At 43.9% G+C, this 130,436-nt stretch overlaps 1 protein-coding gene across 6 annotated transcripts; it reads left to right on the forward strand.

Moving 5' to 3' along the window:
- The first annotated feature begins 15,476 nt into the window (after nt 1-15,476).
- Nucleotides 15,477-118,556, forward strand: LOC147603427 (sucrose nonfermenting 4-like protein). 6 transcript variants are annotated; one of them, XM_086796896.1, is made up of 13 exons: nt 15,477-15,980; nt 28,056-28,132; nt 51,701-51,831; nt 51,943-52,092; nt 52,219-52,278; nt 52,376-52,471; nt 67,191-67,310; nt 114,521-114,665; nt 114,777-114,941; nt 116,027-116,090; nt 116,537-116,606; nt 117,013-117,130; nt 117,621-118,556. In XM_086796896.1, exons 1-13 carry the CDS (start codon nt 15,862-15,864, stop codon nt 117,710-117,712), a joined length of 1,407 nt encoding a protein of 468 aa, XP_086653022.1. In that variant the 5' UTR covers nt 15,477-15,861; the 3' UTR covers nt 117,713-118,556. The 6 variants fall into 6 exon arrangements, with proteins under 6 accessions (XP_086653022.1, XP_086653020.1, XP_086653021.1 ...); XM_086796894.1 differs by having other exon boundaries at nt 15,478-15,980; nt 28,056-28,143; nt 51,643-51,831; XM_086796895.1 differs by having other exon boundaries at nt 15,480-15,980; nt 28,056-28,143; nt 51,643-51,831; nt 52,382-52,471.
- Nucleotides 118,557-130,436: the final 11,880 nt, after the last annotated feature.

A 130,436-nucleotide genomic window follows, 5' to 3' on the forward strand; every position in this document is an offset into this window, starting at 1 on the left:
CGATGATTGGCCTTATCGACAATTGGGTTATGTTGATAATTAGAGGCCCTACAATCCATCTTAGCAATTGGTGATATATATATATATATATATATATATATATATATATATATATATAGATAGATAGAGAGAGAGAGAGAGAGAGAGAGAGAGAGATAGATAGATAGATATATATATATATAGAGAGAGAGAGAGAGAGGTGCTTCTTCTTAGTGCATGGGTCCCAATAGTTGATAAGTGCCTAGATGCATATGTCCTTTACTATGGACACCCTAGGTATGATTTGAATGCATCAAACATGCTATGCAAGTACACTTAATGGGTGTTCATTGGCTTTTGATCGTGAGGTTCATGTGTGCTTCCTTTGTGTATTTTAAAGGCATAGCCATGTTGCTCCTCTTGACTCATTTGGACTTGACTCTTATGCCTACTGCATCTCACATCATAGGTGACTTAACTGAACCCTTATGGTTGTCTCTCTAGCACAAGCACCTCTACTTGTGAAAAAAGGAATTGTGTGCTAATGTACCAGTGATGAGACTCCCTGAGGAATTATGCATGGGCTTATGGACATTTGTATCCTAACTCTTAACTCTTATACCTTAGGCTAGTTTTAGCCATTTGTGACGTGACTTCACTAATGAACTCTTATACCATTGGCATATTTTGGCCATTTGTGACGTGACTTCACTAATGAACTCTTATACCGTTGGCATATTTTGGCCTCCGACAACTTAACTTAGAGTTAGATGCTTACCAAATGGTATTTACGTATTGCTAAGCTTTTAGCAATGGCATTTTTTGGTTTGTTATTTGAGTTAAGGGTGTCACATCATCATCTTGACAAGCTTGGCTTCTGCCCAAGTTAAGAATGAGGCTTTGATGGTCTTTTGGCCTTCTTATACAAGGATAGTCCTTACATTCTGTTCTTCAGAGGTTTTGATATAGGTGGGAATGCTAGGATTTCGTAGAGTGGAGAAGAGGGTAGTTGTTATGTGCACATTATATGTGCATATACTAGGAGGCTAACCCACCCTACGCATGTGAACATGGGAGCATAGGAACATGCTCTAGTGGGGAAAGGGTTAGGTCTAACCTTGGGTTGAAGTTAGGGTCAGGCAACCAAGGGTCACACATGGAAATGGAGAGTCAAGAGTCACTTGAGGGCCGCTCTCCTATATAATAGGGATACGGGGCACTTTCAAGGGATGTACTCTTGTGTAGAGCTTTGTGTCTACTCTTGCCATTTCATGCTAGACCTATGTGCTGCTAAAATGAAGTCATATCTCCTGGTGGTATGGGACACCAAGGTAAGGTATGTGGTACTTCATTGTATTTATGTGTGCACCCTTGGGCTCGAGGGGGATCGGGTGGATGAGTAGATGCCTAGTTATGCATAGTGATTAACTATTGAGATCTATGGTTATGCATAGTGATTAACTATTGAGATCTATGGGATTTTACAGTGGTATCAGAGCGGTCTCTAGTTAATTTTTGATGTTTTTTCTCTCATTATACCAAAATTTTAGCATTTTTTAAAAAAGTAAATTTTAACATTTACTAAGCAAAAAATGTTATTTTTTGGTTGGTTTTGGTAACCTATGAGTGTGGAACGTCAATATGGTGGTCGAAACGCATGCTTCTCAATTTCAATGGATGTATCGGCATTACTGGGAAATTTCGTGAGTGGAAATGCTATTTTTATGATAAAAATAAGCATTTTATGAAATTTTTACCAAAATACTATACATGCTATTATGGGTATTTTTTGGTAGAATGGATTCCCTAAAGTTCTACAAATTTTTAGGTTTTTTCCCTAATTATTTAGGAGTTTTTATGAGCATTTTATGGTAAAAAACATTTTTATGCATTTTTTACGGGTTTCCCATGGGCCTGCCATCAAATTTCTACCGATTTTCTGTTGAAATGTAGTAGGGGGCAGCATATCGATGCATAGGGTTCTCTCCCGTGTCCAGGCATTTTTTTCTCAAATCCGAGTTTTCCTTTTCATGCTCTTCTCCCTCGTGTGAACACCTCTTAGGTGGAGTAGATTTGATTAATATTAATCATCATTAGGTATTAATCATGATTAGTAAAAATTTAGGATTAAGACTTTAATCACATAGAGAATGGAGAGTGGAGAAGAAGAATTGAAGGAGGAGAGAGTGGAGATGGAGGATGAAGTGGGGGAATGAGCTCTATGCTCCTCTCCTCTCCCTCTCAATCGCACGCTACCGAAGAGGGGGAGGGGGGGCTTTTTTCTGCAGGCTGCTGGCGCACAGCCCCCCACGTTACATTTTTTTTACAACTTTATAAGCTTCTAAATAAAATTTTTTTAAAGAGAATTAAAAAAATTATTTTTGAGGATTTAAAAAAAAGATTCTTTTGTGACCTTTGGTCTTTGGGGTCCAAATGCCTTTTCATTATCCAGCAACCCTTGGCTTTCCGTATCTGGGATGACCTTTCGAGTTCTAAATTTTTTGACCTTTCGTATTCTAATGCGTTCGGGGTGCATTATTTTTTTTTAAATTCTCAAAAATTCATGGAAAATTAGACAAAGGTTATTTCAAATTTTTAGAATATGCGGGTTTGGTGACCGATATGTTGTGTGTCCGTTCGGGCGCTTGTGATCATTCAAATTCCTTTAAAATCTTTTTTTTGTCCTGAAAATTAGTAAATCCAATAAAATTATAAATTTTAATTGGATTTAAGAATTGTTGGACATAATTGAATAATTTCGTGATCGATGGGATTCTCGAGGTAATTTTGTTTTATAATTACCAAAAATTAAGAAATTTCTAGAAAATGTTTTAGAAATCCTAGAAATTGGTATTTTTTTAAAATATCAATTATATTTTGGAAAATTTTATCGCTAATTTTTTTGAAAAATTTAGATTTGGAGTGCCATAGGATGAAATTTGGTGGAATTCAAAATTAGTAAATTTTGAGGCCGTAGAAAAATTAGAAAAAAATCATGATAATTCTTTTTTCTTGAGAATTTAATATTTTCGAGGGTTATTTAGTGTTAAAGTACATTTTCATGTGCTGACATTAGATAGATGCAAGTTATTTGCATATTATTAATATGATTATACCTCGTATCAGTAGTTATTTCTGTTTAGATTAATTCTAAATGATGTTTTCATGATTTTTTACCATTGTTTATCCATTCTTATTGGACATGTTCCTTGCTTTCTTCGATGATGGCTAGAATTTGCGTTCCAAGAGTGTCTCGCCTTTGACACTCGTCCATGATAATTTATTTTTCACTTGTTTAAGTGTGGTCTATGCTTAATTTCCTAAGTCTAAGACAAATTCTATCATGGGTTAGTTGATCTAGTTGTTTTGGTGGATTTTATCGGATAGTTTCCAAGTTTTATATGGACTCATCAGGTTCTACCTAGATCACTTGTGTCTAGGGGTTTTTAATGAGTGCTACACACATGGGTTTCACTTGCTTACTTTTGGGAGTTCTACTTTAACAACACCACATTCATATACTCCGGAGTGATGAGTTAGCCACCAATTTTATTGCTTCTTTTGGCATGATTCATGACCATTAGATGGCATGCATTTTTTAAGGTAGCGTTTGCCTTCATTTTTACACAAAATTTTGGACTATGTTCCTTGTACTCTTGTATATATTCCAACTTAGATACCTAGTTGCTTATGTATCTAGGTGAATTATTATTTTTCTACCCCAGATTTCTTGTGTTTATTGGATAGTTATCATTAAAAAGGTGCCAATAATTCAAATTATTTTCTAATTATGTACTTGAAAAGAGTTATTCCTTGATGTGGTCTCAGGTATATAGAGACAGGTTTTAATATGTGAAAGTCTGGGATAAGGCCATCTCATTTCTTTTATGTAGGATTTTATTCATATTTCCTAGCCGACATACTAGAGAGTTCCAAATTGGTAGGTGGTATCATGGTGGTATGGCACACTAGCGATCCCTTACATATATTATCTTATCAGATAATTTGGGCCCAGGATTAATGCCTTGCTTACATCACTTGGTATGTTGACCCCAACATTCATAGACAATCTTATTTTTTGACTTCACTTGAAGTTGTAGTGTAGGCGTTCTTTAGATAAACTTCTTTTATCTATAGCCTACATGTTTTGATGGGTGTAAGCTCATCAGCATTTTCACTTTTTGAAATCTCTTTCTTTGGAGTTCAACAAGTTTATCTTGTTGTTTTCGGATTAAGCAATTTTGGATTCTTCCTTTGTTGGCATTTATTTCTTTAGTTCCATCCTTTAGATGATTTATACAGTCCACTTGATGGTTTGCGGATGTACATATGTGACTCATCGAGAGACGTTGATGACTCCCTATGTTATATATGGGTAACTCAAGACACCGATAATTCCATGTGTAGATGTGGGTACGTCAGGCCGCCAATGGATCCCTGGTTCCTGCCATTATAATGCCATGTCTTCCTACTTTAGATACCTAGTTGCTTATGTATCTAAGTGAATTATTATTTTTCTACCCTAGATTTCTTGTGTTTATTGGATAGTTATCATTAGAAAGGTGCCAATAACTCAAATTGTTTTCTAATTATGTACTTGGAAAGAGTTATTCCTTGATGTGGTCTCAGGTATATAGAGACAAGTTTTAATATGTGAAAGTCTGGGATAAGGCCATCTCATTTCTTTTATGTAGGATTTTATTCATATTTCCTAGACGACATACTAGAGAGTTCCAAATCGGCAAGGTATGTATGGGTGGTATCATGGTGGTATGGCACACTAGCGATCCCTCACATATATTATCTTATCAGATAATTTGGGCTTAGGATTAATGCCTTGCTTACATCACTTGGTATGTTGACCCCAACATTCAAAGACAATCTCATTTTTTGACTTCACTTGAAGTTGTAGTGTAGGCATTCTTTAGATAAACTTCTTTTATCTATAGCCTACATGTTTTGATGGATGTAAGCTCATCGGCATTCTCACTTTTTGAAATCTCTTTCTTTGAAGTTCAACAAGTTTATCTTGTTGTTTTCGGATTGAGGAATTTTGGATTCTTCCTTTGTTGGCATTTATTTCTTTAGTTCCATCCTGTAGATGATTTATACAGTCCACCTGATGGTTTGCGGATGTACATATGTGACTCATCGAGATGTTGATGACTCCCTATGTTATATATGGGTAACTCAGGACTCCGATAATTCCATGTGCAGATGTGGGTACGTCAGGCCGCCAATGGATCCCTGGTTCCTGCCATTATAATGCCATGTCTTCCTACTTTAGATACCTAGTTGCTTATGTATCTAAGTGAATTATTATTTTTCTACCCCAGATTTCTTGTGTTTATTGGAAAGTTATCATTAGAAAGGTGCCAATAATTCAAATTGTTTTCTAATTATGTACTTGGAAAGAGTTATTCTTTGATGTGGTCTCAGGTATATAGAGACAGGTTTTAATATGTGAAAGTCTGGGATAAGGCCATCTCATTTCTTTTATGTAGGATTTTATTCATATTTCCTAGACGACATACTAGAGAGTTCTAAATTGGCAAGGTATGTATGGGTGGTATCATGGTGGTATGGCACACTAGTGATCCCTCACATATATTATCTTATCAGATAATTTGGGCTTAGGATTAATGCCTTGCTTACATCACTTGGTATGTTGACCCCAACATTCAAAGACAATCTCATTTTTTGACTTCACTTGAAGTTGTAGTGTAGGCGTTCTTTGGATAAACTTCTTTTATCTATAGCCTACATGTTTTGATGGGTGTAAGCTCATCGGCATTTTCACTTTTTGAAATCTCTTTCTTTGGAGTTCAACAAGTTTATCTTGTTGTTTTCGAATTAAGGAATTTTGGATTCTTTCTTTGTTGGCATTTATTTCTTTAGTTCCATCCTTTAGATGATTTATACAGTCCACCTGATGGTTTGCAGATGTACATATGTGACTCATCGAGATGTTGATGACTCCCTATGTTATATATGGGTAACTCAGGATGCCGATAATTCCATGTGCAGATGTGGGTACGTCAGGCTGCCAATGGATCCCTGGTTCCTGCCATTATAATGCCATGTCTTCCTACTTTAGATACCTAGTTGCTTATGTATCTAAGTGAATTATTATTTTTCTACCCCAAATTTCTTGTGTTTATTGGAAAGTTATCATTAGAAAGGTGCCAATAATTCAAATTGTTTTCTAATTATGTACTTGGAAAGAGTTATTCCTTGATGTGGTCTCAGGTATATAGAGACAGGTTTTAATATGTGAAAGTTTGGGATAAGGCCATCTCATTTCTTTTATGTAGGATTTTATTCATATTTCCTAGACAACATACTAGAGAGTTCCAAATTGGCAAGGTATGTATGGGTGGTATCATGGTGGTATAGCACACTAGCGATCCCTCACATATATTATCTTATCAGATAATTTGGGCTTAGGATTAATGTCTTGCTTACATCACTTGGTATGTTGACCCCAACATTCAAAGACAATCTCATTTTTTGACTTCACTTGAAGTTGTAGTGTAGGCGCTCTTTAGATAAACTTCTTTTATCTATAGCCTACATGTTTTGATGGGTGTAAGCTCATCGACATTTTCACTTTTTGAAATCTCTTTCTTTGGAGTTCAACAAGTTTATCTTGTTGTTTTCGGATTGCCATTATAATGCCATGTCTTCCTACTTTATTCCGAATGGTTTACAATGAGGAAACTACTTTGAGTATGAGTTCCTGTGATCACCCATAGTCTAATGGGCAAACAGAGCATGTGAATCAGATTATAGAGGATATGCTTCGTGCAAATGTCTCGGGAAAACCATCCAGTTGGGAAAAATATCTTCCAATGTGATAGAATTTGCCTATAACTGTTCTAAGCATACGGTTACTAGTTATAGATTATGTGTGGGTATCAACCCAGGGCACCTGCTGATAGGGGACGCTCACCTCGGTCTTTTGAGCTAGGAGCGTTGGTTTATTTGAAAGTTCCTAAAGATTCTCATACTTTGTCAACATGAAAGAGCTCAAAATTATCTCCTAGATATTGTGGTCTATTTCGAGTTATACATCGGATTAGCACGGTTGCGTATGAATTAAAACTACCTCCACATGTCAGAGTTCATCCAGTCGTTTATGTCAATAGAAGAAGCTGGGAGGTGAGGATAACACAGTTACTCCTCAAGAACTCGTTGAAGTAAAAAAATTATCTTATGTTCCACATATACGTCAGATTGGCACGGTTGCGTATGAATTAAAACTACCTCCACATGTCAGAGTTCATCCAGTCTTTTATGTCAATAGATTGAAAAAGAAGCTGGGAGGTGAGGATAACACAGTTACTCCTCAAGAACTCGTTGAAGTAAAAAATTTATCTTATGTTCCACATAAACGTGAAAAGGTACTTGAATTTAAGGAAAAGAAACTTTGTAGTTGCCTAATCCTTGAGGTTAAAATTAAGTGTACTCTTCCACAATCCAAGTGTACTCTATCTTTACTTTTCCCCTATCTTGCCTTTTGTGCACCCATACCTGCTTTGATGTGACATATCCTTTAGAAGACACACCTATTTAGGTTTATGGTTCTTAGGCTTTGGCTATTTAAAGTTGGTTTCCTCAGTGCCTTCAATACCCACACTTGCATCATCTCGGTTTTTAGGACTTTATGAGAGATTGAGGTAACAGTTTGGAAGCATTAATTGATGTGGCCTTTGGTTTCTCTTGCTATACCTCCTTGATTATGAATAAATCTTTTTCTTTTTTCGTCAGGCTTTTGCCTCCTTGGCTTTTGGTTTTATAAGACCTAAAGAGGGTTGAGTGGATGAGGCCTTGAATTTATGGATAATTGCACTTATCGGCTCAATGGGACTTACAACTTCTAGATCTCAATAGAGATATGTCCTTGCTCTCCTCCTTTCACGAGAAGAATGCTTACAATTTGATGTGCAAGCTTGATTATAGTTGTCATCATTGTCCAATATATGTTGCAATCATGTTTGGCTATCCATCCCCTTCCCAGGATGATATCTTCTGGCATTATGCTACAATCATATAGAAAATACCTTATGTGGGGTAAGAGTTTATGTCAAACAAAAGCTTCAATGTCCCTTTGCATTCATTGTATGGGCCTGAGATAGTTTGTACAAGAGCTTAAGTAGGATCAAGGGCATGTTTTCCTAATAAAACCCAAGTCTGATATGACATTAAGTTTCTTCCTACTCCTATATCCAATAAAGTAAGTTTGGCTATTGTTTGTGTGTTTATAGGAAAGTCTAGGCAAAGTCTTGTGGGCTTCACCTCTTCATCCTCATTGTCCTCACTTTCAGAGGTGCTACTCGACTCGAGGCCTGCACTGAACCCTTGGATTGGTGCTTTTGCGGTTTCATTTAAAGATTTTTTCTCCTCTTCTAGCTCATCTTTCCTTGGTGGGATAAAGTATATTTTGAGAATCTTTGGTATCAGGGTTCAGAATACCATCATGTCATGTGCCTTCTCTTCACATAACTTAGGTCCCATGGTAGATGCTAGCTCTATGTCTCCCTTGATATCTTCTTATTGCGAGAATCTTATCACCAGATGGTCCTGTTGAACTTCCATTCTCATTATTCGGCTCAAGGTTCTCCTCTTTTGGCTTATCTTTTCCTCGTGGGATAAGGTATGTTTTGAGAATCTCTAGTATCACGGTTTTGATTACCATCATGTCATGTCCTTCTCTTCACATAACTTAGGTCCCATGGTAGATGCTAGCTCTACATCTTCCTTAATATCTTCTTGGGAGGTTCTTATCCCTATATGGTCATGTTTAACTTCTATTCTCATTCCTCTTGGTGGTCTAACCACTTTTGGCTCATCTTTTCTTGGCGGGATAAGGTTTGTTTTAAGAATCACTAGTATCATGGTTCCAATTACCATCATTTTGTGTCCCTTCTCTTCACATAATTCGGGTGTACCATGGTGGTAGATGCTAGCTCTACCCCTCCCTTGATATCTTCCTGGGAGGTTCTTTTCCCATCATGGTCTTGTTTAACTTCTATTCTCATTCCTCTTGGTGGTCTAACCACTAATGGAATGGTGTTTATAACTCGGCTCCGGAATATGAGTATGAGCACTTTCTTTTGCAAGTTTAATGATAAGTTTAAGAGTCATGGTAGTTGCATATCTTGGCTCGTCTCTAGGAGATCCTAGAGCACGAGAAGGTGAATCTCCAACCTTGTAGATTTGTGTTGTAACAATATTTCTCGTGATGGTTCTATAGGTAGAACTATTGTATGTGTCGTGGGGTATCCATAGAGTAGTATGCCACTAGTCACACGTGTGCTTGGAACACTATGTTCCTAACTTCTTAGTCTATTTTTTTCTCCCATTCTAGGTGAATAGGTATGATGGGTTCTATTGGGGTCACACCTCCAATTCTCTCAAGAGGCATGCTTCCCTTTACAAGTATTTTGGCCTCTAATGAAACTTGGGGCTCCTCCTCGATCCGGTCTATAATGGAAGGAAGAAGGACCTTGCCCCCTTGTTTGTAGATTGGTTCACCATTGGGTTGGAATAAGAAGTCAGGTCCAGCCCAATCGAGTTTTGAAGTTATATGTGCATGGGAGTTGCTTCCATCAATAGCTCTTGAAGAAGCTTCACACATCATGTCATCTTTGGGTGGGGGGAGACTCCCCCTACCTAGACCCTTCGGTGGTGACTTGATGGTAACATTTCATGACCAAGGAAAGGTGTGGGGATCTTCAGGATCCATCCAAATCCCTATGTGTACTTGTCATGTTGTAGAGGTTGCCACCACTAGCATCCTAATACTGCATTGTTCTCCCATCTTATTCATGATTCTCCTAAGGAAAAAGTCACCCATATCTCTAAGGGGTTGAGTTTTAATCAGCTCAACTTGAGCCCTTGTATCCTCTTGCACCCTTCGAGGTCCTTTGATTTTGGCTGCCCCATTGCTAGTGACCTAATTCTCTATAGGTTTCTGGTAGTAATATACATAGCTCCATGGAGGCTATATAGTACTGCTAGTCATTTTGTGATGTCGTTACCATTGTCCCACTGTCTAAGATTGATGGTTCATTTCCCAGAAATGCCGGCAATGTCCCACCGCTCTAAGAGTGTCCCCTTTGCATCAATGTATATGGGAACATTAGCAATGTCATGGTGGTAACCAAAGCATTATATCACAAAGGTTCCTTGAGCTCCACCATGTTGAGCTCTTACCCCCATTTGTCCCCTTATGTCATTTCTCTTCCCCATATGAATTGGGGCCTTTAAACTCCTCCTGATAACTCCTCTAAGTGCTCCGAGCCCTCGTTCTTCCATTCGTATGTTGGAAGCTTTATTGGGCTTAAGCCACACCCTCTTGGTCCTCCATTGTGAAGGGTTCTTGGTCTACTTCCAAATTAGAATCTGGAGTTACTTGGGTAGTTAGATCAACTCTTGTTCATGTTTCACGCTCTAGCATCTACGCACACGATAATGTTTTGTGTTCAATTATGAGGTTCAAGAATGAGGTGGCTATGAATAAACCTAAATGTAAATGTCGGAATCACTCAGCAAGATATTGGTCAAGATTTTTTTTATATTAGTGATGACTCGTCCCATACGGAGGTCCTTGGGTCTCACATAGGTCAAGAATTTAGGTCAAGTCACTCTCTAGAATTCTTGGAAATTTTATCCTTGGAGTCTCCAAAATTGGATGATTAGGAGATTGAAATCATGAATACACTTCCTACTGATGATCTGATTGGTAAAACAATTAAACTTCACAAATCGCTAATCAAAAGACTAGCGACGACGATTGGTTATGCATGATTGCTCATACAGGATCAGTCGTACTGACGATTGCACTTTCTTCAAGCGATCGAAAGCCATGTGAGTGATCGATGATTGGACTACACCACGATTGGTTTGTCCAAGGTTGTACTTTCTAGGTGTCTGTAACCGTCAGTCTGATAGATTTTCTTTATTTTTGTGTATTCCATGTGTACATCCCCTGAATATCCTCTATTAAAATGTGCTTCCTGGGTGTCACACTACCTACGTTGACTGTAAGTCTAATAGATTTCCTATATTTTTGTGCATTCAATGTGCACAACTCCTTAATATCCTAGATTTTTGGTCATTCAACGATTGTACTTCCAGGGTGTCAATACCTATGTTGGATGTTAGTCTGATAGATTTCTTAGATTTTTGTGCATTCAATGTGGACATCTCTTGAATATCCTGTGCATTCAATGTGGACATCTCTTGAATATTATGTGTTAGATTCGATCAATAACTCATATAACTCCCCATTTAGTTAATTCTCTTACCATTTATAGCTATGCAGACTAAAAATTGCCCAAAATTTAACTTTTGAGTCCATGCTTTCTTAATCTTGAGTGATTGGACCCTAGGGCCAACGATTAGTTGGACTTCAGAGCCCAACAATTGGACTTTCCAAAGAGAGCAGATTTAGCCTATTTTTTCATACATAGTCTTGATTCTACCCTCACTTTTAAGTTAGATTTATCCCCCTAGAACACTTATTGGATGGATTGAAACTCTTCTTGATGGAAAAGTACATTTAATCAAGTATCAAACACCAAAAAGTCAAGAATTCTTGTAAAAATTGGAAGTTCTTGATTTTTTGGTGTTTGATACTTGATTAATGGCATTTTGCCATCAAAAAGAGCTTCAATCCATCCAATAAGTGTTCTAGGGGATATGTGTGATCTTAAACACACTCAAGCTAAAACCCACGAGCTAGAGAGCTAGGATGCTTTTGTAAAACAAGGCTATCTAGATTATCCTACTATATAGGTCTTTATGTAATCAGGATGTTATGGGCTTTCATCAAGATTCTTCTTCTTATCCCATCCTCATTACAAAAATACTCATACTAAAGCACATTAATCCAATAAATAGAGGTATTAAGATGTATTGAATATTTTAAATGTTGTAACAAGAGGAGCATAGTGCCATTAGAAGGGGCATATTTTAGGGTGTTACAACAGGAGCATTTGTTTATTAACAACAAAATGATGCATTGGGTAATGTAAATGCAGCAAGGTATTCTGAGGGGATACCAATAGCATAACAAGAGAGGTCCCCCCAGTACAAAAAGAAGGCGATCTAAAGACATTCCTACATACGTGGGCATAGTATGAGCATAGCAAGACTATGAGGAGATGGATTCGTGAAGTGAATCATGCTAGCACACATCATGTGTGTTGATACCATGACTAAACAAAACTATCCCAAAAGGGAAAGGATCATAGTAGAGGAGCTATACCATTACATCCTTGATATAGCATCATGGAGCTCCTTTTTCATCAAAGAACTTTGGTTGTACAAGCTTGTGATTTTGCAATTCCAATCCCAATAACCTCGAGTACACATAGTACATATGTTTGCATGGAAAGTAACGGATCAATGTGGCGTGCTCTGTGAAGAAAATCCTCACATGTACAAGAAGGAAAAATGGAGATTGTAATGACGGCCTCTCCTTTCAGACCCAGTTGTAGCAATAATGAACTCAACAGATTCTCTATCCTACACCACATGAGTATGTAGAATCACACACTCCATAATCATTCCTGAATCAATTCTATCTTGCATTTCCTTAGTGATTGTCTTTCTATAGGTCACCTTCTTCCATCTACTATGTCTATGTATTTGCATATGTTTATGACAAGTGGCAATGTGGGAGGTATGACAAGTGGCAAATGGAAAAATTCCCAAGTGGAAAGGTTTCGTTCCTCCAAATTTCTAGGTGTCATTCACCTCTATGTTTGGGTTTAATCTAGCTAAATGACAATGACCAAGCTTGCTAAGACTTGAGTGTATTGTTCACTAATCTTTTCACATTATTAATCAATAATATAAGGTTACTTATAGATTATAGTGATCTCTTGATTTTATTCTTTCAACACCTTTATTAGTCCATCAATTATTTATTTGCATTCATCGTGTAAAATTGTGTAAAGTAGTCCATGTGAGCTAATATCTAACTAATTTTCATTGCCTTTAAGGATTGGCTAAGCACTGATTATGCATATTTGATTTGCTTCACATGATTTCATAATAGCCAAATTTTAAACAAATATTCCCTTTACATGTCTAGTTAAAGCTTTTGAATTGTGTGAAAGAAATTGCTCTTTTTTCCATAGCTAATCACATCATTAATGTTTGATTAAGAACTACAAACTTTGCAACCGTATGCAATCATCCAACTTCTTTAGCAATTTGCTTCTAGTAGCCCTATGCAATTGTCCCAAGTCGATTGTAAAACTAACCCTCATTTTTTAACAATTATAATCGGTAACTCTTGATTATTAATTAATCCCATCTCAATGAATAATCAGGTTTATGTCTTCCATCAAACTCGACACCTATCGTATACTTCTTTCACGCTAGATTTCTCATAATTGCACCCAAATATGAAGAGATTATTGAATAACTAAGAAAGATTATTGAAGAGAAAATAATCCTTGAGCTATCCAAATTAATCAACTCTACTTAAGGCTTGATTATACCCTTTACACCTTTGCAAATCCATGAATTCAAACTCTTATTAGCGATTATTAATCATGGCTAGTCTCAAGTTAGTAAGGCTTTTACCCCCCACAAATAGCTAAACAATATTACAATTTCTTAGTAATCTTATGGAATTAAATTGAATTAGTCCATTTTTTAGATCAATAGAGCTACTCTTCCTGATCTACATTCGAATTCCACAAGTGCAACCCTCATAGGATAACATTGATATGCCATGCCTAACTACTTAAGAGTGTAATAAGAGAGAAGAGAAGAAGGAGTACGCCAAAGCAAACATGCAATAACAAGCATGTTCTAAACTGTTACTCCTTTCTGTAAACTCCTTGTAATCCTTGCCTTAGCTTACATACTTGACATGGTAAAGAGAACATGTTTTGGGCACCCCATAAGTGTGAATAGCTAGGAAAATATAAGTAACTTATGGGAGTGTATAAAACACAAGTAAACTACAACATAAAGTGGGGCCATGTACAATAATGGTGAGGTGATAGAGGTTAGGGAGCACTCATGTTTCTTTGAGAATAAAGCTTGCCACATCCACATATGCTTTGAACTCAATTAAACGAGGAGTATTGACACCTTAAAGGTGTAAGCTTGAACTCAAAAGAGAAGGAGCTGTCAAAAGTCCTTTTGTAAACTCTCAAATTTGGTACTTCCATGTTGATTAAAGTAGCAAAAGATAGCTAGCTACTTTTAGCTTCAAAAAAAGAGAGGAATAATGTGTTGGTTGAGGCATATTGTCTTTTAAATAATATTTAAATTCTATGCATCATGACCCTAGTCTAGTTGTCCATCCATAACTCCATTACATCTTCATATCATTGGTAGAAACTTAAATACTACTAAGAATAACACCATGTTTTTTATTTTTATTTTTTTTTTTGGGGGGGGGAGGGGATGGAAAAGGGTTATGTTCTCATATTGAGGAGGACCTACTTTTTTCAAGTCATTAAAGGTGAGAATATTTACCCACATGATTACTTTGGTGGGTCTTCTTTGCCCTTCTCATTACTCATTTGTTTTTGCTTTGCACTCATTGTGCTCTTACTCACTCACTTTTGGGTAAATTTTCTCGCATTACTCACTTTTTTGGTAAGTTCCTCACATTAGAATGGGTGCTCCACTCCCCTACTACATGTGAAGGAATGAACAAGGGGTCCCTCTTTAGAATCATATGTATCATAGAGTGCAATAAACCATTTCCACCAACCAATCAAAGTAAGAACGCCTATAAGAATCATATGTATCATAGAGTGCAATAAACCATTTCCACTAACCAATCAAAGTGAGAACAACTATAAGAATCTTATGTATCATAGTGTGCAACAAACCATTTCCACCAACAAATCAAACTAAGAACAACTATAAGATCATCAAATTGGAACCTTCACTTAAACTAGTGAAAAATAAGGTCAACCCTTGTTTGTAAGGGGCATTTACACACGTGTAATGGGTTGTGAAATAGTGGGTAGATTGGCTAGATTGCTAGGAAATGCACATTTAAATGTGGAGATGCTTGCTCACATGATTGATGGGCGAGTTGCTCTGAAACAATAAGGGGTTCTCTGTGTTAAATGCGCCTTTGATGGTTGGCAAAAGAGCAGGATGGGCGGAACGTTGGCCCAACTTTTTCTTATGTGTAAAGGCCATAGCTGGTAAAGCAAGGACAACTCTTATTTTGACAGATGGTGCGGTTGCTAAGCAAAGCAGCATCCTTGACCAGACTTCATTGTTTATGTTAGCGGCAAATATGTGAGCAGTCTAAGGACTAGCAATATGTGTGTGTGTAAAATTTCTAATAGAGCTCCCAAACACATACTCTCTTTAGCTTTTTGGCGCAAAAAGGGCCTCATTTTCTTGTCCAAGACCATAGGTATGTGCCTTTACGTTATTGTAGGGCCCGTGGGGGGGTCTGATTTTTTCCAAGTCATCGAAGGTATCGATGTTTAATACTCTGCCTAGCCATATTTTGCTTTTTTTTCGTCTGCTTGTCGCACTTGCTCACCCCTCCACCGTGAGCATCGCTTTTGCCTGTTCATTCTCCTTCCCTTTCTTGTGCACTTGTCTCATCAGATTCAGAAACCCTAACCTTAACAACAGTCGCATTACCGTAGCCCTAACCCTAATCCTAACTTTTCTGAAGAGAGCAGCCTTTTTGGACCCATCAAATTTGTAGATTAGCATAGGAGGAGCTGTTTTATGCCTGATTTCTGCAGAGGCTCAGTTTGTTCAGTTGATCGATTTCAATGGGGAGCTGGAAGCAGAGAAGGATGTGATTTTTCACAGATGGAGCTGTGATTAAGGTTTTGCAGAGAGAAAGGGGAAAGGGGGGCAGGGGTTCAAATGTCCACGGAGCCCGCAGGAACTTCCGGAGCTCGATCGCCCTCCACATCGCTGGTCCCAACTCGATTTGTATGGCCGCATGGCGGACGCCGCGTGTTCCTCTGCGGTTCATTCACCAGGTACTTTCTATCGGTTCTTAGTCTGTGTGTGTGTGTGTGTGTTTTGCGCATTTTAGGCTTTTTCCAGGATGCAATTACCCTGATAGCCTGTGTGGAAGGTTGCAATGTCAAGTCGAATCTCAAAGATTTTACCTTATTCTCTTTTGATAGCTTAGTCTTGTAGCTATTAAGTCTCTTACCAGCCATTTTTTTTTTCGTGGAGTCAAATCTCCAAAAGATGAGCCCGCAGAGTGTCCATGAGAACACCTCATTATATCCAAGGTTAGGGCAAAGTTATAAAGGTTTTTTCCTCTTGAACCTGCGTCACCAGACTTTCTTGAAGCTACAGGATGACATGAAGACCAAGACCTTTTCATGACCTGGACCAGGTGAGAAGCTCAAAAGGGCTTCACATATAACAACATCACCATGATCAACCTTGTTGCAGCTGGCTGATTAACAGCTGGCCTCTAAACAGTTTTTTAATCAGAAATTGGCAAGTGGCACCGAGGAAGAGATGTCAGTTGTTCTTTGATAAGGAACACCATGCTCATTTCTGAAATTCTAGCAGCAAGTTAATATGGTTGGCATTTTACTTTATTGATTTGATGCACGTATTGACAGACTGTACTGCAACTATCGGTACCACCTCTATTTCAAACACCAAGAAGACTAGTTTAGATGATTGAGGGAAAATGACTTTGTGAGGCTTTTAGGTAAAGCAGCTTCCTTGGAATGGGTTGCTAACCAGCTTGAGTCCTCTTGCTAGGGAAGTGATGACAACAAGGAGAGCAAGTGCCACTGAGGAAGAGATGTCAGTTGTTCTTTGATGAGGAACACCATGCTCATTTCTGAAATTCTAGCAGCAAGTTAATATGGTTGGCATTTTTCTTTATTGATTTGAAGGACGTATTGACACTATCGGTACCACCTCTATTTCAAACACCAAGAAGACTAGTTTAGATGATTGAGGGAAAATGACTTTGTGAGGCTTTTAGGTAAAGCAGCTTCCTTGGAATGGGTTGCTAACCAGCTTGAGTACCACATGATAGCTTTCGCAACATGAGATAGATTAAGGACTGATGTGCTTTGCTCTCCTTGTTGTCATCACTTCCCTAGCAAGAGGGGTGGCAGCAATGAGGAGCCATACACAAATACTGTGATTCTTCCCCCACATTACCTTAGAGAGCTCATAGAAGCACACTGGAGTGTAGGCGCTTTAGCTGCTAGGATGGTCAGGCATGCCAGCCAGGGTTGTCCCTGTTTCACGAATTTAATGTATGCAAATTTGCACTATGTATCAGTGAAATCTACAAAGTTTCCAGGGTCAGAAGTTGGAATCCCGTCATCAAGTTTAGCAGCAGAAGGGGATGCCATGTGCATGCACATTGACATGCTAATCCCAGGGCTAAATCCTGATTTGCAGTGGAAAAAAGACTAGATTTTGGAGCTTCTGCAACTATCAAAGGCATGGAAGGTATAGTGGTGGACCAAGACTTTAGTCTGCGCGAGCAGATGAGCATTTGGCAGATGGTGTCGGCAGAAAGTGACTTTTTCATGTCCAAGGAACTGGTCGGCCAGTTAATTTATTCTTCAAAGGCCTATAAAAGGCAAATGCTTGGCTCCTAGTTGGGTATCTGACATCTCACAGGTGTTGGGTCACAGTAGCTCAGGTAGGATAGGTTTTCCGCCTTTTTGTGGCATGCCTATGGCTGCCAGAACCATGTACCTTTTTGTACTACATGAATATACCGAAAAATACAGCTATCTCTCTTTCTTCTGTCCATATCTTTTTTGTGTTTTGCATCAAGATGTTCCTATGAAAGGTGTTTAGGGCTGAAAGAAGACATAGAGCTTCCGCGCATGTGACCTACCGTTCCGCCAATCTTCCACACTACTCCCACATCCCCCCATTGCCAACCTACTCTTCAAGTGACCTACCTTCCACCAATCATTCCCAACCCCCCCCCCCCCCCCCCCCCCCCGCGCACCAGCCACTATGGCAATAGCCCCCATGAACTGTCCGACTCAGGGATGCTATCAATGGTGAGTGTGGGTGGTGATGCCAGGAGTAATGAACAACCCCTGTTGCCCCTGAGTTGCTCATCCAATGCCCTTCTCAGACTGGATCACATCTTGGGTGTCCTCATGTGTGGTCTCTCTTTCTCTCTACTCAGCCCCATGCTTGATATTTTGGAGAGTGGTATACGATCTGCTTGGAGCCGATGTTGCTCTCATGTTTCTATGTTCTTAGTATTCCATGATGAGTTTCCATGGATAGTTTTGTATCACCCCAGTGAGATAGCTATGTTTATGTTTATGTTTTCTTTCTGTTTTATTTTCCATTCCATGATGAGATGTGCCATGGACATTATTGTATCACTTTGGTCTCATAGGTCCATTGGGTCTTTAGTAGACGCTCAATATATATTTCTTTCTTTCTATCTCCTAGTAAAGTCCCGCTTCCATCTCTCTTTTATGATGTTCTCTCTCTCTCTCTCTCTCTCTCTCTCTCTCGGCGACCTCCCTTCCTTGTCTCTCTTTCATGGTGTCATCTCTCTCTCTCTCTCTCTCTCTCTCTCTCTCTCTCTCTAAGAAGGCAATCGCAACAGAGATTCAAGAGGCCAAATCCGGATTCCGGGAGGAGCATATGCAGGCCTTCGAAAAGACATGGAAGCAACCAAAGAAGTGGTTGGAGAAACCTCCAAATGGGTTGATGTTGTGAAAAAGCAGAAAACAGCCCACACCCCAAATGCCACATCCATCATGACGGCCACGCTTGAGGAAGAGAAGCGTCGCCAATCTAGGGTTCTACATGTGCGAGTAACAGGCTTGCAAGCGGGCAACCCACCGAAAGAGGACGGTGAGACTTTATGTAGATAGATGGGCCTCACTGGCACCCCTTTTGTAGATGCTTGGTGCGACGGGAAGGACTTGACTAGGGAGAGGCCTCTCCTCCTCAAGCTCAAAGATACGGAGTCCTGTTTGGCTTTCTTGAAGAAGAGGGCCATCCTCCGAACCACCAAAATATACCTTGGAGATGACCTCACCCCCCTACATGTGGAACATAGGAAAGCCGAGATGGTTCAGGTTATGGAAGCCCGCAAGGCAGGAAAATGGGCTGTTTATCGTGATGACCGAGTCATCATCATGGATAAATGCCTGACATGACGGCGCGGGGTCTATGAGACCACAGATGCATTGAGGATGGTAGTATGGAATTGCAATGGAACTCTATGGCTAGACACAGGAGGCTTCACAAAGACTTACACAGATAGGGATATTATCTTCTACACAGAAACACATCAAAGCCCTAAGAGAGGGCTACCCAGAGTGGAGGGTTACACATGGGAGTGAGCTTTCAGAGGACAAACACGCACCACTGGGGGGTGCGTCGCTCGGGAGGAGTGGCATGCTTGTTTCAGCCTCATTTGAGAGGCATACTCACAATGGTTAGACACGATGAGGAGGCTCGCTTTATGTGGATGCGATTAGCCAGTCCTAGCTCGAGAGTGATGCATATTGCAGTATGCTACTTCCCACGAGAGAAGTTAGAATATGCATGCAGGTTGACAGAGAAAAGGGAGACTACATACGTGCCATTATTTGCAGACATTGCAGAGTTCCCCCAACAAGGAGAGGGCCTCCTATTAGGAGACTTTAATGCACGGACAAAAGGGGAACAAGTGCAAACCTAAGACTTCCAGGGAGATGCCATTATGTTGTTAGAAATTGACTTGGTTGAGATGGGCCTCCAGAGGGCCAACCAAGATATGGGGAATGTAACACCATATGGTAGACACTTCTTGGAGATGGGGGCTATGCATGAGCTGGTTATATATAATGGGCTGCCGAGATGGCCGCAGTCGGACAGCCTTACATCTTTTCCGCATGGGGGAGACACTAGTACGGTGGATTACCTCATGGGGTCTCCCACTCTTATACCACCCAGACTTCACCATCCCTCCTCCCCCCATACTTGCTGACCACGCATTACTTTCTTTCATGATCTCATGCCCCACCTTACCGCCCACACCCACACCCACACCCCGTGTCACCACCTTGACCCAGATTCATTTCCATCATGATCTTGACCACATCTATGAGGACCACCTCTCCCGCCACATTTCAGCTCTCGACTTATCCCTCCCTATCTCTACCATTACATCCCAGCTTTCCTCCATCATCCATGACTCCGCCCATACCAGCTTCCCCTACACCACATGCTCCACAGCAAGTTTGCTAGTGGGATTCCAACCCCAGAATGGATGGTATGATGAAGAGTGCAAAACCACCAGACTTCGCCTCTTACACGAGAGGGAACATGGACTGATTTCAGCACATAAGATGCAATGCATCTTCCGTACACACTCGTCGAAAAAAAGGGCATTTCTCGCCTGACGAGAACAAGAGTTATACTAGCTCTTTTTGAGCGAGGACAACTCAGAAGCTTGGCGCATTCTTGAAGAAAAAAGAGCACCTACACCTATCACAGATCCTAGCCTTTGGGAAGCCTATGCATGACAGTTGTATGATGTGCCAAACCAACCTATACCACAAATGTCACACATCCGTCGGCCTACATCATCTTATGTCTTTGATTCCCCTAATGTCACTAGGGCTCTTAAAAAGCTGCATAATGGGAGAGCAAAAGATCACAAGGATCTATGCATGGAACATTTTGCCCACGGGCTCCACATATTGGCTCCGATTCTTGCCAGTCTTTTTAATCGAGCACTCTGTGAAGGCTTCCCACCCTCTTGGACTACCAACACCATTGTCCCCATCCACAAAGTAGGAGACCCCACGGACCCAAGTAACTACAAGGCTATCATGATTGGTCACACAATGGCCAAAATCTATGGGGCAGTACTAGAGGACATGATGAGCTTTATGGCAGAGAGGATGAAATAGAGCATCAGGCCAACTAGGCTTCAGGAGAACCTTCTCCACGCTAGACCATATCTTTACTTTACGGGCTATCATAGAGGAGGCGAGGTCCTCAAAGAGACATGTGTATTGTTGCTTTGTGGATTTCTACAAAGCCTTTGACTCCGTTCCTTGATCCCGTCTCATAGGACGCTTGCAGGAGTTCCAATTCTCACATGAGATGATATGGGGTGTGATGGCACTATATGAGGTAATACTAGGTCGAGTACGTGCACCTGGTAGGAGATATATGTAGCACTATTGGAGTTAAGCAAGGTTTCCCACTCTCACCTACACTCTTTGGCCTATACATTGATGAGATTGTAGTATTTGTTAATAGTTTCGGAGGTAGAGGTTCACCATTGGCTGAGACAATAGTGCCCATATTGCTCTATGTTGACGACATTGTCTTGATCTCAGATTCAGCCGAGGGTTTATAGAAACATTTAAATGCATTGGACAGATTTTGCAGGGAGAGAGACCTTACGGTCAATTTGGGCAAAACCAAGGTTATGGTCTTCAACACATCTTATGTAGTTGCCTCACGATTTTCTTTCATATACAGAGATGCCCCCATGTAGGTTGTGCACAAGTATGTATATCTAGGAGTCACTCTTACAGGTCCTTTGTTCTGCATGACCACAGCTGCCACCAACTGACTTGCGAGGGGGCATGCCTCCCTAGCCCGTATGGAGAGACAGTGTTTCCGGGCACATTTCCAAGAACCTCGCACTAATTGCTGGCTCTTTGATACTCTAGTACGACCAGCGGCTATGTATGGTACAACCTTTTGGGGGCCAAGCCTCGGGAAGGATCACTGGAGGAGCATAGAGAGGCTACAGGTGATGATGTTGTCACGCATGATCAGGAGTAAGCCGTCTGTACCACATGACATTCTACATGCAGAGTTTGGGGTGGCCCCATTGGTTACAAATGCCCTTTTTCAGATCGTCACTTATATTTAGCATATATACACGCTTGACAGAGATTGCCTCCCACGACTAGCACTAGAGACTAGAGTCCTCTATGCAATTATACAGCGAGAGGGAGAGGGAGCGATTGAGACGAGCTGGACTGCCCTCCTCCTCGGCGACACGGCTGCCATCATTACCGACACATGCACGGTACACTAAGGTAGTCGAGTGGTTTCATGCACAAGGCACACAGATGGACCGTCTCCCCCTGTTTTAGTATAGCCTGATTCCCTCTACCTTGATCTCTCACGATAGGAGATCAACCGGATCATCTAGTTAGATCTACTCGGGCTACACATACACCAAACTTGGGTGTCTCCGTCAGAGATTGGTAAGAAGTGTGAGTACTACAGAGATCACTTCTTGAGACTCTCCGAGGATGGATTCTTTGAGATCCCGGGATACATACAGATACACGTCACGTGCTATGCGTATCACGATCGGCCAGATCTACTCGGGCTACACATACACCAAACTTGGGTGTCTCCGTCACAGAGATTGTAAGAAGTGTGAGTACTACAGAGATCACTTCTTGAGACTCTCCGAGGATGGATTCTTTGAGATCCCGGGATACATACAGATACACGTCACGTGCTATGCGTATCACGATCGGCCAGCTCAGGGTATCCTCCTACTGCCTCAGAGTAGAGACTGGCAGAGCTGAGGATATGCCACATGAGGAGAGGACATGCATAGTATGCATCACAGGAGCAGTAGAGGATGAGGTCCATTATATGTTCAATTGCCCGGCTTACTATGAGATACGGGGGAGATTCCAATGCCTATTCCGAGAGGGATTCGGACCACTCACACAGGTGATACAGTTTGAGGATTAGAGGTGCTTGGGCATGTACTTGATGGAGCTCAGATGACATAGGATGTAGTGTTGAGGCAGCATGCTGAGAGATAGCCCCGGCTCCGACAAGACACCTCACAGAGAGCCATCATAGATTTCTTTGTGGTACACACATCCACATCGGAATCCACTGCCCACAACAGTTCCTCTACTATGACATCAAAGCCCACCACCCGTACCCACGTTGTAGCTCCACGCCCCAAAGGAGTTCTGAGTGAGAGAGTTTGATCCATTTTGCGAGCCAAGATGTCCCCGACCCAAAGCATTAAGACCCTCCACCACACAGAGACGGATTCGTGAGGTTCTCCGCCGACATGACACATTCCCATCAGAGAGGCCGGACATTCACTCCACCATCAGATCGGTTTTGGCCGAGGCGGGTATCGTCATTAGCCGATCACAACATATCTCACACTACGCAGGATCATCTGTTGATCACATGTACTGTCAGAGGTTTCATTTTACTTTTTCTTTCAGTTTTCCACGGCTCAGTATATCCATGGTAACCATTGTATTAATTTTGGTCTCATAGGCCCTTGGGGTCTTCCGTAGACGTTAATTTAACTTTCTTTCTTTTCTTTCTCTCTCTCATGGTGATTAGTTTTGGTACCCTTTATTTCCCCCTTTCTTATCTCGGTTGCTCTATCTTTCCTATCCTATGCCTCACGTGTGATCCGACAACAAATATGGTGGCACAACGATAATACTCTTGCTTTGTGGCTCAGCACTTGCATTCGCCTCTCGGGGTCATGCGTTGCATGCAATTATGCCACTTTTCTATGTGTGTGTAGAAGAAATTAGAAAAAAAAAAAACTTGTACTTTACTGTCATACTTACCTTCCTTCTCTTTTGAGGCGGCTTTCTTTTTCTATCTTACTCACCAAGCACAGTGAGCATTCTAGTGGTGGGCAACCAGTAGCCACTAAGGGTGCCCGTTGCCCACTGCCCACTGGATCACTTTGACCAGACCATCCCCATTGGATCTCCCCGACGCTGGACTGTGCCATTGGACCATCCAAGAGCATTTGGCGGACCATCTAGAACCGGAAGCGCACACCAATGGATACATGAGAGGTGCACGCGCCAGCATTGAAGGCACCGCATTGTCACTCCGATGGGCATCTACCAGAGATAGGAGACTCCATGAGTCCACTGACTCCACCACACCTCGCAAGAATCATTTAAATGGTCCTCAGCTCATCATTGAGGATATCTTTTATCCTCACATCCCTTTCCATGTAGTTTGGGAGACATCCTTTTCCATGAAGTTTTTCATTGAGTGTTGTAGTCACTTGTCATTGTTGTTTGTGTGTCATCCTGCTGATTGTGACCACTGCTAGGTGTGCCCGGTACACTGAAGGGCATGTAACTGTTTCTTGGGAGTAATGCAGGTAATGCTTATAGTGTTCTTGTAATCGTGCTATGCTCTTATTATAATTTGACTTGGTTTGTTCATCTATACATTGGGTTGTGAGTATTGAGGACTCAGACATATTGTCTAGAGGAAAACCACCACTTTAGTGTGCCGGGCAACCAACGCTGCTACAAAAATCCACATGACTCCAACGTCGTGAAATCAAAATAACCTCGTGGAATTTCGTCCATCCTAGAGTATCAAACGATCCAACCTTAAATTGGTCTAGACATTCAGTCTAAGACCAAGAAGTTCCAAACTTATCATCTCTCTCATGTACAATTCCGAGGTTGCCTCATGCATCAATATGCATCAATATCATTTGGCCATCATGAGAGAGCGTGTGATGAATCATAAAGCTTGTCACCCTGTGTGAGTGACATGCCAATGCTCAGACAACCAAAAAAAGTCTCTCATCTTGTTGTCACTCATAGACTAGCACTGCTCCTCATAGTAACGAGAGGTTAACTATGCCAAAGCATAGAGTGTCCTAGACAAGAAATCCATGAAGTCCCCGGAGATTCTACATGGGAATACATTGTGGCATCCCATACCACAAAGCACACCCCACATAAAACCCTCGTTAAGCATGATCATAGGTGGAATGGCCAACTTTCCCCCCCACAACCCAGCCTTGAAGCAACCGAATTTCTCTTTGAACAGCAAGGTCAAACCTTAGGTCAACCGAAGGGTCAATGTAATCCATGCAAAGTCAAAGATGAAAGATAACATTATGTCCGCACCCCAACTGGTTGTTTGGAAGCCATATGGAAACCATGGCCTAATTATGACCATCCCCACAAGATTGCTTAACTCGGCACCTTGACTTGGGTTATGCCAATTTCTGACGACCCGTGGCCGTCTACAGCCTTGGTTGCCCCATGGGCTAGCCTCTAGGCATGTTGGCTGGTTGGGCCAAGCCGTAATGGGTTGGCCGACAGCCTGACAGCCTGCCAAGCCCTTTCATGGGCTGACCGACAAGGCCATAGCCTCTCTTGGCTGGTGAGCAAGGCCATGGGCAATGTTGGCCCTTTTTGGGTGGCCTAAGGCCTACTCCATGCCCAAGTGCAAGGGATTCAATCCCTCTTATGGGGTAGCCTTAAGGGCTTGCCTCCTTCTACATGCAACCTACATGCTTCCTATACAAATGTCTAGTGTTCGACTGCAAACCTAACACTCAGAACAATTGACATCATTCCAGAGGGAGACTCGGGAATGGCACTTCTTCATGTGTAGGACAATGCACACCTAACCAAGACCATGTACGGGAATCATACACTTGACCTTGGACGTGTAGAGTGCAACCTTGGGTGACTCGTCCCAGACTAGGGCTCACATGGGACCACTTTCCACTCCAGGCCTTGCACCTTGGTATCAAATATGTCCACGTGGCATCCAAGTGCGGGATGCACGTGACGTCCCCTTCTGCTTAACTTGACAGAAGCTGCATAGCCTTCAGATAGTTCGTCAATAAAGGTGGAGAAGTCTTTGTTACGCCAAACCACTTCGTAAGTCCCTCAGTCTTGAAACTTCGTGAGGAACTGTCGTCTTCTTCGGCTGGAGCCATGCTTGAAGCGGTGCAAAAGGATCTGTTTGGGAATCATCACTTCAGCTTCGTCAACTATATTTGGTTCTGCTGCATCATTAATCTCTGAAGGGATTGACATGGAACACATCGTGCATAGTCTAACTTGGAGGTAGTTTCAACTTCATTGACACCTTATTGATCTTTCTGTGGACAGGAAAAGGTCTGAAGCTTGTGAATGATAACTTTGGGCATTGCTTGCCCACCTGTTTCACATCCCTTCGATCTTTATTGGCCTATCGAGTGTAGGTCTCTTGCACTTTATCCAACCTGTCTTTAAGTGATTCCAAGTTCTCCTGGTAAGACTGCGTCAATCTGTTCGCTTGAGGTACTGAAGACGACGTTCTGGTCAATAGCGACTCGAATGGTCTTCCAAATTCTGCCTCATAAGGAGTCCTTGTTGATCATGGACATAACACTTTAGCATGTTGAAGTCCAATTGGTTGTAGATTTCTATGTGGCCATCAGTTTGTGGGTGAAACGCATTGGAAAAGTTCAGTTGAGTACCAAAATTATCAAACAATGCCCTCCAGAAATGACTAGGAAACTTGGCATCTCGGTTTGACACTATGGTCCTAGGAATCCCACCAATCAGATACCAATGCCGAATGAACAAATGGGCAACATCTTTGGTGGTCACACCGGCTCTACATGGAATAAGCATAACAAATTTGTTGAACCTATCAACAATAGTTAAGCATTGAGTATTATGCTTACATAGACTAGGAGACAGATTTGTGACAAAGTCCATCGATATACCTTGGAAAGGTCCTGGGTGAAGGGTGTAACAACCCTATCTTCTTCCCACGAGGAGCTTTCACTTTTTGACAAACATCACATTGTTGCATATGAGTGAACACATCTAGCCTCATTCTTGGCCAATAATATTACCTTTTTAGCTTCTCCAAAGTTGAATTCATGCCCTTGTGACCACCAGTGATGGCGTCATGGGGCATCATGGAGAAGAGCTGCTCTGAACGACTTCATGACACAAAGTCAGCCTTTGTAGAAAAGCCAACCATTTTGTATCAAAAAGTGGCATGGTCATGTGGCATCCAACGCCTGTTCCTAGCTTTATTTATAAGCTTTTAGCCATTATTAGCCTCAGGCTATTAATTATAAGCTCTTAGCCAATCTAGATCTCATCGTGCCACCGCCCTTTCTACACACTTAGTGTATTATGTCCCTTTATAAATCAGGGAATACAGCATGGGCCAATCTTTTGTTATACCCTAACCCTAATTAGTAGCCCTAGCATGACACATGTATATCAGTGTTGGAGCTGATGTATGCGACATATTGTTTTGTGGGTATTACAAGCTATGGATCTGGCCCATGTATCTTGGAGCTGGAGACTATTTATAGTGTAACACCAAGTAGACTAAAGTTTTGTCCTTGAGCTTGGGGTGGAGTTATGCTAGACAATCCTTTGATTTTACCCTCTATCATGGCTAGGCAAGTAGGTAATATTGTCATTACGACAGCTGAGGTGCTGTCAGGCTTGCGGAACGAACGATCGATGGTGTTCTACCATTGCAGCCCCAAAAACCTGGGCAGATGTGGACACCAAATGGCTAGACTGATCAACACCCGAGCAGGTTCAAAAGGAAGGCATCCCAACTAGTCCAAAAGTGTGCGGCTCTACAAGCTCAAGTGTGAAAACATTAGGGTTCGTTTTTTCTCATTGTGTTGTGTACATAAAGTTTGTGCTAAATTGAGGAGTGGAAATGGGTAACACACTTGCACACAAAGCTCTACTATCTAAGATATACTATATTATCACATGAAGGCTGATATAGATGACGTGGAAGGAGGTACTTGTGAGAACAGAAGACTGGTAGGCCACTTGAAGGCCTGGTTTTTAATAGGCAGCCTTGTGGTCGACAGGCCAGGTCATACAACTGGTTGGCAAGGTTAGACTACTGGTCCGCCTGATCTGGTAAACTGTGGTTGGATTCTGCTCATGTGGTGGCTATCCTGCCTACTCCACCCACTTAGCTGTTGCACACTGTCCCTGTTTATGTAAGGCTGCTTAGGAGATGTACTCTGAACTGTCTTCCTAAAGGTACAGCCATGGTACTTTAGTGCCACACGCACCAAGAGTAGAAATGTGTGTGCTTGTGACATCAATTTCTCTTTGATGAGAAATATTTTAATGAGTGGAAAAAGGGTCTTTTTAATGGTGTTTTGTGAGTACTTGCATGAAAGGCATTTGTTGCATTTTAGAAGAACTGTTTGGGTGCTTGCTGACATGTGCTCTTTTCTTAATCCCACATACAACTTGTTTCACTGATAGACACATCTGTTTAAAGTAACTCTTAGTTTTTTGATGCTCCAGGTGGCAAGACATGATACCTATGTCACCCGTTGAAGGCCGTCCATCCGTTTTCCAAGTTGTCTGCAGTCTTAGTCCAGGTTACTATCAGGTGCTTATAATATTTTTAAATAAATGAGCTTACATTATTGTTCAAGAATCATGTTTTTCTGCAGGTCAAAGGATTGTATGTTTGAAGACAGGTCTTGATTTTGAAGCTATCAATTAGCAAGAGTTTTTGCGTGCATATCCGTGAACGTAAAATGCATAATTGGAGAATAAAACCAACCATGAGATAGGGATCAAGGTTATTGTATGAACCTCACCCAAGAGCCCTCTTTTTTTCATAGAGCTGGGAAAGGGATTCATATGGACCCTGTGCTTTGGAAGCTTTAGTTTCCGCCAGCCAGTCCATCAATGGTTGCTTGCAAGGATGGCACAAGGCAGAAACAGGTCATACAATAGTAGTTTATGATTGTGTGGGAGGGGTATGGATTGTACGGACATGGTATGAAAGATATGGACATAGTACATACATGCATTATAGCAGTGGTACTGCCACTGAAACATGAAGAAATACAAAAAGAAGCACCTCCAGGCTAGAGGACAGCATCTCCCCTACCTGGTCCTGAAGGCCCGAGCCACACAACTCCATCCGAGTGAAAGGCCAGAGGTGGGTAAGCACATCAGTGATACGCAGGTCGTGGAGATGATGCGAGAGCTCTATGGCCTGACCCTGAATCACGGTGGATGTTGACTCCGTGCTCCATTCCATTCCCTGTGCTGGGAGAAGGAGAAGATCATTGCGCCACTCTCTAGGGTGGACGGTATGGAGTGATAAAGCCCCACACATGCAAATGGGAGCCACTGTCTCCTCGAACATTCCACTGCCTTCGACAGGGAGACACCGGAAGAAACTGTAATCAACTGGCTACCCCAGCACCATGTGGGGGGGGGGGGGTGAGGGATGGGAAGGGGCTGTGAAGGGTGGTTAATAGGGGGAGAAAGGTTCACATGTGCATGGGCGCAGGGGGGCATCTCTCAAGAGGCTGCTGAGGTAAATGCTTGAAATGGTTCTTTGACACAACCGAATCCTCTTGGATCTTGGCACGCTTGTCGGCACCGCTATGTTGTGGAGGTGGGTCGGATCAGGCTGGTGGTCTGCCATTCTCTTGCACTGGTCTCAACCGAGGAACCGTCCTGGTGCTTTGGGGGCTTGTGTCCCCCCCCCCCCCCAGGGGGCTGGACTGTCGACAGGGACAAGATGTCTCATCTGCCTGGAGATTCCAAATGAAGATTTGGCATGGGAGGCCAGAGTACTCAACTCCATGTAAAATAGATTCCCCCCACAGCCAAGGAAGCAGAATGGAGTGAGGTATGGACTCCGGGGAGGCAATGCAAATATGAAGTGCTGAAATCCCTGCTAAAGCGGCGGTGGGGGAGGATTCCATCACTCTTATGATAGCACCTCCTATCATCAGGAGGAGAGGAAGGTATTCCTTCCTCAGACTTGGAAAGCAGACTGGCATAGGAAAGCCTGAGACGCCAGCCAAAGGATCAGACGCTCGGTCGAAGCCGTGTTGCCACCATGCAAAGAAGGGCTGGGCCGTATGTAGTGCGACGGGGCTTAGTTGCATGACTCTTTATGAAGCTACAGGCGAATCGAACTCAACTAGATAGTAGCCACGCCCCTAGGGGTGAACGTCAATGATCTTTCCAGGCATGCTGAGGAGGCTTGCTTGTGACAGATCCTTGAATTGTCTACGTGCCGGGCAACTACCCATAATCTTGCAAACCATGGTGGAGGCCTCCAAAGAAGCGACGGTCATAGCGAGGAGCTGGAGATCTTCTAATAATAAGGATAGGCAAAGGATGGTGGGGAGTGGATGTCACCAGCCTGAACATTTCTAGGTGTGAAAGGGGTCTGGTGGACTCAAAGACGTCTAAATATTTGGAAAGTACAAGCTTTGGGAATGCGGGATTATCCTAGAATACAAAGGACCGCACTCGTAAAATTTAGGAGAGTTGCTATTTTTGGCCCAACTCTGATGGAAATTCTGTTCGCGTCATTACATCTGGAATTGAGCAGATACCAAGAGTTGGCAAAGTGCTTATGACAGATTGTCTACTAGTTGGGATATTTTGAGAGGTAAAGATTATGGGAGAACCCATCTCTTAGATTGGGACATGTGGCAAGAAAGTGGATCAAAGTAAGACAAGTGGTCTCATACTTGTCAGAAAGTGGATCAAAGTGAGACAAGTGGCCTCACACTTGTCACTCAAGCTATTGTGTGGCTCTCCACTTGTTATCATGGCCTTCTCTTTCCATTTTCACTCATGGGAGGCCCAAATCTATAAATTGGAGCCCTCTCTCTTCATTAATAGAGGCTCTCGAAACCCAAATATGCTCCAAGGATTGATGACGCTTGGTTGGTTCGCTGAAGCTCCCGCCCACCTCTCCCTGCTCGCGCTCTTGCACTGCGCCCTTCACCTTCCCGGCCTGTTCGCCCCCTCGTTTCCTCCTCGCTTCCTTCTTCTTCGCCTTCCCTGCATTGACCGCCGCCAGCATTGTCCCCCGCCTTCTTTGTCCCCCGCCGCCTATCGTTTAGCCCCCCCGTCTTCATCCGCTGCTGCGCCCCCCCATTCCGCCTGCCTTCGCTGCTGCCCATAGCTTTGCTCGCCGCCCTCCTCTCCCTTACGCCCCCCCCCCTTGTCTTCGCGCCCTCCTCCTCTCTGCAGCGGCTTATTCCCCCCCCTTCGCCAGTTGTTTTTTTTCCGCCAGTAGGTTTTTTTCCGCCCATCCCTCTTGCGCGCAGCCCCCTGCCCTCCCCCCCCCCCTCCTTTTATTATTATTATTATTATTATTATTATTATAGGTTTTATCTCTTTCGCCTCTCCCCCCCCCTCCCTCCTGTTCTTGCTTCCGCCCCCTGGGGGTTTTGATTTCTTTTTTCGCTCCGTATTCCGCCTCTCTGTGTGCAACTCGTTTCCAGCAGGTTCCCGCCTTCGCCTCGCCTTCGCCGCAGCTTCAGACTCTGATGGAGGCTCCTCCCGCCCCGCCTCAGAGGGACTCATCAGCAGCCCCCTCGCCCGCCCCTGAGGTCACCCCCATCAGGCTTTCTCTTTCGCCGGAAGAGGAAGTGAGCCTCACCGCAGAGGTGGAACGCCTCCAGGCTCATTCCACCATCTGCCGTATAGTCGGCACTCGCCCCAGCAGAGGGGAGATCAGGGATCTTCTTCAGGCTCGCCTTCTTGCAGATATGGGCAAGATCCTGGATGTACTGCTCCTGGGCCGGGGCCATTATCAGATCGAGTTCGAGGCCGCCCAGAGCGTTGCCAAGGTCCTTGCCATGAGTCCTCTGGACATCAGGGGTGCTCGGGCTTTCTTTAGACCTTGGCAGCATGGATTTGACCCAGCAGCGGCGGAGCAGGGAGAGCGCCTCTTCCATATTACAGTTTGTTTCCCTGGTCTCCGCCGGGAGTATCTTCCGCTCCTCTCCAGGCTCGGAGCATTGGTGGGCTCGGTACTAGAGACGGGCCCCTCAGCAGCTTCAGTGGTGGCCAGAGCAGCTGGGCTACCTTCGGTCAGAGTGTTGGTGTCTGACATCTCCTCCCTTCCTAAGGTCATTCAGCTACCTAGGATAGGGGGGGGGTGGATAGATCAGAGAGTGGAGTTCTCGGGGCTCCCGAACCAGTGCTTCATTTGCAGGCAGGTTGGTCATCTGGCCAAGGCCTGCCCTCGCAGGAGACCTCGACCCTCACCACAGCAGCAGGCTACTGATGGCCCGCCCACAGATTCGGCTCGGCAGGCTGCCTCAGGGACGCCTGCTCAGGCCACAGAGACCTCGGAGTGGCAGCCTGGACAGGGGCGCCGCCGAGGGAGACAGTCACAGCAGCACGCCCAGAGACCGCTGCAGCAGTAGCCACAGTCTCAGCCTCACTGGGTTCTCGTGAGGAACAGCTTTGCTCCCCTTCAGGAGGAGACCCCTGCAGCGACCGAGGACCAGGAGATGCCAGCTCCCCCTCCTTCACCCCCCCCACCCCCGTCCCCTCCCACCGCCTCGCTTCCACCTTCGCCTCCTCCCGCCTCCGCTCCGGTTTCGGCAGCGGCTCCCTCTCCACCTCCTTCGCCTCCCCCTCCTCCCCCTCCGCCCGCCTCACCTTCCCGGGAGACCCTGGCAGTTCCCTGGCGCTCACCTGCAGTCCGGAGAGCGCTGAGCACTGACCTCGCTCGAGCATCACAGAGGAGACCTATGCCGATTAGGGCCTCACGGATTTCATCTATCCGCAGTCGGCTGAGTCGCCTTGGCATTAGACAGTGCTCGGAGGCCTTTGATTATTCCTTTACACGGCTTTTTGGAGCAGAGGGCCCCCACGAGCCAGCGCCCATTCGAGTCCATGTAGTGATACCTCCGGCCCGCGGGGAGGAGGCACTAGACTCAGCGGTGGCCTTCTCGTTCCCTCTATGTGGACCTTGTGATCGGGAGTGGACTCTAGAGCTCGCTCTCAGCACTTTGAAGACTCAGGCAGTTGAGTTTTCTCACCACATGAGCGATCTGGAGGTGACAGATGTGATAGGCCGACTTTGGGAGTTGGCTCATTTTTTCTTGGATACCTCAGGGATTCGGCATTTGGTCGTGCGCATAGTGGCAGACTTGGCACGCGACCCTGGATACGTGAGTATACACGAGGTTTCTCTGTCAGAGCAGGAGGCAGTCGCCATGGGCCACAGCCACTGGCGCCTGATCCGGGATTCTTGCATTACACCGGGTGGGCAGATTCGCAGCCGTTCGGATGGGGACTACTCTCCATCCAAGCCGCTTGCGAAGGCCCGCCGCACGGCTGAGACAGCATCCACCTCAGCAGGGCATCCATGAGGATCATCTCATGGAATGTACAGGGCCTTGGCGGAGCACACTTTATACGCTATCGAGGTTGCTTGAGGCAGGAGCTTCAGAGATGCCTGGTTGGTGGCAGCATTGACATTTTGATGATGCAGGAGCACCACTTGGGTGAGAGCAGGATCCGGAGATATGGTTCGGTGATGCCTGGTAGATGGGACACTTTTTGGTCTGCAGGGTTTGGTCCTTTGGGTGGACAGGGAGGAGTATGCATGGTTATTGCAGATGTATGGTGGCAGGCCATTGTGGATCGAGGGATCATTGTGCCTGGTAGAGCACAGTATGTCATTCTGAGGATGCATGATGAGCTATTGGGTGTGCTCAACATCTATGCGCCCAATCATGCTAGTGCCAGAGCAGAGTTCTGGACTCAGGTTACAGATGCATTGCCAGAGGCCGCACATTGGTGTGTTGGGGGAGACTTCAACATGCTTGAGGACCCGGCAGATAGGGTGGGAGGCAGTCATGTTACAGTGCACGGCACGGAGCTTGCAGCTTGGGACCGGTTTTGCATGTCACTGAGGATCACTGATGCATGGCAGCATGGGGCTTTCTCCCGGTCTCAGGACAGTCTTAGTTTCTCTCGGTCGGATCGCCGGCAGGGAGGGACTAATCTATCACGGATTGATCGCTTTTATGTGGGTGATTGGTTAGGGGAGCGAGGGGGCTCTGTCGGCATTCTCGCTGGCACCTCATTTTTAGATCATGCGCCAGTTATATTGACATTGGAGGAGGGGACACGGGAGCCCAGCTTGCAGTTGAGGATCCCAGAGAGGGTACTTGCAGATCCCAGTCTCGCTGAGGATATTGAGAGGATCTGGCATGATAGTCAGTGCTCTGACCAGGATGCAGCGGGCCAGTGTGCCCAGGGACTCACTGATCTTAGCTCTTTTCTGCACGCTGCAGCTTTGACACGACTGGGAGAGATTCGCGAGCGGGAGCAATGGCTAAGACGCAGCCTTGCTTCGCTACAGCGCCTTCAGGAGCAGCAGCCTGCATGTGAGTGGGTGGCGTCCCAGTTGAGCCAGGCACGCCAGGAGGTTAGAGAGGTAGAGGAGCAGAGACATGAGTTTTACTATCGTCGTCAGGCCTCTCAGTGGACGCAGCTTGGTGATAGAGTGACTGGGGAGTTTTTTGAGATCACTGGACCCCGGCATGCGCGAGCAGGAGTCCGCCAGCTTGGTAGACCGGATGGATCGGTAGCTACTGAGCTCGGGGAGATCAGAGCCATTGCCACTGCTTTTTATAGTGACCTGCTTTCAGCGGAGCCAGCCACTGAGGATCGAGATGTTTGCAGACAGACTGTGTGGGCCCATGTGCAGAGGAGGGTCACAGACCATATGCGTACAATTCTAGGTGCGCCTCTGTCAGAGATTGAGCTTGCCGAGGCCTTGAGGGTCCTGCCGCGACATAGTTGCCCAGGGGAGGACGGACTGACGCCGGCCTTTTTTATGCGCTATTGGGACCTTTTGGGGCCAGGCCTCCGCAGGGGCTTTCAGCATGTTTTGGACACTGGGGTGATGCCGCAGAGCTTTTCAGAGGGCTTGATCTATCTTATCCCCAAGGGGGAGGGAGTATCAGATGACATTCGGCATTGGAGGCCTATTACGATTCTCAATACTGTCTACAAGGTCTTAGCAAAGGCCTTGAGTTTGAGGATCCAGCCCTTCCTGGGGGAGTTGATTCATGCTACTCAGACAGGATTTGTCAAGGAGCGCAGTATCCTTGACAACATCTTTACTTTCTGGGAGGCGACGGCCCGAGCTAGATTTCTTGGCGAGGACTTGGTCGTGATGCTTCTCGATTTTGAGAAGGCATACGATAGAGTTGATTGGGGATTCTTAGAGGGCACTATGCTTCGCCTGGGCTTTGAGCCAGGATGGATCAGAGGGGTGGCAGCTTTGTATTCCACAGCTCGCAGCCAGGTGCTGATTGCAGGAGGACGGGGGCCGAGTTTTGAGCTGACCAGATCAGTCCGTCAGGGGTGTCCTCTCGCCCCTTTCCTTTTTCTCTTCTTTGCGGAGGCTATGAGTATGTATTTGACGGCAGAGGAGGTTGGTTTGAGAGGGCTTTAGCTCCCAGTCCGGGGGGAGGATTTGCTTGATGCTGAGTTTGCAGACGACACGGGCTTATTTTTGCATGGCCAAGAGGCCAATCTTATTCGGGCTGAGCAGTCGCTCCAGGTTTTTAGTGCAGCTTCGGGAGCATTGATCAATTGGCGCAAGACAGTGGCCTTTTGGATCAGTAGTGCTCCCACTCCGGCATGGAGCCCGGACCCCGGTTTTAGATGGATTCCTCCAGGCACAGCAGTGCGGTATTTGGGATGCCAGATTGGCCTCGATTTGTCACCTGAGCAGCAGATTGCCCCGCTTCTTCTGAGCATTCGGAAGAAGCTATTGTATTGGAGTACAGCTCGACTATCCTTGGCTGGGAGGGTGGTGGTGGCAAATCAGGTGCTGTTAGCGACCATGTGGTACATTACGTCTTGCTGGATTTTCTCGAGCTCTTGCATCAGCCAGGTACAGAGGCTGATCAGGAACTTTTTGTGGTCTGGGCGGGACGGTCAGCCAGCTCGGGCAAAGGTTGCATGGGCAGTTATTTCACTTCCGCTGGCTCAGGGCGGTTTGGGCATTATAGATCCAGTCGATCAGAGTAGAGTCTTATTGGGGAAGCTTATTGTTTGTGGTTTACTTCCAGGCGCTGAGCCTTGGAAAGAGCTCCTCTTGCAGCGACTGCAGGCTCGGGCGCCCCTTGAAGGGGGTACTTGGGCACCAGAGATTCGCTGGATCTTCATAGAGATGAGGAGGACAGGCCTCAGTAGAGGATGGGAGGACAGATTTGCTTTGAGTATCCTGAGAGCTTGGGAGCTGCTGAGACCGGGGCTCTCTGAGCGGCCTCCTTCTTGTGTTGAGGAGCGGGCCAGGCAGCCGCTCATCTGGAGCCCAGCGGTTCGTACGGAGCAGGGTCATATGCTGGGTTCTCGGCCTCGTCTAGCCTGGGGACCTTTAGCGGCAGGCCCAGCTCGTAGTTTTGGAGACTGGCAGGCTTTCTGCAGTCTACCAGAGGAGATCCAGGTGGAGAGGCTGAGTCACTTCAGAGGGGGGTTGATTATGAGGGATGATATTCAGGAGGCACTTACAGAGGAGTGGTTCACACCTCTCGAGCCAGTGGCTCCACGGTGGATGGGAGCCTTTACGCAGTTGGAGATCCTGATTGCTGTCAGAGCTAGCACTGAGGATGGCAGATGTCTCTACTATGAGATTCAGGATGAGGGCAGACTCCAGAGAGTGGAGGTGGAGTCGCCTTTGGTTGCAGAGTGCACCTTCCAGAGGATTCGGGTAGTGGCTGCCGCTTCTCGGAAGTGGCATATTGACCCCGACCCTGCTGATGTGCTCCCGGATTGGCGCATATGGGCATATGCAGCGCGCCCCTTGGCCCGGCTACAGTGGGACCCCAGGGAGTACGAGTGGCATGATCCTTATGCATCCCTTGAGGCCACAGAGATCACCTTTTTCCAGTATACTGTTCGGCTGGGACGGCATATTTTGACGGCGAGGAGGACGGTTTCTCCAGCGGCAGCGGGGCATTGGCGATTGCAGGGACTCTCACAGGAGTTCCTGGAGGATTTCTGGGCTCGGCTCTGGGCTAGTCGGTAGGCCCGCAGGATCTCGGCTTTTCAGTGGCTGGTCGCCCACAGGGGCTCAGCAGTTGGCACTTGGCTTGTTTACAGCGGTCTTCCGGCGGCCTGCGTCCGATGCGGCTACCCTATGGAGACACAGAGACATTGCCTTTGGGACTGCCCTCAGGCACAGCAGATTTGGCTGCGGATACTGCGTATTCTGGCCCCCCTCTCTCCAGAGGGTATGTTTACGTGGGGTGCCGCTGCTTGGTCGACTTCGTCAGGGCCTGCTATGGGCTATGAGATGGAGCAGGGCAGTCAGGCCATCAGATTTATTAGGGGCCAGCCTCGCCTGGTTCCGGCACCGGATTTCTCGTCCGCCAGTTGGACACAGGAGAGGGATTTACGATGGGAGCTCCTCAGCAGCCTCACCATCTGGTTCACCTGGAGGGCCCGGTGCTTTACGGCCTTTGAGGGGAGATTAGAGCCACCAGCAGAGACTGTTCGGGGGATTTGGCAGGAGTTGATCCACACCCTGCGAGGACAGTACGACCGCATCCGGGGAGACTCGGATGAGGCGATCTTACGGCGCCAGGCCTTTCACACCACTTGGCACTGTGGCCTGTTCTACACCTTACACACGGGATCCCCCCGTTGGCACTACAGGCCACCGTTTGGCTCTTCCCCCCCCCCCCTATTGTATGATTTAGTCGCTCAGTTTTTTATACTGATGCTTGTATTTTGCAGCACCTAGGGAGAGTCTCCCGGGCTGCCATGATGTATTCACTGCTCTTCTCTCTCTTAGGAGCAGGAGAGATCTTTTGTAGCCCTTCGGGCGTTTTTATATAACTAATGAAAGGATCTTTTCTCGGAAAAAAAAATTAATAGAGGCTCTCTTGCTGTACACTAGCCTCTACCACCGTAAACTTCACCTTCTGACATAGGATGCATTGCCTAACAAAAGCATCAATATCTCTTCTCAAGGTTGGCCAATAAAAAAGAAAGCCTCAACTGTCTTTACCGTGGCGTCAATGCCTCTATGACCTGCATACGGTGGAGTATGACTTTCAATCATAACCTTGAGTTGTAACTGCCTGGTAACACACAGTCTACTATGCATCAACAAGAAGCCATCCCTAAGAGTATAATGATCATGCCGATGACCCTCAGACATTTGATCATAGACCTTGCCAAAATCCTCATCCTGGGCATACTGCTCTTTCATCTCATCAAGCTCATGATGATAAGCAAGTGAAATTGTTGAGACATGTGGCTTGTGTGACAAAGCATCTGTCACAACATTCTTTTGTCTTCGACATGTACAATCTAAAAGTGGAACATAGACAAAAAGTTGGCCCATCTCATATGCTTCTCAGAAAGTTTAGTTTGCGTGAGGAAATAACGGAAGGTCTGATGATCTGTCTGCACAGTGAAATCAGCCCCAAGCAAATAGTGTTTCCATGTAGAAAGAGCATGAATTACAGCCAACATCTCTTTCTCATAGACCTGTGAATGCTTCTCGGCATTCTGTAATATACGACTCTCATAGGCTATCACATGTCCTTCTTGCATGAGAACTGCCCCAATGCTGTTCCCACATAATTTTCCGATCAGCCCATCGAAACGGAGTTCCCTTCTTTGTTAAAGCATGAAGGGGCGAAGCAATCTCACCAAAATACCGTATGTACCGCTTGTAATAAAAAACAATCCCAAAAAGCTGCGTACATCATGCACGGTCTTCAAATGTGGCCAATTGAGAATTGCTTCCACTTTCGAAGGATCCATACGGACTCCATCTTTAGACATGATATATTCCAAGAAGTGTATTTCTTCCAAGAAGAACTCACTCTTCTTGCCATTTATGACCAACCTATGCTTTCGGAGGTCTTCAAACACTGTGGCCAAATGCTTCCTGTGCTCCTTCTCTGAGTGTGAATGCACAATCATGTCATTAAAGAATGTGTCCACAAACGCTCGATGAGGCCGGAAAATCCTGTCCATCATCCTGTTAAAGGTGGCGGGAGCATTTGTTAAGCCAAAGGGCATGACCAAGAACTCATATAGTCCAAAGGTGGTCCAAAATGTTGTCTTGTGCACATCCTCGGGTCTAATGCGTATCTGATGATACCTGCTTTTCAAGTCTATCTGACTAAAGACTGTGGAGCCTTGTAAGCGGTCCAATATGTCATCGATCCTCGGAATAGGGAATCGGTTCTTGATGGTGTTCTTGTTTAGCGCCCTGTAATCTATACACATGCGCCAAGAACCATCTTTCTTTTGCACTAAGAGCACAGGTGAGCAAAAGGGTGATGAGCTAGGTTGAATCAACCCCTTTTTCAACAACTCCTGTATTTGGCTTCCTCTTGTTGAGCTGCACTAACACGGTACGGCGGTCTATTTGGTGGGGTACTCCCCGGAATAAGATCAATAGCATGATCTTCTGGCCTTTCTGGAGGAAGTTCTCTTGGCAATGACTCAGAAAAACAATCTTGGTACTCACGTAGGAAATCAGTCGTGTCTTTATCTAACATAGATAAATTAGATTTAGATTCATCATCTTTTCCATCCTTTACAAAAACCAAGTACGTGGAAAGATGCTTTTTCATTACTGATGAAATGGCCGAAGCCGATACAAAAGGAACAGATTCCCCTTTAAGCTTTACATCCAAAATATGCTCTTTCCCTCTCTGAGTCAAAGTAATCTTGCTGTTGTACGTATCCACCACTGCATGTACTCTATGACATCATGGCATACCCAACAACAAAACATCACACCCATCAAGTGGCATGATACACTGTCCACATAACCCTGCACATGAAGCTCAGCTTCCCAATAATAGGGGTAACGGGTTCTGCACACCCAGGACAAGCCATATTAGCCTCATACAAAGGACCCATCTCCTCTACACGGATCCCCAATCTGCCAGCCAAATCTGGTGAGATAAAGTTGGCTCTAGCACCTGTGTCAAAGAAAATCAAAGCATTTTGATCTCTAACTTTGCCCCCATGCCCTGCACAACTTAGTCTCCTCACCACGTGGCTGTTCCCCAACAAGATCAGGAACTAATCTTGCAGAAGGCTTTGCTTTCTTAGACTTGTGCTCCACTTTAGTGTCAGAGTCCTTGTGGGACTTACACTTGGGACAATTGAAAGATATATGTCCCTCTTCGGTACAGAAAAAGCATTTCTTGGCATCCATCAAAGCCTGTCTCTCCTCAGGAGTTCTCTTGGGCATTGGTAACTTCTTACGCCGCTTCTTGGCAGGCACTGTTGCATCACACGATGCATGCCCTGACTTCTCAGTTTTCTTGCCATTGCTTTTGTTGTCCTTAAATCCAGTTGAAACTCCAGTGAGCAACGCATTTGCCGTCATGGCATTCTCTATCATCTGCGACATATTTGTTACTTGAGTCTTTATGCGGCCTTTGGTAGAAACCAATGTGCGGTAGACTAGCAGTCACCCAATCCAATTGTAGTCCAGCCAATAAAACAATTATATGGGAGCTAGAGTGCTCCAACACATGAAAGAGAACGACACTTGTTGGCCCCAAAGCTTGGCGCCCCATTCGGTATTTCTTTATTCAAATTCAATGGAAAAGTTTAAATGATTACAACATGGCCATTCATGGCTCGTATGTCTGCATGTCCAATCTGCCAATCCTCTGGACCTCTTAGCATAGAGGTTACACACACAGCCTTGTGTCCCAAAAACACCACACTGTTATCTCCTCTAATCTGCTAAGACAGTGCATCCATGAGGCCTTGAATATGCATTTGATTGAACCATGCACATAGCCACAAACTCAGCCATGAAAACAATCCACAAACTCTTCTAAATCAGTCCACAATTTTGCCCTGTTTCCACTCTCTGAACTGCCAAACCCTTCCTCTCACAAAGGACCAGAGAGAACAACTCCATAACAGTCACGAGCCAGTGAAAAGAGAGACTCAATATGACACCTTGTGGAGTCCCACTTGCTCGCTGTTGACAAGAGAGGAAAGGCTCGAGGAAAAGCCCCATTCAGTCCTGCCCTCTTGTCTTGCAGCCGAGAGAGAACACCTGTGGATGAACTTGATGTCTAGCCCCTGTACGTCCTCCTACAGTCCACGCTTCTATGTCCAGCATTGTTTATATGAATAGCAGTTCAGTTGACAGTCAGCTATTTGCCAAAAGCAAAGGAGAAGAGAAGGAGATGATTCTGCAGGTGCCTGTATACTCTGCAGCACAGCAGCCAACCTGTCCCCCAAAAGCGAGAGAGAGAGAGAGAGAGAGAGAGAGAGAGAGAGAGAGAGGAGGCCTGTGTCTCTGTCCTGTAGCGCAGCACAGCAGCCGGCCTTCAGTCTCCAAAAAGCATGCAGAAGGAGGTATTAAGGTGCGCGTGTACACTCTGCAGCACAGCCTGCCTGTAACTCTTTTCAAAAAGCAACAGATGACCAGCAGCGCAGACCCACCAGCCTTCAGTCTCCAAAAACATGAGATGTAGCGTTGCCCGCCAGCAGTCCTTTCCCAAAAAGCAAGAGAGAGAAAGAGAAGCGTGTCTCCAAAAGTGGTGTAGCCTCCAAAATTAGCTTTTGGGCCACCAAAGGCTATAAAACCTTTTAAATTAAATTCTCTTTGTCCCCTTCACACTTGGGGTTGTCTACACATGGGATTATCAACACTAATTCCCTTTTGTCCCCAAGTATGAGCCTTACACACGTTTCTTGCTCATTGACCACCATGCTCACACTTATGCTGCACCAATTTCATAGGCTCATGACACATTACCCCTATGATCCATATGCATGCCCAAGCCTAACATGTTTCACATGTCCATCTCTTCACAGGTACTTGCGCCCTGCATAAGAGTACCATTGCTTCATTAGGGCAGCCTCCCTTCCATGAAGTGAAATGCCACCAATTGGCCGACCATTTGGTCCATCTCCAGATTTGTGTCTCGTTCACTTGAGGCCAGGCCGGTGTCTCATGTGAAGGGGCCATTATTTTTGCATAACATGGACGGGAGCCAGATTGGTGCCACCCGTGTGTTAGCAGGATGGTGTCGTATGGACGGGAGCCAGACTGGTGCCACTCGTGTATGACCTGGACTATGTTCTATCCATGGGATTGTCACGCCATGGAAGAGCCAGTATTTGTGCCATGTCTTGTCTATGGGATTGTCACTCCATAGGGAGGCTCGTGCCTGGATATGTGTCTTACCTATGGGACTGTCACTCCATAGGAAGACCGGGATTTATGTTTTCTGTCGTGCCATCATTGTGTCCGACAGAAATGTTTAGTAGTTGTTCCATGAACGGGAGATATGTCCATGATACTGTTTGCACATGCATTCATGTTTTGCATGTTTGGAACTGTTTTCGCATGACTTGTATTCTTGTGTTTGCCTGTTTGACGTGCCACTTACTGAGCGGGGACGCCTGCCAGTGAGTCGTGAAGTTTTCTCTGTCTTCTGACGAGTTTTGTTGCGTGTGAACAGGTAGTAAGTGTATTGCACTTGTTTATTTTATAGTATTCTTTTTAACCTTTGTTTTTATAAGGTTGCAGGTTCACACTCATTAATGAGTGGACACCCTCCCCAAATATTACTTGGTGTCCTTGGTAGGGTGGGCACCCATTTTTGGGCACCGACGTTTTGATCATGGAGGGTAAAAGGGAACCCCTCGTGTGTGGGGGTGGGTGCATGGCCACCTACCCACCCCCCACCTTGGAACTGGCCGCCTTCATCCAAGCTAGGGGGGGCTGGCCAGCTGTTGGACGTGTGCCCTCTCCAACACCTACATATGGGCGACCACTTCATGAGCTTGGGACATTCGACTGTGTGCAGGACCTCACCTTTCTCTGTCTAGCAGGCGGCTGCGCTCAAACACTTCTCCCCCTTGCCGGCGGCTGCGCCCAGACTCCTCTCCACTCTGCAGGCGGCTGCACCCAGATACTTCTTCCCCAGCAGGTGGCTGCGCCCAGACAGCAGGCGGCTGCGCCGGACACCTCTCCACTTGCTGACGGCTGTGCTCAGATCTTCAAGCGGCTGCGCACTCTTTTCTCTTGCCAGCAGGCTGCTGCGCCCTGGTGTCCTTCTCTAGCAGCTGCACTTAGGCGCCTCTAGTATTTGTCTTCCACTAGCGAGATACAGGTAAGTGGATTGAGATTTAAGCAAAGGACTTTGATATAAATCTGATAAGGGATACTCTCTGCTGCTAACACCCATTCGGTGCCGGGTAGTCCAAGCTTCTGGAGAACTACGGTCCATGGATGCCGAGATCGGGAGAGCCAGGCGTTAGTACGGGAGTGCTTGTTTGTGTGTGGTCCTGGAACACCAGTGGGGCGCTCTCTACGGATTCCAGTGAAGGCACAGGACCGTAGAGACTAGACTTCTTCAAGTGGATCGCTCTCCTTCGAACGTCTACTTCAAGTCTCTTGTTTGGTAACTGTATTCATCTCAGTTGTACATGGACATCATCTGGTTCATTGAACCCATGGAGCATTGTATCTTTTAAATACTCCCAATAATATATCATATATTGAGGGGGGGGGGGGTCGGCCCGTTCCGGTCCCCAGTGCTGGTGTCCATTGATCAACATTTTATTTCATTTCAGTTTTCAGTTGTTATTGAGTTCATTTATATTGTGAAATTTAAGTTGTGCTATTACGCGTGTGGGTGTCCAACGGAGTCTCTTCCCACTTGACGGGATCGGTTTCATTGGTATCAGAGCACGGTTATTTCCCTCTTCTTAGTGGGGAAACAAACCTGTGTATTGGACACCCCGCTTCTAGCACACTTAACACAATGGACAGCCAAGGCAACCCTTTGGAAGTGCCTAATTCGAGGGGCCCATCAAGTGCCTCCCGTGGTTCTGATGCTTTACAGGGAAGGCACAAGTCCCTTGAGAGGGTGAATGATAGTGATTCAAGGGGACAACTATCTCAAGGAAAGACAGTTATGCAAGAAGAAGAGCCTGATGCAATGAGGGCTGAATTGGAGCATATGAGAGAGCTTTTGCAGGTACAAGAGCAAGAGCTGAAATTTTTGCATGAAGATCTCCATGTGTAAAGTGCCAGTGAAGCAAGGAAAGCCGATGCAATGGTAGACATGACTTTTGAGTCCATGGCACGAGAAGTGGGCAAGAAGCCAAGGGAGTTGGCACTTTCCTACCTCCTCCGCAAAGGTGACATCAAAGAGGGGGAAGATGGAGAGCTGAAATTCAGAAATCCACCTCGCTTGAAGCATGGAGATCCCGCATCTCAAAGGTTGAGGTCATTTATGCAAAGGGAAGAGGTGACAACCACCTCTCGTCATGCATCTTCTCCACAAGGCACAAAGGCTGACAGGTATATGAATGCTAGTGCTCATGGAGGGCATGATGGTCACATGTATTCAAAACATGTATCCCATGGAGGGGGTGACGGGTCTGCTTGCCATTAGAAGAGCCTTGCCTTCTGAGTTGTCTCATGGAGAGACATTGCCTTATGCAGGAAGGTCACATGCCTCTGATTCTCAGGTTCGTGGAGTACATGCCACCAAACTTCAATGATGGCCCATGGGGCCCATGCAGATAGGGCTACCCCGTTGGATAAAGGGAAAAGAAAAAGAGAGGACCATGAGCCTAATGCCATAAAGCTCAAGGAAATTAAAGCAGGTGACAAGTCCGTTCAGTTTGATGTTTTTCATGGAGAGCATGATGCTTCCAAAGTGGTAGCATTTGTGGCACAGTTTGACATTGCTTTTAGCGATGAGAACTTCACTGAGAAGTCTAAAGTACGCCATGCTAGCATGTTCTTGAAGGGGACCGCTGCTCATTGGTGGATCACTGAAAAGATCACCAAAGACCCCATTTGCACCTGGAAAGAGTTTAAGGACAGATTTTATGCTTAGTTCTTGCCACCTAAAGCGGAGCAAACTCTCACCCAAAAGTGGGATAGACTTGAGCAAGGAGATAATGAAAGTGTGCAACAGTATGTCATTCTATTGCTATATGCAGGTTATCATCATAATATAAATTGGAAGATCCATCGAGGGTAAATAAGAAGTAGGAGGGGGTGGGGGGTGAGCCAAAACCAAAAATATCAGTTTTAATTTTCCCAATCTTTAGTATGTGGGAACGTGATAGATTTTTCCCATGTAGCAAAATCTGGGACGGAAGGATTCGAAAGCATATTCTTCTATAAGCCAAATTGGATATATTATGATTGGAATAACTGCCGAAAGCATCTAAGTAGGAAGTCCACCTCAGGATGAGTGCTCTCCTACTCGTACTTACTCGGGAGACTCTAGTCGCAGAAAGTTTTGGAAAGTGTTGCTTGAGGTAACTCCTTTTATGCAAATCACTGAGGATGAAAGAAAGAGGAAGTTTCGCTCCGGATTGCAACGAGCTTATCGTTCGGACATTGAATTGCACCCGAAACACACTTTGCAACAGCTTATAGCCTTTGCTCTTGCTACGGAGCAATTGGTGCTCAAAATTAAGCAAGATCATGGCGATTCAAAGGGCAAAGATAAGGCTGTCCCAAATCTGCAAAAAGGTGGACAGTCACCTAAAAAGAGCTTTCGGGAGATCCAGAAGGGAGGAAAAGCTGAAAATATCTCATCTAAAGATCATGGCTCAAAGAAGAACAAATTTGGCTTGACCCCCGAGCAAAGGGAGCAATATGCCAAGGAGGGGAAATGTTTTTCTTGTGGCAGTAAAGAGCACATGTTTAGACAATGCCTTGACCGCAAACCAAAGCATGAGGACAAGCAAACCAAGGCTAATGTGCATGCAGTTCCCGATGTGCAGGGAAACACAAAACATGATGCAAAAGAACGGATGGTATGCAAAGCATGGGGTCAAATCAAGGATCAGCCTGTCTTATTCATGTTTGATGGTTGTGGAACCGATAACTTCATCTCTATTCAAATGGCAGTTGCCTTGGGTATTGAGGTTGAGAACATGGGACCTCAGATTGAAGTAGAAGCTGCCTTTGTTGGTAAAGAGGTGCAGGTTACCCCACTAATAGGGAAGTTGCGCATACATATCCAGGGAGCACAAGACAAACATGATTTCTTTTATGCATAAAGGCCGCATGCATTTCATTGATGCTGGCAAGGAAGGGGATTCCATCCCACTTGTATCTCACATCCAGATTAATAAAGCAATGAAAAAGAGTCTTTCTGCGTACTTGGTTTTTGTTCGTGATAGCATTGTACCAAGTTATCAAAATGTGGATGCTATGACTTACGATAGGCTAAATTTTCTTCATACATTCAATGATTGTTTTGCTGATGCTTTGCCAGGTGAATTACCTCCCCAAAGGCCAGAGGATCATCGCATAGATCTTGTGCCAGGCAGTTCTCCACCTAACAAACCCGCATATCGTGTGAGTACCGCACAACAAGAAGAGATCATGAAGTAGGTAAATGAGCTTTTAGAGAAAGGTTTGGTTAAGCCAAGTTCCCACCTTATTGCTCTCCCGTGCTTCTTGTTCAAAAGAAAGACGGGTCATTCCGCATGTGTGTGGACTATAGAGCTTTAAATAAGCTTACCATCAAGAATAGATTCCCAATCCCGCGTATTGATGACATTTTGGATAAGCTTGATGGATCGGCTGGTTATCACCAAATACGAGTGGTGCCACAAGATGTCCACAAAATTGCATTCAGGACAGCTTTTGGATTATATGAATTTTTGGTGATGCCTTTTAGTCTCACCAATGCTCCTGCCACTGAATTTGTAGTCAAGACAAATCATCAAATCTTGAGATACTTTCTATCTCAAACAAAGCTTTCGGAGAAGCAGATGAGAATGGCAAACTTTCTTTCCATGTTTCATTTTCAGATTGTGCATACTCCTGGAAAGAAAAATGTGGTGGGAGATGCATTATCCAGGAGGCCTTATGTGGCTGCAGTTTCAGTGGCCTCTCATGGGGACTTATCTGCTATGCGAGATTTGTATCATTTGGATGCTGATTTCTGCCATATATGGACTGATTTGATGGCTGGTCACTCACATGCCTCTTATGTTATCAACGAGGGTTATCTTATGAAGGATAACTGCCTATGTATGGTGAAGGATTTGTGTCCAAAGGTTATGGAGGAATGTCACGCTCCACCTTATGCTGGTCATAGAGGTATCATGCCCACTACACGCATGATCGAGAGATATTTCTTTTGGCCAAGCATGCGTAAAGACATTGAGGCATATGTACGTGCATGTATTACTTGCCAAAAGGTGAAATTTGACAGGCAAAAACCTCCAGGTTTGTTTCAGCCACCATTGCTTATTTCCTCGCAACCTTGGGAAAGTATTACTATGGATTTTATTATGGCCAGATCTGTGCAGTCAAAACTCTATGACCAGGTCCACTTGCCATACGGCCAGATCTGCACAGTCAGCACTGCAAGACCGAACCGTATGCGACCAGCCTGCTGCCCAGCATGACCAGACCCATGTAGCCATCTCTGTACGGCTTGTATAAGGCCAGATGTGCAGCTGTACAACCAGGTGTACGACCATCCATCTGGCACACTTTTTTGTGCATGTGTACCCTGCTACCCTAGGCTACAAACTCAGTCTGTAGCTTATATGCACACCACAGGAAGGGCACAAAAACCCTACTATCTGGATTTCCTCTTGTCACAATTCTCTCCCTTCACCGGAATCTGCACCCACGCATGATTCAGTAACTGTGGTATTTGGACTAGATCCTGTGACGCAGCCAAAAGCTCGCGACCAAAAAAGTAGTTCCCGTGTGATTTCCGCTTTTCGAAACATAATGTGCTCTGATACCAATGTTAGGTCCCTTACTCCAAAGACCACCTGTGATGAGCCTTCAACCTGAGAAACACAAGAAACATGAGAAATTTGGCATCTAGCTCACAGCCCAACCATAGAGCCTTACAAGCTCACCCCTGAGTTGGAGGTCTTGGGGCGTCTGGATGTTAGCACATTCATCCCCAGTTTCTGCCCATTTCTGGTGTCCTTTTGGTCCCTTTTGCATGGCCCTTGATTGTGGGCTGGCCACCCGTATTTTATATATTTTTCTGGGATTTTTCCCAGCCCGTATGGTTTTTTCCCAGTTGGCCAGCTTATGTAGCTCCAGTCGGCTAGCTCTCCCCACCTATAGATAGGTGGGCTGGCCTCACTTTTTCATCTTGCCTAGTCTATCTTTTACTCCCTCACTTATGAGACTGCTTGTGTCTCTTGCTTGGGACTGTATTGCTTCAATATATTCAACATAGTTGCTCCATATCTCTCTCTCTTGCACTCTCTATTCAGCACACTCTAGTGCTCTTTTGCTTCCGCCCTGTGCACACACTTGTTGATACCATCAATGCATATTTTAAAACATTTAAACATGGCCACAGCCTTAACACATATCCATCATCACTTTGCATAAAACATAAAAGCTGGACAAAACATCCACAAATGCTGAAAATGGAGCTTGCACGTGTGACACCGCATAGAGGCCGGAATAGGCCGATCCCCCCCTTGGAGTATTTTATTACCCAAGGAGAATAATATCATGTACAAGCTTTGAGGGCCTTACTCTCCCCACGGGAGATGCCGGATTATCCATATACAAATGCCATAACACAACCCAACACGAGGCTACCAAGCCGGAACACAGGCTGTAGAAATGCTGAACCAACAATATAATCCATATACCTCCGTGTGGGTACTGATTATTCCCCAAAAACCACGGGTCTTCATGCAATAGAGTTGGTACAGCAAGTACAACTCTCCATTCAGCCGGTACAGCACGTACAGTGGCTGGTATAGCCGGTATAGTGGCTGGTACAGCAGGTACGTTGGTTGGTACAACAGGTACAAATGTTGGTACAAGTACAGTCGTTGGTACAGTCGGAACAATGGCTGGTACAGCAGGTAAAACAAGTACAAGGATTGGTACAGCCAGTACAGTGGCTGGTATAGTAGGTACAAGGGCTAGTACAACAAGTACAATGGCTAGAAATCATAATAAATGATTAAATACCCTTGCCTTTAGTATTTCTTCATGATGGAAGCCTCCAAAATAGTCCCCAACAGCCGGTATTCTTCATGCGCAGTCTTCAAGAGAGAGAGAAAGAGAGTAGCCATCATTAGGGCAGCCTGTAAAACGGTGGTAGAGGCTAGTGTGCAGCAAGAGAGCCTCCATTAATGAAGAGAGGGCTCCAATTTATAGATTTGGGCCTCCCATGAGCTAAAATGGCAAGAGAAGGCTACAATGACAAGTGGAGAGCCACACAATAGGTGGAGTGACAAGTGTGAGGCCACTTGTCTCACTTTGATCCACTTTCTTGCCACATGTCCCAATCTAAGAGATGGGTTCTCCCATAATCTTTACCTCTAAAAATATCCCAACTAGTAGACATTCTGTCATAGGCACTTTGCCAACTCTTGGTATCTGCTCAATTCCAGATGTAATGACGCGAACAGAATTTCCATCTGAGTCGGGCCAAAAATAGCAACTCTCCTAAATTTTAGGAGTGTGGTCCTTTGTATTCTAGGATAATCTCCCATTTCCAAAGCTTGTACTTTCCAAATATTTAGACATCGTGGAGTCCACCAGACCCCTTTCATATTGGGAAATGTCCAGGTTGGTTACATCCTCCCCAGCTTCTTAAAAGTTGTCCGCAACTTTAAGCTTCAAGCTATATATTCAAGATATAATCATGTCCCATCAAGTGGGCGAGATGAGACAGTCTCAAAAATCGAATATAACTGAAGAATCCATGTCCCAAAGAAATGGGTGAGACTAAATAAGTCTCTATAATACCAATATCAAAATCATGTCTTAAAATAAATGGGCGAGAATTCCATGGAAGATATGCCAGATACAGGCACAAGAGCCAATTGTGTCTCAATCACCAATATCAATGAGATAATCATATGCCAATGAAAATCACCAACCAGGTCCTAAGACACTTAAATAAGTGCCATGCACAAGAAACCAGTGCCTCGCACAGAAACATGTGCTATGAAAATCTGCATTTTTTGCTTCTCTCTTATGGTGGCCTCAAGGTTGTAGATACCGTCGCCAGAAGCTTCTGTGTTTTTTGCTATAGGAGGATTTTCGGGTGCTGTCCAGTCTCTTAAGGCTGCTTTTTGGTGGGAGGAAGGGACCTACATCAGCGTTTTTTGATTTGGACAGTTCTTTGTCTTATGAGGTTTGGTCCTATTGGTTGGATCAATGATGACAGTTTCAGATTTGGTTCCCGTACCACTTTCTTGTTATTTCCTAGATGAGGCAGATAAGTTGGATGGTGGTAACTTTCAGTCATGGAAGTTGCAGGTTACTTCTATTCTTAGGGAGTATGGTTTGATGGAGTTTCTCTCGTACAAGAATCGGTGCTTGCCGGACCTTGCCTCTACGGAGAATGTGTGTTGGTGGAGGAAGACTTAGAGACAGATCTATGTATGGCTTTCTCCTCCTGAATTGTCAGGATTCGATTCGCCTCCGGCTCTTTCTTCGTCAACGAGTGACCAGGATGTGTTGCTGGTCTCTTTGCCTTCTATGGAGGAGCCTGCTTCTACGCTATGTGATGCTATTGAGGAGGCTACTACTACTTCAGTTACCACTACTGTGAATGTTCCTATTTCCCTTACTCTTTGTGAGGATTCTGGATTGTGGTCAGGTGTGTCCTTGACCGTGCTTGGGACACATTGGTACTTCCAAGGCTTGAAGGATTGGGATTTGGATTTGGTTGGGCCTGTGGAGTCCCGACATCAGTTTTCAGAGGGGCAAGTTGAGTTCTTACATCTGGCGATGTTGACCTTCGAGGAGGATGCTATTGTACAGCATTTGGCTACTCTTGGTATAGAGTTGGAGCAAATGGATTCTATTTCTTTTGAGGGTATTATCTTCTTGGAGCTACAGGCGTCTAGGGATTTCTGTAGCACTGTGTTTACATTTGGGTTTGGCACCGATATTTGGAGCAGCATTTCTTCTAGAGGAGCAGTGTACCTGGTACCTTGTTTTGTTGCTTTTTAGCTGAGTTGATTTGGAGATTGCTTGTGGAGCTTTCGTGGTACCTGTTGCTGCATTGTTTTGTCTTTGACAGAGGACGACTTCTTCGGCTTCTCGGAGTTTGTTTAGCATCTTGTGCTGAGAGGGGGTGTTAGCACATTCATCCCCAATTCCTGCCCATTTCTGGTGTCCTTTTGGTCCCTTTTGCATGGCCCTTGATTGTGGGCTGGCCACCCGTATTTTATATATTTTTCTGGGATTTTTCCCAGCCCGTATGGTTTTTTCCCAGTTGGTCAGCTACACATGTCCAGTCAGCCAGTTTATGTAGCTCCAGTCGGCCAACTCTCCCCACCTATAAATAGGTGGGCTGGCCTCTCACTTTTTCATCTTGCCTAGTCTATCTTTTGCTCCCTCACTTATGAGATTGCTTGTGTCTCTAGCCTGGGACTGTATTGCTTGAGTATATTCAGCATAATTGCTCCATATCCTCTCTCTCTTGCACTCTCTATTAAGCACACTCTAGTGCTCTATTGCTTGGGACTGTATTGCTTCAGTATATTCAGCATAATTGCTCCATATCCTCTCTCTCTTGCACTCTCTATTCAGCACACTCTAGTGCTCTTTTGCTTCCGCACTGTGCACTCTTTCACTGGAGACAGCTCACATGTGCAGTAAGCCCTGGCTTTTCATACCACCAGGACACCTCCCCCTCCAAGGTGTTGTTGCGCGGAGTAGTCTCTGCCAGGCCACGAGTCCAGGACCGAGAAGCACTCTGCCCCTTGAATTGTGCCAATATTTGACTTATGTAGGCCTCTTATGAAGAAAGAGTGATAATTAGCCTTATGCCTCTAATAGCCACTAGACGTCCCTATAGATGAGTAATCACCACACCTTGGCTAACCTAACCTGAAGTTAGACTTGTTAACCACTCTAGGGTTTGGAACATAACACAGACTTTCTGATCCTTCTTCATTTATACGTAGTGGCTAGCCACGCAATATATTGGCTTGTATCTTACTGGGAATGTGTGGTCATTGAAGGATCTTGGATTTTAATTAGGTAAAGGTTTTTTTTTTCAGAAAGCAAAACTGCTTTTTTCTTGGGGCGGTTCTATTTGCTTACTAATGTACATCTGTATCAAATATGCAGTTTAAATTTGTGGTGGATAGCGAGTGGGGTCATGATGAGCAGCAACCTTTTGTGACAGATTCTGTTGGCAATCACAGCAATTTTTTACTAGTCAGGGACCCGGAAGGTGGGTCTGGGTCACAGGGTGTGGGAGGGCCAGTGTTTGGAGGGAGCATGGATGTTGAGGACCGGGATATGCTCATAGGAAGGGTATGCATTTAATTGTTATGTATAGGTGATAGGGGGTAAAGTGTTGGTTTTGTTGTTTGTGAGTTAAAAATATTATTTACTGGAGAGGTTTGTGTCTTATTGTGGTTCTAGGTCGCTATGACAGGGTTCGCTCAGCCTCATGAACTGCCATTGGAAGGTATCCAGAATATTTCAGTAGCAGATGTTGATGCATCACGGCATCGCATTGATAACTTTTTGACAAGCCATACGGCATATGAAATACTACCCGACTCTGGGAAGGTAATTTCTAGCATTCTACTATCACTAAAAATTTGACCTAATAAAAGTCCTTCCATAGACGAGGGAACTGCACTGCTTTGGCAGTGGGGTGCCCTAATTGACACAAACGAGGTGAGTTTTGGACAGGTGGTGGCACTTGACGTCTCTTTGCCAATTAAGCAGGCATTTCATGTGCTTTATGAGCAGGTAATGGGTTTCCCTGATTGGGAAAAAGTCCGCCATTTCTGTTTAGATAAATGAAACATGCTTGGGCATATTGTTACCCTTTGACAAAGGTTTTTAGATGCAGGGAATCCCACTGGCTCCCTTATGGGATTCTGATCAGCAGCAGTTTGTGGGGATGTTGACAGCATCGGACTTCATAGCAATCCTGATGCAGGTAAGCTTAGGCTGGCTCTTGCTGCTATTGTCACTGTGCACTCAGTTTCACAGCTATAGACAAGATCTTATATAAGGTGCGACTGATGGGTTGCTGACATCCAAGGTTTGAGTGTACAGAAGGTGCTGATAGACTGCTGAACTTCTAGCATGCATAGTTTCAAACTGTACTTTTAGCTACCCCCCTGTTCCGTGTAAGACAGTGTGTAGAATCTCACCATACTATGGAAAAGGCAGAGTATTTAAATATTTTTTTCCTTTTCACTGTGCTTTTGTCCATTGCATGGAGAGAGACCCTGTGCCGTGCTTTGATGTCCGGTTACCTCCTTGACCCAGTGTGCAGCCTATAAAAGCTTTCTCCGTGTACCCTCTCTCTCTCTCTCTCTCTCTCATAGGTCATTATGGCCTTTTGAAGACGTTAATATAACATTTCATTTCATTTCATTTCTCTCTCTCTCTCTCTCTCTCCCCCCTTCCCTCTCCTAATGTTTTAGGGTTATTTTATTTTATATGGTTTAGGGTTTCTGTGCAGCCCTCTCTTTCGTTCTCGTTTTTAGAGTTTCTACATTTGTAGGGTTTAAGGTTTATGCGTCCCTCTCTCACCCTCATTTTTGGGGTTTCTGCATTTTTTAAGGGTTTAGAGTTTCTCCTTCTGCAGGGTTTAGGGTTTTTGCATGCTTGGGGATTTTCCATGTGTGCGTGTGTGCACCCGCGTGCGTGCTTGTAGGGTTTTTGCATGTTATGGTTTCTGCGTCATTGGCAGAGAGGGGGGCGTAGAGCATGAGGCCAGGCAGGGTTCAGGCCCACCCTCTTCGGGCTATACATTGACGAGATTTCAGTTTTTATAGCACATGAATGCCCTATAGGACTTCTGTTTGCAGAGGGGCTTATTAGTTAACCTTGGGAAGACCAAGGTTATGGTCGTCTATACTTCCCCTAGTGTGAGGAAACATACAGAGATCACCTACATGGGCAGCCAGGTGGAGGTAGCAAACTCATCTGGGGTTTCATGAGCTTCTCCATGAGACAGGCATCACAGGACAGATTGACTAGGGGATACGCTGCACTTGCCCTCCTAGAGAGACAGTGCCACCAGACACTTCCAGGAGCCTAGGATGAAGGGCTAGCTTTTTGACACAGTAGTGACTCCGGCGATGATTTATGCATCCCCATTCTGGGCACTAGGCTTATCAGCGGCAGATTGGCAGCGCATAGAGTGACCACAGATTTTGATGCTATCAATATTGATACACAGCAAACCATCTGTCCCTCACTTTATCATTCGAGTAGAGTTTGCTACAGCAGCTACGGTTGTAGAGGCCTTATTCCAGACTGTCACGTACATACAGAGGATACTAGCCATGGATTCCTCATGGTTACCATACCTGGCACTACAGTCTTCTCGGGTGATAACGGAGAGATGGGTGCATCCATCCTGGTATGCTTCTGTCCTCGCATGGTTCACAGCCGACTACCCCCATTTCAGTATGACCCAGACTCCCCCCTACACTAGGCTCACACATGTCGACAGGAACCGGGCAATTTGATATGACTTGCTACAGTCACACATTCAAGATACATGGATTACCCAAGGGAGCCCTTACCAACCAAGATCCTGTGTACTACAGTGACCATTTTCTAAGGCTTACAGAGGATGGATTCATACAGAGGCCAGGGTACCTGGATGTTTTCATGTCACTTGCCATGAGGATAGCACTTGATCAGCTTAGGGTCTCATCCCATAGGCTTGAGATTGAGAATGGCAGAGCAGCAAGGATCCCTAGAGAGAGCAAACTCTGTAGATTGTGCCATGGAGGAGTAGAGTCTGAGGAGCATCATATTTGTCAGTGCTACCCGGTGTATTATGCGATTAGGGGGAGATTCCACTGCCTATTCAAAGTGGGGTTTGAGCCATTATCTCGGGTTATGGAGTATCTAGCTAGATTAGCGTTGTCTCGTACTGTTCCTATTGGAGATCAGATGACACAGACAGTTACTATTCAGAGATCCTCGACCCCGGCTCCCATCTCAGTTGGCCATCACCAGTTTTTTCCGCCCACATGAGGAGTACACTCAGACGGATGAAGCCAACACAGTAGGGATGAGGGGCCCACCATCTTGCCCCTCGACTGGAGTTACCTTGCCTTGTGCCACCACACTTCGCAGAGCAGATGGCCTCACCCTCCTGAACCTCAAGCACCCTAGGCTCACTAGCCCCAAGTTAATGAGATCCTTGCCCACCACCGAGCATCTGTAGCTGCTACCTCATCCCAGCTTCTCCTCAGCTGTGGAGATCTAGGGGCCCTCCTCACCCCCTTGCCGATGTTGGACATCCTTTATGGACCCCTACCACACATCGATGGATAGCTGCTTTTCCATACTCATGAAACAATGTGCACAAGCGGAAGCAAATAAACATGAGAGAGTGAAAGATTGCAAGCAAGAACAAGAGCTTTATTAGCTTGAGGTTACAGGGTACAAGAGCCAGCAAATAGGGCAATGAATGATGATTGAATGAATAAAAGAGAGCAACTCTTATATACTTGTGCATGAAGCAGTCGGCTGTAGAAAACAGGCCGACAGGACTCCACGACAGCATTAAGAGAGATGCAATATTTTAACACCTCCTCTGCATCTTGAAGTGTGCAAAAAAGTCCGAAGAAAACTGATGACGAAGGTGCGACCATGGACACCTCAGCATGGCCAGTACTGAGTACACCTCGGAAAATGCACATGTCAGCTTGTTGTCTTCAGAAAACATAATGCCACTATAAAGAGCAAAAGAAAATCTGCTTGGCTCCAAACTCAAAGTAGAACTGTGAACACATCACATCCAATAACCTCGAACAAATGAACATGGAACACATCTTGTCCATAGTCTCTGCTGACCAATAGTTCTGGAACTCATCCGAACCATGAAGGAAACTTGGTTGATCCTGGAACTCATCCGGACCATCAAGTGAACTTGCCTGTCTTTATACTTGGAACTCCGACACACAGGTCCCATGCTCTAGATTTAATATAAGAGAGCTTTTGAAAGCTCCGTTTCTGGAAGACAGCACACGGGGGATGCCCTTAGGATCAGAGCAGGACACCAGTCATGTTCTCTCCAGTCTCGTAGGCCTTGGGAGAGCTGTGGTTATCACTAGATGGGTCAGTGTCAGTGTCATGTGACTTGTCTTTACCCTTTTTTGAAGACTTGCCCTTGTCCTTGGCTTTGCCTTTGTCCTTTGACTGACAATCCTTTGACAGGTGGCCTTTCTTCCCACACTTGTAACACCGACTCCGAACTTTCTTCTGCACCGTCGCGAGTGCCTGATCGGGCCAATAGACGATGAAACTTTCAACTTTTCCTGTGAAACTAGGATGGATTCGTCTTCCAAGAGGAGAGTACACAGATCATCAAACTCGAGGCAACGTGTTGTGATCTAAACCCACAAAGCTTGGGAAACCATGTCATAATATGCAGGAAGCTTGATGAGGAGGAGAGCAGCCAACTGAGAAGAGGTCAGGGCAGTACCCATTGCCACTAATTGGTCATGAATTACCTTAACCTTCATCACAAATGACTGCATGGAAGTCCCTGCTGGAAACTCCAGGGAAAAGAGCTGACCCAGTAGGTTGACAGACCGCATTGTAGAGTCCCGTGCATATAGATATGTCAGCTTTCTCCAAACAGAAGCAGCACAATCCAATGTTTGCACGGCAGGGGAGACCTCTGGTGAGATGGCTCGTACAAGTGCAGAGTGAGCTTTTGAGTCTTGATTCTCCCAAGCTGAAAGTTCTGTGAGAAAGACATGCTCCTGGTCCTGAGTCCACTTCCTAGAGCTGGAAGGGCGTTCGGGCTTTCGTTTGTGGCCCTGAACAATCTCCCAGAGTCCCTTGTGTGTGAACCAGACCTTCATCTCTAGCTTCCAGTGATCATAGTTTGAACCACTGAGCTTGTCCTCCTTGTTCGTGCAGGGAGGGACCCATGTCTGCCTCACAGAAGCTATGTCTCAAACAACCTCTGTAGCTAAACAATCCACGTGCTCTCTCAAGCACCTTTCCATAGGATCCAACTAGGGACTAGTAGCCCCCTCTGAAGATGCAAGCTGGACAGCAGCAAAAGAAACCCAAAAACACACCACCGGGAACCTCCTGATGTGCCACTTGTGTGATGCACTTACTGAATAAGCAGCTAGAACTCCTCCACTTACCTCTGTAGAAGAAAACGCAGCCTGGGGGTTGGCCGAGAGCAGTTGGAGGGCTTGTAGAGCAAAAGACGCAGCCACTATTTGAAGGATCTACAGCCTAGAGAATCTAGGGAAGCAAAAAACGGAGAGAAGCAGATTGTGCAATAGCCAGAGCCTAAGCGTATGATACCATGAAAGAATGTGCACAAGCGGAAGCAAATAAACATGAGAGAGAGTGAAAGATTGCAAGCAAGAACAAGAGCTTTATTAGCTTGAGGTTACAGAGTACAAGAGCCAACAAATAGGGCAATGAATGATGATTGAATGAATAAAAGAGAGCAACTCTTATATACTTGTGCATGAAGCAGTCGGCTGTAGAAAACAGGCCGACAGGATTCCAAAGAGAGATGCGATATTTTAACAACTCACCCCCCTGTATCCTCTACACCCATTTTGTATCCACAATGATGAGGATGATGATGATGATCCATACATATCTACATTTACCTAGGGATTAGTGTTAGTTCTTTTTGTTATGTTGTCTTTTTTTTCCATGATGAGATTACATCGATACGTTGTACATGTACCTTTTGTCTCATAGATCCATTGGGTCTTTTGCAAGACGTTAATATATCTTCTTCTTCTCTCTCCAGGATCATTGACTTCCCGGACTAGCGTTGCCTAGGGCTCTTCCTGCTTGAGCACGTAGACGCAAGGACCCTTTCTTGAGAGAGCTTTGGCCCCGGCCACCTTGATCTCTCCCTTGTCAACCAACCATCATCAGCTTCTTCTGAACCCAAGAGGATGAGGATACCCCTACAGTGGATCCTGTGGACCCACCTCGGGCTTCTTCGGACCCACCCCGCTCGAGAAGAGTTACCTCGGACCTAGCCTCTGCATTCCAGCGTGCCTGACGTCCCCAACCCCCCGACATCGGCCACGATTCCCTCACCAGCTCTAGATCCTAGACATGCTCCGTTGCCATCGAGCTACCTTTCCACGTGACGTAGCTGAGGGAGACCTCTCGACCATACTCATTAGCTCCATGCTTGATATTTTGGAGAGTGGTATACCATCTATTGGGGGCTGATGCTCCTCTCATGTTTCATGTTCCTGGTATTCCATGATGAGATTCCATGGACAATTTTGTATCACCTCAGTGAGGTAGCTATGTTTTGCTTCTATTTATTTTCCATTTTATGATGAGATATTCCATGGACATTATTGTATCACTTTGGCAGGCTTAGTTCCGTACGTCGTACGACTGAAATCGTACGTACTTGTTGTACGGTACGGTACCGTACGGATCCGTACGATACCGTACGATTTTTTTTTTGGGGTCGTCGTTGTTGTTGTTGTTGTTGTTGTTGTTGTTGTTGCTGTTGCGTGGAGCAATTTCAGTCTTCTAGAGAGCCATTCATCGCCATTTGCAGCCTATAGGGAGCTGTTTGTCAGCGTGTGCACTTGCCATTGCCATATTAGGCAAGCGATCATATTGCCTGATGAGGAGAACGAGGCAATCTTCATGGAGCTCTATAGTGAGCTTGTGGCAGCAGATACTCGCAGCACCAGGAGTCAGCATGGACGGGGGCCCGAGCAATTGGAGTTCATAGGCCTCCGCCTTCGGCATCGGCAAAGGGTGGCCTTCGCACATATGTGAGGCGGGGATCCTCGAGCTCCAATCCCCGCCTTCATGATGATATTCCATTGCCCCCTCATGATGATACCCCACTGCCTAGAGAGCCCTTGTTTGATGATGATGGCAACCTACTTAGCGAGAATGATCCCCAGAGTGTCTCGTCCACCTTCGAAGAGTCCTCTTCAGAGAACTCTCTTGATGGACACTCTAGTAGTGATCATGTTGATGATCATGCAGATGTTGGTGATGATGTAGACTTTTGATATGTTATAGCTCTCTAGGCATTGGGCATCTATCTCCTTCTAGCCCATCGATGATGTATTGTAGTATGTAGTATCATGTATGTACGCATGTTGGAACTTGGCGGTCGCCCATGCCATGAGTTTTTGGCCTATTCTTTTGTAGCAATTTTGTACTCTAATGGCATGATGACATTATGTTCATGGTTCTACTATTTTGTAACTTCTTGTCTACAATTTTTAAGTTTAGGAAGTATTTTAAAAAAAAAACGTACTAATATCGTACCGTACCTCAAAAAATTTTAAGGTACCAATTAGTACCGTATTTTATCGTACCGTACCGTATCGTACCTTTCGTACTAACTAACCATGCACTTTGGTCTCATAGGCCCATTGGGTCTTTAGTAGACGCTCTCTCTCTCTCTCTCTCTCTCTCTCTCTCTCTCCCCCCCCCCCTCATTTACTCTCTTTGTTGCCATGTTAGGCATCTCCAGCATTTATGCGTGTGGATGGGCTTTGGATGCCCAAAAGATCAATAATGTCTAGACTCCAAGCTTTGGGAATATTGTATTATCCAATATAGAGGACCAAGTCTTCGTAGCATGGTCCAGGTACTGGAGACGGTTTCTTGGACACAGAAAGGGGCTTTGGAGCTCAAGTGTCAAGTGGAAAGTGTGTATGGCAAACTCTTGAGGATTTGGGAGAGATCGAGCAATGAAACAAGTTTCTACATGGTGCTTACATTTGTTTCTCATGTGGTGAAACACACAGAGAATATCTCCTAAATTTTAGGAAAAATTGCTATTTTTGGCAATCTCTGATGGAATTTTCGATAGCATCATTACCACCGGAATTCAACAGAGATCGAGGATTGCCAAAGCGCCATTGTGAAATTATCTAGCATCTGGGATATTTTGGGAGAGATCGAGCAATGAAACAAGTATCTACATGGTGCTTGCATGTATTTCTCATGTGATGAAACACAAAGAGAGCTCTCCTAAATTTTAGGGAAAGTTGCGGTTTTTGGCAACCTTTGATGGAATTTCTGATCGTGTGATTTTCTCCAGAATTCGGCAGAGGATTGCCAAAGCACCATTTTGAAATTAGCTATCATGTGGGATATTTTTAGACTTGAAGATTGTGGAATTTTTGGCCTTTGGATTTGGAACATGTGGCAGATAAGGGGATAAAAGTGAAACAAGTGTCCTCACAGTTGTCAATTCAGCTCTACAAATTGAATTGTAGCATTTTCTTGCTTATTTGAACATGAGAGAGAGAGTCATCTGAAAACTCTGATTTTTTACCATTTCTCTTCATTTCTAAGCCCACCATAGCCATATCCAGCTTGGGGAAGATGATTTTCACTACTCCACATCATCTTGCACACCCCGGATGGCTGTTTTTTAGCAAAACAGTCCTAAAGCTTGCTGAAATACTTAGTTTTATGCGATATACAGGTTGTTTTACAGGTTTTGGCACTCATGAATGAGCCATATGGGCTTTTATTTAGGTGTATGGACTTACGTATGTGCCAGATAAGTTCTTGAAGGCTTTCAGCAGTTAGGGTTAGGGTTTGGAGGTACTGCAAACAGAAACGTAGAGAGTAGAGAGAGAGAACACGACTCTGTGTGTATTCAGTTGTGATAATGTGAAGTACAATAGCCACATAATGAAGTGACCTAAAAGATGTGTTCACATGTCTGGCCATAAAGTGTGCCGGGTGGACCAAAACACTTATAAACTAGGGGAAAAAACCTCCACTAACTGAAGTAAAAAGTGCCCTAGTAATCTACTGATGATCACTAGCACTCCTCTGGGTGCATACACAGCATAAAACCCAACAAACCCCTCTGGAGTGATATGTGATCACTGTACATCATCCACCAAAAGGAAACAAATTCAAAGCACTGCGGAATGCTTCGAATTTTGAACGTGGTAATGCCTTGGTGAAGATGTCTGCCACATTCTGATCTGTAGGACAGTAGATCAGACTGATATCATCTGCCTGGAGTCTCTCCCGAACAAAATGATAGTGAATCTCAATGTGTTTTGTGCGAGCATGAAACACAGGATTCCTGGCCACAGCAATGGCACTCTGACTATCCGTATAGATAGGTGTAGGCTCCTCCACTGAAATATCCATATCAGTCATGAGACGACGCAGCCAAACACACTCAACAGTAGTAGTGTAGGCTGCTCTGTACTCTGCCTCACAAGACGAAGTGGCCACTGTGGTTTGTTTCTTGCTTAGCCAAGAAATGCATGAAGAGCCAAGAAAGAAACAATTTCCACTAGTGGAATGTCTGGTATCAAAATCACCAGCCCAATCTGAATCACTGTAAGCGTATAACTGCATGTCACCCCCCTAAGGATAAAGCAATCCAAGAGACAAGGTACCCTGCAAATACCGGAATACACGCTTCGCAGCTTGCCAATGTGACAATCGCGGGCTGTGCATGAATCTGCTCAACTGAGATACGGCATACTGAATATCTGGCCGTGTAGTACACAAATAAATAAGGCACCCAACAGCCTGAGCATATGTAGTGGCATCAAAAGAAATACTGTCATCTTGTAGTGACAGCTTCATCCCAGGCTCCATAGGAGTGCTAATAGGCTTGCAATCTTGAAATTTAAACTTCTCCAGAAGTTTAGCAACATATCGAGATTGCAACAACCCAATGCCTCTGTTATGCCCAAACAGTAGTGTACAAGCCCCAAATCAGACAATGAAGAAGCTTTTGCAGGCAAAGGAGCAAGAGCTGAAATTTTTGCATGAAGATCCCCATGTACAAAGTGTCATTGAAGCAAGGAAAGCTGATGCTATGGTGGATATGACCTTTGAGTCCATGGCTCGTGAAGTGGGCAAGAAGCCAAGGGAATTAGCGCTCTCCTATCTCATCCGCAAGGGTGATCTCAAGGAAGGAGAGGATGGAGAGTTAGTATTAAAGAATCCATCTTGTTTAAAGCAGGGGGACTCAGCATCTCAACGGTTGAGGTCTTTTATACACAAGGAAGAGGTATCAGTCACTTCTCGCCATGCATCTACTCCTTATGGGACAGGAGGCAACAAGTATGTGCATGTTGGAGATAGTGGGCGACATGATGGCCTTGTGGATTCAAAGAATGTGTATCATGGAGAGAGTGGTCAACATGCAAGCCGAAAGATTTTGCCCATTGAGTTGTCTCGTGGTGAGACATTGCATCATTTGGGGAGGTCACAAGCATCGGGGTCACAGATTCAAAATGCACATGCCATTGTGCCTCTTGAAACATCTTTGGTTGCCCATGAAGCCCATGCAAAGAGGGCTGCCCCATTGGATAAGGGAAAGAGAAAGAGAGAAGAACATGTATCACATCCCAAAAAGCTCAAGGAGTTCAAGGCAGGGGACAAGTCCGTGAAATTTGATGCCTTTCATGGAGATTATGATGCCTCTAAGGTGCTAGCTTTTGTGGCACAGTTTGACATTGCTTTTAGTGATGAGGACTTCACTGAGAAGTCCAAAATTCGTCATGCAAGCATGTTCTTGAAGGGGACAGCTGCCCATTGGTGGATCACTGAAAAGACCACCAAAGATCCCATTTGCACTTGGAAAGAGTTAAGGACAGATTTTATGTCCAATTTTTGCCTCCTAATGCGGAGCAAACTCTCACCCAACAGTGGGATAGACTTGAGCAAAAAGACAATGAAAGTGTGCAGCAGTATGTTAATAAGTTTTGGAAAGTGTTGCTTGAGGTAACTCCCTTTATGCAACTCTCCGAAGATGAAAGGAAGAGGAAGTTTTGCTCTGGATTGCAACCAGCTTATCGTTCGGGCATTGAATTGCACCCGAAACACACTCTTCAGCAGCTCATAGCATCTACTCTTGCTACGGAGAAATTGGTGCTTAAAATTAAGCAGGATCAGGGAGATTCTAAGGGCAAAGAGAGGGCTGTCCCAAACCTGCAAAAAGGTGGACAGCCACCTAAAAAGAGCTTTCGGGAAGCCCAAAAGAGTGGTAAAGCTGAAAGAATCCAATCCAAAGACATTGTACCAAAGAAGAACAAGTTTGGCTTGACCCTCGAGCAAAGGGAGAAATATACCAAAGAGGGGAAATGCTTTTCTTGTGGTAGTAAAGAGCACATGTTTAGGCAATGCCCTACCCGCAAACAAAAGCATAAAGACAAGCCACCAAAGGCAAATGTGCATGCCATACCCGATGTGCAGGGTACCACTGAGCATGATGGCAAAGAGAGAGTGGTATGCAAAGCTTGTGGACAAATCAAGGATTAGTCCGCCTTATTCATGTTTGATGATTGTGCAACAGATAATTTCATCTTTGCACAGATGGCAGCCGCCTTGGGCATAGAGATTGGGGACATGGAATCCCAAATTGAAGCAGAGGCAGCTTTTGTTGGCAAAGAGGTGCAGGTTACTTCTCTTATTGGAAAGTTGTGCATTCTTTTACAGGGTTATTTGGATCATGAGCATTTCTTGATTGCTCCACTCAATGGATGTGATGTATTACTTGGCAAGCCTTGGCATCAAAGGCTTGAGCCCTGCAAAGAATATAAAACCAACAAGATCACCTTTATGTATATGCGTCCAAAGGTTATGGAAGAATGCCATGCTCCACCTTATGCTGGTCATAGAGGTATTTTACCTACGATACGCATGATAGAAAGATATTTCTTTTGGCGAAGCATGCGTAAAGACATTGAGGCATATGTATGCGCATGTATTATTTGCCAAAAGGTGAAATTTGATAGGCAAAAGCCTCCAGGTTTGCTTCAGCCATTGGCTATTCCCTTGCAGCCATGGGAAAGCATGACTATGGACTTCATTATGGATTTTCCTAGATCTCAGTATGGGAATGATACTATTTGGACCATAGTTGATAGGTTTAGCAAGCAAGCTCACTTTTTGCCCCTCAAGAAAACCATTAAAGTTGATCATATGGTGAAGCTTTTTCTTACTCACATCTTCAAGCATAATGGTATGCCTAAGTCCATTATTGGGGATAGACATCCCAGAACTACGAGCCTCTTTTGGAGAGCTTTATTTGATAACATGGACGGGAGCTTGTTTGTTGCCACCCGTGTATGACCAGGATTGCGTCTTATCCATGGGATTGTCACTCCATGGTAGGACTGATATTTGTGCCGACCTTGTCTATGGGATTGCCACTCCATAGGAAGGGCCATGCCAAGATGTGTGTTTTCCCTATGGGACTGTCACTCCATAGGAAAACCGGGAATTCACATCTCTGTTGCGTCAATTTTGTGCCGGAAAAGAAATCCTTGTACAAGTTTCATGAAAGTGAGATTTCGTCCATTACATGTGCACATGCATTTATGTTTGTATACATAAACTTGTTTTCGCATAACTTGTTTTCGTGTGTTTGCCTGCTATGACGTGCCAGTACACTGGACGAGGACGCCCCCAGTGTACCGTGGGTGTGCTGTCTGCTGACGAGGAGTTGTGGCGTGTGAACAGGTGGTAAGTATTGCCCTTTTTGGCCTTTTCAAACGTAAAATCCATGAAGTTGTGTCAAATCTCAGCTCATAACCCTGATACATGCTCCAAACAGAAAAGCCCCAAATTTTGCATACAATTTTGGCCCCAATTTGTTCTGAATTGCACGAATTTCAGTAAAGCTCCAAAATTTGTGTGCTCTGCAATGTTATGTTGTACTTCCACAAGTTGGAAGCCCCAAAAATTTCAGAGATTCAAATAGGCTCAAAATGATGCAGACCTGTGGATTTTGGGGAAAACCCCCAAGGTGACCTCTCGTATAGTCGGTGGCACCCTGGTGGACAGAGCAGCTGGGCGAGAGTGGGCAGCTGGATGGCGTGGGCAGGCTGGATGACAGCCGTAGGCGTTCAGGTCGGCGAGTTATTTTAGGCACAAGGCGGCTTGGTTGGGTGCAGCGGCCAGTGTGGGCAACGAGCCGGGCATTAATGAGGAACGCACAGGAAAAATGAGCTCTTGCCACGTAAGGGGAAGAGTGGGCTGAGCGCCTTCCACTGAGAAGCAAGCAGCATCTGGTGGCTGGGTGGCAGTGGCTCTCCTCGCACTAGTGCCGCCCAGTCAGCCAGCAGAAAGGGGCAGAGGGTGGTGCGAAGATGGGCTGGAAATCTGCAGCACAGTCGGAAAGCAGCAACTCGAAGGCGAGCAGTTCAATGGGTAGCTCTAGGAGAGACAAGCTTTGATACCAAATGTTGGAAAGTCACAGCCACAGAGAGTAGAGAGTTAGGGTTTCAGCTGACAGCCACATAGAGATGGACTGTCTCTTTCTCTTGCTCCCTATCTCTCTCTTCTTCCATGTATATCACATCCATAAATAATATGAATGTACAAAGCAATACATAGAGTGTCCTTTCACCTTGGATATCCAAGGGAAAAAACCACATGGGAAATAGCGCCCTTTGTTAGGTCCCGTTCACACGTAGTACTACCATAAGTGTGCATTTGCATTGAGCTGTGCTAACATGGCAGCAACCCTAAAAGTGCAGAAACCCTAATGTAGGGCAAACACCCTAAAACACAAAAGCCCTTAAATATGGCAAAACTTTAAATGCAAAAACCCTAAAACGGGACAGCAATCCTAAAACAACATGATCCCAACAGCAACAAACACTAGAAAATCTGCAAAACCTAAAATGCCAGAAGTGATTGTTGAAGCCTACAGGAAGCCAGGGGAACCTCGCTTTGATACGGTATACCAAATATTGGATTAGGCTACTTGTGACAGCGAATGAAAGAAGCACACGTATGGTCAACCACACAAATCCATGACTATATCTTGATAAGATAAAAGTAGCATTACATCAAACTAAGGGCCTATGAGGTTGTAGCTCTAGCTAGCATCAAGATCTCGAGGAGAAGGTATTGGTGAGCAGCCAAGTTTACTGTGGAGAGTTCACCAGAGGTCGAATCTATAACTGAAGCAGGAGGCTTGCCCAAGGGAGTTGGGCCTTACACACTCTTTTCGTACCCACCATCAATGGGTAATAACATTAAACATAGCTATGACTAAAATTACCACAATCCACATAATAACTTAACATTGCGGTAGTTAATACATCCACAATGTTGAAAATAGAGATATGCTTAGGGACACCACACCGGGTGGGAATGGGCTGACAACAACCCTCCCCCTCTTCCTTTTTTTGGAATTCTCTATTACCAATGAGAATTTAATTCTTGTACAAGCTTTGGGGGTTTCCCTCTCGAGGACAGCTAGATTATCCGAGTACAATGTCCATAAATGAACCATATACAATTTGGTTATAATCCAATGCCCATAATATTAAACACATGAAAACCCACTTCTTGTGTGGATACTCATCTTCCCAAACAGAGACCTTAAATGCATATACACTGCCACTGCAGATACATTATTCAGTACTTGCCTAAAGGTCGATCCTCAGCAAATCCATCATCCACATCAGCCAGTAGAGCATAGGGTACAACGGCTGGTACATCAGAGGGTATAGCTGGTACAGCCTATTCAACGTGGAGCAGAATTGGCGCAACAATTGGTATAGCTGGTACTGGACTGGTATGGCAGGAGGAGAGTTAGAACAGGGTACAGTTTAATACATATGACATGAGGAGTAAGGTACAGTACGGATGGCACCACAGTATTGTATAGCAACATGGGGAGCAGATGGGGAACCGGTGCTGTGTATGAAGATGTGCTGCAGGTTGAAACAGCCGGTTCATGGCTATATGGACATGTAAGGACAGCAAGGAGGCAGTATGGCAAGAAAGAGGGCTGCATGGAGCAGTAGGGAAGTAAGCCGGTGATCATCAAAGCGTGGCGCAAGCAGTTAGTGAAGTACTAGTAGGTGGCGATGATATATTTATCCCTGTAAACCTTAGTAAAATGCACATTAAAGTAATCAAGCACAAAAATTCTCACATAAGTGATCATGTGGCACCTGTGAAGGGAACAGTTTTGATGCATGCTTTCTTTTAGGAGGGTTCCAGGTATGTGTGGTCCTAACTTTAAGCCTATAGTTAAATTATTCCATGTAACAAATCATTGCTACAGATGAATACTTATTCTACTAGTAATACTACCTGGCACTTCAATCTTTTATTTGGCTTTGATTTCTATCACTCAGATTTAGTCCCATTCCATCTCTAATCACTGAGACCAGCTCTTGTAATTTGTCTATGTATGGCCATCTCACTTGACCCAAACTTGTTCGTGGGAAGCAACTTGACTACTCTGACCTTGTTTTGTACACAACAATTGAGGGAATGTACATGTTTTGACATCGTACTCACAACCATGACACAAACTCACAACCATACCACAAACAAGGATATAGGACAATATGCCAGGTTCAACTCATAAGCAGCAAAAGTTCTTGAGACATATGAGACAACTTGTAGTGCTCTAAGATAATGAAAACACATCAATTGAGCAAAGTCACTAGGAGCGCCCTAAGCCTTGTCATAGTATTAACAACAACACCCTTTCAAAGGATTTTCTTTGATACTTTTGAATGGTTATTGTGAAAGACTTTTCATGTCTAACTTACTGTAGTTTGTAATAGTAATCTGCCCATGTTGAAGCATTTATTTTATTCATGTATGTCTTGGAACACATGCTTAAAACTCTTATTTGCCATTAATATTACAATACATGATGGTGCTTTTATTCTCTTCCACAGATTGGAAGCCAGAGGGCAATTTTGTCAGAGGAGGAATTGGAAACCCATACCATTGCTGCTTGGAAAGAAGAGAAAATCAGGCTCACAGATAATATGCAAAGAAGACACCCACTATATTATGTGAGTGCTACTTTCTAGTTTTTTTGGCCCATGCTGTATTACATTATGACCAAGTACAACGGACCATTTCTTAGTTCATGAAACAGTTGGTAACCTTTGGGTTGATTTGGAATGGTCTCTGGATTGTATAAGCTAGAGCTGGCTGGCAGCTTATATTTGCCTGTGGACTCCTCTTGGTGACTGGATTTGAATGAAGCGGCCCTTGGCTCGACTATAATGGGTTTTAGGGCAGTGAACTTGGAGAGATCCACAGCACCCTGCGCTTATGGGCTGCCCCTGTTTTGCCTACTTGGTCCACCTTGGGCATCAAATTCAGCCCCATTAGTGAGGCCATACCCTCTCTTGCAGTGGCTTGATAGGCCTTATCCTTGGGGAGTTATGATTGCAGTTTCACCCCCTGCAAGATCTCCTACTTCCTGTGGCCGATTGCTGATAGAGGTCTTGTAGTGGGGGCTTGCCTGGCTACCATTGGCATCATGGGAGTTGGAGCGCCACTCCCTCAGGAACTGCTTGGCTGCACTGCGAGTATGGTGGAATGGTGGAGGCTCCTCCATCTCATCACCTACAACCGCCTGAGCACCCATTTTGTCACTTGGGTCTGGTATGAGGGCAACATATTGCTATTGTAAATTGTGTCCACGTGGCACCCATGTGTGGCATGCATACGACATCCCCTCGTGTTTTGCTTGTTGATGCAGAAGTCTGCTTGCTTCTGAGTAACCAGTCAACAAGGTTAGTACTCCTTGGAAAATTCTCCTTTCCAAATTGTTGCACAAATATTGAGGGAAAAACTGCATTAACTGCATGAACTGCAACATCTGCATTTTCCTTGTCTATCTGCAACATCTACTCCATCTGGGGGATCAATGGTGATGTTTACTTGTTCCCTAGTGGTGCCGGGAAAACTTTCTCCACCCTTCATTTGATTGCACAGTCCTATGGTATTCTTTGTTGTAGGACTCTTCCTTGACCATTGATCCCAAGAGATACTACTGTTCCCACTGTTCCTTGTGGATGTGACAGTCATCTTCAAATCCGGCCTATCTCAGAAAGAACCTTTGCTCTGTTACCATGTCACATGGGGTACGCACGAACATTGGCCTTGCTGTGCTCTGATCTGCCTCAGGGTGAACCTGCTGCTTTGATCCTGCCCGATAGGTGGCTGCACAGAAGACCATGTCCATGTGCACGTGACATTCCCTCCAGAAAAACATGGGCACATGGTGCAACTTTGCTCCATGTCCTTGAGCTTCTCTTATAGTCCTATCTACAATGGGAAGCTTTTCTCCATGCTCTTTGGCTCTGCTTCCAATAGTGCCTTTACCAGTTATGGGAACTGCTGCAACACTTGTAGCCTCCTCCTCCTCCGCACAAGCTTCGGAGAGACTCATGTCTTCCCGTGCCCATCTGACTTGGACTTGAAATTCTTCATCCTTCCGATTATATGGATCTTGGTGTCGAGCAGATCTGAGACTCATGTCGGTACCTCTCTTTAAAACTCTGTACATTGCATGAATGGTTATATACAATGGAATCTCTGATCTAAACTTGGATCTAAATCATGCATGATGTGCAAGACTCTATATGCAGACATAAGGTTACTTTTGTTGAATCTGGATTATGAAGATACAGGTAGCCTTGATTGTAGCCAAGGGAATCGGGCACTAGAGACTTTGTTCCTCTTCTGTGAATCCATGTCTAAATGACCAAAATCTGCGTCTAGATAGGCATCTGATGTGCTGGCCAATCAGCACTTTTCCGACCCAAAAATATGATTCAAAAGGTCATTAAACAATGTTCATACTATATCCAACTTGTGCATGTCTTGGGCACCTCCAGGTACGTATTGGGCTGTCTAAACTGCCCCAATTGGTCCACACTCGCCCTTGGATCTTGCCTAAAAGGTTGCTTCAAAGGAGATCCATGCCCTTGCGTATCCTGCAGGCTGCTCAACACATGCACGTGACATCCCCTTGTGCTAAACTTGGCGCACTGGGGCACGTGATGCAACTTTGCTGCACTCTCATTGGAATCTGCACTCCCATTGGAATCTGTCACTCCTCAATGATGGCCTCGTGCCACTTGTACGTTAGAAACTTAAGGATCACACCTGTCACAAATGATTGCGGCCCTAGCTCTGCTAGCTCTATTGGAAATATTGGACATGGTACTCTCCTCTCGAATCGAACTCTCATCAATCCCCTCGGTAAGAGAATCAAGAACTGGGACTGGATGACCTCAAACGATTGGGATAGCTATGATCTTTGGCATGTGTCCTTTGAGAGAGATTCCCTTGCTTGTTTTGACTCTATTGTTATTGACATTAGCACCTTTTCGGGATATTCCACCGGTCTGTACTCCTTACTAGGTGAAACACTCTTGTGCCACTTCTGGTCTTGGAATCTCTTGGGCAACCCGGAAAACTTCCTCTTTCCGTGTAGAGCGCTTGTGCCTATGTGCTAGGGTTTTTAGAGATAGAAAGAGAAGAGAGCAGCGGAACAGAAACAATAGTTGAATGTGTACAAGATTGCTACTTGACTGTGTCTGCTGCTTGCGCCTGCTGCCCGTCTTGCTACCATAGTGGTTGTGTACGGTGCGGTATTCTACGGTACGGTAAGCATAGGAGTATGCAAAGTACGCATCGAGATAAGTTTAAGTACGTTCACTTTTTTTAAATAATGCATATATAATAAAACATATATATTATAAACAATTCATAATTTAACAACATTGGTACACAAAGCTGTGCAAAAAACAATTGAAATTCAAACATCTATGCCTTATAAATGTCAAATGAGCTGCGAGCATACAACATGAAGTGTGTTGAATCTGAAATCTTAGTACAAACGCCAGTAGCCATATGGCTGGCACAAAATAATATGACGTCATACGTGTTTGATCATAAGTACAAGGCTAGTTACTAGTAGCTACAAGTTGAATATGTGACTAGTCAGTGATCACTATTGAAATAAATGCTGATATGCTAAGATGAGTAGTCTCCATATGTAAGGAGATTCCCATTAAACTCATACAGCGTTCTTTCGCTCCACCACATCACCTGGTACATAAATACCCGATATCTCCTCAACAATGGTAGAGGGTCCAGGTCTCTCCTTTGGAAGAGTCTGCATCTGGTGCTATGGATCGCCTCTATCGATCGCTCTGGCGGCTCTCCCTCTCAAATGTGTAGCACAAGTATACACCCTGGCGTCTTTAGAGGTGGAAGAACCACTATGCTAATCTGAAGCAGTTAGGAAAGTGACCGTGAGAGCTCTAGACTAAGCTCAAGTGACTCGTGTTCTCCTCGAGCTCTCTGTGAAGTTGTCTTTATATCTCTTGCTCATCACATACTATGTCGCTCTCCTTGGCATGCTGTTGTTTGCCACGCTTGAGCTCCTCAACATCAACCTACATACCATGTATTCACTAGTAGTGTGTCTCCCATGTAGCGTCCTCCTCAACACGATCCTTCCACTTGATCCTGTATTCTGTGATAAGAGTCTTATGCAATCGTCCTTCACGAAATCCAAGAATCTTTTCAAGTTCGTGTGGAACAAATGTCATGTCCTCGACATCTATGATTTCTTGAGAAGTAACTAACTGGTCTGTTCCACCCAGTACTTTCTTAAGTCTACTGACATGAAATACAGGATGAACTTTCACATGAGAAGGCAAATCCAATTCATATGCGACTGAACCAATCCGTCGTGTAATACGAAATGGTCCACAGTATCTAGGGATAATTTCGGAGATCGACCTGTCCGTAAAGTCTCGGAATCTTTCGGAACTCGCAAATACACCATTGTTCCTTTAGAGAACTCTCTGGGTAAACGATGTCTATTAGAATAAAATTGATCTCTGTCTTGAGCACTTCTAATAGATTCCTTTGCAACTTGTAACATTTCTTGCATATCTTGCAAAAAATTACGTGTTGCATCATGCTGAAGTCTTGAAAATCCCACTGTAACAAGTGATCTAGGTTGAAAACCATACATAAGCATGAAAGGACTAAAAGCTGTACTTGTATGCTTAGTACTATTATATGCAAATTTTAACATAGGAAGATAATTCTCTTATGAACTCTTATCTTTTGGAGACATATGCGCGAAGCATATCCTCCAAAATCTGATTCACTCTTTCAGTCTAGCCATCAGATTGAGGATGATATGAGGAACCTAAATTCAAAGTTGTTTCCAACTTCTCAAAAACAAGTCTCCAAAAGTCACTTTTAAACTAAGTCCCTATCACTGACTATGTCTTGCGGTAACCTGTACAGTCTAAACAATTGCTCGATAAACTGCCGTGCTAGTTGCGTAGCTGTAATGGTCTTCCGTCTTGGTAAAAATCTAGCCATTTTTGTCAAGCGATCCACCACAACCCAAATAGAATCGTGGCCTTGACGTGTTCTTGGCAATCCAGTAATAAAATCCATGGAAATACTTTTCCATTTATTACCTGGGATTTACAAAGGATGCAACAGCCCAGCTTCTCTAAAGCGTTCAGCTTTATTTGCTTGACAAACTTGACACTTGAGAATATAATCTTCTACGTACTCTTTCATCTTTGGCCAATAAAAAGTGAGTTTAACTAACGACAATGTCTTGTGTACCCTAGGGTGTCCTGCAGAAGGGGCATCGTGACACTCCTTAAGAATCTTGGACCTAATGTCCAAGATCTGTGGTACACAAATTTTGTCATTACGGAATAGTAAACCATTCCGAATCATCCACCACTGACCTCCTGCAGCTTGAATGGGAGGTTGCTCAGTCATTGAGTCTTGGTGAATCAATGAGCTCACGTCCTGGATCTTCTACCAAAATGGACCAAAATAACTATCAGTCTTGCAAAGCCCTCTCAATGATTGAAATAAGTCAATAGAAATCTCGGTGAACGACAAAGTATTCACCTCTCTAATTCGACTAAGCGCATGTGCGACACTATTCATGGACCGCTTTCGATAACGAATCTCAAAATCAAAATGTTGCATTAATTCAGCCCATCGAGCTTTCCTTCCTCTCAAATCATCGGCATCACACACATACTTGATTGACTGATGATCAGTCAATACCACAAACTTGGAGCCATATAAATAATGTCTCCAAACCTTGAGAGCGTGAATGACAGTATAAAGCTCCTTCTCAAGGGTTGGCCAACGAAATTGAGTGTCGTCCAGCTTTTTACTCTCAAAAGTAACAGGTCTACCATCTTAAAATAGAGCAGCCCCGATTGCATAGTCAGTGGCATCGGTTTCAAGAACATAAGGCCGACTAGGATCAGGTAATTGCTTATAGGTGCTTCCTTGACTTTATCTTTCAAAAGTCTGAAGGCCATATCCAGATTGTTATTCCAAGTGACAGGTTGACTCGACTTACGTCCACGACCTTTCAACAAGTCGGTCATTGGTAGTGTGAGCTGAGAGTACTCTCACATCGATTTTTGAATAAAAAGAATAAAACCGAGAAAAGAACGAAGTTGTTTCACAGTCTACGGTATAGGCCATGCTAGAACCTTCTGAACTCGGTCATAGTCAATGCTCAATCCATCTCTAGTGATCTTGTGTCCCAAGTAAATGATGTCTGTTATAAAAACTCACATTTACTTAATTTAGTATACAGTCGATTCTGTCTTAAAATAGTTAAGAGAATCGTGAGGTGTCTAACGTGATCCTCAAGAGTACGACTATATATTAAAATATCATCTAGGAACACAACCACAAATTTTTCCAAATGTTCACGAAAAAGATCGTTCATCATTTGCTGGAAAGTGGCTAGAGCATTGGTTAACCCAAAAGGTAATACGAGAAACTCGTAATAGCCATACCTAGTCCGAAAGGCAACCTTTCGACATGCCTTTCATGAATACGTATGTGGTGATAGCCAGTACGTAAATCTATCTTTTTAAAATACTACGCTTCAATTAACGGGTCAATCAGGTCATCCGATCTAGGGAGAGGATAACGGTTCTTAATTGTCAGCTTGTTCAATATGTTGTAATCTATACATATTCTCCAGGTGTTGTCCTTCTTTCTCCTGAGTAACACAGGTGCACCCCAAGATGATTTACTTGGACGGATCTGGCCCATCATTAAATAATCTTCGAGTTGCTTGGTCAACTCATCTTCCTCGGCTTGGCTCATCCTGTAAGGTAAAATACTAATAGGGTGAGCACCAGGGACCAGGTCAATACGATGATCTACTGTCCTTTCGGGTGGTAAGCCTGATGGCAGTTCCTTAGGAAATACATCTTGAAACAAGTCAAGTATCTTCTTTAATTTGTTGCTTTCAAACACACTTAATTGATTAACATCCATAGTAGGTATGAGAAATGAAGAAAGTGGAATCAAGACACAATGGAAATCATTATACAAAGAAGAATCCATTATATTTCCAAAATCAACTGTATTTACAAGAGGTCCCTGAGAGGGATGTATACAATCATATAAGATACTATACCGGGTGTTCCTATGTTCAAAAGAAAAAGTATGACTAGACCAATCTATCTAGACTTGAAGAGTCTTAAACCACTCAATCCCTAATAACAAGTCTACATGCTCTAGATGCATAATATAGCATTCCAGAGTATCTTCGTAGTCCTGAATCCGGATCGGTAGCATCTCCACCTTTCGATCCCATACTTGTCGACCCACAGGTAGGCGTACTTCATAGGTATGATCGCTAGGTGTTGTGTCAAGACCCAATTTCTGCACAAGTTTGTAATTAACAAAATTGTGTGAGCTGCTAGGGTCTAGAAGAATGTGGATTCTATGGCCATTCACTTCTCCATAAACTTGGAGAAGATCATGCATGCCAAAAACTTTAGAGTTGAATAGACAATCAGAACATGAACTAGGGCGAGAAAGTACAGTAACTGACGTACCTGTCAAAGACAACTGGTTAGCTGCCTTTGGCTTGGGTCCTGCATTGGTCTTTGCACCCTTTTGCTTCGGGCACTCGTTACGCATATGTCCTTTTTCTTCGCAGATGAAGCAACGTCCCTCCTTCTTGAGCTTCAAAGCCTTAAGGAGACGTTTTTTCTTTGCTGGGGTCGAAGTAGAATTCTTCGAAGGTTGGTCCGAAGACTTTCCTTCTATCATGCTAGCTATCGGTGCGGAGAACTTCCTTTTGTGCTTATTTCTCTGCTCGGTCACGGGTTTAGACTTGGAAGAGACCATTGTATCATCATAGATACGAGCGGAATGAATGGCCTCGTCCAAAGTTTTGCATTTGTTGTTTTTAACCTGTAAACGGTACGAGCCGAGTAAACCGGCTACGAAGAAATCCAAAAGAGTGGTGGAATCCATTTTCGTAGCTTTCATCTGCAAGTCCCTAAATTTCTTGCGATAGACCTCATAAGTGAGGTTTTGCGAGGTCATGGTCAAAGTAGCAAATTGGGCAACAATATCATAGTCATCCTCTTTCTTGAGGAATTCTTTCTTGAAGACTTCTTCGAATTGTGCCCAAGTCGTTGGTTTAGGGTTGAGTTCTTTTTACCAAAGCAAAGCTTTGCCTGAGAGAAAACCTATTGCTAACTGGATCTTTTTCCTATCATCATATGAATGAAACTGGAAATGGACTTTCCACTTATGTAGCCAAGTGTCCACAATCTCCTTGGTATGCTGCTTTTGCTCGCTCCCAAATTGTTTCGGAGTAATGTGTGGGTCTAAAGCAGATGCCAAGGTATCTATATCCGAGAGAGTAGATAGGGTAGTGGTCAATAAAGAGATGGAGTTCTGTAAAGCTTGCATTCGCGTGGCGACTTGGGCTTGACGTTCTCGCAAAGAAGCTTCGAAAGTAACTTTAAACTCTTGGAAATCAGATTTGAAACAAAATCGTCGAAAAGATCTGTTGGGTGTTGGACTCACACACTCACACACACAAACCTGCACATTAGGGTTAGGTGCAGGGTAGAGAAGCTCACACACAGAAATGAGAGAGAGAGAGAGAGAGCCAAAAGTGTGGTATCCACAAAATGCAAGTCAACCCTTGCATGTGTGCCACATCCATATAATATAGAACTACAAAATATTATATGTGTCCTTTCACACTTGATGTCCAAGGGGAAAAACCACATGGGAAAAAGTGCCCTTGGTTAAGCCCTGTTCACACATAGCACTACCATAAGTGAGCATATGCCTACAAATCCCCCCTGCAGTGGAAGTGTGAACCTGTACAAGGTAGCAGATCACTCTCTGTATGAGAGTAAGCCCAAAGCTTTGCGAAAATCTTCAAACTTTTCTCGAGGTAAAGCCTTTGTGAATAGATCTGCAACATTATCCTGTGTAGGGCAATAAGATAAACTGATCTCCCCTGCATGTATCCTCTCTCTGACATAGTGATAATGAATCTCTATGTGCTTGGTACGTGCATGAAATACTGGATTTCGTGCCACGGCCATAGCACTCTGGCTATCAGTGAGAATGGTGGTGGGTGTCTGCTGACACTCACGAAGATCAGCCAATAATCTCCTCAACCATACACAATCTACTGTAGCTGTAAAGACTGCCCTGTACTCAGCCTCACAAGTAGATGTAGCAACAGTGGGTTGCTTTTTACTCAACCAAGATATGCATGAGCTGCCAAGAAAAAAACAATTCCCACTGGTGGATTGCCTGGTATCGTAATCACCAGCCCAATCTGAATCACTGTATGCATAAAGCTGCAAGCTGCCCCCCCTGGGATAGAACAAACCAAGATCCAGGGTACCCTTAAGATATCGAAAAATGCGTTTGACTGCTTGCCAATGCTTTGTGCCTGGGCTGTGCATGAATTTGCTCAACAAAGACACCCCAAAAGATATGTCTGGCCTCGTGTTACACAAGTAAATGAGGCATCCCACTGCCTGGCTATAAAGGCCGGCCTCAAAAGGCTCTCCATTATCATGCATAGTAAGCCGTACACGTGGTTCTACCGGAGTAGAAATGGGCTTACATTCATCCATGTGAAACCTTTTTAGCAAACTTTTTATGTACTTAGTTTGCTGCATAACAATGCCATCACCTGTATGCATAAACTGTATGCCGAGATAGTAGTGTAAAGGCCCCAAATCTGACATATCAAATTCAGCTTTCAAATCAGCTTTGAAATCTGAAATTTGTGCTTTGCTTGTATCTGTAATGAGCATGTCATCTACATACAAGATGACTATGAGAATATCGGCATCGGTTTTCTTCACATACAATGTGCTTTCAGCTGGACTATTCTCATAACCTTGGCTGGTTAGATGAGCATGTATCTTATCATACCAAGCTCTTGGAGCTTGCTTTAACCCATACAATGCTTTGTGCAACCTGCATACTTTATGTTCCTCACCAGGAACTACAAAACCAATGGGCTGATTTACATATACTTCCTCCTGTAAATCCCCATTCAAGAATGCAGTTTTGATATCCAACTGATGCACTTTCCATCCTTTATGGGCAGCCAATGCAATCACAGATCTTATTGTGGTCATTCTCGAAGTAGGAGCAAAAGTCTCTTCATAATCTATTCCCTTTTTCTGGGAGTAGCCTTTAGCCACAAGTCTTGCTTTGTACCTGTCAATAGTACCATCAGACTTTCTTTTGAGTTTGTACACCCACTTTGTGCCAATTACATGCTTGCCTTTAGGCAATTCCACAAGATCCCATGTACTATTCTTCATGATAAAAGAAATTTCAGCTTGCATAGCTTGCAACCAATGCTCATTCTCATGTGCTTCTTCATAAGAAGAAGGCTCTTCTGAATCAAAGAGACCACCCATTGCGAATGCAGACTCTCCACGATGTACGTTCAAAGCATGGCTGGAACTAGCCCTTGTTCTACCTGTGAGTGGAGCTGCAAGTTTGCTTTCTTGCAAAGTTTTCAGCAACCATCTTGGCACTGACTTGGCTGTGTCTATGGCTGTTTGCTCTTCCCTGACAAGATCTTCCACTTCTTCCACAGCAGGGGGCTGAATGGCTGGCTGTTCCACATGTTCTACATGTGGATTTTCTTGTGTAGGGGCTGGCTGATCTGAATCCCCCCTAATTGCAATGGGTAAAAGTCCAAACATGTCCTGTAAGCCTGTATCATTGCTTTTATACAAGCTTACCAATGGCTGTTCTGAATTTTCAGCAAATACCACATCTCTACTCACAAAAATCCTTCGTGTAGTTGGATTATAAAGACGGTATCCTTTGCTTTCATTGCTGTAGCCCACAAAAATGCATTTAATTGCTTTGTCATCAAGCTTTGTTCGGAGTTGTTCTGGCACATGTGCATATGCCAAACACCCAAATGTACGCATATAATCCACTGTTGGCTTTCGGCTATACCAAGCCTCAAATGGTGTTATGGTTTTCAAAGCTTTTCTGTTCAACACATGAGTTGCACACATTATAGCTTCCATCCAGAATTTGTGAGGCAACTTTTGTGCTTTCACCATGCATCTTGCCATCTCCATGAGAGATCTATTTTTCCTCTCAGCTACACCATTCTGCTGCGGTGTATAAGGCACAGTACATTGGTGTTTGATGCCCTTTTGAAGCATATAATCCTTGAAGCATTTGACATGTATTCTCCACCTCTATCTGAGCGAAGTGTTTGGACTTTACATGCACACATATTTTCAGCCATTGCTACAAAGTGTCGAAAGCATGTAAACACATCTTCTTTCGCTTTCAAAGGGTAAGCCCAAGCAAACCTGGAGTAGTCATGAATGAATGTGACGAAGTAAAGATGCCCCCCTATGGATGGTGTCCGCATTGAACCACATACATCACTATGTATGAGCTGTAATTTACTTTCAGCTCTAACAGCTCCATCTTTGGGGAATGGTTTCCGATGCATCTTTCCCAAAATACACCCCTCACATACATGTCTTGGCGGAGACTCAAGAGGCGGCATATTATCAACCATATGATGCTTCTGCAAAAGCATCAAACTCTGAAAATTTACATGCCCAAAACGAGCATGCCATAGCTCTGCATCATGCATAGCAGGAGTGTGGGCAGCCACTGTATTTGCATCATAAGTGCGCTTGTCATAGCTATCCAGCTTATACAAGCCTTTGTATCGTGTTCCAGAAGTAACTATTTCATAACCCTTTGATGGGTCTTTTACCAAACACTTCCCATCTTCAAATTCAACCTTTAAACCTTGGTCGTTTATGGCTGAGACGGAGAGCAGATTTTTCTTTATCCCTGGAACATACAATACATTTTTCATACATATATTGGCACCATTGGCTGCAATAAGTATGACATTACCAATTCCCTTTACTGGATATGTGGTATGATCTGCACATGATACAGTGCGGCCATTTGAAGCATAAACCAAGTGCTGAAATACATCTTTGCATGAAGTGATGTGGCTCGAAGCACCACTATCAAAATACCATGATGCATTCTGTCTGTCAGATGCAATGCAAGACATATCAGTGTTCGAAGCACTTGGTGTGTCACTAGTGCATGTGACCAAAAAAGTGTACTCTTCCTGGATTACATTAGTTGATTGCTTTGCTTTGTCATCCGAAGAGTCTGCTACTGCATTGCCTGCTTCTTTCTTTTTCTCTTTTGCAATCCGCTTCCTACATTCACTGATGTAGTGTCCAAGCTTATGGCAGTAGTGACATTTGCCCTTCTTTTTGGGCTTGTTTGCATCCCCTTTGTCAGACTTTTCACCACTAGAAGAGGGCTGTCCATGACCAGCCTTGCTAGACTGTTGTCCCCCATGCTTAAAGCTCTTTGCTTTACCCTTATCCTTGGCTGTAAATGCCTTTTCTCCACCACGGTTGCTCGATATGTTTGCTCTTGTTTGCTCTTCCTGCAAGAGTAAACCCACGAGCTCTTCAAAAGTGACGGGATCACCACCTCCTCTCATCGAGAGGTTGAGAGAGGTGTGAAAGCCCAAGTAGGAAGGCGGTAAAGAATGAAGAGTGTTGGTGACCATCTGTCTGTCTGGGATAACCTCATCAATGTTGAGCAATTGTTCCTGCAAATCTTTCACTTTGGTGAGATGATCTGCCATGGAGTCACCCTCATCCATAGAAAGAAGATCCAATTGCCTCTTCAAGTAGGCAACTCTTGCCTCGTTGCGTACCTGATACATTGCTTCCAATGTGTCCCATGGAAGCTTCGATGTCTTGCATGAACGAATGTGCGGAATAATAGTCCTTTTCACTGAAAGGGCTATCAATGACATGGCCTGTGCATCTCTAGAGTCCCATCTCTTCTGCTCTTGTGTGGGAGCAGGATCTACATCAGGAGCTCTTTGAGCACCTTCCCTTTGAGGCGTGGCTGGCTGAATGGTATGTGGGCGTGTGTCATCACCACACACGATGCCCCAAAGCCCTTTGGCTACCAGCAAATTACGGATCATAAAACTCCAGAGGGAGTAGTTAGATCCATCTAGCTTGTCCTCCTGGGTGAGCACACCAAATACATCTGTAGCATTCTGTGCCATGTCAACAAAATATATCTGCAAGCAAACCAAGCACAATGTGCACTGCCAGGCAACCAAATGTCCTGTGCAAATGTATGCCTGCAAACCAAAGTAAGTGTAAACCTACACCAAATTGACCAATTGCACTCAATGTGTATACATACGCGACAAATCGCAGCTGTAATGCCCAATTACATGCTCCAATCAGAAAATCCCCAATTTGTATGCACTCCAATCGCTTCAATGTGCATCTAATTGGCCAATTTTCACAAAAGCCCCAAATTTCTGCAAATGTAAGAGCTCCAATTTGCCAATTTTGACCTCAATTTTGAAAACCCCCAAATTTCTGCAAATAAGAGAGGTTCAATTTGCTGATTTTGACCTCAATTTCAAAAACCGCCAAATTTTATCTGCAGTTTTCTTTTCAATCTGATTGCACAGTATTTATTGTCTGCAAAATCGGCATATGACCTGCCCTGCAATGGCTGCAGATTTTGTATTTGACCTAGAAATTTGTACAGAAAAATACCTCCAGGCAAGGGCAGCAGGCTTGGAGCAGACAACTTGAAAAAGAACTTGACGATGGAGGAAGTCGTAGTCGTTGCAGGTGGCGAGCAGGCAGAATGTTGAGTCGAGCAGGCGGAATGTTGAGTAGTCGAGCGAGTGGGAGGTGTGCAGGTGTTGTGCAGGCAGAACGGTGGAAACAGCACGGCGCTTAGGCGTCGGGCGATCAGCACGGCGTTGATGGTGACGGGGCCCAGCTGCAGGTGTCGAGCGAGCAAACACCCGCCTGCAGCTCGTTAAGGCTGGTGCGAACAGCAGAGGCGACTGGAGTCTTTACGCGCTAGGCGCTGGAGCCGGGCAGGAAGAGCGACGCTAACAGCATACGGATGCGTAGGATTCGGGCAGGCGAAGGCGGGCTGTCAGAGCAAGGCGAGCACTGGTGCGTGGAGCGAAGAGGCGACGACGTGGGCGGCGGTTCAAGACGGAGCACAGTCGGCCTGAACGGAGACGGGCAGGAGCGACGGAGTCGTCTGCCGGCGGCTGCTTCGACGGAGCGCAGGGCGACGACTGTGACGGAGACGGGACGTCCGGTGGTTGATCTGCAGGCGTCGATGGAACGGAGGGGCGACGGGCCTGTGCTGACCGTCGACTGACGGGACTACGGCGGCTATTGACGGCAGCTGTAGCGCTGACGGAGCTGGGCGGTGCTGGTGGTGGGTCGCCGGCTTCAGGGCGGTGCCGTCCGCGAGGCTGGGCGGAGGTGGTGGGCTCCCCACTAGTGCCGCCCGAAACTGGTGGCCGGACGGCTGAGCTCCGACGGACGGAAACACAGCGGCGACGAAATCCGACGGACGAAAAAACGCAGGCGACGGAATTTTGCAGCCTGCGGACGGAATTTCGCAGAAATTTTTCCAGCAGCAGATTTCCAAGGCCAGCTCCCAGCTCCCTGCTCTGATACCAAATGTTGGGTGTTGGACTCACACACTCACACACACAAACCTGCACATTAGGGTTAGGTGCAGGGTAGAGAAGCTCACACACAGAAATGAGAGAGAGAGAGAGAGCCAAAAGTGTGGTATCCACAAAATGCAAGTCAACCCTTGCATGTGTGCCACATCCATATAATATAGAACTACAAAATATTATATGTGTCCTTTCACACTTGATGTCCAAGGGGAAAAACCACATGGGAAAAAGTGCCCTTGGTTAAGCCCTGTTCACACATAGCACTACCATAAGTGAGCATATGCCTACAAGATCGCCATCGGTGGCTTCCGTAGCCGGCAGGTCTTCACGTTCAGGAATGGGTTCCATCTCCGATTCTTTGGTCGACATCTTGAAGAGGGCAAGATGAGAGAAAAGCTTGGCTCTGATACCACTATCAAATCCCCATAGGATCACCTCGTAGAACGCTCCTAATACAAGACTCGAAACCTACAAACGAACCAAACAAACGTGAAGGGGGTGCCGGCTTGACTCACCTCCAACCTTGACAACCGTGGGCAAGTCCACTAGTCTTGGCTATCCCCACCGAGCCACGAGCTCAGCTAACTAGATGGGCGTACCGACCAATCTCTACCTCGTGACGTCCCATACCGCCACGAAGCTACCCTCGCGGGCCTCGAGATTGCTGCCGGCCTCGGTTGCATAAAGCAAGTGCATGTCTGCACTAGATCCAGGCTCTTGACCATAGAGCTCTCACAAAGACACGCGAGACTCTATGAACTAATGACTAACCTTGGCCACCCTTTTATAGGCTCGTGGCTGGTCATCGGGCGTCCACACTTGGGCGCCCGCCCGTTAGTCTATCCCTAGCCCAACTTGCCAATCAGCCTGCCTAGCTCCAAGCTTTCCCAAACCTCGAAGCTAGTCTGGTGTGCGTGTAGCACACAGTAGATACACACTGTGCACATGACACCCAGATGTCTTCGATACACTGCTGCCATTATTTGGTATAGGTGCTGAACTTGTTGATCTTGTTTTGGCCACTACATGACGTCAACTCCACATTTCCAATGCCTTTAATGGCATATGATGCATTATTAGCACACAACTGTACCACCTAATGGTGCATCTATCAAAGTAGCAAACAACTTCTTGTACGAAGTGATGTGCTTTGTAGAACCTGAATCAAAATACCAATTAGCATCCGACAATGACAAACAAGAGGCGGACAAATCATTGCATGTAACTGTTAAGGAGTAGCCATCATGTGCAAAATTTGCTTCCTTAGCACTGTCACCTATAGTTGTAGTAAGACCTTGCTGCTTCTTTTTCTCAGACTCTTTATGCTTCTTGCATTCCTCAATTACATGACCAGGTTTTCGACAATAGTTGCATCTCTTCTTCTTCTCAGTCTTCTCCTCTTTAGACTTAGGAGGATCTGAATGGGCTTGTTCTTTGCCCTTAGGTTTAGCACTAGAACCAGCCCCAGGTTTTCCTTTGCCATGATAGGAGGCAGTAAAAGTCTGATCTGTAGCAATCATGTTGTTCCGGTTGGAACGAGATTGCTCTTCTGTAAACAAAAGAGCTACCAAATCATGTGTACAAATCTGTATTTCTCTTCGTCAAGAGGCAAAGAGTGGTAGCAAATCCTTGATAGGATTCAATCAAACCATTGAGAATCGTAGAGACAAGTAAATTGTCAGATATTATCACATCAATGTTGATTAATTGCTCTTGCAGATCCTTAACACGGGTGAGAAATCCATCCATAGAATAGAATCAACCTCAGTCATATACTTCAAGTCAAGTTTTTTTTGGAGATAAGCTGCACGAACTTCATTGTGGATCTGATATAAAGAGGCAAGTATATCCCATGCACTTTTAGAAGAAGTACATGAACCAATACAAGGTATGACTTGCCGTTTACATGAGAGAGCAATCAAGGGATGAGCGCATCTTTAGCATCCCATCTGAGTTCTTGTGTGGAAGGAATAGGTGCAGGCGGTGCACTTCCATTGGAACCACAATCACTCGTTCCAACAGTGGATCCCTGACGTGCTAGTTGTAGATGCGGGACCAACAAGTCTTAACTCAGCACCAGATACCATAGTTTGTAACATACGCGTATGTTTTCTCAAGCAAACGTTTGGTAATGACACGAATGGTATGGTTGAAACATACGTGACCCTTTTTGGGAAATAATGTGATGTGGCAATTTGCAAAAAAGGTACTAGTTGTGGGGAGTCGTGAGAGGAGGCTGGCCGCCGACTTGATGTTTTGAAGTTCGCTTCAGCAAAGTGCAATCCTTTTGAAGTTAGCTAAAGCTTTCTGCAGGCCAGTGGCCAGGGCCCAGCCTGTTTTGAAATTGAGAAGGGGCACACGTGACATATGACATCCAACATCCAAAGTTAAAAACACGTTGCAGCACAGGTTTCGCTTTTGGTCTTTTTTCCCTCTATCGATTTTCTTTCTAGTTTCCCTCTTTCACTGTAGAGTCGTAGACTAGTCACTATACATCTCTCTCTCTCTCACACACACACACACACACACACACACTGGCGGCAGTGGCCCTCTTGGCCTTTCTTAACTCTTTAGTTACAACTTACTAGTAACCACAGTGTACACTGGTGACTGTACTGTACACGTTTTGGTCTAGGCTCTGAGTGCTCTTCAAAGTTCACACACACACACAAGTCTGAAATTCTAAAATCTGAAATATTTCAGATTCCAGAATATTGAAAAAATGTAAAAGACATATGTAGAAGACTTCATGCACGTGTTTCAGCGTATGGGCCAGAGGTTAACATTGATGCAGAGGTTGCTGATTTGGGTGGTGATGATGTATATGGTGCTATCATTGGTATTGGTGTGGAAGGCACTAAGTGGGGCAGCAACCGGATGTTCTGCTATGGGATCAACATCACAAGAGGGTTTTTCAAGGAAGAGGAAAAAACCTCAAAAACCCAAGGGGCGTTGACAAAGGCATGGCACCTACAAGCCCGAAAGGATACAAATAAGGCTGTGCGCTGGTTATGCAGAGGACATTCCTCATTGGAAAATCAAGAGTCCCTACTTTTTAGAAATGATAAGGGCAATTGGGCAAGTGGGTGCTAGCTACAGGCCCCCTTCTTATTATCACTTGCGTACAAGGGAATTGACTGATGAGGTCAAGTGCATTGAAACTATTTTATTAGCAGTGCGAGAGAAATGTTTAAAGTATGGATGCACTATTGTATGTGATGGCTTGTCAGATAATAGAAGAAGACCCATCATCAACATTATGGCCTCTTCAATCCATGGCACTATCTTTCTCAAGTCCATTGATACGAGTGGTCAATATAGGTCAGGGGAATATATTTTTGAGGTCTTGAAAGAGGCCATCTTGGATGTAGGGCCATCAAATGTCGTCCAAGTTTGCATAGACAATGCGGCAAATTGTGTGCGTGTAGGTCAATTGATAGAGCAAGAATGGCCTTCCATCTTTTACACTAGATGCACATGCCTTTGCTTGGATCTACTTTTTGAAGACATTGCATAGTTGGATTGGGTTGCCCATGTCTTGGACCAAGGACTAAAAAATTTAAGCTTTATCACAAGAAAGCAAACAGCCTGGCCATGTATCGAAAGCATAGTGCAAAGGAGTTGCTAAAGCCTTCGACCACCAGATTTGCATACACATTCATAATGCATGCAAACTTGTTGGATGAGAGGGTGTACAATGGGTTGAGAAGTCTGGTTGTGACACTAGAATGGTGCTCATGGAAGTCATCACGCACAAAGAAGGCTGAGGATGTTGTATCTATCATCTTGAGCATTAGTTTTTGGTCAGATGCAAGGATGATTGTGAAACTATGTAAACCAATATTGAAGATCTTTCGTTTGCATACACATTCATAATGCTTGCAAACTTGTTGGATGAGAGAGGGTGTACAGTGGGTTGAGAAGTCTGGTTGTGACCCCAGAATGGTGCTCATGGAAGTCATCACGCACAAAGAAGGCTGAGGATGTTGTATCTATCATCTTGAGCAAGGATGATTGTGAAACTATGTAAACCAATATTGAAGATCTTTCGTTTGGCTGACAGAGAAGGGGCTACCATGGGTTCGATCGATGAGTTGACAGATCGCATGATGGTAGAGAAGATAGAGAACATGACATGTGTGGATCCTGTGAAGCTCAATGTCGTGAAGGAACTTTGTTTTGGACGATGGGATATGATGCATTCTCCTTTGCATGCTACAGTCTTTGTCATGCATCCCATCTGGAGAGGGAAGGGCCAAGATAATGATGCGGAGGTGAACAATGGATGGATGAAAACCATAGAATGCTACACTAAAAACAATATAGAGGAGCAAGGAGTCTTGGTTGATGAGTTGAATGTATATCGATCCCTTTGCTTATGCCCTTGCCAAGGACGAGAAAAGAATGCAACACGCCGTAAAATGGTGGGAGACATTTGGGGCAAGCACTCCTAAATTGCAATAGCTTGCTATCCGTGTGTTGTCTCAAGGAAGTTGCTCATCACCATGTGAGAAATTGGAGTACTTTTTCTGTCATTCATACAAAAAGGAGGAACATGTTGAAGCCCTCTCACACAGAGTTGGTATATATACACAGCAACCTCCGTCTCCTTACAATGCTCAAGGAGAGAGGGTTTGAGAAGATGGAGGTGACCTTAGAAATGGTCAACAAAGAGAAAGATGATGAAAGACTCATTTCTTTGCAGGAACTACAAGAGCCAGATGAGGAAGTAAATGTAAGAGTTGTCACAGGTGCAAGCACAAGCCGTGCAAGCACAAGTGTTTCTGTTGAGCTAGATGATGACGAGGAGGAGGAGGAGGCTAGTGATGATGAGGGTTCTCCTTCCCACTCTTTTAGGGAGGAGAATGAAATGGAAGTTATCTCAGAGTAGAGTTCCATTGCCTAGTATGCAGTTTTTTGTTTAGCAATAGCCTTTAGGTTGCATTTTGATATGTCAATGTCATGACTCATGTTATGTCTAATGGTTTTGAGGCTTGACCCCTGTGAGCAATGGAAGTTGGAAGTTCAAACTTTCCTTTGTTTTTTTAGACATATTATGACATATGAAATGCTTAATGGATTATAAAGTTCTTGTCACATTCTTCATTTCTCATTGCCAATAATTTGGTGAAACTATATTTTCTGGCCTATAAAATACAATGTAATTAGGGCCATGTATGTTTTAGTCCGAGTGGGCCAAACATGCTTGAAACATGCTTTCATAATCCTATGTGCATGCGTATGCTTCACGTATGTTAAAAACTTTGCCAGATACATATACCCACAAATTCATGGCAACCAGTACATTCTTCAACATATATGTCCACATGGGATAGGTAGTCCCATCAAGCTTGTTCTCGGCAGAGAGCATACCAAATACATCATTATTAGCCATGTCTCAAAGGTGACTGACAATCTGTCCCAAGCTCGATGTGCAAACCCTCAATGTCCACTGAAAGGCAGGTTTTTGTGATGCCCAATGATTCACTAATGACAAGGACGTGCAAATGTATTGAGATGACAGAGTGTAGGGATAGAAAAGTTATCTGAATAGAGGCTTCATGACCAAAATAGACCCCAAAGATGGGTGTCACAACTCACAATGTTGTATTTCGATGCTGAGTGTACTGAGAAAGAGCAGGAGGGATGCTGGATTTAACCCCAGACTCGATTTAGCTCTGTTTTTGGAGAAGCTGAAAATTTGCAGAGGGGATTTGATGGCCTCAACGGTCTCTGATTCAGGTGTGCTTTGGCTTGGGAGACTTGGGAAAGGAGGAGGAACACGTCAGTGCAAAAAAAAATTGGTCTGAGATTTTGGCTCTGCAACGGTGGCGTTGGTGGGCGAAACTGGCGGCTCATCTGGCAGGGGTTGGCAGAAATCCTTAAATCAAAAATTAATTTGGAGGTTTGCTAATTAAAGGTTGGATGAAGCCCTTGGTGCAGGCGGCGCTGAGGAGTACGAGGCGCAACAAGCGACGCTGATGTTCGTGGTGGCGGATGCAGGCGGCTACTGTAGATCTGGCTTAGCAGCAGTAGCAAAGCGACCACAACTAGCAACAAGGCGACCTTAACTAGTAGCAAGGCGACCACAGATGTTAGGCAGGGCGACCATCGGGCAGCTGTTGGTGGGCCGCAAACTGACTGGCGAACAACTGTTGGTTGGCTTTGATACCAATGTTGGCTGATGTGAGGGAGCTCTGCAAGAGAACACACACAAAGACACACAGTCAAGCTCAGAGAGAAACGTGAGAGTTAGATGTGCTGGAAAAATGTACTTGATAATAATGAAAGTACAAAGTACTATGTACTTAATACTCTAAGGCTCAAGGCCCAACATAGAAGGGTGTGTTTCCACGGGGAAAAAACCTCTGTCTAGCCAGAGTAAAAGGACTCGTGGGTAGAGAGGTGTTCACACCAAGACTTCATGGAGGCCAAATGGCTAACAGATCGTGCCTTTGTCTATGGGCTCTACGGTTGTCAATGCTATGTCTCGCTATTGGATCTTTCTCTCAAACTCTACCAGCCTTTTTTAATTTTGGGAAATATATCCTTCTATTAGTTATCAAGAAACAACCAAAATGGCTTAGTGCAAATCCGTCCCCAAAGGGAAACACTAGTCAAGATGATCAAAGGGGGAGGATGCACTTCTCCTCGGGCTGGCCACTCTAGGAGGAGAAGGCTACCTCATGCAATGCGCAGGGGGGGGGGAGGAGGGGGGGAGGGTAACCACATAGGTGGGTTGAAATGCCAAGTGGGCTATCTGTAAGAAAGGAACCATGCCACCAGATCTTGAGAAAGGCCTCCCAACGCTTCCTCATGCAATCTGAGCCACCCTGAAGGTGTCCCCATTGACCACGGAGGGTATGAATGATATCGAGCTAGATGCTTTGGATAGACTCCACTCGTAGGGTGAGGGTGCCTTCTATGGCTTCGTTGCATCGAGCTCTCCTTATATGGCACGGGGTGTTGGTGTTGGACTCACACACTCACACACACACAAACCTGCACATTAGGGTTAGGTGCAGGATGGAGAAGCTCACACAGAAATGAGAGAGAAAGAAAGAAAGAAAGAAAGATTTTATTAAGATCTTCCAAAAGACGGAACTCGGCCTATGAGACAAATCGGTGTACCTGTATGGGGTATCCTTTGTCATCCCAACAAAATGAAAAAGTACTGAACTAAAAAGCTGAATCTGGGTGTGCAATAAGTACAATGAGTGGTGAAGGGGATGGAGCTCTACTACTAGGAGAATGCAAAGCTATATGCATGGAGTATACAATCATGATATGCAACCTAGCTAGCTCCATCTTGTACCATACTGGGGGTATAAAATGGTATACATCAATGAAGGGGGTGTCCACAGCTCCCTCAGAGAGAGAGAGAGAGAGAGAGAGAGAGAGAGAGAGAGAGAGAGCCAAAAGTGTGGTAGCCACAAAATGCAAGTCAACCCTTGCATGTGTGTCACATCCATATAATATAGAAGTACAAAATATTATATGTAGAGTGTCCTTTCACACTTGATATCCAAGCGGAAAAACCAAATGGGAAAAAGTGCCCTTGGTTAAGCCTTGTTCACACATAGCACTGCCATAAGTGAGCATATGCCTACAAATCCCCCCTGTAGTGGAAGTGTGAACCTGTACAAGGTAGCAGATCACTCTTTGTAGCCCAAAGCTTTGCGGAAAGCTTCAAACTTTTCTCGAGGTAAAGCCTTTGTGAATAGATCTGCAACATTATTCTGTGTAGGGCAGTTAGATAAACTGATCTCCCCTGCATGTAACCTCTCTCTGACATAGTGATAATGAATCTCAATGTGCTTGGTATGTGCATGAAATACTGGATTTCGTGCCACGGCCATAGCACTCTGGCTATCAGTGAGAATGGTGGTGGGTGTCTGCTGACACTCACAAAGATCAGCCAATAATCTCTTCAACCATACACAATCTACTGTAGCTGTGAAGATTGCCCTGTACTCAGCCTCACAAGTAGATGTGGCAACAGTGGGTTGCTTTTTACTCAACCAAGACATGAACTGCCAAGAAAAAAACAATGCCCACTGGTAGATTGCCTGGTATCATAATCACCAGCCCAATCTGAATCACTGTATGCATAAAGCTGCAAGCTGCCCCCCCGGGATAGAACAAACCAAGATCCAGGGTACCCTGAAGATAACGAAAAATGCGTTTGACTGCTTGCCAATGCTTTGTGCCTGGGCTGTGTATGAATTTGCTCAACAAAGACACCCCAAAAGATATGTCTGGCCTTGTGTTACACAAGTAAATATGACATCCCACTGCCTGGCTGTAAATGCCGGCCTCAAAAGGCTCTCCAATATCTTGCATAGTAAGCCGTACACCTGGTTCTACCGGAGTAGAAATGGGCTTACATTCATCCATGTGAAACCTTTTTAGCAAACTTTTTATGTAATTAGTTTGCTGCATAACAATGCCATTATCTGTATGCATAAACTGTATACCGAGATAGTAGTGTAAAGGTCCCAAATCTGACATATCAAGTTTAGCTTTCAAATCAGCTTTGAAATCTGAAATCTGTGCTTTGCTAGTACCTGTAATGAGCATGTCATCTACATACAAGATGACTATGAGAATATTGGCACCGGTTTTCTTCACATAGTATGTGCTTTCAGCTGGACTATTCACATAACCTTGGCTGGTTAGATGAGCATGTATTTTATCATACCAAGCTCTTGGAGCTTGCTTTAACCCATACAATGCTTTGTGTAACCTGCATACTTTATGTTCCTCACTAGGAACCACAAAACCAATGGGCTGATTTACATATACTTCCTCCTGTAAATCCCCATTTAAGAATGCAATTTTGATGTCGAATTGATGCACTTTCCATCCTTTATGTGCAGCCAATGCAATCACTGATCTTATTGTGGTCATTCTCGAAGTAGGAGCAAAAGTCTCCTCATAATCTATTCCCTTTTTTTGGGAGTAGTCTTTAGCCACAAGTCTTGCTTTGTACCTGTCAATAGTACCATTAGACTTCCTTTTGACTTTGTACACCCACTTTGTTCCAATGACATGCTTGCCTTTAGGCAATTCCACAAGATCCCAAGTATTGTTCTTCATGATAGAAGAGATTTCAGCTTGCATAGCTTGCACCCAATGCTCATTCTCATGTGCTTCTTCATAAGAAGAAGGCTCTTCTGAATCAAAGAGACCACCCATGGCTAATGCAGACTCCCCACGATGTATATTCAATGCATGGCTGGAACTAGCCCTTGTTCTACGTGTGAGTGGAGCTGCAAGTTTGCTTTCTTGCAAAGTTTTCAGCAACAATCTTGGCACTGACTTGGCTGTGTCTATGGCTGTTTGTTCTTCCCTGACAAGATCTTCCACTTCTTCCATAGAAGGGAGCTGAATGGCTGGCTCATAGTTGCCAGGCGTTTCAGAAACGGCAGGTATGAAACGGGTTTCATAAAAGGTAAGAAACGGGTACAAAAAGGTTTCATACAAAATAGAAAAAACATGTATATTTTTTACTTGAAATATACAAAAGAAAAAACTGTTGACATAACTTATATGAAGGCAACAGAGGTGTTAGGGTTAGGGTTTGGAGATGCTGCAAACAGGCGTGGAGAGCAACAGAGAGAGAACACGACTTCAGTGTATTCAGCTTTATAAAAAGTAAAGTACAATAGCCACATAATAGTGACCTAAAGAGATGTGTTCACATGTTCGGCCATAAAATGTGCCGGGTGGACCAAAACACCTATAAACTGAATATAAGTGAAACTAAGCTAAACTGGGGGAAAAGTCTCCACTAACTGAAGTAAAAAGTGTCCCAGTAATCTACTGATGATCACTAGCACTCCTCTGGGTGCATACACAACATAAAACCCAACAAACCCCCCTGGAGTGATATGTGATCACTGTACATCATCCACCAAAAGGAAACAAATTCAAAGCATTGCGGAATGCTTCGAATTTCGGACGTGGTAATGCCTTGGTGAAGATGTCTGCCACATTCTGATCTGTAGGACAGTAGATCAGACTGATATCTCCTGCCTGGAGTCTCTCCCGAACAAAATGATAGTGAATCTCAATGTGTTTCGTGCGAGCATGAAACACAGGATTCTTGGCCACAGCAATGGCACTCTGACTATCAGTATAGATAGGTGTAGGCTCCTCCACTGAAATATTCATATCAGTCATGAGACGACGCAGCCAAACACACTCAACAGTAGTAGTGTAGGCTGCTCTGTACTCTGCCTCACAAGACGAAGTGGCCACTGTGGTCTGTTTCTTGCTTAGCCAAGAAATGCATGAAGAGCCAAGAAAGAAACAATTTCCACTAGTGGAATGTCTGGTATCAAAATCACCAGCCCAATCTGAATCACTGTAAGCGTATAACTGCATGTCACCCCCCTCAGGATAAAGCAGTCCAAGAGACAAGGTACCCTGCAAATAACGGAATACACGCTTCACAGCTTGCCAATGTGACAACCGCGGGCTGTGCATGAATCTGCTCAACTGAGAGACTGCATATTGAATATCTGGCCTTGTATTATACAAGTAAATAAGGCACCCAACAGCCTGAGCATATGTAGTGGCATCAAAGGAAATACTGTCATCTTGTAGTGACAGTTTCATCCCAGGCTCCATAGGAGTACTAATAGGCTTGCAATCCTGAAATTTAAACTTCTCGAGAAGTTTAGCAACATACCGTGATTGCAACAACCCAATGCCTCTGTTATCCTGCACAAACTGTATGCCCAAATAATAGTGTACAAGCCCCAAGTCAGACATGTCAAATGTATGTTGCAGTATCTCTTTAAAAGCTACAATTTTGTCATCATTTGATCCCATGAGCAAGAGATCATCCACATAAAGACTGATGACCAGCAGATCTGTCTCTTCTTTCTTTACATACAGAGTGGCTTCTGATGGACTGTTCACAAATCCCTGAGTGAGTAGGAAAGCATCTATTTTTGCATACCAAGCTCGTGGAGCTTGTTTCAAACCATACAAGGCCTTTTTCAGCCTGCATACTTTCCCCTCATGACCATGTTCTGCAAATCCCATGGGCTGAAATACATAAACTTCCTCCTCGAGGTCCCCATGTAGAAATGCAGTCTTTATGTCCAACTGGTGAACAACCCAACCACGATGTGCAGCCAATGCAATGACACACCTAAGTGTCGACATACGGGATGTAGGAGCAAATGTCTCCTCATAATCAATGCCCTTCTTCTGTGCATAGCCCTTTGCAACTAGACGGGCTTTGTACCTGTCAATGGATCCATCTGCATGTCTTTTCAACTTATAGACCCACTTAGTATCAATGGCTTTCTTGCCTTTGGGCAGATCAACCAAATCCCATGTTTGATTCCTTTTAATAGAATCAAGCTCATCCTGCATGGCTTTGTTCCAATGCACATTATCTTGTGCATCCACAAATGAATCAGGCTCATCATCATCCTGTAAACTGGCTGCCATAACCAGATTCAAATCCATGATGTGTGCATGTTCATTGGTCCGTGTCTCCCTACGAGTACGACCAGCAAGAGGACCCTCTAAATGGCTGTCCTGTAATGTCCTCAAATACCATCTAGGTATGTGTCTGACCTGTGGTGCCTGCTGCCCCATATTTGGTTCAGCTTCTGGCTCATTTTGCTGCTGAATTTCTGCACCACCTACATCATTTGCTGGCTGTCCTGTACCTTCATGAGTTGGATCACCAACTGTGGAATGAAACTCCATAGGTAGTAGACCTTCAAACACATCATTTTCAGCCTGATTTGCCTCATAACCAGCCATGGATATTTCTGATTTTTCATCAAAAATCACATCCCGACTAGTGAATATCTTCCTGGATAGTGGGTCATTTAACCGGTAGCCCTTGCTCTCACGGCTATACCCAACAAAAATGCATTTTGTGGCTTTATCATCTAGCTTCCTCCTCAACTCTTTGGGTATGTGTGTGCATATGCAAGACACCCAAAGATATGAAAATGCGATACAGAAGGCTTGCGGCCATGCCAAGCCTCAAAAGGAGTAATGGATACCAATGCCTTTGTGGGACATCGATTCAAAATATGACAAGCACACATGACAGCTTCCACCCAAAAGATATGTGGTAGCCTTTTTGCCTTTAGCATACATCTGGCCATCTCCATGAGTGACCGATTCTTCCTTTCTGCAACCCCATTCTGCTGTGGAGTGTAAGGAGTAGTATACTGATGTTTTATATCTCTACTCCCAAGAAAGAAATTTAGCATATGTGACATATATTCCCCCCCTCGGTCAGAACGGAGAGTCTTGACCTTGCATCCTGACCCTGTCTCAGCAAGTGCTACAAAGGCCAAAAATGCATCATATACTTGTGATTTCTGTGTCAAAGGATAGACCCAGCATATACGAGAGAAGTCATCAATAAATGTTGCAAAATAGAAGCAACCACCTAATGACTTCGTCTGCATGGGACCACAAAGATCACTGTGTATAAGCTGCAACTTTGCAGCTGCTCTTAGAGCCTGATCACGTGGGAAGGAAAACCTATGCATTTTTTCCAAAATACATCCTTCACAAATGTGATCTGGAGGCTTCTCCATGAGAGGTAGATCTGTAAACATGTTATGTCGCTGCATAAGCATAAGACTACCAAAATTTACATGCCCCATGCGAGCATGCCATAACTCCGCATCAACCATAGCTGGAGTAAGAGTGAATGCATTATAAGCAGACTGATCCACTGGCTGAAATGCATCCAACTGATAAAGTCCATGACATAATGTACCAGTAAGCATCAAGGTCAAGGCATTAGCTTTGTCTCTGACCATGCATTTATCATCATTAAAGTGGACTTGCATACCACAATGTGCTAAAGAAGAAATGGACAACAAATTCTTCTTTATCTCTGGTACATATAAGGCATCTGTAAGGTGGAGAATGGAGCCATCAATGGCTGTGAGCTGAATCTCCCCAATGCCACGAACTGGATATGAAGCATTGTTGGCACACTGAACAGTTTTGCCAACAGGGGCAGGGCCAACATGACTAAACAAATCCCTGCGAGATGTGATATGCTTTGAGGCACCACTATCAAAATACCAAGTACATGCATGCTCTGTCATACTGAGTGCCTGTGAAGACCAAGAGGCATCATAGCTGCATGTATAAAAACAGTAATCCCTGTCCTCAACAAAAGAAGCAGTCTCTGGAGGAGCTTTAGAAGCATCATTAACAGACATCCCAGCTTCCTTTGCCTTCTCTTTGGCAATCCTCTTCCTACATTCAGTGATGTAGTGACCTGGCTTCTTACAGTAATGACATTTGCCCTTCTTCTTGGGCTGTCCATCACCTTTCTTGGTATCCTGTGAAGAACCACCATCACCTGAATTTTGATTTGAACTCTTTGGCTGAGTTTTTCCTTTCCCCTTTTGACCTGTAGTAAATGCTTGTTCAGCATTTGTGTTCATATTCATATTCTTCCTCATTTGCTCCTCTTGTACCAAGAGAGCAACAAGTTCCTGATACTTGAGGGGTTCAACAGCATTCCTCATGCTGAGGTTCAAAGAGGTATGAAAAGCCAAGTAAGATCTTGGCAAAGAGTGCAAGATGGTGGACACAAGCTGTGTCTCAGGAATAATCTCATTTACATTGATGAGTTGCTCTCTCAAATCCTGCAGCTTGTTTAAGTGGCTAGACATATCCTTGTTTAAGTGGCTAGACATATCATCTCCTTCATTCATTTTCTGATTTTCCAGCTCTCTTTTCAAAAATGAGATCCTAGCCTCATTACGAGCAGCATACATCTGCTCCAAAGTCACCCATGCATTCTGTGAAGAGCCAGCTGAACGAATATGAGGTATAATAGACCTCTGTACTGACAATGCAATGAGCGACAAAGCTTGTGCATCCCTGGCATCCCATGTCTTTTGAGCATTTGTTCTTTGAACAGGCAATGGCTGCCCTAGAGCCTGTACCTGTTGTCCTCGTCCACGAGCACCCCCTTGGGGAGGAGTCTCTGGAGCCAATGGACCTGGACGTGGTTCATCACCACTAACAAAATCCCAAAGACCTTTTGCCACAAGCACATTTTTCAGCATAAAACTCCACAAGGAGTAGTTCGTGCCGTCCAATTTGTCTTCCTTAGACAAACAGTGAATACATCACTCTGCTGTTGATTTGCCATTATGCCTACGCACAATGTTGTATCTGTGTATCAAAAAACCCAATAGCAAGAACCCTGAAAACAACTGTACTCCACTGAATACAGTTCACCCAAATATGCCTGTACTCTCAATCCTCTGAATGTGCAGCTCAATGCACCAATGACTGAGTAGAGCAGCAAATGGCGTACACAATGCCAAAATGCCCCAAAAATGCCCAAATTTACTGCACGCAAAACTGTGCAAAAAACCTGTAGACTTCTTTGCTAGAAAGTCTGCCTGTAGTGCCTGTATATTTTCACAGAGAAAATAGTATTGCCCAAAAACAGAATTTTTAATGCTTACCACAGATTGTGGTACTTATGCAGGTACAGTCCACCAAAAGAGCAAGTATAGTTGACTGTATTGTGCAGGTACAGTCGACTTGTACTGTACAGAGCTGAAGGCAACTGCAGGAAGATTCTGTGCAGGTACTATGCAGGTACTGAAGGCGGCTCTGACAGGTACGGAAGCTGCACAGTATAGAGCAAGGCGACCAGGTACAGTATACGGGCATGCAGGTACAGTACGGTGCTGAAGCAGTCGACTGAATACAGTCGACAGTCGACCAGTGCAGTACGAGGTTGCAGTCGGCGCTGACAGTACGGAGCAGTACGGAATGCACGACACCTGTTGACGGCGGTGAACAGGTACGGCAGCTGCAGGCGAACAGGTATAGTCGGCAGCTGTACGATTACTGCAGGCGGCGCACTGTGTACGGGCAGATGTATCAAGTGAAAGCGACTGTGTACAAGCAGGGCAATGGCAAGCCTTCAATGCTCTGATACCAAATGAAGGCAACAGAGGTGTTAGGGTTAGGGTTTGGAGATGCTGCAAACAGGCGTGGAGAGCAACAGAGAGAGAACACGACTTCAGTGGTTTCGGCTTTATAAAAAGTAAAGTACAATAGCCACATAATAGTGACCTAAAGAGATGTGTTCACATGTCCGGCCATAAAATGTGCCGGGTGGACCAAAACACCTATAAACTAAATATAAGTGAAACTAAGCTAAACTGGGGGAAAAAACCTCCACTAACTGAAGTAAAAAGTGCCCCAGTAATCTACTGATGATCACTAGCACTCCTCTGGGTGCATACATAGCATAAAACCCAACATTATAAGAGACCACATTGAATTCATTTCAATAAAAACAAAATACATGTAAGATATGATGATATCACAAATCACGTGGGTGATCACTGATGACTAAACAGAAATCAAAAGGATCACCACGTGGGTGATGAGTCATGACTCAAAATCCAAGATCAAAATAAATAACATGTCCAAAGTTCAAACTAAATAACATGTCCAAATAAAATGATACTGGCAGCTGCTAGCTACTATCTGCAGCCTCATGCTCATCCTCATCCGCATCTTCTGCCTCTGCAGCCTTACTGTCAAGGTCACTACCGGTAGCCGAGTCCTCAAATGCCTCATCCTCTAGAGGTGCAGGTGCACCACTAGTACTAGCCTCTCGAGAAGATCGTGTAGTGCGAACCGGAGCCATGATCTCCTCATAGAGCATAGAATAGATGTCTCTCTCCTCCTGAGGAATGTCGGGAATCTCCTTGCACTTCATGATATCAATCTTATCTGGATTCACTTGGCGAGGCTCAATGGGATGACCCTTTTGTTTTAGCAATCGGAGATTGCAATGACAAAAGACAAGCCTCTCCAATTGTGCTGAGGAGAGTCTATTTCTCCTTTTCGTGTGAAAAAGAGCCCATGTACTCCAGTTTCTCTCACAAGGCCCTGAACTGCAATCCTGGGAGAGAACTCTCAATGCAATCCGTCTCTACATTGTACAAAAAAGAATGTTAAGTTAGAGTCAAAAAGAGAGTAGCATTTGAATGTAGATTTTGAAAGAGTAGGACTCAGGAGACAAAGATACAAGATTCAAGAATCAAGAAACCTTACCAAGTTGGGTGTCCCAATACTGTATTTCTCCCACCAAGACACTGGCTCCAACTGTGTCTCCCTGAGCAATGCAGTAGCTCGCCCAAACATATGGCTACCGTTGCGGTAAATGAGAAGCTCATCCTTGAGCTTTCTCATAAGCTGTATATCACCTCCCACTCCCACCAACTTGGTAATGTACTCGATCCATCCTGACTCTAGCTCCTCATTCCTCCAAAGGGGATGCAAAATGTGAGCAACAGCATGGATTGGCCTATGAAACCAATCCCAACGCCGATTCCAGATCTCCTTAATATCTTGAACTCTACATGTAACATGTGACATACATAAGAGATCAAGATTTGTAAAATAACTTATAGGAAGACTCAAGAGAAAGACTCAAAGACTAAAGTTAAAGCCCAAGGGTGAGCACCTGTCACGCGACAAGGTAGTGACATCATTGGTAGATGCAGCTGAAAATACATGGCTCACCCAATCAAGCTTCCCCACATCCTCAATCATCAAGTCAAGGCTGTGTGTTGCACAAGGTGTCCACACAATCTTGGGGAACTCCTCCTCTAACATCCTGCCCATGGATACACAATTGGACCCATTGTCCGTGAGTGATCACCTGCACAATGTTATCAGGCCCAATTTCATTGATTGCCTGGCGCATGTGGGACATAATGAACTCCCTTGTAACCACTATCCCTGGCACGGATGCATCTATGGCACGAATGAACATTGTGCCTTTGCAGGAGGACACAAGAATGTTGTACACATTTCTCTTCTGCACATCTGTCCATCCATCACAAAGCAAAGTACAACCATACTTTGCCCAAGTGGCCTTGAGAGGCTCCATCTCCATCTCCACAACCAGTTGCTCCTTGCGAAGCTCAGTAGTGCGCAATGTCTCGTAGGAGGGGCCATCCCACTCACACCCAATGCGGGAGATAGCTCTCATTGCCTTCTTCCATCGAGGAGTCCTGACAATGTGGAAGGATAATCCACAAATAAACAACTTCATCAACTCCCTCGTTGCCTCTTTCATGGCAGCCTTTTGCATCCCTGCCTGTACATGTCCTTTCTTGAACACTGGAAGACTAGTTCTTTTGGCTTGAGGTGCCGAGCTAGAACCACCTGCAACACCACCTGCAACCTCACCACTGGTATCTTCCTCTCTGATACTGCGAGTCCTCTTGGAGACACTTTGACGTGCTTCAGGCTCTCCCAGATTGGGGATATCCTCAAGGGGGATACCTAGCTGCATGGCCTTCCAAGCCTTGAGGCTATCATAGATTTCTTGTGGCACATGCTTACATGGCCCAATGCCGAAACCCTTTGTTTGTGACAAATGTGCCTTCAGCTTGGTGACACTGCCATGGTGCTTATCACCACAAAAGTTGCATTTCCACTTTCCGGAGCCCGAGCCACCATATCTAGACTCGAAGGTGACATTGTTCCAAAGAGAATCACCTGTTCGAGGCATCCTACAAGGCGGGGATAAATGCAGATTGTTGGCCCTGCAAGTGCGACACAGAACATAAACTAATCTCAATAGAGCAAGGGTGGACCGTGGAAGATATGCCATAAATATTGATGGAAGAGAAAAAAGTGTGCTGCTTTGTGAGTTGTGCAGAGAAAACCAACTTAAAGCAAAACATGACATTACCCCTTTGGAAGACCTCCACAAGGCCCAAGGACACCAAGGAGCAGGCAGGCCGACACAAGCGATGGAAGGAATCGAAGGATGGCACACAAATCGGCAAACTCACAGGCGGCCGCCACTGGGTGAATGAAGTGCGCCTACGATTCACGAAAGGAAACGTTTTTTAAGGTTTTTAAAATATGCATGATGTATGAAACGCGTTTCATACAAGACGAAACGTTTCGTACGTTTCGAACCTGTATGAAATGCGTTTCTATGCAACTGTGGGCTGGCTGTTCCACATGTTCTACATGAGGATTTTTTTGTGTAGGGGCTGGCTGATCTGAATCCCCCCTGATTGCAATGGGTAATAGTCCATCAAACATGTCCTGTATGCCTGTATCATTACTTTTATACAAGCTGTACATGGGCTATTCTGAATTTTCAGCAAATACCACATCTCTACTGACAAAAATCCTTCGTGTTGTTGGATTATAAAGACGGTATCCTTTGCTCTCATTGCTGTAGCCCACAAAAATGCATTTCATTGCTTTGTCATCTAGCTTTGTTCGGAGTTGTTTTGGCACATGTGCATATGCCAAACACCCAAATGTACGCATATAATCCACTGTTGGCTTTCGGCTATACCAAGCCTCAAATGGTTTTATGGTTTTCAAAGCTTTCGTTGGACACCTGATCAACACATGAGTTGCACACATTATAGCTTCCATCCAAAAATTGTGAGGCAACTTTTGTGCTTTCACCATGCATCTTGCCATCTCCATGAGAGATCTATTTTTCCTTTCAGCTACACCATTCTGCTGTGGTGTATAAGGCACAGTACATTCGTGTTTGATGCCCTTTTTTTGAAGCATATAATCCTTGAATGCATTTTCAGCCATTGCTGCAAAGTGTCGAAAGCATGTAAACACCTCTGCTTTCGCTTTCAAAGGGTAAACCCAAGCAAACCTGGAGTAGTCATCAATGAATGTGACAAAGTAAAGATGCCCCCCTATGGATGGTGTCCGCATTGGACCACATACATCACTATGTATGAGCTGTAATTTACTCTCAGCTCTAACAGCTCCATCTTTGAGGAATGGTTTTCGTTGCATCTTTCCCAAAATACACCCCTCACATACATGTATTGGTGGAGACTCAAGAGGTGGCATATTATCAACCATATGATGCTTCTGCAGCAAAAGCAACTCCGAAAATTTACATGCCCAAAACGAGCATGCCATAGCTCTGCATCTTGCATAGCAGGAGTGTGGGCAGCCATTGTATTTGCATCATAAGTACGCTTGTCATAGCTGTCCAGCTTATACAAGCCTTTGTATCGTGTTCTAAAAGTCACTATTTCATAACCTTTTGATGGGTCTTTTACTAAACACTTCCCATCTTCAAATTCAACCTTTAAACCTTGGTCGTTAATGGCTGAGACGGAGAGCAGATTTTTCTTTATCCCTGGAACATACAATACATTTTTCATACATATATTGGCACCATTGGCTGCAATAAGTATGACATTGCCAATTCCCTTTACTGGATATGTGGTATGATCTGCATGATAGAGTGCGGCCATTTGAAGCATAAACCAAGTGCTGAAATACATCTTTGCATGAAGTGATGTGGCTCGAAGCACCACTATCAAAATACCATGATACATCCTGTCTGTCAAATGCAATGCAAGACATATCATTGTCTGAAACACTTGGTGTGTCACTAGTGCATGTGACCAAAAAAGTGTACTCTTCTTGAATTATATTAGCTGATTGCTGTGCTTTGTCATCAGAAGAGTCTACTACTGCATTGCCTGCTTCTTTCCTTTTCTCTTTTGCAATGCGCTTCCTACATTCACTGATGTAGTGTCCAGGCTTATGGTAGTAGTGACATTTGCCCTTCTTTTTAGGCTTGTTTACATCCCCTTTGTCAAACTTTTCACCACCAAAAGAGGGCTGTCCATGACCAGCCTTGCTAGACTGTTGTCCCCCATGCTTAAAGCTCTTTGCTTTACCCTTATCCTTGGCTGTAAATGCCTGGTCTCCACCACGGTTGCTCGATAAGTTTGCTCTTGTTTGCTCTTCTTGCAAGAGTAAACCCACTAAGTGACGGGATCACCACCTCCTCTCATAGAGAGGTTGAGGTGTGTGTGAAAGCCCAAGTAGGAAGGTGGTAAAGAATGAAGAGTGTTGGTGACCAGCTGTCTATCTGGGATAACCTCCTAGAGTCCCATCTCTTCTGCTCTTGCAAGTGTGGTAGCCACAAAATGCAAGTCAACCCTTGCATGTGTGTCACATCCATATAATATAGAAGTACAAAATATTATATGTAGAGTGTCCTTTCACACTTGATATCCAAGGGGAAAAACCACATGGGAAAAAGTGCCCTTGGTTAAGCCCTGTTCACACATAGCACTACCATAAGTGAGCATATGCCTACACGGGGCTATGCAAATCTGCCATCTCTAGTAAGAACTTGGGGTCGAGCAAGTAGGTGGAACTGGAATTGGCATAGTGGAAATATGAAGGTGAGAGACCTAAAGGGCTAGTCTCCCACGTTCCTTCTCATATGGCATGATGATCGCGGCCTCAGTGGCCCAAGTCAAAGTCTACCAGGTTACCTTCCCAATGCCCTGATATGTCTGCATACTCGTCCCTTGTCTTCTGTCGTCGCAGTTCGAAGATCTACCTTTGGTACGTTTGTATCCAACAGTCTAATTGGTCCTTGGAAAAAGTCTCGAGACCATCTCTTAGACTAGCCATGAAGGAAACACTAACGTGACTTGCAGACCTAGATTTGATACTATGAAACTAACACATTATTGTGCAAAAGATTGGCTGCATGAAACGCTAAGACAAACCCTATCTTCAGATGCAGAAATGTATATAGGATGACCTAACACACACTAGTAGATGGGCTGACATGAATGCTTTGTGCTTGGAACACATCTATTTTGGTATAGTCTCATGAACGGGGATTGTCCATACCAATGTTGCATTGCATAGCATCTTTATGTGCTTGCTTGACCAATGTGTAGTTGTGGGTAAGGGGACGTCAACCCATGAACCGTGCTTGTGAAACTGTTTGCTGACATGATTATGTGGCATGTGACATGTGGTAAATATTGGTCATAACGGGGTCTTAGGATCTAGCATTAATTTATAAGTGAGTGTGTATACACTTTATTAAGTTTTGGGTGACCAAAACTCACTTACCAGTCTCGAGGTGGACATACCAATGTTGTATTGCATAGCATCTTTATGTGCTTGCTTGATCAATGTGTAGTTGTGGGTAAGGGGATGCCAAATCGTGAACCGTGCTTGTAAAACTGTCCGCTGACATGATTATGTGGCAAGTGACGTGTGGTAAATATTGGTCATAACGGGACCTTAGGATCTAGCATTAATTTGTAAGTGAGTGTGTATACACTTTATTAAGTTTTGGGTGACCAAAACTCACTTACCAGTCCTAAGGTGGACAAAGCACAATGTTCACCTCCAACACCTTATCCCCTTTGTTCAAAGAGAGGAACCAGCCATGTGTCAGTCCTAGCTTGGTAACCCCAACTTACTTTCCCTCTCTGGCTGACACCTAGGGTGGACATTTCATCATGTCTCTCTTCTTCCTCTCTGGAGAAGTTAGCGCCTCCTTCAAGAGACTCTATGGCTGTATTTTCTGCACTTTTCTCCTTCCCTACACCATATCTAAGCTTGTTAGGTTGTTTTCCAAGCTTCTAAGAGTGTTTCCAGGGTGTATTCACTCTTCTACATACTCCCAATGACTGAAATTTAGCAAAACAATCCTATTATTTGCTGTAATTCTGGTCTTTTGGCTGAAAACCCTAATTTCAGTCTTCATTTCTCAAGTTGAACCATAGGGGAAGCTTTTCGAGGGTTCCCTTCATCCTCTTGAAGACTTTTGTCGTGAAGGATCACGACAGATTGAAGGTTTCAACACTCCAGACGCTTCCATCATGAAGAATTCCACTGTCATGGACTCTACTTGCAATTGGTAAGCTTTAATGCTCAATTATGGAAGCAAGTAGCAAGAGGGAAGAGCAGGACTCTATGTTTACATACCCTGTGTAGTGTTCTCTTGTCATACGTGCTCTCTTGTAGATTGTGTCTACCATGTGTCGGTGGAACAATAGAGAGCAGATGGTAGGGAACATGGGCACTTGAGAGGATAGTGTGAGTTGAAGATCTTCACCGACAACCATATTGTTTGCAATACTTTATTTTATTTTATTTTATTGTTTTTTTTTACTGGCCTTTGGTCGAAGATCCTTCTGTAGTTACCGATTTTTCACTGCCCGTAGGCACTTAATTATCTGTCCGTAGTAGGCGATGCCACCAAGGAAGCACCAAGGGGGTTTTTGAATCTAGGATCTCTTGGTTCTAGGCAAACACCTTCACGACTTGAGCTATCACCTCATTGATTGCAATGCTGCATTCATATGCATTGGTATGGAAATTTGGTCAGAAATGCCCTTGACACATGTACTTGATTCTCCCAAGATCCATATATATTATTTGAGGGAGGGGCCGTCTGTTTTGGCTCATCCTGCGTCTCTTGTCAATTGAGTGAATTACATCTTGTATTGGGCCCGTTGCCCATAAAATCTCAGTGTATTGATTAGCATTGTGTTCAACCAAATATTCCACACCAATCGGTGAAATTACATTGGTATCAGAGCATACAGTTCTCTTTCACTTCCATCGTGAAAGACAATCACCATGAACACTAGCTATCTCTGCACTTGAAACACTATGGACAGACGTACAATGAATGTTGAAGATTCCAACACGAGGCGGGGACAATGATATGCATGCTTCCAATGCTTTACATTAGAATATACTCATGTGGTGTATACTAGGGAATAGGAACATGTGGGACAACCGTCCAGTGGTAAAGAGAGAATGTAGGAAGGAGAGTCCATAGTCTTAAGGACTAAACTTACCTGTATGCAGGCTCTTCTTTATGCACAAGAAGAACAATTGAAGCTCCAGGATCCATTGGTAGATGATCGTTTGAAAGTCAAGAAAGCGGAATCATTTATGAATCATGCTATGGCAATGATAGCTCAACAGTTGCACATGCAATCAAGGGATGCAACACTTGTATACTTAGCTCATACTAAGGATGCTTATGAAGAACATGTAGCTATCCCATGTGTCTTGGTATCGCGAGAGGTGGTTGATGAACAAGAGCACATGTGTAAGAGGATGAACTCTCGTACAGTTAGAGAGGAACCATCGGTGAATTCACACCTTGCAGGTGTATCTTATGTAGCCTGTGAAGAATGCAATTTTTATGGCAGTGGTCCAAATATATATTAAATGCTATTGCTGGCTGAAAATGTGCATACACAATACATGCAACAAGGGCTGCAAGTTTTTGTTGGTGCAGGTATTCCGTGTATCTCTCATGCTACTCATGCACGCGAGTGTGCTTGTAAGGAAGAAGTTATGAGTGAGAATGCACCAATGTATGTTGAGGGGCCAGCCATGCCTCATGCTTACAAGGCACATGTTTCTATACCCCCTTTTGTTCCCAAAATGATGCAAGTCACAAGGGCTGTCCCAATGGACATGCACATAGGAAAAATATATTCAGATATAGGCTAATGCATCAAAGTCTCATGACAACCAGAGGAAAATCTTTTAAGTTTGACACATATCATGGGGAATGTGATGCGTCAAGGCATTTGCTTTTATGACCCAGTTTGATATTTCTTTGAGTGTTGAGGATTTCACTCAGAAATCCATTATCTGGTATGTAAGCATGTTTATGAAAGATACTGCTGTAACTCGCGACGGCGGGTGCCCGGGGGACTAGGGCCTTTGACACACTTGTTGATACCATCAAAGCATATCAAAACACTTAAAGATGGCCACGGTCTTAACACATATCCATCTTCACTTTGCATAAAACATAAAGCTGGACAAAACATCCACAAATGCTGAAAATGGAGCTTGCACGTGTGACACCGCATAGAGGCCGGAATGGACCAACCCCCCCCCCCCCCCCCCCCCCCCCCCCCCCCCCTTGGAGTATTTTATTATCCAAGGAGAATAATATCATGTACAAGCTTTGAGGGCCTTACTCTCCCCACGGGAGATGCCGGATTATCCCTATACAAATGCCATAACACAGCCCAACACAAGGCTACCAAGCCGGAACATAGGCTGTAGAAATGCCGAGCCAACAATATAATCCATATACCTCCGTGTGGGTACTGATTCTTCCCCCAAAACCACGGGTCTTCATGCAATAGAGCTGGTACAGCAAGTACAACTCTCCATTCAGCCGGTACAGTAGGTACAATGGTTGGTACAGCAAGTACAATGGTTGGTACAGTAGGTACAGTGGTTGGTATAGCCGGTACGGTGGCTGGTACAGCAAGTACAGACGCTGGTACAACTGGTACAATGGGTGATACGGCAAGTACAGAAGTTGGTACAGTTGGTACGATGGTTGGTACAGCAGGTACAGTGGTTGGTACAGTCGGTACGATGGCTGGTACAGCAGGTACAACAAGTACAAATGCTGGTGCAACAAGTACAATGGCTAGAAATCATAATAAATGATTAAATACCCTTGCCTTCAGTATTGCTTCGCGATGGAAGTCTCCAAAACAGTCCCCAACAGCCGGTATTCTTCATGGGCAGCCTTCAAGAGAGAGAGAAAGAGAGTAGCCATCATTAGGGCAGCCTGTAAAACGGTGGTAGAGGCTAGTGTGCAGCAAGAGAGCCTCCATTAATGAAGAGAGGGGGCTCCAATTTATAGATTTGGGCCTACCATGAGCTAAAATGGCAAGAGAAGGCTACAATGACAAGTGGAGAGCCACACAATAGCTGAAGTGACAAGTGTGAGGCCACTTGTCTCACTTTGATCCCTTTTTCTAACAAGTGTCAGGCCACTTGTCTCTTTGGTCCACTTTCTTGCCACATGTCCCAATCTAAGAGATGGGTCCTTCCATAATCTTTACCTCTAAAAATATCCCAACTGGTAGACATTCTGTCATAGGCACTTTGCCAACTCTTGGTATCTGCTCAATTCCAGATGTAATGACGCGAACAGAATTTCCATCGGAGTCGGGCCAAAAATAGCAACTCTCCTAAATTTTAGGAGTGTGGTCCTTTGTATTCTAGGATAATCCCCCATTCCCAAAGCTTGTACTTTCCAAATATTTAAACATCCTAGAGTCCACCAGACCCCCTTCAGACTGGGAAATGTCCAGGCTGGTGACATCCTCCCCAGCTGCTTAAAAGTTGTCCGCAACTTTAAGCTTCAAGCCATATATTCAAGATATAATCATGTCCCATCGATTGGGCGAGACAAGACAGTCTCAAAAATCCAATATGACTGAAGAATCCATGTCCCAAAGAAATGGGCGAGACTAAATAAGTCTCCATCATACCAATATCAAAATCATGTCCCAAGATAAATGGGTGAGACAAAAACAGTCCCATAAGTCCAGATATCATAATCATGTCCCAAGATAAATGGGCAAGACAAATCAGTCCCATAAGTCCAGATTTCATAATCCATGTCCCAAGTAAATGGGCGAGACAAAACAGTCCCATAAGTCCAGATTTCATAATCCAGGTCCCAAGTAAATGGGCGAGACAAAACAGTCCCATAAGTCCAGATATCATAATCCATGTCCCAAGTAAATGGGCGAGACAAAATAAGTCTCCTGCCAACAAGACATCGGTCCACATGACCCTTCGCATAGACATAAGTCCCGTCATGTCCACTTTACCACTTGCAATCCGTGTTGGTACTCTGACCACACACCTTGGATGAGAGGTGGGCTCAAGTAACAAGATAAAAGAATCACTCGCAGGCATAGATAACCTGGTGTTCCATAAGCATTTCTGCTACACATAGTTTATAGGCATTTCGGCCACCAACTCACACTACCCTCTCAAGTGCCCATGTTCCCTTCCATCTGCTCTCTATTGTTCCACCCACACATGGTAGAAACAATCTTCAAGAGAGCACGTAGGACAAGAGAACACTACACAGGGTATGTTTCACTACCCTTTGAAGTACCCATGTTCCCTTCCATCTGCTCTCTATTGTTCCACCCTCACATGGTAGAAACAATCTTCAAGAGAGCACGTAGGACAAGAGAACACAAATGTCCTGCCATGTCCTTGGACTCATATGCATCCACTCATATGATCCATACACATGCCCAGGTATAATACATACATGCATCTGCATGTTTCTAGGCCTGACACGCATCCGCATGTCCCTAGAATATAGGGGTTTGTGACATTCTAAACCTCAGGATGGATCCAAATTCCTAGAAAAGAAGTCCAGGAATCCATAGACCTGTAAACCATAATCCTTGTATAGCATAACTCTTACCACATACTCCGTGCTATCCACACACCTTGGAGTAGAGGTGGACTTTATCCATAAAAGCATCATATCCATGAGATATCCAAAGATTTCTTCTCTATAAACTGGGATAGATTCGTCCATAGAAATTGCTTGTGAAGCCCAATATGTATATAAATCTCGTCCAAGAAAGAAATCTCCATAGATATAATCCATCCCAATAAAGGGAGCCATAAACAATGTTTCCCTGAAACCATCTCAACGCAAACAATAACACCTTTCTCCTTGTATCTATACAAGGGTTAGTGAACATCAAAAACAATTCATAGCAAAAGCACTAACTTTGCAAACTCAAAGTATACTTAGCTTTTCTTTGCCAGGTTGGTCATGAAGCCAAAAGAAATATCTCCTCACCTTATCCTTAAGATATCCTGAGATATATCTCCATATAGCTTGCCTGTAAGCTTGATAATATAATCCACAATATCCATATTGAAAGAGTGCTAAACGTGTGCACATAAAGCCAACACTATACTTCCAAGATAAATTTTGTGAATTCATAAATCCTTAGACCAAGCTGTCTATTGCTCATGCTCTTGCTTCATAGGCTCTGAAGTGGCTGGCCATGCTTAATAGCAATGATGGTAAGTGTGGTCCCCACTTGAGATCTTTTCTCTTTCTTATTGATAGAAAGAAGCCTCTGCTTCCAAGAAAGCCTATGCTCTTATACCAATGTAACTCGCGGCGGGGGGTGCCCAGGGGACTAGGGCCTTTGACACACTTGTTGATACCATCAAAGCATATCAAAACACTTAAACATGGCCACAGTCTTAACACGTATCCATCTTCACTTTGCATAAAACATAAAGCTGGATAAAACATCCACAAATGCTGAAAATGGAGCTTGCACGTGTGACACCGCATAGAGGCCGGAATGGGCCGACCCCCCCCCCCCCCCCTTGGAGTATTTTATTACCCAAGGAGAATAATATCATGTACAAGCTTTGAGGGCCTTACTCTCCCCACGGGAGATGCCGGATTATCCCTATACAAATGCCATAACACAGCCCAACACAAGGCTACCAAGCCGAAACATAGGCTGTAGAAATGCCGAGCCAACAATATAATCCATATACCTCCGTGTGGGTACTGATTCTTCCTCAAAAACCACGGGTCTTCATGCAATAGAGCTGGTACAGTAAGTACAACTCTCCATTCAATCGGTACAGTAGGTACAATGGTTGGTACAACAAGTACAATGGCTAGTACAATAGGTACAGTGGTTGGTATAGCCGGTACGGTGGCTGGTACAATAAGTACAGAAGCTGGTACAGCCGGTACAGTGGGTGGTACACCAAGTACAAAAGTTGGTACAGTCGGTACGGTGGTTGGTACAGCAGGTACAGTGGTTGGTACATCCGGTACGATGGTTGGTACAGTAGGTACAGCAAGTACAAATGCTGGTGCAACAAGTACAATGGCTAGAAATCATAATAAATGATTAAATACCCTTGCCTTCAGTATTTCTTCGCGATGGAAGTCTCCAAAACAGTCCCCAACATCCGGTATTCTTCATGGGCAGCCTTCAAGAGAGAGAGAAAGAGAGTAGCCATCATTAGGGCAGCCCGTAAACGGTGGTAGAGGCTAGTGTGTAGCAAGAGAGCCTCTCCATTAATGAAGAGAGAGGGCTCCAATTTATAGATTTTGGCCTACCATGAGCTAAAATGGCAAGAGAAGGCTACAATGACAAGTGGAGAGCCACACAATAGCTGAAGTGACAAGTGTGAGGCTACTTGTCTCATTTGATCCCTTTTTCTAACAAGTGTCAGGCCACTTGTCTCACTTTGGTCCACTTTCTTGCCACATGTCCCAAACTAAGAGATGGGTCCTTCCATAATCTTTACCTCTAAAAATATCCCAACTGGTAGACATTCTGTCATAGGCACTTTGCCAACTCTTGGTATCTGCTCAATTCCAGGGAATGACGCGAACAGAATTTCCATCGGAGTCGGGCCAGAAATAGCAACTCTCCTAAATTTTAGGAGTGTGGTCCTTTGTATTCTAAATCCCCCATTCCCAAAGCTTGTACTTTCCAAATATTTAAACATCCTGGAGTCCACCAGACCCCTTTCAGACTGGGAAATGTCCAGGCTGGTGACAACTGCTGCTCATTGGTGGCTTACTGAGAAGCTCTCCCCAAATCCTGTTAGATCATGGGCATAGTTCAAGCAGAGGTGTTGTGCCCAGTTTGCCTCCCAATGCATTAAATGAGATAACAACACCGAGTAATTGGAACTCAGGTTGATCCAACAAGGCTAAACCCTCGTTCCAATTCAAAGTGACGACAGTTCAAAACCTGCAAAATAGTGGGCAATCACCATAAAAGGACCAAAACCAAGACAAAAATGGTCGAAAGGCTGAAAATAAGCCGACCAAGAAGCGTCCCTTCAAAGTGAAAGACTATGGTCTCACTGCACAGAAGAAAGAGTAGTTTATATGAGCGAGGAAAAATGCTTTACTTGTGGTAGCATTTGCCCAAATAAGAAGTGTGATAATATGAATGCACCAAAGCCCAATGTGCATATGGTTCTTGAAGTGCAAGGGAATACTTCACATGATAGCAAAGACAGGTTTGAATGTAAAGCTTGGGGACGGCTTAAGGATAGCGCGGTTTGTTTTTGTTTAACGATTGTGCAACTGAGAACCTCATATCTACACAAATGGCAGCCGCCGCTGCTTTGTGTATTGAAGTGAGGAACATGGGTCTTCAAATTGAAGCAGGGACTACCTTTGTTGGTAAAGAAGTGCAAGTTACATCAATTATTGGCAAGTTGCGCATACATGTGGATCATGAAAACTTTCTTGTAGCCCCTGTGAAAACTTTCTCGGGTACCACACGCGCATTGATCCGCGCAAGGCTTACAAGACCAACAAGATCACCTTCATGCGTAAAGGCCAAGAGACAATGGGGATAGCATCACCCTCTTCACCAGTATCAATCACTTGACAAGTAAGATGGATCCACACGTTTTAGCCGAATTGATTTGAAGAGTGGTAGTACGTGTGGTACCTAAGGACGTACATAAAACTACTTTCAGGACAACAGTTGGGCTTTATAAGTATCTTGTTATACCTTTTGGTCTTCAGAATGTCCTGGCCACATTCAATAGAACGATGGATCGCATGTTCCGTGTTGACAAGAAAGTTACAAGTGTCCTCTTTGATGACATCGTAGTCTTCTCAAAGATCGAAGAAGATCATAGAGCTCGTTTGACTACTGCTTTTGAAGAACTCCGTAATCATAAACTCTTCATAAATGCAAAGAAGAGCAAGTTCTTCTTGTCAAAGATACACTATCTTGGGCATATTATGTCGAAAAATGGAGTGCGGATGGATCCTGCAAAGATTGATGCAATTTGGGATTGGCCTGAATTGAGATCCGTAGTTTTCTTGGAGTATGCTCTTACTATGGTAGGTTCATTTGGCACTTTGCATGGATTTCTTCTCCTTTGCATGACTTGATAAAGAAGAAGGCTATATTTAAATGGACTAATTTAGAGAGAGATGCATTCCTTAAATTGAAAGATGCAGCTACACATAGTCCAGTGTTGATCATTCTGGATTTGCAAAAGCCATTCAGTGTGGAATGTGATGCATCTGGAAACTATATAGGAGTTGTCCTAAATCAAGAGGGACGTGCTGTTGCTTATGAGAGTTGTAGAGAGCATGATGCAGAGCTCTCTCTAGGCATTTATGAGAAAGAGCTCTTGGTTGTAATTCATGCACTAATCATATGGAAACATTACTTTCTTGGGGTTGATTTCACTTGTGAAGATAGATCACGAGAGTTTGAGATATTTTCTTACGCAAACTAAATTGTTAGAGAAGCATATGAGGATGGCCAATTTTCTTTCTATGTTTCATTTTCAGATCTTGCACACTCCAGGAAAGAAGAATGTAGTGGTAGATGCATTGTCATGAAAGCTGTATGCAGCAGCTATCTCGATTGCCTCTCATGGTGGGGACTTGTCTATCATGCGTGATTTGTACCATATACGGATGTTGATTTCTCCACGATTTGGGCTGATTTGATGGCTGGTTATGAACAGGTCGCATATGTGATCAAAGAGGGTTATCTTATGAAAGACAAATGCCTATTTGTGGTGTTTGACATGAGGCAAAAGGTTTTGGATGAGTGCCATGCTCCTCCATATGTTGGTCATAGAGCCAACTACGCATATGATTGAGCGGTATTTCTTTTAGCCAGGTATGCGGAAGGACATAGAGGCACATGTACGTGCATGTATCACCTGTCAAAAGGTGAAATTTGATAGGCAAAAGGCACCAGGCTTGCTTCAGCCATTGCCTATTCCCACACAACCATGGGAAAGCATACTTACCAAGGATCCAACAGGGTAATGATGCTATTTGGACAATTGTGGACAGGTTTAGTAAGCAAGCTCACTTCTTACCGGTCAAGAAGACTATCAAAGCTGATGTTAAGATATATCTTGCACAAGTGTTCAAGCATCATGGAATGCGCAAGTCCATTGTAGGGAATAGAGATTCCAAGACTACAAGTCTCTTTTGGCAGGCCTTGTTTGATAATATGGGGACCAAATTGGACTTCTCATTAGCTTGTCACCCTCAAACGGATGGGCAAAGTGAGGCTGCAAATTCAGCCGTATTGGACCTCTTGAATGTTATGTGGCAGATCAAAAGTCTTCCTGGGAGAAGTACTTACCGCTTGTGGAATTTGCATACAACAACATGGTACATGCATCTACGAGAAAGGCCTCATTTGAGATTGTTTATGGTAAGTTTTTTTTGCCGCCCATCCTTCGCACAAAGGATGAGATATTTGTAGCCGATGAGTATCAATAAACATAGAAGACAATTGAATCTCAAAGAGAATGATTGGGTATTGCTGAAATTCGAGAAATCAAGACTTAGCAAGAGGCCTGGCAAAGAGGGTGCATACCCTAAACTTGTAACCAAGTAGTATGGGCCTTTTCGCATGATCAAGATCAATGAAGTGGCTTTCAGGTTGGCATTGCCTAGTCATTGGCATATACACAATGCTTTTTGTGTGAGTCCTCTTTGCAAGTATATAGGATCGGAGCCCAGTGAACCGGTCATTGAGAATCCACCAGAAGTGGATGAGCTTGAGGAGATTTTGGAGCCGGAACAAATTGTGTATCACAAGAAACACAAGCTTGGTGGAGACAAACTTGTCAGGTGTTACCTTGTGAAGTTCAAGAATTATCTTCCCATTGATGCTAAATGGGTATTTGAAGAGTTCTTTAGAGATTACCCGCGCACTTGCTTCAGACGTATTTGGATGCTTTTTAATTACGGACGAGTGTTTAGAAGCCGGGGGATCGCCACCATTTGGCCACCCAACTGGTCCACTCGTGCTTTCTCGTCATGTGTATACATTCGATTGGCGTCTGTGGCTTTATGCAGGGGATTGATGCCACTCATGTGACATTGCGGATTTGGCTTTCTGTTGGGACCTGTGCCTGTGTGTACATGCCCGGAAATGCCTGGTGGATTGGTGTTCCATTGAGTCTGGTACCTCGTGTACTTGCCTGGAACACGTCTATTTTGGTATAGTCTCATGGAAGGGGATTATCCATACCAATATTGCATTGCATAGCATCTTTATGTGCTTGCCTGCAAATTGAATTTGCATGTTGTTTTCATGCTTGCTTGATCAATGTGTATTTCCAGGTAAGGGGACGCCCCCCCTCCTCCCGTGAACTCTATGTGTGAAACTTTCTGCTCTGCTGACATGGTTATGTGGCTTCCCCTATGGTTCAACTTGAGAAAGGAAGGCTGAATTTAATGTTTTTTGCTAAAAGACTAGAAATTACAGCAAATAAAAGGTTTGTTTTGCTGAATTTCAGTCATTGGGAGTGTGTAGGAGAGTGAATACGGCCTTGAAACACTCTTGGAAGCTTGGAAAACAATCTAACAAGCTTAGATATGGTGTAGGGAAGGAGAAAATACAGCCATATAGCCTCTTGAAGGAGGCGCCAACTTCTAGAGAGAGGAAAAGAGAGAGATGTGAGATGTCCAACCTGGGTCTCAGGCAGAGAGGGAAAGTAAGTTGGGGTCCAAGCTAGGACTAACACATGATTGACTCTTTGGACAAAGGGGATAAGGTCTGGGCTGTGGACCTTGAGCTTTGTCCACCTCACGACATCAGTGAGTGCGAACACAAGGCTGGTCATAATCTATAAGTGAGTTTTGGTTGCCTAAAACTTAATAAAGTGTGTACACACTCATAAATTAATGCTAGATCCTAAGGCTCAATCATATAAGCCCAATACTTACCACCTGTCGGGGTTCTTGATGGGAGCTAATGTGTAGCCTGACAGGTTGGCACATTTGGCGAGCTGGGTGCAGTGAAACCATAGAGGGGTCCAGCCAACTCCATGTAGATTCTGTTTGCTGCCTTATGGACAGAACTTTTTCACATTCCTTAGTGGCCGATTGGAGGGCCTTGTGGGCAGTCGGAGGAATGGAAGGCAGCTGTCCTAAGCATCTGAAGCCCTGGACCCTTCTTGTTTAGACGTGCGCGGATGGGATTACATTTCTATAGGCCCTGAAATTCACTACCTCCTCGCCCCTTAATATGTAATTTCCCTCAGAGAGCAGCCAGTATGGAGGCAGTTGCCTCTCTTTTCTGTTAGATTCATACCTGAGGAGAGGGATTGCATGATGTATCTACGTTTTCAGATGTATTTTGTTGCAAATTGGGGAGCAATTATTCAAGAGATTACCCTAATCCTGCTCCGAATTAGGCTTAGTATTTAATGGTCTAGATCTGAAACACGAGTGAGACACAATCAATGATAAAAGTGTATTTTCTATTACTGAATGAAGGGTGTATACCTGAATATATAGACCTAGAAAAGGTCCCTTTCTCCACAAATTTATCCCCTTGACATGCATGCATGACTCGTTGCATCCTACATTACATCTAATTTTTCTTTGTTTTTTCACCTTATCCTAATATCCTTTCACACACTAAAAACCTTTATAAGAGAATATGTTCATGGTGAGGACTGACCTAGACATACCAACATATTTACTCAAGGAAGCATCTATGTTTGAGAAAAACATGATTCTAAAATTTTGAAGCAAGAGTGCTTGATTGGCCATAAGCCAACATGGCTAGAAGTAACTAGGTAAGTAAAGTTGTAAACCAATTCAATGCCTATACTAATGTCTCGATTGTTGTGGGTTAGGTTGGTCCTGATGACTCGTTAAAAGAGGTGGCAAGGAAGTTGCTGCACCATCAGGTGACTACTGTACCCGTGCTCCATTTTCCAGCACAGGAGCAGATGTTGCCACAGCTCTTGCACTTGGCCACACTCTCTGGTATTTTAAAATGTAAGTGGGTTGTAAGAGCTTAGATAAGTAACACTTTTGACGTTTGAGAGCATGTAAGCAGGTCGCATTTATGTTATGCTTGGTGCCTTTTGGATTGGATTATTTCTGCAGGCTTGTGCAGACATTTTCGGCATTCACCTGGATCATTGCCACTTCTAAACCAGCCAATAGGTTCTTTACCGTTGGGCACATGGACAGGAGACACACCGGATCGCCGTCTTGCAGTGCTTAGAGCAAATACTCCTTTAAGTACTGCTTTGACATTACTTAGTCAAGGTATTTGCACCATTAAGTTTTTGTTATAGTATGTTGGGTATCAGTTGGCTCAGAGTTCCATTGCTGCATGTCACGATGGCAATAGTTACAGCTACCCTCCAAGAAGAGAAGCTGGTATCTTGGATGACGATGTGGTCTCACTCATAGAGGATAACACTCAAGGAAAACATGTAGATCACAATTTGTGATGTTAAGAGTGCACGGTGAGTGGAGAAAGAATTTCTCAGACTTCGCACAAACAACTGTGTGGGTCACAGTTAGCAGGCCATGACCCTAGAAGGCTGCAGCAATTGAACTTGCAACTCAGCAAGCACACTTGGGGGTCTCACTTTCGCATGAAAGGCAGGTCTTTAATCAAGCATATGCAGTCACAACTGGTGTCTGAAGTTTTTCTGATTTTAGGGTTTCTCAGACTCCACACAGTGTGGAAGGGTTTTTGTAGACCCAGCAATGTAATTACCTTTGTCTGTCTTGTACTTATTTTTTTCTAAGGGTCTTCCCTGTGGACTTTCTTTAAGGAACAATGGGGTGCTAGTGGCAAGCATCGACCTATGAAGCTGAAAGCAAATGGGCGATGGAAAAGGGTGTGCTGATGGGATTAATGCATTGAGGCTTTAAGATGCATAGAGCTACTTCTAGTCACTTGGGATCTTTTTTTTCCGTGTGTTTTTTCTTCCTCCACATGACAATCTTGGGAGTGAGGGTTTTCCTACACGTAGCAATGTGAACACCTTTGTCTAGCACTTCTTAATTTTTGAAGTTCCCTCTGTTTCTTAAGGGGTGATGGGTGGCCACTGGCAAGTACGAACCGAGAAGAAGGTGAAAGCAACGTGGGTGATTGGAAAAGAATGGGTGTGCTGATTGGCTCAATGGAGGCTTTAAGAGGAATAGAGCTACTTCTAGTCACTGGGGATCTTCCTTCTTTTGGGTTTTTATAACAATAGGAAATCAAGTAGCATTGTAAATACTTTTTGACATCACCATGACTGGATTTTTGGTTGTATGCTTTAAGTCCATATCTTGAAGCTAGTACTGCCTTTTTGTAGATTATGATTATAACAAGAGTGTACTCTTGGTTTTTGCAGCAAGAGTGAGCTCAATACCTATCATAGATGAGAATGGGTCCCTGCTAGATATTTACGCCAGAAGGTTTGCTCGATTGCTATGTTGAGGATTGATATCCATTTTGACTTAACGAGTATTTGAACTTGTACCTGAGCAGAGCATCTAAATTTTATCCCTGTAATGTTCAATCATTTGCATGTATGAGGTTTAATAATGTAAAAATATTTGAGTTTTGCATGTGTATGCTCGTATCTCTGTTCAAGTAAAACTGTAGCAAAGAGTTGTCCAGTGGACGAAGTGGAGTTTTTTATAAACAAAATGTTGGAGCTTCCAGTTTAAGAAAGATGTGTTTACGTGTGAGTGAGTGAGTGAGTGAGTGAGTGAGTGAGAGAGAGAGGGGAGGGAAGGGAGGCAGGGAGGGAGGGCAGGCTTTGCTCCACAAGAATGAAAAATGTTGTTTGAGTACATTTCGTAATTTATAGAGAACTAATATTAATGCCACTTTTTCTCGGGTGCTCATGTGTGTGCAGTGACATTACAGCTCTGGCAAGGGACAATACCTATGCCCATGTGCAGCTTGATCACCTGACTATTGAACAGGTAAGAAAGCTTAGATTTGGTCAGATTACTTGAGGACTTACAACATTAGATCCTTGTCAGGTCTTCTGTAACTAATAATGGTTTATCTTCCTGTTAGCTCCTTTGACCTGAGGATACATCCATGATAGATTAGCAAACTGAGCACCTTAGGGATGTGTCCCACGGAGACTTGAGGGACTTAAGAAATCTCTGTTAAATGCATGTAGTCAAACCTGATTGATTAGTCATGCAAGTGAACCCTCGGTCACCCCTGTTTTCGACCCTACTTAGCATGACTAACCAATGTAATTTCAGTGCAGGCAAATATTTGTTAGGAGGGGTAAAAGTGTTTTCTCCCAAGTCTGCAAGTCTGCACGAGACTTGGTAGTTATCTACAATTTACTTCATGTGTGCTGATTTGTTTCAGGCTTTGCAATTGCTCCATGATGGAAGTGCTTCAGCAGGGGCAGCTCCTGTTCTAAGATGTCAGATGTGCCTTCGCACTGATACTTTGCAGATCATATTAGAGCGTTTGGCTATGCCCGGTATAATAAGTTTTGTTTTTCTGCCTTCAAGGCTTCATTCCTATGCATTGAATTGTGTTTTGATTTAGGGTTTCTTCCCAAATGACTAACAGACACAAGAGACTTGGGGAATCTAGACTGTAGGGTAAACTGGACAAAACCCACTTTACATGTAGAGGGGACAAGTTACAAGAAATCCAATGTGGCATCCCACAATCTCTCCTTTTGGCAGTTCTCTGGTGACAATCTGTACCTTGTCCAATTAGACCCCATCCCACCCTGAATATATTTGGAATGAGCTGGTGTCTCCAGTGCAGTGTAGGCTGTTCGACCCTTCTTAAGACAATTATGTGAGAAGCGTGCTGGCCTCACAACAAGTGCCTGCCTGCCCTCCCCTACGCTTTTGTTACCTCATCTGCCGGGTAGCATGCGAAGCCACCCTAAGGTTGAATTGCACAGATATCCCATTTTTTCTATTTGTTTGTTTAACTGAGCACTTGTTTCTGTGCAGGTGTTCGGCGAATTATATGCGTAGAAGCAGGGAGCCGCCGCATTGAAGGCATTATCACATTAAGTGATGTTTTTAAATTCTTACTTCGCTAGGTTGGGGCACTACCTGTGAGTCTTTGTATATGGAAATATTTTTCACTCCCTTAAACTGGTGTAGGATTCGATTTGGTTGGTCTCTCCAAGCATTTGACACAATTTTTAGGCCCTTTTCATTATGCTTGGAAAATCTCTTGAAAGGGAGTAATGCACGTAGAGGAGATTCCTGCTCCTTGTTAATGTTGGTAATTTAGTTGGCATTCTTGGAATTGGGATATGGTGGATAGGTTACTCGAGGTGGACAATTTTGTGTAAGGGTGGTAATTTGGTCTTGGAAATAAGGTGCATTTTGTGCACTCTCATGGTTTCACAGAGGAAGCAGTGGGTTTCAAGATGGACTTCAGTTTATTGTGTAGTGCTAGTTCTACAAGGTTTCAGCCCGAGTAGATCCTCTGTGCCATTGCCTCATACAATTGTTTCCTTCCATTGGAAATCTTCATCTCTTTCCACGCTTGAGTATGTGGAACGACGTTAGTATATTTTCTGTTATTCACGAGCTTCCATAGGAATTCAAACAGTGAAGTTATGTTAATCCTACAGGCAACTGGTTTGCTTTCAAGTTTAAGCTTGCTGTGTTCCTTCAGATGAGCATTATGGTCGTATGTGGTGGAGTTGGAATAGCAACAACAGGTGGTGAGAGAAATACTAGTCAATATGTGGTGGAGTTGGATTCGCAATGGCAGGTGTTAAGAAAAATAATGTAAAAACTTTGTATGGAATTTCTGCTGACAACTACAAGGCCCTCATTCTTTACATTGCATTGAAGATTGTAAAATTGTTGAGCTTGCTAGCAGCACGTCAGTGCCCTCTTTACATGTATCCAACTTACTTTCCTACTTTCCCTCTTCATGGCCATATGAGTAGAGGTGCCAGCTGATTTGAGTGTTGTGCATGGTTTCTGTTTGATGGAGTGGTCATAAGTATGATTGGACAAGCGATTTGTGGCTTAATAAGCAGGTATATTTTTTAAGTTGAGGAGTTGACTTGAACGCTTGCCTTCACCAGCAGAAAGCAAAAGAGAAGGCACTGGTTGGGGATTTTTGATTAGCTGTGATGCTGGCAGTAGCGCGTTGAGCAAATTCCTGCTGGGTTAGGAATTATAGCTTCATCATGCCCAATTTTTGTGCAATGAGACTTCATGTGGATATGGTTTATAGGTGTACGTGAGCGTGCATGGATGTTCGAGTGCTGTTGTGCATGGTCTAGACCATTGCAAGTGGTGGTATCATCTTGTTCTTGCTGGGGAGATTTGTGTTACCTCTTGTTCTCTTCTCTATTAGGGGAATTAGTCCTTCAGAGATGAGCGTGAGGTGGTGGGTGTTCTTTTGTTTGCAAAATGTTCTGTGAACCATACAATCCTGTTCTTGCACAAACTGTAATTTAGAACACTCTTCACCCACACAAATTACTTAAGCTCTCACCCAGTAAAACACATCTTTGCATCTGGGAAGAGATTGTGTTTCAACTTTTAGCAGCGAAGTCCAGAAAGTGAAACATGCATGGCATCTCATGTTAACCCACACAAGAACTGTGTTATGGACTTGTTAATGCTTGTTTGGTCTTGCGAAGACTTCATCAGGGCCTTGTCCTTCTATACATGCTACCATTATTTTGTGTTTAGTGGTGTGAGCTTCAATTTGATATTGTAGACATGAATGCCAACATTTGTAGCATTTTATTTTGAGTATGTACCTTAAAGTTGCCCAACTTTTATTGCTATTAAATTCATGTGCCTCTGGATGCTCGAGTTCACTAGCTTCATAACCAGTCAGAAGCTCATCTTCAATCAACTTCTGACTGGTTATGAAGCTAGTGAACTCATTTACAAGCTCAGTCAGAAGCTCATCTTCAATCCGCTTCTGACTGGTAATGAAGTTATGAGTATAATATAGTCGTGTGACTGGAAATTAAGATACGTAACACACGGATTGGCAGTCCATGATCACAAGAACGATAGTCAGTCATGAATGCCCATGTCTCTCTCACGCAATCCCCCCATGAAGCCAAGGGCCAGGGGCTTGACAGAGAAGAATCAAAGCGGAATAAGTCTCTTGGAGTGATATTGTAGAAGATCTTCTGTAGATCAGTAGAAATTTGCAAGTGAAGGTGGTCATTGTGATGAAAGGTGCTTATGCTGAGCAGTGGTTGGATGGAGTGGTGTTTGGGAGGAGCGGTGCTTAGGTGCCGGGGTAAGGGGCAAAGAAGCAGTGGTGATCGGTGATGACCGTTACAATCTACGAGTACTCGAGAGCAAAGAATTCTTCATATCTGTTCGGAGCAGCGCTTGATTTTAAAAAAAATATTAAACCAATCAAAGTAAGGATGACAGCTCAATCTACCTGGTTTTTAGTTCCCAAAATCTACACTATATGCAAGATATACAACTAAAATGAATCCTAAAAATACCTGCTACCAACAAACATGTGGTTTTAGTTGAGGGTCAGAGCAATAGGACGTCTTCTCAAGCAAGAAATTGAGAAGGCAGCATAGTGAGGGAAACAACATGTGGTTTTAGTTCAGGGTCAGAGCAATAGGACATCTTCTCAAGCAAACACTGTAACAGAGGAGAGATTAAATGTCTCACAAAGCAAGACAAAGGAGGTGGCACCGGTCATGACAGGACAATCAAATCTATTAAGACACAATGTAGTGGAAAAAGATGGTTGTAGATGGAAAGAAGTAGATGTTACATCCAATCAACTAGTAACACTCTCAGATTGAACAATGTCCAATCAACAATTGGTAGCACTCTCCGATCGAACTCCTCTGCTTTGAAGATGCTAAAAGACCATTAAATAGGCAAAGACGGGAGAAAGGAGACCCAAAATTAGAGGTGGCAAGAATGTGGTTGACAAACATTTATAGTCTAGACCAAGGAGGCGACTCAAAAGATCAAGATGATAGGCTTGTGACACTCTCAAGGAGTTTGATCTGTACTTCTCAAGATAGGCAAAGACAAAGGTCTGAGAAGGAGCAGCAATTAAAGTTAGTGAGCAAGCACATCCAAGAACTCCAAGCCTATGTAAACAAACATTTATAGTCTAGATCAAGGAGGTTACTCAAAAGATCAAGATGATAGGCTTGTGACACTCTCAAGGAGTTTGATCTGCACTTCTCAAGATAGGCAAAGACAAAGGTCTTAGAAGGAGCAGCAATTAAAGTTAGTGAGCAAGCACATTCAAGAACTCCAAGCCTATGTAAACAAACATTTATAGTCTAGACCAAGGGGGCGACTCAAAAGATCAAGATGATAGGCTTGTGACACTATCAAGGAGTTTGATCTGCACTTCTCAAGATAGGCAAAGACAAAGGTCTGAGAAGGAGCAGCAATTAAAGTTAGTGAGCAAGCACATCCAAGAACTCCAAGAATCTAAATCACAAATTACTACCATTTCTAGCATGTTAGAACAGTTGTAGGAAGAAAAGAGAAGCTCGACACTATGGGCAGTAGAGAAGAACAAGGTTCAAAATGACATGGGTTGACTCCAGAAAAATTGCGAGGAATGGTTTTAGGAATTAGGACCTATAAACAAAGATAGGGATTAGCTAAGCAAGGCCAACAAGGAGCTTTCTCAACAGATGACTCTTCAAATGAAAGGATGAGGAATGCTCAGCATACAACTACAAAGATATGGAGAAGAGCTTCTAGAGGCCAATGAATTTTTTCTAAAACAACTCCAAAAGTACCAAGAGGGTGAGAAAAAGGCAACACAAAAAGCAAAGGAGGAATATGAGCAAGCATCCCTAAAGATAGGAATGCTTTCAACTAGCTCAAAGGTACAAAGTTGAAGTCGAAACAAAGGATGAAGAGTTGGAGTTGGTTATTCGAAATTAGAGAGAGAATGAAGATGCAAGATCATCTCCCATACATACCCATAATCTTATGGACACCCTCTTCTATCTTGAACATGTTGCTATCTGGTCAAACCTGGCACTTCAGTGGTTTAAGGGCACCCAACCGGTTTCTTTACACGTTGTCTCCTCGCTTGTCACCCTTTTTTCTTCTTTTTCATATATCAGCTCAATCGGGCACTACTGGTTGCCCCTCAAGACCATTGCAAGGAATTTTACAAAGAAAAAATTGTTATTCCAACAGAACTCTTGATCATGAAGGAACATTGTGGCATTGTCAATGGCCATTAGAGACAAGTTGGCAGTCCGTTAGCGGTGAACCCTTAGAGTTGGTTCACTTGCCATCAACACTTGGCATGTCCGAGGGAGAGGTCCCACACTTTGCATCCTTATCTAGTTTGTGGGTTGGGAGGCTTTTCTGGACACTTTTATGTTTTTTCATAGCCGAGGTGGTTGGGATCCTCTTGTTTGTTGCTTGTTTCACACATCGGGTCGACTTGGGGCCATACGCTTCCTCTTGCTAAGGTCTTCGTACCCTAGTCCTTTTTCTTTTACTTCAATAACTCTTGCCTCGAGTATTGGTCCCTTGATCTGTTCATGGTGTCCATTGCTACTACTCGTGTGGCAAAGGAATGAGGTGCTGAGAGTTCATGAGTGACAACATTATCTTTATAAATATGCATTATAGGGTCTTGCCTCTGACTCCTATTCCCTCGGCTCCAACACCAACCATATGATGGTACATCCAAGCCCAGGCATTCTTTGAGGGTTAGTCAAGACTGTCCATTGGTGAGGGGCCCTGACTGTACTACTCTATGTGAGCTTCTGTCACCTAATCGGGGGCTAGCGGGTTAGGCGGCCTGGCCCCTTTCGACGGATCCTTTGGATAGCCCCGTGTGATTGTTCTTGTTTCAATAGTCTGAACTTCCTCATTCTCCTCTAAGAATTCTTTGATTCCCTCCTAGTTGTCTGGGGCTGCCATACGAGCTCTCATATTATGTTGTGCTAGGTTTTTGAAGTGTCTACATGCCATTCCAATCTTTTCTTTTGCTTTATCTTTTGTTTTGATCAACGAGTCCACCATCAATTTATTTATGGCTTCTCGGAGTCCTTTTCGCATATCCTGTTCTTTTGTGAACCACTCTTGAAATTTTATTTTCAAATCATCCTTAGTCTGCAGTTTTGATTTGTGCTTCTCCTTAAGTTGATTTAATTATGTTTCTTTCTTGGCTAGCTCAGCTGGACCTATGTGAGTTTGACAGTTTGTGCTTTAGCAGCTTCTTTCTTCTTAGTGTTGGTCTAGGGCGGCTTAGGTGGGTTGACCTTTGCCTTTTGTTTAGCTCTTTGATGGCCTTTACATCTGCTTCTTGAACTTCTGCTTTTAGATGCTGGAATTTATCTTTCCACTCTTGTACTTCTTTCTTGCTCGCTTTGCTCTCTGAGGTTATCAAAGTTTCTGGACTCGGGCTCTCTTCGGAGATTGGATGTTTGGTTCTCCTTGGATCCCTCTCCTACCTCCATATGTACAGGTTGTGGTCTCTCCTCCTGACCTTGGCCTCCATCCTTCTTGTAAACAATTAATTCTCTACATGTGGGAGGGTGCTTCGAGTACTGCTTTGAGTTTGAACTCCACCATCTTAGCACTTGAGGTGCTAAACAGAGAAAGCGAGCAAGGTATGTAGGAGGTGAGATTGCAAAGAGTGGAGGTAGCTAGAAAGCACAAAGTCACAATGAGGAGAATGGGTTTGTCTACCCAGGCCAGGGTTTTTTCGATTCTACCTAACGACGTTGGGCGACACTCAACACCATTATTTTCATGATTGTTGCTTCCTTCAAGATTGAACTGCATGCATGGCAAAAAAAATGTATAGAAATAGTGAGTGAATAGGGCTGGGTCTTCAATATTGTCATTTCCTTTCTCGCCCTTCGAGAAATTTTTGTATGTAGTTCTCTCTTCCCCTATTAATGGCTTTGCCAGTCTCACATCTGGCTCTTTCGTTTTTCCCAATCTCTTTTGGGGTCCTCTCTTCTTTTGGGAGTTTACCAATTTGGGCGACATCCGACTTAAGCCTGTATCCATTAACTGGCTTGTTGAGGGTTACCCTAAAAGTTCCATTCCCCAATTTCCTTTGGATCCTATATGGTCCGCTCCACCTCATCTTCAGTTTTCTAGGATGTCACCCCATTCTTGAGTTGAATAATAGGACTACATCTTTGTCGTCAAAGATTTTGAACTTGTTCCTATCTACTTGCAGCTTCCTCCTCTTTTGCACTATTTCAGTGGTCGAGGTGTTAATAAACATCCTTTCTTCATCCAATTCTAGCAATTGCTAAATTATGTGGTTCTCTGAGTCTTCTAGATTCAACCTTTTTGCGATAGCTATTCTGAGACTAGGCACTAAGAGTTCCATGGATACCATTGTCTCCAGACCATACACCATGTTAAATGGTGTGAGGCCAGGTGTGTTCTTGGAGGCTATCTGGAAGGCTTACAATGTAGAGTGCAGTCTCTTTTCCCAGTCATCCCCATTCATTCTATAATTTTCTGTTGGTCCTCTGGAGCCATTTGGACTTGATTATACCCATGAAATCCATCCAAGAAGGAGTACATCTCATGTCCTGCTATCCATCAAGGAGTGATTATGTAAATGGCAATAGAAAGGTATACAATTGACTACATTTGCACCTATTTTCGATCTACAGTAGTACGATGGTTGCATTGATTTTGCGTGCTGGACTCAAAAACCTAAAAGTTTCCCCCACCTAGACAGAATAAGGATCGGTAGGGATGACCTCAAAATAATACATGGCTTAGTATAGTTGAGGCCTTAATCATGGTTCATGAGTCCACAAGCTAGGTTTTTACTCTTGCAATAGAATTCCCAAACATTACTTTTTGCTTTTTCCACCTGGTCGTAAAATGGTCTGAATGGACTAAAAAATTTGGGATATTGGATATGGGGATTCACAATCCCCTCCACTGACAACCTACACAAGCTTTATCCAATCCATCAAAAGAGGTTGAGCCTACTTCCAAGGTAAGTGTGGACCCTATACCCATAGTGACTGTTGACAATGATTTCTCCAACATTGAGCAATGGTCAGATGATGATATTGAGTTGGATACAAACTCACTTGGCCAAAATCAAGTTAATTAGGACCATGAAGAAGAACCTCTCAACATTTTCAAAGAAAAACCACATCAACCCCTGATAGCATCAAGGATATGCTCTTATAGTCAGATATCTTTGAGCATATGCCTAACCAAACATACTTAGAGATAATTAAGGAAGGTAATCCTTGGTTTTTTCTGCCTCAATTATTATATGAATCTCTTATGCAAGGCTACCTTTGACCCAACATGTCCTTAAGATCCCACAATAAGAGCAATAGTACCTCTTGACAGAAGTAGCTCGAAAGAAGTAGCCATAATCTATAATCAATTGAGACTCCCAGCTTCCCATTCTTCTTTGGTACTATCACAATTCCCATTGGTCGAACTCTCCTTTTTGATAGCATATTCACTCGGATCCTCCATCTAATAAAATGACATGTACAGTTTGTCCTCTTAGCCTGATCATGACTTTCGAAATTGATGTGTCAGAGTCTACAACCCTTTTTAGACTAGTGTTGTCTGTTATTGTGGCTTCTAGCTATCATTGTCCTAGGTCTAGAGCAGCTTCTGCTTGTAGTTTGTTACAAGTGATAGGAAGTGGTCTAATGTAGTATTTAGCTTCATCTTGTTGTTGAGGCCCTCCCATAGCTTGTATCCTACTACTAGACTCTTCTTGCTTCCTACTCTTGGCCAAACTTGCGGATTCCATCTTGCTCCATGGTTGGTGTGGTGATTCTCTTTCCTTCTTGTTTTTGGTTACATCCCAATATGTATGGTTTGATGGGTTCATTTCCCCTCTCTCGTTGAGTTGCTTCTCGGACTTTTTTTGGCACTCCAGCATCTCTTCTCTACCATTCTCTGCCACCACCATGGGTCTCTTACTGGGAGTTATTTCCTTCCTTCTTTCATCCAGGACATCTTGCTCTAGATTATTTATACTTGGCTTTTTTGAGCCTTTCGTGCATACTTCAGAGCACTCTCTGGGCTTCTTTTACTTATTTCGTGACGTGATCCTAAACTCTCTGGTGGCTAGCTCGTCCACTCTTCTAGCTTGAGCCTCCTTGTTTTTGGTTTGTCCCTTGGTGCTTTTAGCATTCGTCTGTGTGATCTAGTCATAACCATCACTTTCACAAGTTTCCCTTGCGATTTTCCAGGTAATGTCTCAATTCTTACCATGTTTACTGGAGATGCTCGTCTTCCTTGGGATGCATCATCTTGTTGTCCTATGGTCTGAAGCTCCTTGCTGGTGCTTGTCCTCCTTGGGCTATATCACCTTACTATCTTGTGGCCTGAAGCTCCCCACTGGTGACTTTGCTAAATTAAACAGTCAACCCTTCTATGTCCAAGCACATTATAATAATATGTTAATCCTGCTCCTCTTGGTCTGAATCTTGTTCATATTTCTGTGCATTCAGAGGTGCCGCTGCTACTATCACTTAATTCACATCCGGCACGACGAGGCTTGTCTGTGCTGCCTTTAAACTACCCTTGGATTCATGTTCTCTATGTTGTAGTAGCATTTATACATGGTGTGATTTATCCTATCACAAATGGCACAGTGCTAAGCAAGGGGCATCTTGCATTCTTCATTGGTGTGACCCTGGTTACGACACTTTGTGCAGTAGGCATCCATGCTTATTCTAGATCTATCAATTTTTGTATGCCCGATCATCTCGGGTGGGGAGCCTTTAAGTTCTTTCTAATGAACATTCACTGCCTGCTTCCAACTTTTCTTCTTTTGGGGCTTATTGGTTTCTAAAGCTAAACTGGTTTCCCCACTTAAAGTGACCTCTCTAGAATTAGATACCGAGGAACATTACTCCCTTCCTTTGTCTTTCTAGATTTTCTTCTTTTTCTTCTTGTTGAAGCTGAACTAGTGTCCCCGCTTGAAGTGTCCTCTCTAAAATCAGACACTGAGGACGATTCCTCCCTTCCTTTGTCTTTCTGGATTCTCTTCTTTTTCTATTTGGGTTCTTTCTTCAACTCACTCTCTACCTTGATGGTTGTTGCCCAGCACTACGTGTTCAAATGTGAGTGTTTCTAGATCCATGGAGTGCTGACCTTAGTTTTCTCACAAACCACTGATTCAAAGTTTTTGTTGTTGTATGGTTAGGCTCATCTAACCTCATCAACAAGGCCCTAAACTTCGAGGCATAATCCTCTGCTAGTGGCACCTTTTTTGAGTTAGTCTCTATAATTTATCCATTACTTGGGTGGTTGTCTTGTTCTTCCAAAATCTTTGCAGGAAGGCATCCTATAGTATTTCAAAGGTCTAAAAATAATCTAGACTATACTCTACATACCAACTTTTTGCTTTTCTTGGTTGTGGGTGGTGAAGAATTCTATCTTTTGTGGTTGGTACCAAGAAAGTGGTTTCAAAGGATAACACGTGTATTGAGATCTTCATTGCCCTTGCCTCTGAATTTTGGATACTTCAAAGCCATGGTATATCTTCTAGATCCTCTCAAAGGATTAATTTCAACCCTTTCTTGTCTTAGTTGTTGTTCCAGTTCTAAGTCTACCATCTTCCATATAGCCTCCATGAATGCTACCTACCCAAGCTTATGCTATGGCTCCTAACTCTCAAGACATGCATTACTTACTCTAGGCATTATTTCTAGCAATTACCCTTACTTCTTGTTCTACCTTATACTACTTTTAACAGTGCTACAGGCCCCCCACTCTTGCGTCTTTCTATTCTGGGCTGCTAATCACACTACTCCCAAGAAGCTTCAATAAGAGCTTCCATCTCCTCTTTGATCTCTACATTAAAGCAAACAAGCATTCCACTTAGAAGGGAAAAGAAGACACAAAAATCATCAAACCACATTTTATGAGGGATGATGCCTTGACCAGGATGAGCCCAATATCCAAAGCCACTAGATAAGTAAAGAGTTTTAAACTATATACCATCAACTAAACACCAATGACTTACTAGTTGAATGACAAGCAGGCGAGCCAGATAGTCATTGATGTATTTGGCTGAATATGCATCCACAAAGAGTATCAACGTTGGATTGCTGTGTAGCTACCTTCTTGGCAATTAGTGCCATATCTTCTGACTGAATGAGATTCTTGACAACAAAATGCTTCACTGACAAAGGTAGACTATCAATGCACCCCGAATGCATGTAGCTCGTGCATGCTAATACTACCACCTTTCATGTTTCTTGATTACCTCTCTCCTAGTGCTATTGTCCCTCTAGCAAAATCGCCACCAAAAGAGTCATTGTCTGGTCCAACCCGACACTTCAGTGATTCAAGGCCACCTATCCCGTGCTCTCAAGCTGTGCTCAATGTAATGAGGTGGCACATCTGAAGGAGCTATCACTATCATAATCTCAATGACTGGACTAGAGTCTAGACAACATCCAGATTATTGTCTATGATAAGATGAGAGGTAGAAGTAGGAAAAACTGGCATGTTATGGCCCATAAAATGCAAAAAGAAGAGAGTTCATAAGCATGAATATTCCATACAACATCTAAGCGGCTCAACTAATCTGTTAATAAGAAGGTTCAGAATCTCAGGTTTGTGAAATCCATTAGCACAAAAATTATTTACCAGTTTGCTAATGTTTTCAAATGCTTGCCATGCAGTAGTACAAGAATACAGAATTAAATGAAAAGAGCTTAAAATCGTATTTTTTGCCTGTATAAATGGCCGGTTACTTTTTTTCTTAACAAATTCAAAAGGGATAATGGGTGGTAATTCCTTTTCCAAGTATAACCAATGCTGTACTTACCAATAAATGGACTAACAAGAGTAATTTCCATGTTCAGATAAACTGTTTTTGTTACAAATTTGCGATTGCCTACAAGCAAGAATTCTTTGAAAGTTGGTTCAATTGAAATAATCTCTGTGGGATAAATTTTAGAAATAATATTATCAAAATCTGGACAGTTAACATTAAGCACATCATCCATATATCTAAAACACAAACCCAAATCTTTCAAAGTACTGACATCTCCCTTTTCTACAAGAGTAGAAATATCCCAGTACTCTAAATAGGCAAAATATATATTGCACATGACGGGTGAGCAAGAGAATCCCATAGGGATACCCTGAAGTTGTGAATAGACTTGATTTCCTAAATGGATTAAAGTGTGATTTAAAAGCCATGTTATCAAATCATATATTTCTATTGAATCTACACTTATTGGGAAGCCCAACTTTGACTTCCTGACCCAATTTCCCTGATGTGACGATATAATGAGATTTTTTCAAAACCTTTTTCTTTTTTAAACTTAAATACCAGATCACACACCTTTAAAAGGACATTCATAAGACCAAATTCCCCTTGTAGAGGTATATTTTCATAGCATTGCGTAATATCTGCAGTATATATTGAGAAAATCTTATTAGGCAAATTCAAATAGACTTCTGTGGCATTTTCAACAACCCAAAAAGGGTTGCAGTCTAAATTAAGAAATTTCTTAATATCATGTTGTTTCCTTGCACATATCTCATGAAATCCTTTTAGAACTAGGTTTAAAACTGAGGTAATAATGGAAGTAACCTCAGTAAATACACAATTTGAAGCATTTGAGATCCATCGAAATTTGTTTTAATGAATCTTAAAAGTAGGAAACAAAACAGGCAAGTTTCTATTACGAGGGACAATCTTTCTATAACTTAATTCTTCAAAAATTATAGCACTAAACTCCGAAGGTTTAAGTGAACATTTATAAAATTCAGCGCTCTCAAGTCTATTCCTGGCAGCCATATAGGCCAGATTTTTACAAATGAATGAAGCATTATTAGGAGCCTTATCTAGCCCTATAATAAGAACTCTATTCATTAGTGTATGAAATTTTAGCATAAGCGAAGGACTAGCCCAGGATATTTCGGTAGAAAACCATTTCTTAGGAAGAAAAGACACAAGTTGGTTATACACCTGAGGAAGCTTTCTTGAAATAGTAACTACATCAGTGTCTTCCAGATGAAGACCTTTGGCAATGTCTGCCAAAAGCAATCAGTAATAGCACCAAGTGCTAAATGTGGATTAAGTGGTTCATTAGGGATATGATTCAAGCCACAACTAAGTAATTTCTTAACTTTTTTGTCTTGCACAAAATTAATATTACTAGTGCAAACATGCACACCCAAAGCACCAAAGTCACTTGTAAATTCTCTATATTTATCACATAGACATATAAATATACTAGAGAAATCGGTTCTAGAGAATAATTTCTTCAGATTAGATGTATATCTCCATCCAAATCTAACATTGTCAAGTATACTATGATCTCCAAAAACATCATCAAAAACTTTAGAAAATACCTGTGATGGAGTCACAAAATCCAAAATTTTGTTAACAAAAAGACAATGTACGTAAATTGCACCAAAAAGGTCATCCTCCTTTGTATTAGAAATGCAAATTCACCCAGTAGGACCTTTAGTAACCTGAAAACATTACATATCCAATAAGGTACGTATAGGAAGGTTTCTACCCCTACCACGGTTAGTAAAGGATTTAGTTCTTCCATATGAAGCATTATGACTTACAGAAGCATTCTGACTAGTAGCAGGAGAAAGAAAAGAGGTAAAAGCACTTGGAGTACTATCCGCTATGCGTGCCAATTTAGAAGGGGTTTCTATACTACCCTCCGATTCATTATGAGAAACCGGATTTAGCAAAGAGTTAATCAGCTTAATACCCTTGTAATGTCCATAAGTGGCTAAAATAGTACCTGGTTCCCCACTTTGCATCTCAGCAAGAGAATCCAACATATAACTACGAAAATAAATAAA

This window comes from Cibotium barometz, chromosome 64 (assembly GCF_041138505.1).
Source record: "Cibotium barometz isolate CiBa-2024 chromosome 64, ASM4113850v1, whole genome shotgun sequence".
In the NCBI taxonomy this organism is placed as follows: domain Eukaryota; kingdom Viridiplantae; phylum Streptophyta; class Polypodiopsida; order Cyatheales; family Cibotiaceae; genus Cibotium; species Cibotium barometz.

Bases quoted from the DNA above. Each gene is read 5' to 3' on its own strand.
- LOC147603427 (XM_086796894.1), top strand. From the start codon at position 15,862: ATGTCCACGGAGCCCGCAGGAACTTCCGGAGCTCGATCGCCCTCCACA. The intron at 51,832-51,942 runs GTATGCATTTAA...TTGTGGTTCTAG, and splicing joins GGGATATGCTCATAGGAAGG to GTCGCTATGACAGGGTTCGC. The intron at 114,942-116,026 runs GTATTTGCACCA...TGGTTTTTGCAG, and splicing joins TTTGACATTACTTAGTCAAG to CAAGAGTGAGCTCAATACCT.